Source organism: Rhinoraja longicauda, chromosome 23 (genome assembly GCF_053455715.1).
Source record: "Rhinoraja longicauda isolate Sanriku21f chromosome 23, sRhiLon1.1, whole genome shotgun sequence".
NCBI classification, from domain to species: Eukaryota; Metazoa; Chordata; class Chondrichthyes; order Rajiformes; family Arhynchobatidae; genus Rhinoraja; species Rhinoraja longicauda.
The window spans coordinates 27,206,532-27,346,028 of NC_135975.1; the positions used below are offsets into that span (position 1 = coordinate 27,206,532).

General features: G+C 45.8%; 1 protein-coding gene across 2 annotated transcripts; it reads right to left on the reverse strand.

Moving 5' to 3' along the window:
• Positions 1 to 5,557: 5,557 nt before the first annotated feature.
• vwf (von Willebrand factor) lies at positions 5,558 to 107,693 on the reverse strand. 2 transcript variants are annotated; one of them, XM_078419903.1, is made up of 52 exons: positions 107,640 to 107,693; positions 102,999 to 103,056; positions 102,501 to 102,674; positions 102,308 to 102,410; positions 100,218 to 100,426; positions 99,380 to 99,504; positions 96,514 to 96,727; positions 94,823 to 94,945; positions 94,620 to 94,731; positions 92,461 to 92,507; positions 91,040 to 91,176; positions 90,817 to 90,955; positions 89,185 to 89,285; positions 88,913 to 89,108; positions 86,466 to 86,681; positions 85,119 to 85,359; positions 83,754 to 83,848; positions 81,457 to 81,617; positions 81,273 to 81,376; positions 73,361 to 73,499; positions 72,452 to 72,586; positions 70,564 to 70,710; positions 66,411 to 66,551; positions 66,209 to 66,307; positions 65,245 to 65,401; positions 63,520 to 63,678; positions 62,410 to 62,542; positions 54,144 to 55,474; positions 53,151 to 53,270; positions 50,339 to 50,482; positions 49,592 to 49,735; positions 45,490 to 45,651; positions 44,955 to 45,001; positions 43,726 to 43,903; positions 42,272 to 42,492; positions 40,591 to 40,783; positions 36,675 to 37,019; positions 35,334 to 35,542; positions 34,130 to 34,232; positions 32,954 to 33,028; positions 31,969 to 32,073; positions 30,389 to 30,591; positions 28,298 to 28,447; positions 25,958 to 26,071; positions 24,907 to 25,090; positions 22,031 to 22,071; positions 21,032 to 21,145; positions 18,132 to 18,230; positions 16,358 to 16,486; positions 14,976 to 15,015; positions 12,790 to 12,893; positions 5,558 to 6,027 (listed from the first exon to the last, which is right to left on the reverse strand). In XM_078419903.1, exons 2-52 carry the CDS (start codon positions 103,054 to 103,056, stop codon positions 5,842 to 5,844), a joined length of 8,406 nt encoding a protein of 2,801 aa, XP_078276029.1. In that variant the 5' UTR covers positions 107,640 to 107,693; the 3' UTR covers positions 5,558 to 5,841. The 2 variants fall into 2 exon arrangements, with proteins under 2 accessions (XP_078276029.1, XP_078276028.1); XM_078419902.1 differs by lacking the exon at positions 107,640 to 107,693 and adding an exon at positions 103,276 to 103,369.
• Between the last annotated feature and the right edge of the window lie 31,804 nt (positions 107,694 to 139,497).

The window sequence follows — 139,497 nt, forward strand, 5'->3', positions numbered from 1 at the left end:
GCCTCAAAATTAAGGAAGTTCCTTTCGGATGGAGATGAGGAGGAACTTCTTTAGTCAGAGGGTGGTGAATCTGTGGAATTCTTTACCACAGAAGGCTGTGAAGGCCATCAATGGATATTTTTAAGGCAGAGATAGATAGATTCTTGAATAGTACGGGTATCAGGAATTATGGGGAGGAGGCAGGAGAATGGGGTCAGGAGAGAGGGAGAGATAGAGATAGATCGGCCATGATTGAATGGCGGAGTAGACGTGATGGGCTGAATGGCCTAATTTTTCTCCTATCACTTATGACCTTATGACCTTAAGAAATCATTGTTTGAAGGGATGTGAGGCTTTGATATGAGCCTCTTTAGACTTTAGAGATACAGCACAAAAAAAGACCCTTCGGCCCACTGGGTCCGCACCGACCAGTGATCACCCCAAACACTAGCACTATCCTACACATACACTAGGGACAATTGACAATTTTTACTGAAGCCTAATTAACCTACAAACCTGTGCATCTTTGTAGTGTAGGAAAAAATCGGAGCACCCGGAAAAAACCCACGCGGTCACAAGGGGAAGATACAAATTCTGTACAGACAAGCATCCATAGTCAGGATCAAACTCAGGTCTCTGGCACCTCAAGGCAGCAACTCTAACACTGCACCACTGTGCCACATTGGACACACAGCTGACAGTAGCATCCATTAACCGCACCATAAATTAATAACCAACTCTGAGAATGAAACGGGTTGAATGGCGATGAGAAATCTTATCATACAATGCTGCACAATGTTATTTGCTTTCTAATAATTTCCTCTATGAACTGTAAATTTCTATTGAGTGACCGGTGTGTTCAGGGGATAATATTATGATTCCCCAAAATATAAAGAAACACCTGATGCTGGAAATCCAAAATAAATACAGAAAATGTTGTCACTACTCAGCCCACAGACTGCATCTGCAGAAAGAGAAGCAGAGGTGCCAATTTTGGTCACTAACCTTTCATCTGAATCTAGGCAATGTTATAAAGCTACCACATGTCTATCGCGTGATTATGGGTGTTATTGGAGCGATTAAACCAAAAATAAAAATTTATAATAATAACAGGATTTAACAAATTGACGTGACCATTAGTACTTTGGGTTCTTCTCATCGAGTCCACGTCACAAGATTAGAAACTGCTCAGCCAGAGCTGAACACACTTCTCGGCATCTGCATACAATGGCGTCTTGCGCTTTTTGTGCATTGTGGTGGGAAGATTGGTGGAAACAGGGTCGCGACGTGAACGCACTTTCCTTGGCCCCAGTACTTTGAGTAACTACCTCAAGATGCGAAAATGTAATTCAGTCATTCCTTGTTATAGAAACCATTCCACTGACCATTGTTACTTGCCCATTGTAGAGACACACTGGTGCATTTCTGCAAGACGGTTGCAAAACTGAGGGAGGGAAGACACCGAGCTCAGTCGCTGCTCGTCCCAAAGACCCGGGACCGGAGAGGAGGAAGTCGGTGATGGCGGCGGACGCTGGACAAGCGATGGTAGGAAGAACCGAGAGTCTTGCCTTCCGCACCCCCAAGGTCGGCTGCCTGAGGCGCCCCCGGGTAACGAAGGTTGAAGAGGGAAGAAACGACAATTCGCAGGATGACCAGATGGGGGCGACGACTACAATGGGCCTTGATGGCCAGCTGCAGCTGGGACCGTGAAATGGCACCTAAACCTGGCGTCTCTTGCACATGGACATAGTGTGAGATGATCTTATGTAAGGCAATGATCTGTAAGCTAAAAGAAAAAAATCACCGTATCTAGGTACACGTGATAATAAAGGAACCATTGTACAATTGCCAAAGTCTTAAACTAAGTCAGAGTAGACCTGGAGTGTTTTACAACCTCTTCAAAGATTTATATGGGCAAACTTATTTGTGTAGTACGAATCATCCAGCACAAGATGAATGAGTAGATAATCCTTTACAGGGGTATACTTAGATTAACAAGGGAGCGAGTGTTTCCAAAGTAATCTGCCTGCCAACACCTTGCTCTGTGGTGCCTGAACTAACCGCATGTAGCTCAGGACGACATAAGGTTGCCAACTGTCCCATATTAGCCGGGCCATCCTGTATATTGGGCTAAATTGGTTTGTCCCGCACCGGACAGCCCTTGTCCTGTATTATGCCCAGGGGCCACTGTAGGCCCAGACCCCATAGGCCCGGGGGCCGCTGTAGGCCCGGACCATGTAGGCCCGGAGGCCCAGGCGCTGCCTAACAGAAGTTACGTAGCAACCTGCCTCCCGGCCCCGGGGGGGCTGCCATTGGTGGAGCGGGAGCTCGTGGCCGCCGGCTGGGTGAGGTTATGTGGGGCGTGGGGCGGTGACGTCACCTTTTGTCCCTTATTTGGGAGTAAAAAAGTTGGCAACCCTAGGACTACATAACATTGAGCATGTTGAGCATTGCTTAAAGCTGGCTTCTGTTACTTCAAGGCACCTGTATTTCTCGAAGGGAAGACTCATTGAGGTTGCAAGCAATGGTGCAGAGCTCTGGAAGTCCTTGTGGCCTGTGAATTTTCTTGAACAATGGAAAAGGACAGCAAACAAGGGGCCAATGTGACAGCCATTCAGTCTCTCTGATAAAGTTTTCATAAAGTTTTATCGGTGACAAAAATAAAATGCAAGGCCTATAATTTTTGTTTCATAGAACAGTACCATGCAAAAACAGGCTCTTCAGCCCACAATGTCTGTGCCAAACATAATTTCAAATAAAACTACTACTAAAACTATTCCCTGTGTATCCATGCGCCTATCCAAAAGCCTCTTAAATACCACTGTTCTATTTGCCTCCACTACCATCCCAGGCATTTAAAAGACATATGGACAGGTGCATGGATAGAAAAGGTTGAGAGGCATTTGGGCCAAATATGCATTAGATGGGACTAGTGTAGATGGGGCATCTTGGTCGGCATGGGCAAGTTGGGCCGAAGGGCCTGTTTCTGTGCTGTATGACTCTATGACAAGTAGGTCCCTGCAGCGACATTTGTTGACCAGTTCATCACATTCACCGGACAGCACGAAGATCACTCCTGTGACGAGTCCTCCCAAGCCTCTCGACAACGAAAAGTCTGAACTCCATGGTATGATAAATTGGCCAATTTTTATGTTTTAATAGCCTGCCAAATATAACCATTGCAACGAAAGGAGAAGCACATTTATTTTCTAATTACCCTGTGATCTATGGGATGAAAGCCGTGGCACAGGGAGTTCATGTACAGTAGATTAACTTTTTTACAGACCTTTCAGTTTGACAAGCCCATAAATAAAACTGCTAACTGCCACAGAGTAACCTTGACCTGGTGCAGCACAACGCTTCAATGTGCCCTCAAACCAGAGACTGCGTGCGGTTGGAGATAAGAATCGATAGGAAATGTGGACGTGGGGTTGAGAAAATGATGGTAAACTGTAGGAATAATTCATGTTAAGGTAGCTGTGAATAAGGGCTACCTCTTGTAATTCAATTAGTTTTCTGGAGAAAGTCGATGCTTGGTTCGTTCAGTTTAGTTTAGTTTAGAGATGTAGCGCAGAAAGAGGGTCTTTGGACCATCGAGCATGCCAACCAGCGATCTCAATAATAAAACTTTATTAGCCAAGTATGTTTTGCAACATACGAGGAACTTCATTTGCCATACAGTCATAACAGTAAAAAGCAACAGGCCACAAAACACATTTTAGCATGAACATCCACCACAGTGACTCCTCCACATTCCTCACTGTGATAGAAGGTGAAAAAGTTCAATCTCTCCCTTCTTTGTCCTCCAGCGGTCGGGGGCCTCTAACCTTCCGTTGACGGGATGATCTTGACTCTCGTAGCCGGCGGCGAGCCTTCCTCGTCGGGGTGATCAAGCTCCTTCATCGGGGGGGGGGGGGGGGGGAATCTCAGCTCCTCTGCGCCGGCGATCTACCCCGGGTTGGGACCAGTCGAACCTGGTGCAGCTTTTGGAGCTCCCGACCGGTCTCAACCCGAGACTGCGAGCTCCTGATGTTAAGGTCCGCAGGCTGCACTGGAGCGTCGATCCCAGGCAAGGGATCGCAGGCTCAGATGATAGGTTCACCCCCCCCCCCCCCCCCACGGGGACTCAAGGTCAGTCCCAGGCAAGACCCCCAGCTCCGTGACGTTAGGCCGCAGAGCGACCAGAGATACGATCCGGAAAAACAATCGCATCTCCGGCCAGGTAAGAGATTGAAAAAAAGTTTCCCCCGACCCCCTCTCCCACCCCCCACATAAAACAAACCAGAGAACATTTACACAAACTTTTAAAACTTACCAAAAATAACAAAAGGAGTTTGAAAAGGACAGACAGACTGTAGGCGAGGCAGCCATCGTACGGCGCCCCCTGGTCTCCGTACACCAGCACGATCCTACACACTAGGAACAATTTACAATTTTTATTGAAGCCAATTAACCTACAAACATGGACGTCTTTGGTGTTTGGGGGCGGAAACCAGAGCACCCGGAGAAAACCCACTCCGTTACGGGGAGAACGTACAAACTCCGTACAGACAGCATCCGTGGTCAAGTTTGAACCAGAGTCTCTGGCGTTGTTAGGCAGCAACTCTACCGCTGCCCCTTGACATAACCATCTAAAATCACCAAAATAAAATGACAAAAACTAAGAATCTAACTAACTCAACTAACACTTCAAAGTTTGAATTCAATTCAATCAGCAATAAACATTTCAAAACCCTGCTGGAACCAAGTACAATCTCGGCTGATCAGAGATGTCACGGAAAGCGGAGGACGTTCAGTGAATCGTTGGCCACAACCCTCCGCCCTGGCCCTGGATTCCATCCCCATCCCTATACCACACTGAGGCAGAGACCGAGAGGGTGCAACATCCAATCTGGAGCCAGCCTGGAGAACCCAGGGATGGAAAACTCATCCTTCTCTGTCTCAGAACAAGACCTAACCTCTGATGTATACAGAGTTCCAATGAACAGTGGAAGGACATTCAATAGTAACTTTCAAATATTTACACTTAACAAGGGAAGTTGTAGATGCATGTCATAGTCATGGAGAACATGGAGACATGGTCTTCGGCCCAACACGACCATGCTGACCAAGATGCCCCATCTATACCAGTTCCATGTGTCCAGGTTTGGCCCAGATCCCTCTAAACCTTTCCCATCCATGTACCTGTCCAAATGTTTTTTTGATCTTGATATTAAATCTACCCCAATTACTTCTTCTGGCATCTCGTTCCAAATGCCCACCACCCTCTGTGTGAAAAACCTGCCCCTCAGGTTCCTATTAAATCTTGCCCCTCTCACCTTAATCGTAAGCCTTCTAATTTGTGATTCCCCTACCCTGGGTGTAAAAGAAATCTCAGTGCCACCTCCTTATGATGCCATACACCTCTATAAAATCACCTGGAAAAGACGGATGTGTAAGGGCGGTGTGGTGCACAGGTTAGTCAATCAGCTAGTTCAGGTATGTGATGGACTGAATGGACTCCAACCCGCAATGGTTGAGATCACTCCATGGCTATCATAAGCGACCTTAACACCAAAATAAGCTCCACAGATGACAGTTTGTGGCTTAACCCTACATTTGAACTTTATTTATTCATTTGTGTAAATCTGAAACCAGTGCAGTTTATATGGTCGGCCGGACATTATGCGGAACTGCTATTGCAGCAGCAAAGCGAGAATTTGCAATCTGTCACTTCTGCAGTGAGGGTCGGCTGAGCAGAAGCTGGATATTATTGTTTGTGAAGAAGCAAGGAAACTGAGAACTCAATTCTGAACTTGACATAATACAATTTCTGGCTCAGCAGAGAGGATTGGTCGGTGGCTTCGACCCGTGTCACTCGGTTCATTCACATCGATGGGCCACACAGCCGCACTCCTGCATGTCAATGACCCTGTGGTGCAGCACGGTCCCGTTCAAACATCTCAGAGGCACAAAGACGGGAGCAGATGCTGTTGCTGCACAGCAGGTACATTCCTTTTCAATCGCCTTCATCTGTACGGAGTAGGCATGGTTAGTCAGGCAGTGGCCCTGAAAAACAAAAGCAGCTCAGTTGAGTTTAGTTTATTGTCACGTGTACCGAGGTACAGTGAAAAGCTTTCGTTGCGTGCTAACCAGTCAGCTGCACAAGTGGGGGATGACAGGCAGCCCTACTTGCGACTGCGGATATCCAGACCAGACCATCCCACACATGGTGAATGACTGCTCACTGAGGCTTTTCCCTGGTGGCATCAAGGCCACCCGCCCAGCAACTGATGTTGCCCTGGCCTGGATGTCTACCCTTGACCAACAACTTTAGGCTGTGCACGCCATACGCAAGAAGAAGAAGAAGCCGAAAGACAGCACTTGATTACAATCAATCCGTTTAGAGTGTATAGATACATTATAAGGGAATAACGTTTAGTGCAAGGTAAAGCCAACAAAGTCCAATCAAGGATAGTCTGAGGGACATCAAAGAGGTCAATGGTAGTTCAGCACTGATCTCTGGTTGTGGTAGGATGATTCAGTTGCCTGAACACAGCTGGGAAGAAACTGTTCCTGAATTTGGTGGTGTGCACATTTGGTCACAAATTTGGTCACACCTCTAAATCATTTGCCTAATGGGAGAGGGGAGAAGAAGTAGTGACCAGGGTGCGACTCGTCCTTGATTCTGCTGCTCAAGAACGAGTCCCACCCCGGTCACTCCCTCTTCAGGCAATCCAGGCAAGAATGATGGCTGGATTAGAGGGAAGGGTCTCATCCCAAAACGGCACCCACTCCATGGTCTCCAGAGATGCTGCCTGACCTGTTGAGGTACTCAAGCACTTTGCCATGTTTTAACCCGCGTCTGCAGTTCCTTGCCTCTACATTCTGGATGAGAGGGTACTATCCACAGGGAGAGGTTGTGTAAACTTGGATAGTTTTCTCTGGAATATCGGAGGTTGCGAGAAGAAGATAAAATTATGAGAGTCATAGATAGGACAGACAGTCAGAACCTCTTTCCCAGGTTGGAAATGTCCATCACCAGAGGCCATAGCTTTAAGGAGAAAGGGGTAAAGTTTAAAGGAGATGTGCAGCGCAGGTTTTTGTACACAGAGTGGTGGGTGCTTAGAATCTGCTGCTAGGGATGGTGGTGGAGGCCCATACACTAGTGGCATTTAAGAGGGTTTTGGATAGGCACATGGAGGTGCTGGGAATGGAAGCATATGGATCACGTGCAGGCAGAGAAGATTAGTGTGTCTTGTCATCATGTTCAGCACTGATGTTGTGGGTCGAAGGGCCTGTTCCTTTGCTGCTCTGTATTGGGCTTGTATACACTGGAATTTAGAAGGATGAGGGGGGATCTTATTGAAACATATAAGATAATTAGGGGATTGGACACATTAGAGGCAGGAAACATGTTCCCAATGTTGGGGGAGTCCAGAACAAGGGGCCACAGTTTAAGAATAAGGGGTAGGCCATTTAGAACGGAGATGAGGAAGAACTTTTTCAGTCAGAGAGTGGTGAAGGTGTGGAATTCTCTGCCTCAGAAGGCAGTGGAGGCCAGTTCGTTGGATGCTTTCAAGAGAGAGCTGGATAGAGCTCTTAAGGATAGCGGAGTGAGGGGGTATGAGGAGAAGGCAGGAACGGGGTACTGATTGAGAGTGATCAGCCATGATCGCATTGAATGGCGGTGCTGGCTCGAAGGGCTGAATGGCCTACTCCTGCACCTATTGTCTATTGTCTATTGTCTATCACCAACTGAGCAACTGCAATGTTAGGGATTTGTTATTGTCGGGACAGAATCCCATTTTGTCAGTTTGTCATCACATTGTCCTCTCCACAATGTTTCTGGTGAATCGATACTTAAGATTAGTTGAGCTGGATTTGATGGTGCAATGGTGATGGGAGGCACAGGTATGTTCCCAGCTGAGATGACGGCAGGAGTAAGAATGCAGAAGCAGGAGGAGACTATGACAAAAATTAAACGTTCACCATTCAACAGAATTATTGCCATTCCTAGGTATCAAGCCACAGACAATCCCCACAACCCCTGTTTCCCCATGAGTGTAAAAACTGAGTGAAGTGTGAACGCACGGAATATCCACAGGTAAGGAACAGGTTCCATTTACAGTATTACACTAGTCAACTTTGTCCATTAGACAGCAAGTACACAAAGATCACTCCCAATGGTAATGCTACCACCACAGTATCAAAGCTCAGAGCACTGATAGCATAGAACATAGACAGATAAGAACAAACAATTACTGAAAGTGGAGAGGGAGGAAATTAGTCCCACCAAGTGCTACATCAGTCTGAGGAAAGATCTCGACCTGAAACGTCACCTATCAATGTTCTCCAGATATACTACCTGACCTGCTGAGTTACTCAAGAACTTCGCCAGGTATTAACCAGCATCTGCAGCTCCTTGTTTCTACATTCTGGATTAAAGGGTATTATCCACAAGGAGAGGTTGTGCAAACTTGGATAGTTTTCTCTGGAATATCAAACATCACATTAAACAATGCGATTACTCCAGCACTTTGTGTTTTCTTCCATAGTTTTAGGCACAGTGTGGAAACAGGCCCTTTGGCCGGTCGAGTTCACACTGGCCATTGATCAGCCATTCACACTAGTTCGACGTTATTCCCGTTTCACATCCTTCACACCAAGGGCAAATTACAGAAACCAATTAACCTGTAATCGTGCATGTCTTTGGAATCCAGTAGTTCTGGGGCTTCTGGTAAATACGTGTGTGAGCATGCAGGTGTTCCGTATGTACGAGTGAGGTAAGATTTTTAAATAGTTTCATGAAATATTGAATAGATCAAGCTTTGCCATTGCATTTCCTGTGTGTGGTGCCCCTCCCTGGCAAGGTGTGGTATTGCAGGCAGTGACAAGACACCGATACAATAATGTGGCAATTTATGGTTCTGAATAATCAGGCAGCAAAATATGCAGCACAGACACAAGTCTTGCTAATAATAGCACACTTGGGAGTTTTCATTTAAAGTACTGACATACTCCAAGGTGAAACAGTGATTATGAAGCAACTTTGAGGCACTTTAAAGGACCTGGGCCTTATTGCCGTGATGCTTGGAGAAACGTGTTTAAATTGTTCTGAGACTGAAATCACCAAAATGTTTTTAGCCACGGAGGTTTTACTTTAAACAATTTGTGAAAAATTGGGAAAGCTCATGGTATCCAAAATAAATTTATAACATGCTAATAGAGAGCAAAAGTGGTTTAATATATGGGTACCGAGTTGCAAGGAAAACCTTTGTGTTGCATGCTATCCAAACAGATTCCAGAATACTAAACATAAATACAATCAAGTCAAACTCAAGAACAATAGGTAGAGCAAAGGGGAAGATACAGAGTGCAGAATATACTTCTCAGCATTGTAGCGCACCAGTTCCAGAGACAAAGTCCAATGTCTGCAATGGGGTAGAGATAGAAACATAGAAAATAGGTGCAGGAGGAGGCCATTTGGCCATTGTGATCATGGCTGATCATCTACAATCAGTAACCTGTGCCTGCCTTCTCCCCATTTCCCTTGATTCCACTAGCCCCTAGAGCTCTATCTAACCCTCTTTTAAATTCATCCAGTGAATTGGCCTCCACTGCCTTCTGTGGCAGAGAATTCCACAAATTCACAACACTGAGTGAAAAAGTTTCTTCTCACCTCAGTTTTAAATGGCCTCCCCTTTATTCTTAGACTGTGTACCCTGGTTCTGGACCCCCAACATTGGGAACATTTTTCAGTCCTTTTATAATTTTATACGTCTCTATAACATCCTCTCTCATTCTTCTAAACTCCAATGAATACAAGCCTAGTCTTTCCAATCTTTCCTCATATGACAGTCCTGCATCCCGGGGATTAACCTCATGAACCTATGCTGTACTGCCTCAATAGCATGGACGTCCTTCCTCAAATTAGGAGACCAAAACTGCACACAATACTCCAGATGTGGTCTCACCAGGGCCCTATACAACTGCTGAAGGACTTCTTTGCTCCTGTACTCAAATCCTCTCGTTCTGAAGGCCAACATGCCATTAGCTTTCTTCACTGCCTGCTGTACCTGCACACTTACTTTCAGTGACTGGTGTACAAGGAAACCAAGGTCTCGTTGCACTTCCCCTTTACCTAATCTGACACCATTGAGATAATAATCTGCTTTCTTATTTTTGCCGCCAAAGTGGATTTATCTACATTATACTGCATCTGCCATGCATCTGCCCACTCACTCAACCTGTCCAAGTCACCCTGCAACCTCCTAACATCCTCTTTGCAGTTTACACTGCCACCCAGCTTTGTGTCATCTGCAAACTTGCTAGTGTTATTTCTAATTCCATCATCCAAATCATTAATATATATTGTAAATAGTTGCGGCCCCAGCACTGGATGAATGGGACAATACCATAGCCAACCATTGACATCACCCACCTTACCCAGGTGGATATGAATTGAACCCAAGTCTTTTTGCTGATTAATGCAATGCTATAAATCGATTGGTAATGCATTGATCATCTCTCCAGTTATAAATGGAATATATGATCATTTCACGTGGAGCTGTAGCAGTGCAGTGAAGCAGAGACAGAGAACAGCACAGCACAGGAACAGATCCTTAGGCCCACAATGTTTGTGCAGAACATGATGGCAAGTTAAACTGATCTCAACTGCCTGCACATCATCCATATGCCTCTATTCCCTGCATGTCCGTGCACCTATCTAAAACACAATGATGGTATCTACCTCCACCACCATCCCTGGCTATTCCTTCCTGACACCCACCATCCTTTGACACGCACCGTTAAACTTTCCATTAAACTTGACGTATCCATTAAACTTTCTCCCTCACCGTATAGCTCTGCCCCTTCGTGTTTTGGACATTTCCAGCCTAGGTGAAAGGTTCTGTGACTACCGTATCTATGCCTCTCATCATTCTATACACTTCTATGAAGACTCTCCTCAAACTCTGACACTTCCAGAGAAATCAATCCAAGTCTATCCATCCTCTCCTTGTAGCTGAAACCCTCTAATCTAGGCAGCATTCTGATAAATCTCCTCTCACCCTCTCCAAAGCCTCCAATCCTCCCTGTAATGGGGTGACCAGTACTGTCTGTGAAGGCGTGGTGCAATGGCACGTGATTGGTGTCCCTCACTATCTCTTCCCTCTCACAGGTGCTCATCAGCGACCCACAAGGGTGATCCAGTGCCAAAGACTCCTTGAAGATGTCATTTGCAAGCAGAGCAATCCGCAATCAGAGATGCTGCCTCTCCCGCTGAGTTACTCCAGCATTTTGTAACTATCCTAGGTGTAAACCAGCATCTGCAGTTCCTTCCTACATACCCCTCCATCACAACGGCTGTGTGTAAACCTAAGAGAACTAAGAACTAAATTACGGTGTATGAATATTGCGCTAAATCTAGGCAACATGTGCAAGCAAGTGGACTTAATACCCTTGCAGTCCCTTCCAATTAAGCCATCATGGGCAGAGAATAAGCAGACTATTCTGGTGCTTGAAGTCAATTACTGAAGGAGGTTTGGCTATTTGAATCAAACTCTCAATTATAGCTAAATTATTCTGTGCTTTAATGTTGACGACACACTGGTTGTGTTTCAGAGGTTTAATAAACTCCATGCACGTTATCAAATGTTTGACAGGAAATCGAAAAAGACAGTCCCATTACCCGGACCTGCTAACAGATGGGATAATAGAACATCATTAGCACCAGGAATTCCACAAACACAAAGAATGAGCCTTGGAGAATTCAATTTCACCGCTGAAAATCCTCTTTACTGTGACTATCTAATGTTCAATAGACAATAGACAATAGACAATAGGTGCAGGAGTAGGCCATTCGGCCCTTCGAGCCAGCACCGCCATTCAATGTGATCATGGCTGATCATTCTCAATCAGTACCCCATTCCTGCTTTCTCCTCATACCCCCTGACTCCGCTATCCTTAAGAGCTCTATCTAGCTCTCTCTTGAATGTATTCAGAGAATTGGCCTCCACTGCCCTTTGAGGCAGAGAATTCCACAGATTTACAACTCTCTGACTGAAAAAGTTTTTCCTCATCTCTGTTCTAAATGGCCTACCCCTTATTCTTAAACTGTGGCCCCTGGGTTCTGGACTCCAGGGTTCAGTCTGAAGAAGGGACCCGACCCGAAACGCCACCTACCCATGTTCTCCTGAGGTGCCCCCTGACCCACTGAATTACTCCGGCACTTTGTGCCTTTTTTGTAAACCAGCATCTGCAGTTCCTTGAGCCAACACCTTATGATCGAAGGTGGTTTCCAACTTTCCTCAGGGAAATCCAGAGTTGTATTAAGACACAGCACGGAAACAGGCCCGGCAGACCAGCGAGACCGCACCGACCATTGATCACCCATACACTGGTTCTATCTTACACGCAAGGGATCATGTACAGAAGCCAATTAACCCATGAACCTGCACGTCTTTGGAATGTGGGAGGAAACCGGAGCACCCGGAGAAAACCCACGCGGACACAGAGAGAACATGCAAACTCCGTACAGGCATCAACCATGGTCAGGATCGAACCCGGTTCTCTGGCGCTGTAAGGCAGCTGCTCTACCACCATGCCTGGTTGTGGTGGAAGGAATGAGGGATTCGAAACTTCCAAGAAGGGGAGGGAAATTGGGAGGGTGAAACCTCTGAGATAGTCACGATTGGTTTTACTGGCTGTGTACTCAGCCCTGCATCTGGCTTTCCAGTTTCAGTTTCAGTTTAGTTTCCAGTGCAGAGCCAACAGAGGAAATGCACAACAAAGAATAAAAACATTGGTAAATCACGTGGTAAGCAGTACCTCACAATAATGGATGTCAGTCTCCCCTTCAGTTGTGCAGTCATCCAGGGAAATTCTTTGAATCACACGAGTTACTTTATTGCACTGTTCTGACTTGTATTTGCCTGAACACAAAAATATTGAGTATCTCAAAATCAATCCTGTCAGATAATCAGTGAATACAGTCATTTAAATTCTTATTTTAGCATGTAATATTCATCAGGACATAGGAAGTAAGATTTTGCACATGACACAGGGTCAGTGAAAGGTGCAGACTTGTGCCTTGCTTTGGATGGGATCGCTGACACATTTGGAGAGTTGGACCCATTCTCATCGTCATATCTCAGTATTCACTGGAAATGGGCCTGGAAAACTGGAGTGTTATTGCACCGCCAACAGCGTGAAACCATGGTCAGGATCGAACCCAGAACCCGAGATAGGCAGCAAAAAATGACCTCAGTGTTTCAAAGGTACCGTCTGACCAATGCGTAAAGTCCATTAACTTTCTCCATGACAGTCTGGACAAGACCAGTAAATGAACACACGCCAGCTCTCGGCTGACCGGAGTTCCAAACAGGCCTAATAGAGTCATACATCAAGTAAATAGGCCCTTCAGCCCAACTCATCCATGCCCACCAAGGTACCCATCTAAGCTACTCCCAACACTGGCTGTGTTTGGCCATATCACTCTAAACCTTTCCCAGCCATGTACCTGACCGAATATATTTAAAATGCTATTATCATACTAGTTTCAACTACCTCCTCTGGCACCTCGTTCCATGTACCCACCACCCCACGAGTGAAAAAGTTGCCTCTCAGGGTCCTATGAAATTTTTCTCCTCTCACCTTAACCCTATGCCCTCTGGTACTTGATTCCCCTATCCCTGGTAAAAGACATTGCGCATTATTCCTATCTATTCCTCTCAGATTTTATACACTTCTATAAGATCACCCGCCAATCCTACTGCACTCCAAAGAATAAATTCCTAGCCTGGCCAACCTCTCGCTAGAGCTCAAGCCCTGGCAACATCCTCATGAATCTTCTTAGTACCCTTTCCAGTTTAATAGAATATAATGGGAAAGATGAATGAAACCCTAGAACACCCTCAAAGATGGGAGTTTGGGAGCATTTGCCTTTCGCTTTGCTGAGATTTAACAGCAGCATCTTGAAATTCCACCAGAGTTGCTCCACCTGCAGGCTCCTTATCCCCTTGGCATGTGGATTGTTTCAGTACCAAAGCAGTCTGCGCACTGGCATTCTCAACCTCTGCACCATGGCTAATCCAACTCTAACCCTTGCTATCTGTTGTCTCTTCGTAATCCTCATCATCCGGTATCCAAAATCATTTAAAGAATATTAATTGATCTCAATTCAACAACGGTTTGAAGACTAAATTTTCACATCTGAACCTCAAATGTTAAACCGCCTTTCTTTTCTCTTTTGCTTTAATTTACCTTGTAACCAAACGCGTTTTGGCTTTATCAGACAGTTTGCCTTGTTTCCATATTGCCAAGTCGCTAAAATGATCGGGAAGTAGTTCTTCTAACATAATTCTCTGTCATCTTGAGGACCTTAGATAGGAAAGGTTTAGAGGATAGGAAATGTTTAATGGGATGTGGGCTAAACATGGGCAGATGGGACTAGTTTAGTTTAGTTTAGAGATACAGCTTGGAAACAGACCTTTCGGCCCAACAAGTCTGCGCTGACCAATGGTCACCAGTATACAAGTTCTATCCCACACAATTGGGGCAATTTACAGAGGCCAAATAACTACAAGCCTTCATGTCTTCAGAATGTGGGAGAAAACCGGAGCACCCAGAGAAACCCCATGGAGAACGTACAAACTCCGTACAAGCAGCAACAGTAGTCAGGATCGAACCCGGGTCTCTGGCGCCGTAAGGCAGTAACTCTACCGCTGCACCGCCCCTGGTGTAGATGGGGCATCTTGGTCAGCATGGACAAATTGGGCCAAAGGGCCTGTTTCCGTGCTGTATGACTCTGTGACCTCAATACAAATTTCTTTCCTCTTCCTGTAATATCCCCCATTGGAATGAAGTCTCCAACCCCTCAATTCTCTGTCCACAGAGTAAAACATCAACTGACCATTAACCTGCAACCTAAAGGGTATTGATTGCCCAGTATATGTGGATATGCAGCTGACAGCAACAAGGCATCACAACTACAAAGCCATAGCATGGATACTCACAGGTAAAGCAGCAGGTGTTTTCCACACGTACTATCTCACCCTGCAGGCCAAGAGAAGGAAACAACGTATTAGTATATACTTTAGAGTTCTCTTTTACTATTAGCTTTATTTGAAAGCAAAGCAATTTAAGTTTGATGTTGGAACTCGCAAATCTATGGTTCTGACGATAAGCCACATAACTCTGTTTCTCTCTCCACAGATGCTGACCAACTTGCTAAGTATTTCCTGCAGTTTTGATCACTGTTCAGAACAGAAATCTGTGGTTTAGTTTAGAGATACAGAGCGGAAATAGGCCCTTCGGCCCACTGAGTCCGCGCCGATCAGCGATCACCCCATACATTAGCGCTATCTTACACACTATGGTAAATTTACAATTTTTTAAACCAAAGCCAATTAACCTACAAACCAGTACGTCTTTGGAGTGTAGGAGGAAACCGGAGTTCCCGGAGAAAACCCACGCAGTCACGGGGAGAACACACAAACTCCATACAGACAGCATCCGTAGTCAGGATTGAACCTGGGTCTCTGGCGCTGTAAGGCAGCAACTCTACCGCTGCGCCACCAAGCCGCAGGCCATGTAGGTGGCACTGGGAGTATTCTCTATATACACAGTGGCAATCACATTGCAGTCATGTTACTGCTAATGTTGGAAAGCAATTTTAGGGATAGGTCCGTGTTCCAGCTATTTACACCATTGAATATACTGTGGCTGACATGCATTGGGCCCAACACAAGAGCTTGAGTTTCCTTTATGATACCAGCTCACTCAGATTTAGGGGATCTGTAGAGGTCTGAAGAAGGGTCCCAAATCAAATTGTCACCTATCCATGTTCTCCAGGAATGCTGCCTGACCCACTGAGTTACCCCAGCACTTTGTAACTTTTTTTGTAAAGCAGCAGTCAACACTGGAGGATTGAGACTGATGTCAGGAACCACGTCTTTGTGTAGACATAAGGAACTACAGATACTGGAGACATGAGGAAAACACAAAGTGCTGGCGGAACTCAGCGGGTCAGGCAGCATCTGTGGAGGAAATGGACAGATGACGATACAGATCAAATCCATTCTTCAGACTGCAGCAGATGACGTCTGACGCGCTGAGTTCCTCCAGCACTTTGTGTTTTGACTCAACACTTCTTTGTGCAAATGTCAACAAATCTGCGGATTCTGCTTCCCACCAGGCGGGAGAATCCTTAGGTTCTTCCAGAAACTATTGGGAGAGACTTCTCCTGGATGAACGATCGACAGTGATCCGTGGATCTGAGCCTCTGCCGTGATTGTGGTGAGCTTTGAACAGCTCCAACATTGCACGCTTCCAGTCCTACAGACGGTACTTCACCAAAGTTAGTCATTTGAAGGCAATGAGCACTTTGAGTCCTTACCCCTCCGTTTCTGCATTCTTGCTCATCGAACGACATGCAGAGCGTTATTCGCTTTTCTGACACAAAATCTCCTGTTTCGCTCACTTTGCACCTGTACAGTTCACAGTTATCTTGCACGTTCTCATCCGCCTGTTGAAATAAAGTGCTCTCTTTAAACGCACAGTTGTTAAACCCTCCCGTTGGTACTACTAAATTTTATAAATGAACATTTCCTCCAATTTAAACAGTGAATGTCAATGAATTTTTATAAGTGTCTATCAAAAACAGAAAATAGCCGTTCAGTATAATGTCTTGTTATTGCCAGCTAATTACTTTTTGAAGTACGGTCATTACAGGAATGAGACCTGTAACTTACACACAACAAAATCCCACAAGTAATAACAGGAGTAATTAAGTGGTCTGTTTTTATTTATATTAAATGCGAACTATATATTCACCATATTCATTTTGAATCGTGCTTTGGGAACATATGTGTGCCAGAGAGAGCAGACTGAGCTACACTGGGTTTTAACATTTCTTCTGAAGAACTGCTCCTCCCATCATGATAACTAGAATCACAGTCATACAGCAAAGAAACAGACACCTTGGCCCAACTGTGTAGGAAAGAACTGCAGATGCTGGTTTAAACCGAATGTAGACACAAAATGCTGGAGTAACTCAGCGGACAGGCAGCACCTCTGGAGAGAAGGAATGGGCAATGTTTCTTCAGAAGAAGGGTCTCGACCTGAAATGTCGCCCATTCCTTCTCTCCAGAAAAGCTACCTGTCCCGCTGAGTTACTCCAGCATTTTGTGCCCAACTTGCCCATGCCAACCAAAATACACTAGTCCCATGGTCCATATCCCTCTAAACTTATCCTATCCATGTACCTGTTCAAATGTCTTTTAAATGTTGTTACAGTACCTGACTCAACTACCTCCTCTGGCAGCTCGTTCCATATACCCACTACCCCTTGGGTTCCTATTAAATCTTTCCCTTCTCACCATGAACCTATGTTCTCTGCTTCGTGATTCCCCTACTCTGGGTCATGATTTTATACATCTGCAAAAGATCACCCCTCAGTCTCCTGTGCTCCAAGGACTAAAGTCCTAGCCTGCAAAACCTCTCCCTATAGCTCATGTCCTCGAGTCCTTGCAACATCCCCATGAATCTTATCTGCATTCTTTCCAGATTAATCACATCCTTCCAAGAGCAGTGTGCCCAAAACCAAACATAATATCCTAAACACTGGTCTTTCTCAGTTTAGTTTAGTTTAGAAATACAGAGCGGAAACAGGCCCTTTGGGATCACCAAGTCCGCACCGCCCAGCGATCCCCGCACATTAACACTATCCTACACACACTAGGAACAATTTTTACATTTGCACCAAGCCAATTAACCTACAGACCTGTACATCTTTGGAGTGTGGGAGGAAACCGAAGATCTCGTAGAAAACCCACGCAGGTCACGGGGAGAACATACAAACTCCGTTCAGACAAGCACCCATAGTCAGGATCTAGTCTCTGGTGCTGTAAAGCAGCAACTCTACCGCTGTGTCACCGTGCCGCCCACTTAGTTTGAACAAATCTTCTGAAAGTGTGCTTGTCCCACAATGATAGTCACCTAACCATTACCCAGCAGTGTCAATCTGGACTGTGCTGTCTCGGACATAGAGAGGGTTGAATCGATGATTTCCTGACTCCAAGCTGAAAATGACACCTCTAATCCAAGTGCTTTCCCCAGTTTACGAGGTGTTTGCTCGATTAAGTATCTACTCTATGTGTGTCGGCACCAACCTTCAACTTAAGCAATGTGCCGTTCTTCAGGTGGATGATGCACATCGTGCTTACGCATTTCCCACAGCATGAACCACTTTCTTTTTTCGTGATGAATCCCTGCAACAAAGAACAAAGAACAAAAGCCTTAAAAAAATTTCAGACATTTTCTTTGCAACGTTAATTGCCCTTGATCACGAATGTTTCCCAATTACCAACGGCATGCTATGTGCCAGGGCTATAGGGAGAGGCTGGGCATGCTAAAGGCGTCGGAAGGAACTGCAGATGCTGGTTTAAACTGAAGGTAGACACAAAATGGTGGAGTAAGAAGGGTCTCGACCCGAAACGTCACCCATTCCTTCTCTCCAGAGATGCTGCCTGTCCCGCTGAGCTACTCCAGCATTTTGTGTCTATCTTTGGCTGGGCATGCTAGGACTTTATTCCTAGAAGTGCAGGAGGATTGAGGGCTGATCTTATAGAGGCGTGCAAGATCATGAGGGGAATAGATCAACTAAATGCACAGAGACTCTTACCCAGAATAGAGGAATTGAGAACCAGAAGATATAGGTTTAAGGTGAGGGTGGAAATATTCAATAGGAACCCGAGGGGTAACTTTTTTACACAAAGGGTGGTGGGTATATGGAGCGAGCTGCTGGCGGAGGGTAGTTGAGGCAGATACTATCATAACATTTAAAAGATATTGGACAGGTACATGAATAGGATAGGTTAAGAGGGCAATTGGCCAAGCGCGGGTAGATGGGACCAGGGTGGATGGGGCATATTGGTCGGCGTGGGCACGTTGGGCCAAAGAGCCTGTTTCTACGCTGTATGGCTCTAATTAAATAACAGGAGAAATGTTTTACAAGTAACATAAAACTAGGAGTTCAGCCTGAACATTGTAAAAACGTGACTTGGTCCACATTTCATGCATTCCAAAACGACGGGCATTATGCTCCACATTCCTTACTCTCCAGAGCTCGCTGACAGGGCTTTATAACCCATACTTACTGCATATTTGTTGGTGTTAGTCAACGGGAAACCCTTGATCAATCACTTGTAAAGGAGTGAAGATTACTGGAGCTATGACAGGAGCTCATGAACCTGAATTCCTAACATGTGCTCACACCAGCCTATGTAACGTGTGTGGAGAATTAACCACAAAATGTATCCTTAAACTCCTGCATACTCTCAACATGTTCACTTGCTGTTATAATAAACCCCTTACACTTGCACTAGAGATGACCACGCAGGAGTTGAAGTGCAATTTGGAGTAAAGTTGGTTGGAAGGACATGTTATTAATGTTGCCATGTATTCGGAGAAAAGATCTGGAACATCGAACATATCATATCATATCATATATATACAGCCGGAAACAGGCCTTTTCGGCCCTCCAAGTCCGTGCCGCCCAGCGATCCCCGTACATTAACACTATCCTACACCCACTAGGGACAATTTTTACATTTACCCAGCCAATTAACCTACATACCTGTACGTCTTTGGAGTGTGGGAGGAAACCGAAGATCTCGGAGAAAACCCACGCAGGTCACGGAGAGAACGTACAAACTCCTTACAGTGCAGCACCCGTAGTCAGGATCGAACCTGAGTCGACGGCGCTGCATTCGCTGTAAAGTAGCAACTCTACCGCTGCGCTACCGTGCCGCTCTCAGTGCATAGAACAGTGCAGCACAGGAACAGGCCCTTCATGATGCCAAGATAAACTAATCTCCTCTACCTGCATGTGATCCACATTCCTCCATTCCCCACATCTGCAACATCTTCATTCAGATTTACCACGAGTCGTCATCTTTCATTGACTTTGAGTGCGGGCATTCACATTTTGTAGAAGTACCCAGCTATTTATGGAGTACTCCTGAAGTTTCATCCCATTAACAAATCCATTAACACATGGATGTGCGGGTGATGGAGGGATATGGATCATGTGGAGGCAGAGGAGTCATAGAGATTAGTTTAACCTGTCATCATGTTTGGCACAGACATTGTGGGCCGAAGGGCCTGTTCCTGTGCTGTACTGTTCCATGTAATATTCTCCCATGCATTTAACACTATTGACCACAATATTACTCAACATCTAACTGATAAAATAGCTTCAAATTTAATATTGAGAGATCGATGTCTGGGGAACCACGCCACTAGTGGGTCCCTCTTTTAAGAATTCAGTCATTCCTGTTTCTCTGCTATTGGTAACGATCTAAATGCCTGTAAGGTCAAAGTTTAACAAGTGGGCAATGGTTTCATGAAGGTCCAGGTCTACGTTTAGGTTTATTATTGTCACGTTTAATAAGGCAGAGTGAAAAGCTTTGTTTTGCATGCAACCCAAACAGGTCAGATACGCTATGCATAAATACAATCAAATCAAACCCAAGTACAATAGGTAGAGCAAAGGGGAAGATACAGAGTGCAGAATATAGTTCTCAGCATTGTAGCGCACCAGTTCCAGAGACAAAGTCCAATGTCACCAATGGCTTAGAGTTGAATCAGACAGACCGTTCTGAAGCCTGATAACAGTGGGGGGAGAGCTGTTCCAGTGCCTGGTAGTGGAGGAGAATGGTGGTGTCTGAAGTAGGAGAATGTTGGCTCCATGTTATTGTGTTCTCATCAGTTGGTATTGGGTCAGTGACATTTTTCTTATTTAAAGCACATTCAGAGATAAACTTGCCATATACTGTTTCTGCCAATAATTGAATATCAAATCTGACATTTTTTTTTAAATTAAAAAAATGAAAGGATCTGATGATACCAGATAGATCATGTTCCTTGGTACCTTGGTGAATGGCCAAATGAGTTAACATGGTACCCGTTCCATCAATGGGCGGGTTGTATTTGGCTGCCCATTACCTGACCCCCATCTCATTCAATTCTGCAATCATTAATAGTAATGAACATAGACGTGTGACCTTACATCGGGGCACATTGTGCACTGCGTGGTTTTACATCTGAGAGCGTATGTCTGTATGTCCGGTATTGCTGTGCATTCACACTCAGTGCAGTCATCAACCTTCTGAGATTCCCCCACCTAGAAAAAAAACAAATAACTTTGTTCACTGACAATATTCAATACGAAGCAGTCAAGCAGAGGTGCAAGCACCACTAACTAGGTAACTAACCAACGAACACCCCCCCTCCCCCCTCGGACGAGAAAGTGGGATAACATAGAACCAGTGTGAACGGTGAGCGATGGCTGGTGTGAACTCAGTGGGTTGAAAGACCTGTTTCCATGGTGTACCTCGAAAACTAAACATCAACAACTATGATCTCCCCTGGACCATGTCTTTGTTGGGACAAGGGACTTTGGTATTTGTACTATTATGGTTACCTAGTATTATGTTTAAAATCTATTGTTTTATTAATTATTATATATTTATCTGTGTGCTATTACAGTTATAGGCCAGTTAAGCTGTATCAAGTAAGAATTTTATTTTTTGTTGACAATGAAACACTCTTTACTCATGATTCATGCTGTTTGATTTACCACTTCACCCATCCTTTGTTGAGACTCATACTTAACCCCTTTATTTTTAGTTTAGTTTTGTTTATAGATACAGTGTGGAACCATGCCCTTTGGCCCACTGTGTCCATGTTGACTAGCAATCACCCATACACCAGTTCTATCCTACACTTTGGGGACAATTTACAGAAGCAAATTAACCTATAAACCTGCACGTCTTGGGAGTGTGGGAGGAAACCGGAGCACAGGGAGAAAGCCACGTGGTCACGGGGAGTATGGACAAACTCTGTGCCAACAGCATCCATAGTCTGTATCATGCCCGGGACCCCAGCACTGTGGGTCAGCAACTCTACCGCTGCGCCACTTAACTTTTCTTTCAGAAGCAGAACCATTATTGTATTGTGTACAACAGCACAACGTGAAATAAAATGATAGGACAAGCCATTTGCTTACCCTAATAATGGTTCCATTTCGCAAGCAAACATTTCCTGGAACTGGAGAATAAAAATTGATCAATAGTATTGATTCACATTTCCCTGTGATCTTCATATAATCCCAACATTTAAACTGTGACTTTTATGCACAGACCAATTTAAACATTCATAATCAACTTGCTATAATATCCTGGGTGGGGGAATCTTGAATTGCAATTAATCCTTTTCATTATTTTGTGTTTCTAATTTTGACGCGATAATTACACGACAGGGTGGGGGCAATGCAGGGGGAGAGGAAGTGGTGCAGTTTTCAATGTAACCTTGCACAGGTCTGAGAGCTACATTATAGACACAAAGTGCTGCAGTACCTCAGCGGGTCAGGCAACATCTTTGGAGAACTTGGATAGGCAATGTTTCGGGTCGGAACCCTTTTCTAGTCTGAACAGCATTAAAAAACATTTGGACAGGTACATGGATAGGAAATGTTTAGTGGGATATGGGCCAAGCAGGGGCAGGTGGGGCTAGTCTAGATGGGGCATCTTGGGCAAGTTGGGCTGAAGGGCCTGTTTTATGCTGTAAGTCACCTGTCCATGTTCTCAGGAAATGCTGCCTGACCCACTGAGTACTCCAGCATGTTGTGCCTTTTTTTTTAAATACACCTGCATCTGCAGTTCCTTGGGTCTACCTCTAGCTTCATTATAGAGGGTGGAGTTGTATTCATGGGAGGTGGTCTTGGAGGGGAGGATGCTTCTCAAACTGCGGAGCATCTTGGACAATACAGCTCACCCCCTCCATGACACACTGGTCAACCTGAGGAGTACCTTCAGCAACAGACAGGTTCCACCAAGATGCAATATGGAACGCCACAGGAGATCCTTCTTTCCTGTGGTTATCAAACTATACAACTCTCCCTTCTTTCGTGGGGTAGACTGACTCCCCTCCCCCCTCCCTCTTCCAAATATTTGCACATCCCCAATCCTTTCTACGTCACTTTAATTCCATGTTTCATGTACTTGTGATGCGTTTTATGACTGTTGGCAGATCAATTTCCCTCCTGGGATAAATAAAGTTCTATCGCATCATATCGTATAATAGACCTGTGTTTAACAAGTTGATTATATCCTTGTTTGGTGAGTGAAGTGGCTCCACTGTAGCATTGAGAACAAACAGGGTCACCACAAGGTTGAGACATCCAGGCTTTAAGGTGGTTGGTTTTCCTGTCAGTGTGATAATCGAACCTGTGTGTTTCACCATCAGTGTGCACGTCTGAGGCAGGCAGCTGCCAATCCCTTCATCTGCCGAGGCTCGCAAAGTGCATCCGTGCACTGAAAGATTCTCTCCAAGGAAGTTTGGGGAGAGCAGAGGCGGGAAGAGAAAGAGAGGGTTGAGGTGATGAACGTTGCTGGAGTCTTCCTGGGAACCTCTTCGGAAACTGTGGTGTGCGGCCACTGAGTGAAGCAATGCTGGGGACAATGAGAATGATCCCAGGGATGACCGGAAGGTAGACACAAAATGATGGAGCAACTCAGCAGGTCAGGCAGCATCTCAGGAGAGCAGGACTGGGTGACGTTTCGGGTCGAGACCCTTCTTCAGACTGATGACCAGGTTAACTTATGATGAGTGTTTAAAGGCACTGGGCCTCTGCTCGATGCAGTTTAGAAGGATGAGTGGGAACATAATTGCAACTTACCGAATAGTGAAAGGCTTGGATGGAGTAGGTGTGGAGAGGATGTTTTCCACTTGTGGGGAGAGTCTAGGACCAGAGGGCACAGCCACAGATTAAGGGACGTCCACTTAGAATGGAGATGAGGAGGAATTTATTCATCCAGAGGGTGGTGAATCTGTGGAATTCATTGCCCCAGACTGCCGTGGAGACCATCATTAGGGATTTTTAAAGCGGAGATTGACAGATTCTTGATTAGTAAGGGTGTCAAATGTTACAGGGAGAAGGCAGAAGAATGTGGTTGCGAGGGAAAATTCGATCAGCCATGATCAAACGTGGAGCAGGCTCGCTAGGCTGAATGGCCTAGTTCTGCTCCTATGATTAATGGACATAAGATCATGGCATTTACAAACCTGAAACATTAGTGGAAAGGAGCCCATATCTGAACTCCAGAGAGTCAACAACTACATTACAAACTCCAACTAAACTCTCAACTGCCTTGATTACACTTTGGGCTTTGTTTTCACTTCTGCGTTATATTTGGGGGTTTTTTAAATTTATAGAACATACAAGAATACAGCACAGGAACATGCCACATGCCCTTTGGCCCACAATGTTTGTGCTGACCCTGACGCCAAGTTAAACGGGTGGCGGCACGGTGGCGCAGCGGTAGAGTTGCTGCCTTACAGCGAATGCAGCGCCGGAGACTCAGGTTCGATCCTGACTACGGGTGCCGTCTGTACGGAATTTGTACGTTCTCCCCGTGACCTGCGTGGGTTTTCTCCGAGATCTTCGGTTTCCTCCCACACTCCAAAGACGTGCAGGTATGTAGGTTAATTGGCTGGGCAAATGTTTTTAAAAATTGTCCCTAGTGGGTGAAGGATAGTGTTAGTGTGCGGGGATTGCTGGGCGGCGCGGACCCGGTGGGCCGAAGGGCCTGTTTCTGCGCTGTATCTCTAAAAATCTAAACTGATCTCTTCCGCCTATATATGGGATGTGGGAGGAAACCGGAGCACTCAGAGGAAACTCACACGGTCACAGGGAGAACGTACAAACTCCACGCAGACAGAACCCTATAGTCAGGATCGAACCTGGGTCTCTGGCGCTGTGAGGCAGCAACTCTACCATTGCGCCACTGCTCTACCCACTGGACATGGAGGGTCACCCGTACCGAGTTTTGATCATGAAGGTTGTGTGCCATCAAAGTCCAGAAGGAATGCTGTGAGACTCACCACATCGACACATCGGACAGCAGTTGAAGAACTGGTCACAACGCAGCTCATAACCAAGAGGACACTTCGGCACGTCGATGTGTGAGCAGGACTTATTCCTTTCATGTAAAACCACCTCGCCGTTCACTTCCAAGCACTCCAACGTGATGCAAGGGTTTTTTGAGGATGTCCACTGGTCACCAGCCTGCAGAACAACAACAAGACTTTAACCTTCGTTGACATAAGCTGCAAGTGTTGACAGAGTGCGGCACAGTGGCTCAGCAGGTAGAGCCGCTGCCTCACAGTGTCGGAGACCCGGGTTCAATCCTGACCTCGGGGGTTTGTACTTTCTCTCTGCTCTGTGGGTTTTATCCGGGTGATCCGGTCTCCTCCCGCACTCCAAAGACGCACGAGTGTGTAGTTTAATTGGCTTCTGCAAATTGTTCCCAGCATGTAGGGTGGTACCTGTGTGAACGGGTGATGTATGGTCAGCGTGGACTTGGTGGGCTGAAGGCCCTGTTTCCTTGCTGTATCTCTAAAGCTAAAAGATGTTTCCCTGAATACTTTTAACGGGTATTTATTTCAAACTAACATCAGCAAAGTCAAATTATGACCAAAATAATCAGTCTGAAGAAGGTTCTCGACCCGAAACGTCACCCATTCCTTCTCTCCTGAGATGCTGCCTGACCTGCTGAGTTACTCCAGCATTTTGTGAATATATATCCCAAAATAGTGATCTGTTTGGAATTTCCCTCCTCAGACAAGATTGTAAAGGGATAACTTAATGCAGTGTTCTTTTTGTAGACTATAAGGTGTCAGTGTGCATGATTAATAAACATGCGTTTAACCTTTCTGAAAATTAAAATAAGAATGTCTAACTTTTTAGAGTTGCTGGCATGCTGTAATGTCACAATAAAAGCGCTGCTGAAATGTCTGAACAGAAGTTATCTCAACATAGAAGGTGGAGGTGCACGCATGCAGGCGTGTCTAGGTATCTCAACATGTTGTAGAACATGTCCTACACACCGCATAACATACAAGTAACATATAACCCATGACCTCATGCACTCACCTGATGTATGATTTTGACTGGATCTGCATCACCTCTCTGTAAGACACGTTCTTCACACACTGCCTGTTTGCATCTTCCACAGCAAGCACCTTCCTCTTCCCTGTAGCTGAATCTCTGTGGATGAGAAGTTCATAAGCTTATTAAGTCACAGGAGCAGAATTAGGCCATTCGGCCGATTGAGTCTACTCCGCCATTCAATCATGGCTGATCGATCTCTCCCTCTCAACCCCATTCTCCTGCTTTCTCCCCGTAACCTTTGACATCCTACTAATCTCCACGTTAACAATACCCAATGACTTGGCCTCCACCGCGGTCCGTGGCAATGAATCCCACAGATTCACCACCCTCTGACTAAAGAAACTCCTCTTCATCTACTTTCGAAAGGTACGTCCTTTTATTCTGAGTTATCAACATTAGGATCATTCTGAGATCTTCCTCGGCCTGCAATGACCATGGGTCACATGGCTGGTATTAAAACATTGAACATGGAATGTAGAACACGTCAGCACAGGATCAGGTTTATTCAGCTCATGATGTCCATGCAGAACAGCATGCCTCGTTGAAGTAATCTCCTCTGCCTGCACATGATCCACATCACTGCTTTACCCATGCATGCAATCTCCTAATACATTGGATTCCCATTGTGACGTCGAACACAGAGGTATTAGGCACGGCTGACGGGCAGGGAGAGTGGAAAAGGGATTTATCAAAGTTTTAAAAGTGATTTTTAACGTTTAAAAAGTGAATAACTTTTAAAATATGGCAACCATTTGAACCACAGGCCAATGGTAGTAAGGTGGGCCTAAAATGGTTGTGCTGTCGTGTACCATTTTGGCTGTCTTTTGGGTATAAATATATTTACGAACAAACAAATATACGAATATACAAGATGAGAGTGGCTCCCTCTCCCCTTTCCTCTCCCCCCTCGCCCGCTCCTGGCCGCGGGGGGAGTTTTAAGGGGGGTTGAGGGGGGATGGAGTGGGTGAGTGTCATCAGTTGGGGGAGGGTTGCCGGGCCAAAAGGAGAGGTTTGGACCCAATGGGTGGGTCCATGCCCGTTTAGTTTTATATACTTCTATCAGGTCTCCCCTCAACCTCTGACGTTCCAGATAAAGTAACCCAAGTATGTGCAATTTCTCCTATCGGGTTGAACTCTTTATACTATTGATCGGTCAGCACAATCTAATCTATTGACTCTAATCAGGGAGCAGGAGATGAGGTCATTGACTGTCTGGTCACATGAAACACGTGTGTGGCATGGCAATCTCATGTTTAGAGCGGAACTTCATCTTATGCTTAAGGCACAACAATGCAGTCCCTGCCATCACTAAAGGTGTTTGTATTCAATTTTGACTGGAGTCTTTATCACACACATTGGCTGCAAATCGCATGCAAGGCCCAGTCCAAAGCTCTAATTTTGCTTTAACTAAGTGTTGAGCTATATCCTGCGATCAAATTCCCAGCCTGTGAAACATAAACATCCTCCAAGTTCCAGGTCAATACCCAGGTCAGATTGGTATAGTTTTAGGTCAGGTTTCTTCTTCAAAGGTTCAAAGGTCAGCTTATTGTCACGTGTACCATTTAAGGTACAGTGAAACTTGAATTACCACACAGCCATAGTAAAAAAAAGCAACAAAACACACAACTACATAAAAGTTAACATAAACATCCAACACAGCGGATTCCCCACATTCCTCACTGTGATGGAAGGCAATAAAGTCCAATCTTCCTCTCTCTTTATTTTCCCGCGGGCGAGGCAGTTGAACCATCTGCAGTCGGGGCGATCGAACGATCTGCAGTCAGGGCGATCGAAGATCCTCCGTCGGGGCGATCGAAGCTCCCGCGGTTGGAGCTCCAGAAGTCGGTCTCCAGCAGAGACCGCCAGCTCCACGATGTTAGGCCGCAGTGCGGACAGAGATACGATACGGAAAAAAATCGCATCTCCGTCGAGGTAAGAGATTTAAAAAAGTTTCCCCCAACCCCCCCCCCCCCCCCCACCAATCCCTCCCCCCCCCAATCCCTCCCCCCCCCCAATCCCTCCCCCCTTACCCCACATAAAACAAACTAAAGAACACTAAAACATACATTTAACACATACAAAAAACACAGCAAAGACGGAAGGGACATACAGGCTGTTGGCGTGGCAGGCATTGCTGGTGCCACCTGGTGGATCAGAATGGGAGTCCAAGAAAAGGTCCCGGCCTGAAACATCACCTGTTCACAGATGCTAACTGACCCGCTGAATTCCTACAAGTCTTTGTCCATTCGGCATTGTATCCAATTGACTCCAGACTCGAGATTTGAATTTTTAATTTAAGAAAGCAGGTATGCTCATACTTACAAATGGACAATTCTTGTTGCAGGCTTTGGCGGCACACTGCACGGCGTGAAGCCCCGTGATGATGTCCCTCCTGTCTGTGCACGAGCATTCCTGGCAAGATTCCTCCCAGCTCCTCCCGACCAGGTAGACCACATCGTTGTACACACAAACCTGTTTGTGAGAAGTTACGTGTGTCAACCATACAATCAACACCTTAGTGTACCTCAAAACAATGCAATGTGTGAATACCATAACCCCGCTCACAGTAACTGACCCACAGGCTAACGTACCAGCATGGAGTCAGGTCAAGTTGATTTAATCTCATTTGAAAGTTGGCAATGGAGAGTCACCGAGAGAAACGTGCTGGAGTGCCAGTGCAGAGATTAAACCCACACTCTTCTGACCCACAGCTGACATATATAGAACATCCCCTTAAGGATCACAGAAGGGTCTCGACCCGAAACGTCACCCATTCCTTTCCTCCACAGATGCTGTCTGACCCACTAAGTTATCATATCATATCATATCATATCATATATATACAGCCGGAAACAGGCCTTTTTGGCCCACCAAGTCCGTGCCGCCCAGTGATCCCCGTACATTAACACTATCCTACACCCACTAGGGACAATTTTTACATTTACCCAGCCAATTAACCTACATACCTGTACGTCTTTGCAGTGTGGGAGGAAACCGAAGATCTCGGAGAAAACCCACGCAGGTCACGGGGAGAACGTACAAACTCCTTTCAGTGCAGCACCCGTAGTCAGGATCGAACCTGAGTCTCCGGCGCTGCATTTGCTGTAAAGCAGCAACTCTACCGCTGCGCTACCGTGCCGCCCGGTAATTACTCCAACATTTTGTGCCTAACCCCTTAGACACCAACACCAACATTACCACCAGCAATGTACAGTCGCACTATAATGGTACTATAATATGCAGTAACTATTACCTCTCTACATTAATGTATCTCACGGTAATTTAGTCATTATTACTATCACGATGGTAATGCTCAGTAATTTCCTGTCTGAATCAAATCTTCTCACAGCCACATTTCCCTCTCACACCATTCCCCCTCTCACTCTAAAACCCATCTCGCTCAAAGACCCCTCTCACTCAAAAGCCCCTCACACTCAAAAGCCCCCCACACTCAAAAACCCCTCACACTCAAAAACCCCTCTCACTCAAAAGCCCCTCACACCATTCCCCCTCACACTCAAAAATCCCTCACTCAAAAACACCTCACACTAAAAAAAAACCTCTTACTCTTGCCCGGAGTAGGGGAATCGAGAACCAGAGGATACAGGTTTATGGTGAGGGGGGAAAGAGTTAATAGGAATCTGAGGGTTCATTTTTACAGAGTGGTGGGCGTATGGAACGAGTTGCCAGAGGAGGTAGTTGAGGCAGGGACTTTTGTAATGTTTAAGGAACAATTAGACAAGTACATGGGTCGAGTCTGAAGAAGGGTGCCGACCCGAAACGTCACCCATTCCTTCCATGCAGAGATGCTGCCTGTCCCGCTGAGTTGCTCCGGTATTTTGTGTCTTACGTCGGCACATGGATAGGACAGGTTTAGAGGGCTATGGGCCAAGCGCAGGCAGGTTGGACTGGATGGGGCATGTTGGCCGGTGTGGGCAAGTTGGGCTGAAGGAGCTGTTTGCTCACTGTATCACTCTATGACTATGACAGCAACGATGCGGTTCAAGATAGCACACACACACTATCATTAGACAATAGACAATAGACAATAGGTGCAGGAGTAGGCCATTCGGCCCTTCGAGCCAGCACCACCATTCAATGTGATCATGGCTGATCATTCTCAATCAGTACCCCGTTCCTGCCTTCTCCCCATACCCTCTGACTCCGCTATCCTTAAGAGCTCTATCTAGCTCTCTCTTGAATGCATTCAGAAAATTGGCCTCCGCTGCCTTCTGAGACAGTGAATTCCACATATTCACAACTCTCTGACTGAAAAAGGTTTTTCCTCATCTCTGTTCGAAATGGCCTACCCCTTATTCTTAAACTGCGTCCCCTGGTTCTGGACTCCCCCAACATTGGGAACATGTTTCCTGCCTCTAACGTGTCCAACCCCTTAATAATCTTATCATTTACCTTGTTGGGCTCGCAGTGGGACGAGGTGCAGTTGCAGTCATTTATCACTGACTTGAGTGAATATCCAGTGGGGCAGGTCACTATTTCATTGCTGCAACTGCAGACACATTCATATCTGTCGCAACATGTTGTTGCAATCGCCTTCAGTACACGATGCTGTGGACATCTCAAGGGTCGTCTCGTACACTGGTTCCTATTGCAGACTAAAAGCAACAGAACATCTAGATTAGACTCGATCAATGGTCCGCACTCCTTCACTATCACCCTTTGTTCCTTGTACTTCAGGCGCTTGTACAGCCGGGTTCACAGTAACTTAGCATTGACCAACACTGCCCCAGGTCTAAAGTTGGCATAGAGAATCTCGCTGCCAACAAGAAGATAAAAATCATTTGGAGACACGAGGAACTGCAGATGCCGGAATCGAGCAAGAAAACACAAAAGTGTTGGAGGAACTCAGTCGCCCAGTGGATAGACGATATCTTGGGCTTCGACTCCTCCAGATTGGCATGGTTTTAGGTCAGGACCCTTCTTCAGAATGGGAGTGCGAGAAAGGGTCCCAATCTGAAACATCACCTGTACTCAGATGCTGACTGACCTGCTGAGTTCCTCCAGGATTTTGTGTTTTGCTCAAGATTCCAGCATCTGCACTTCTTTTTCAAGAGCTGGGCTTATCTTGTCTTGTTTTAGGAATTAATTTGCCTTTGTACAAGTTCAAGGGGGTCATTTTCAGCAACATATTCAGGCACAAAAATACAATTAAGACAGGAATCTTCAACTGAAACCTGATATTGTGCAAAACATCATCCTTGTAAATGGATGATCTCCTGGAAGTTTATTATGGGGCTGATTGCCTTTCCCAGCTGGCATTAAAGAACCTCACAATAGGGTGGTGGGACTAGTGTAGATGGGGCATTTTGGTTGGCATTGACTCCATCTATACTTCACGCTGCCTCAGCAAGGCCTCCAGCATAATCAAGGATGAGTCTCACCCCGGCCACTCCCTCTTCTCCCCTCTCCCACCGGGCAAGAGGTACAGAAGTGTGAAAACCCACACCTCCAGATTCAAGGACAGTTTCTTCCCAGCTGTTACCATTCACAAAAAGAGAGCGGTCCTGAGCTAACATCTACCTCATTGGAGACCCTCAGACTATCTTTAATCAGACAGTGCAAAGTGTAAAAACGTGTGTATACCCACCACGAGGGTCCACATAAGGAGTATGTGATTAACAATTGGAATCTCTGGTCCTTTCTCTGACCCACACCATACACAATTCTAGCAGAGATCTCTCCAATATCTGTTCGGGTTTAAATGCATACCACATATTGCGCTGATTCAAGGAATTAAAATTTTCTAAAAAGGCAAATATAATAGACGACACTGACTTTGAAATTGATAATTGTTCTGCTCTGTGCAAAACCATTTGTAAAGATTCCTTTGTCTCATCTTTCCGGTCTAATTATAAATAAACACACAGAAAACAACCCAGAAGATGTCTACACTGTCACTCTATGTTCCTCTAACTTCTATTAGAAAGCATAAGCTGTTCACGAGCGAGCGATGGACTTTTCCCAGAACTCACCACATTCATAACTTGCTCTGCATTCGCCCGGGTTTTTCAGTGAGAGTGAAGTCCCATCTGCACAGTTTGGGATTGGCTGCATTTCACACGACCGGAAATCACAAACTATGGGAATGGAGAACATCCATCATTGGAGAATTGTCACCCTGCTTCCAAACTTGATGTAGATATCCACATTGTATGTGGCGCTCCACAAAAAGCACCATTACTCCATCAGCAAAATATTCTGTTCTTAAATTTACACCACAGAACACAAATACAATTAAATGATAACAGTTTGCATGCAAAACGAGTGATATCATAGGTTTAAGGTGAAGGGGAAAAGGTTTAATTGGAATCTGAGGGGTAGCTTTTTCACACCAAGGGTGGTGGGTGTATGGAGCAAGCTGCCAAGGGAGGTAGTTGAGGCAGGGACTATCCCAACATTTAAGAAACAGTAAGGCAGGTACATGGTTAGGACAGGTTTGGAGGGATGTGGACCAAATGCGTGCAGGTGGGACTATTGTAGCTGGGATATGTTGGCCGGTGTGGGCAAGTTGGGCCGAAGGACCTGTTTCCACACTGTATCACTCTATGACTATGACTCTATCAAAGTGCAAACACACAATTACAGAGTACATTTAGCAAACTGTACATGACAGGTTGTGAGTGTTAGATTTTCCTTCATTCTCCAAACATTGTTAAACATCATAATGTTATTATTCTATGCCCACAGAATACCTTCCTAAATTATCCGTCCAATGTATAACTCAAGCACCCATTCAGCAAAGCAGCTTTTGTACTTAATCCGAAAATATCCTCTCACCTTTGCAATACGAAATGTAAAACACACAAAAAAAATGTCAATATCGCCGATCACTTATTACGTATTACTTAAGTCTTATTACTTTGAAAGAACCAACAGAGTTTTAATTTTCCTCAGAAACTGTAAAGCGCCGATCTATTTTGAACGCAATTTTCAATATTCAGAAACAGGTGTACGTACAGCATTCATACTGTGGACAACACTGGTCTGCAACACGCTTTAACTCCGGACTCTCACAGGCTCCGCACGTAGGCACTGGAAAGAGGAACAGAAAAGACATATCATTAGTTAAAGTCACCAATCGGAAGAAGTTTCCATGATTTGCAAATGATGTTTGAATTCTGCTGAATTAACGTTCTGCATTATATTCACGCCATAATTTATAATTCTGTTATGTCCGGAGTCTGGGTCTTATACAGGCAGATGAGATCATTTTAACTTGGCATCATGTTTGGCATGGACATTGTGGGCTGAAGGGTTGTCTCTGTGCTGTACTGTTCTATGTTCCATGTTCATTAAAATATTGATGGTATCTGCAAACAGAGTGTGGTTGTAGAAACAAGGAACTGCAGAATCTGGTTTACAAAACAGGGCACAAAGTGCTGAAGATCTTGCAGGGAACATAAAGTCCTGGAGTAACTCAGCAGGTCAGGCAGAATCTCTGGAGGACATGGATCGTTGCCATTTTGAGTTGGGACCTTCGTCAGAATGAGTGCAGGGTAAGATTGCATTTGATGTTTCAGTGCTAAAGTTACTAAAAGAGCTTCCAGTGTTAGGATTTACAATTCTAACATTATGAAGAAGTCCCTCTTTGCCAGTAGTATAACTTTCTAAATAATCCATCCAGGATGTAACTTAAGCACAAAGATGAGTAAAGCATTTTCTGCACTAAGTGAGGGGGGGAAAGCTTTGAAGAGAGGGGTTAGGAGGAGAATGTTACGTTTTGGTGAGGATCAAATGTTCAGGTCATTAATAGGTTCCAATAATAACTTGAATGAAGTCCCTCGCATTATTCTCACTGTGGTGGCATTTAATTAAGCAAAGTAGTTCTAAAACATTTTAAGTAATTTGGTGAAAATAATTGGAAATCACCGTACCAATAGCACATTTTTTGTTGAGAAACTGTTGAAACTGCTGCACCTTTTAAATCAACAAGAAGTTCACCAAGAAGGCAAAGAAAGGGTTAATGCCACAGAAATCTGTTCATTTATTTAAACAGGGAGAGTCATTGTTGCCGCTAGACGCTAAACTGCTGGAGTAACTCAGCGGGACAGGCAGCAAGAATGGGGTAACGTTTCGGGTGCAGGCCCTTCTTCAGACTGAGAGACTTTGCTGGTGCCGTGAGCTGTTGATTACCTGCGATGGAAGGACACAGCTGGTTGGTGCAGTTGATCTGATTGTTTTCCAAGCACAGGCAGAGCTGGCAGGGGTCGCGATGTGGTATCCATGTATCCAGATACTACAACATAAAGCACATGGCAAATAAGTTAACAGCCGGCCACTGCTCCACAACAGAGGCAGGGAAGAGAACATCGAGATTTGGGCAAGGATTAAATGTTTAGGTTATTGACAAGTTCCAATATTCATTTAATGAACTCACTCGCATTATTCACACCTCAGTGGTGTTTAATTAAGTGCACTAGGTATTATTCCCCCTGTCATCTGTCTGATGAAGGGGCCCAAAACGTCATCTAAGTAAGTTATCCAGAGATGCTGCCTGACCCGCTGAGTTGCTCTAGCACTTTGTGTCTATCTTTATTATAATATTATAATAATATAATAGTATTATAATTATATTATTATATTATAATAATATAATATAGTTCCTTTAAAATAAAATAATAATAATAATAATAATAATAATAATAATAATAATTATTATTATTATTATTATTATTATTATTATTATTATTATTATTATTATTATTATTATTATTATTTTATTTTAAAGGAACTATATTATATTATTATAATATAATAATCTAATTATAATACTATTATATTATTATAATATTATAATAATAATTATTATTATTATTATTATTATTATTATTATTATTATTATATTATAATAATAATAATAGTATTATTATTATTATTATTATTATTATTATTATTATTATTATTATTATTATTATTATTATTATTATTATTATTATTATTATTATTATTATTATTATTATTATTATTATTATTATTATTATTATTATTATTATTATTATTATTATTATTATTATTATTATTATTATCCCTGCATGAAAACATGCAAGTTTTCATTATTTCCTTCCTGCTTATCAGTTTAATGATAAGTGCAATGCTATTGGTTTTGCCTTTTCTTTCTGTAACTTGAAATTCCTTGCATCAGTGCAATATGTGGCATGCATTTTAACCTGAGAAGATGTTGTGAGGTTGTCTGCTCGCCCTCTGCATGGTGTGGATCAGAGAAAGAACCATAGGTCACATTTGTTGACGACATGTTCCCAATGTAGACCTCTGCCCACCAAGAGAGAGCATTGCACACAAGCTGCTTTCAACCTCATCGCTGTTGTTGCCCTCGTACCTGATACACTTGCTGCTCATCCACGCACTGTGTGCACACTTCTTCGGTGACACACTTCCCTCCCAGCAGCAGTTTGCCTTCTGGGCAGGAGCATCCTTCGGTTGGAGAACCCAGACAAGTTGTTGCGTTCCTTCTTGCAATGCTTTCACAGTGCCAGTTGCAATTTACCCCACAAGCATCAAACACAAACGACTCCGGGCATTGGACAGCTGAAAGGGAAGGGAGAAATAACAGGAACAGGCAAAGGTGGATGAAAGCAAAACGTAGTCCACGACTTGCAAGAAACTGGAGATCGCTTTGCCAGTACAGGTGGCAAATCACATCCAATTTGCCAGGACTCAAGGGCCTGAGCTGTCGGGAGAGGTTGGGCAGGCTAGGACTTTACCCCTTGCAGCACAGGAGGCTGAGGGGTGATCTTGTAGAGGTGGATAACATCATAATGGATTGGTTAAATGCACAAAGTCTTTTGCCCAGAGTTGGGGAATCAATAACCAGAGCACATAGGTTTATGGTGAGAGGGGAAAGATTTAATTGGAACCTAAGGGGCAACTTTTTTACAAAAAGGGTGGTGGTATATGGAACAAACTGCCAGAGGCGGGAGGCGAGGCAGGTGGTATCACAATGTTTCAGAGACATTTGGACCGATACATGGATAGGATAGGTTTCGAGTAAGAATTTCATTGTTCTATCTGGGACATATGACAATAAAACACTCTTGACTCAATGTACAGGTGTCTGTTTGGTGAGGTGTGTTTGGTCATTGACACATTCAAGGATAAAGAAGGAAATTTCAAAATGGAGGGAATTCAAGGATAATGGAGGGAATTCATGCTTGGAGCCAGAGGATATAGGTGAGACATTAAATAAGTACTTTGCATCTGTATTCACCAAGAGGAAGAACGTGAAGGGCAGTGAGGTCAGGGTGGTGAATACTGATATGCAAGGGCAGTTCAAGATCAAGAAGTGGTGTTTAAGAGGCTTTTAGATAGGCATGTGGATATGCAGGGATGAAGGGATATGGGTCATGCACAGGCAGAGGAGATTAGTTTGACTTTGCATCATGTTCGGAACAAATGTGGGCCGAAGTGCCTGTTCCTGTCCTGTACTTTTCTATGCTCTATACATGGGTTGGTCAATGAATTGTTCCTAGCATGTAGGCGAGCTGTGGAATTGGACTGGGTGATGAGAAGGCGAGGAAAATATAAAATGGTCGGTGAAAGTGGGCAATTGACGGTTGGTGTGGCATTGGTGGGATGAAAATCCCGTTTCTCTGCGACTCTTTGCGGGTCCCGAGGGAAGTCTCTGACAGAGGGGGATTCAATGCAAGAGGAGATGACTTACGGCAGAAGCTGTCCGACCTCCACCCGACACAGACACCCAGCAGTTTGCACATGAAGCCGTACGCAGCGATGGAGTGGCACAGGCCATCTCCGTTGCAAGCCTTCCTCTGGCAGAGCCTGAGGTAAGGGTGTGGGTCAACAACCTTCTGACAGGCCTCAAACACGGGGGAGAGCAGAATATTGCACTGATTTCCGGTCGACACGCATTCATCCACCAGCACTTCTTCGGCACATTGGTTGGATAACGGATCCGGCAGAGTCCAGTCATTTACAAACGAGAGTGTGCTTTTAGTAACAGAACCGTCTCGAAGTGCAAGGTCATTCAATTGATTGTTGTCACACGTCCCTGGAAACCGAGGATAAAGCAGAGGCGGTATTGGCTTATTATTGTCACCTGTGCCGAGCTTATGTTTACGTGCTATCCAATTAAATCAGATCATACAAGCCGTGTAGGAAGGAAGCTGGTTTAAACCGACGATACACACAAAAAGCTGGAGTAACTCAGTAGGGTCAGACAGCATCTCTGGAGAAAAGGAATAGGGGACATTTCGGGTCGAGACCCTTCCTCAGACTGACCAGAGGGAATGAATGGGGAGTGAATTGTCCTAAACTATGTGAACTACTTTCCCGAAGCAGGTGAAGTGTAGATGATTAAAATGTTCCATGACAAGAATTTATAATTACAGGACATCCTTAACGCTGTATGTTCCAAGATGCAAAACTAGACATGTCTAAGGCAGGAGCCACCCCCTAAATAAAATAAACCACTGGAGTAAATCAACAGGCAACATCCGGGTGTTGCAGTTAGTTTGTTATACATGAAATGCCTTTACCGCCCTTTTTCATCTGATTTCTTTCCTCTGTCAGTCCCTCTCTCCTCTCCTCCACCCTTTCTTTGCCTTCCCTCCTCCCCTCGATCCTTTCTTAAAACTTAGTTTAATCCTAACTTCCGACCTGCAAGGCCAACTAGGGTCCCTCCTTCAACAGGTGGTGCCTGACCCTTCAACATGTGGTGCTAAGTCTTTTCTGTTTTTAATCTACTCTTGGAAACATGGTCAAGGGTCTGGTTAAAGAGGTGATCCCAAAGAACATCTTAAAAGAAGGGTTTAAAAAAAAGCCAAAAAAAGCCCGCACATTTCTGTGTTTAAAGACATTTGGACAGGTACATGGATAGGAAAGGTTTAGAGGATATGGATCAAACACGGGCAGGTGAGACTAGTGTAGATGTGACACCTTGGTCGGCAAGGGCAAGTTGGGCCGAAGGGCCTGTTTCTGTGCTATACGACTCTAGATTTTGAGGGAAACATCTCCAACAGAAGTGTTGTCACAGATGCAATTCTCCAATCTATTTGTAGAAACTAGGAACTGCAGATTCTTTTTTACACAAAAGGATACCCAGTGCTGGAGTAACTCAGTGCATCATGTAGCATCGTGGAGAATATGAATAGGTGACGATGCAGGTCGGGACCCTTCTTCAGACCTCCGGAGATGCTGCCTGACCGGTTGAGTTACTCCAGCACTTTGTGTCCTTTCCAATCTATTTATTGTTCCAAATACGGAAATTGATTCGTACGGGTGTCAGGGGTTATGGGGAGAAGCCAAGGGAATGGGGTTGAGAGGGGAAAGATAGATCAGCCAAGATTAAATGGTGGAGTAGACTTAATAGGTGGAATGGCCTCATTCTGCTCCTATAACTTATGAACATGAAATAAAATGAAGTATTTTTATAAATCCAATACGTTAGGGGCTAGCGGAATCAAGGGATAAGGGGAGAAGGCAGGCACGGGTTACTGATTGTGGATGTAAGAAAATAACTGCAGATGCTGGTACAAATCGAAGGTATTTATTCACAAAATGCTGGAGTAACTCAGCAGGTCAGGCAGCATCTCGGGAGAGAAGGAATGGGTGACGTTTACAGAGGGGTCTCGACCCGAAGCGTCACCCATTCCTTCTCTCCTGAGATGCTGCCTGACCTGCTGAGTTACTCCAGCATTTTGTGAATAAATACTGATTGTGGATGATCAGCCATGATCACAATAAATGGCGGTGCTGGCTCGAAGGGCCGAATGGCCTCCTCCTGCAGCTATTTTCTATGTTTCTATGTTATACCCCATTGTTCAAAGATAGCATGCGGTGAGCGTTTAATCTCTTTTAGACAGTGAGGTTCTAAACCATGGCTCCTTCTCTTGATCAGTTCAGACAAGGCGGTTGCCCAGGGCAATGCAGGGTCAACCCCGGGTCATCTCACACTCAACCGGTAAGTGGGTGATAGATGGCACCAGAGATTACAGCGAGGAGCACTGGGTGATGCGATGAATGGAATTGTAGTGGGGTGACAACTTTTCTTTACCAGCAACAGTTGGTTTAAAATATGTGAAAACACATATAAAACGTAAATGCTATCAAGCCCACCAAGATTTTAGTGCTCACTCATGCTGACTCCAAAAAGAAACCTCTAAGAATTCCTTCCATTTTACATGACAATCCTTCACATTTCTCTCAGTGACTACTCTTACACCTTCGGTGCATCACTTTGTGTCACACTTAATCTCCATGCAATTCTTCAGCCTCCTCAGTTACAAGATTTGGATTTATTTTTTGCATTGGAGCATAGAACACAACGCAAGAACAGGCCCTTCAGCACACAATGTCCATGCCGATCAAGATGCCAAGTTGAACTAATCTCCTCTGCCTGCACATGATCCATATCACTCCATTCCCTCATATCCATGGGCCTATCTGAAAGTCTCATAAATGCCACTATTGTATCTGCCTCCTCCACCACCCCTGGCAGCAGGTTCCAGGCACCCCACCACCCTCTGATTAAAAAAGCTTGCCCCACACATCCCCCTTCAAACTTTGCCCCTCTCACCTGAACGCTTAGCCCGCTAGTCTTTCAATTTCCACCCTGGGGAAAAAGGTTCTGACAGTCGACCCTATCAATGCCTCCCATAATTTTATACACTTCTCTCAGGTCTCCCCTCAACCTCTGACGCTCCAGAAAACACAACCTTAGTTTGCTTTACAGCTAATACACTCTATTCCTGGCAGCATTCCAGTAAAATTCATTTCCTTCCCAGACAAGAAAGTGAAAGAATAAACTGTTCATAATTTCTCATGTTGATCCATACCGAGGATCGTTTACTAAAATACAAACAGTTTCGGGCTCAAGGAGAGAGAATTAGGTAAAACATTGTCAAGTTATCTCACGTTACCATGGTTGTAAACGTGTTGGAGCAGCAAACACTCAGAACCGTCTGCTAACAGTGAAGTCTATAACAAGGTCTCATGTATTTTCACATCAAAATGTATGTATTTGATCCTGGAATGAAGTCTGCGTTCACTTGTCAGTGAAATGTCGTTTATCTTTAATCCCACCCTCAGCTCCTAATAAGACTGATCTCGGCTCCAAACAGTTCTTGAAAAACTACTTATAACAGATATATCCAATGCTGCTGAATAGTTTGATACGGCCTAGAAAAAAGGGATTGCAGATGCTGCTTTACAAAGAAAGGCACCAAGTGCAGGAGTACCCCAATGGGTCTCTGGAGAACACGGACAGGTGAAGATCCCTCTTCAGACTGAATGCAGGGGGTGGGTGGGTGGATAAGAAAGCTGGAAGCGAGGAACATCCAGCTTTCGATCCCCCCCCTCCCCCTAACAACAATGAGTTTGAAGAAGAAAGGGTCCCGACCCAAAATGGCACCTATCCATGTTCTCCAGAGATGGTGCCCGACCTGCTGAGTTACTCCAGCACTTTGTGTCCTAGTTTGATATAGCCATCTAGAAAAGGAACGCACTATGCAGACATCTTTCAAACGCTGGAACTGACTGCAATTGTTTTACTTTAAACTCTGACCACAGGTTAACAACAATCACAGCGGAGGACTATCTGCCACCTGCGTTTCAACACTCACCGCAAAGTCCAGCCACTTTGGAAAAAAACAACGTCGGAGAAACCCAAAGCCCAAAAAGGTTGCTCAGAGGACTGAAGATGAGAACTAATCCCAAACTGGGAATATTTGCTACAAAGTTACTGGGCCCGTGGTCAACGATATCCATATTCCCAATGGTCAATGGGGAATGGACTGGTTTCCCATTGACGGTAACCTGGGGAAAGGAACAGAGATTTGATTACAACACAATATATTGAACAGACCGATTGCAAAAAAAGTGTGGAGGACGGACGCGGGTTTAAACCGAAGATAGACACTGAAATGCTGGAAAAACTCAGCGGGTCATCAACAAGCACATAAGAACGTAGAACAGTGCAGCACACGAACTGGCGAGTGCCCACAATGCTTGTGCCAAACATGATGTCAAGTACTGTGTAGGAAAGAACTGCAGATGCTGTTTTAAATCAAAGGTAGACACAAAATGCTGGAGTAACTCAGCGGGACAGGCAGCATCTCTGGAGAGAAGGAATGGGTGACGTTTCGAAATCGAGAAGAAGGGTCTCGACCCGAAACATCACCCATTCCTTCTCTCCAGTGATGCTGCCTGCCCTACTGAGTTACTCCAGCATGATGTCAACTACTACTGATCTACTCTTATCTGCATGTACATGGTCCATATCGCTTTATTCCCTGCACTTCCATGCACCTATCTAAAAGCCTCTTTAATGTTACTGTCGTATCTGCTTCCACCACCACCTCTGGCAACGCATCCCACTCTCTGTGTAAAACACTTGCCCTGCAAATGTCCATGAAACTTTCCCCCTCTCACCTTATTGCTATACTTTCTAAAGTTGGACATTTACGCTCCGGGAAGAAGGATCTGACTGCCATTAGAGTAGTTGCTCATTTGTGAGCTCAACCCATCATTTTGCATCAGAACCAGGGGCCACAGTTTAAGAATAAGGGGTAGGCCATTGAGAACAGAGATGAGGAAAAACCTTTTCAGTCAGAGAGTTGTAAATCTGTGGAATTCTCTGCCTCAGAAGGCAGTGGAGGCCAATTCTCTGAATGCATTCAAGAGAGAGCTAGATAGAGCTCTTCAGGATAGCAGAGTCCGGAGGTCTGGGGAGAAGGCAGGAACGGGGTACTGATTGAGAATGATCAGCCATGATCACATTGAATGGCGGTGCTGGCTCAAAGGGCCGAATGGCCAACTCCTGCACCTATTGTCTATTGTCTATTGTCTACTACAAATTCTAGACCGCACCCTGTCACAATATTCAAACCTTTCCAATAGGCAGTATGTCCAATAAACAACGTTAACATCCTTGTCCATTCAAAATACAAGATACATCAAGGTAGACATTGATCTATTTAGATCCTTACATTGACAGTACATCACCTTTGAGATAAGGGGGAAAGATTTTATAGGAATCTGAGAGGGAACCTTTTCACGCAAAGTTTGGTGGGTGTATGGAACAAGCTGCCAAAGGAGACATTTGAGGCAGGGACTATCGCACCATTGAAGAAGCAATTAGACAGGTACATGGATAGGATAAGTTTAGAGGGATATGGGCCAAACGCAGTCGTGGGACTAGTGTGGATGGGGCTTGTTGGTCGAAGTGGGTAAGTTGGGCCGAAGTGCCTGTTTCCACGCTGCATGACCCTATCATTCTATGACTCCAGACTTGCTCAAACCTACTGTCATGTTGTCATGTAGCAATGTTGCCGTATTGTGCTGCTTGACTTCAATCGCTTTGATGCAATTTTCTCTGGTGTACAAGTGGCATGGGCCCTTGTGCATGATTATTTCTGTGTCCTGGTCTTCAATTTGCAGCAGCATAGAGGAACACCCTCGAGTCACTGAGAACTCCAGCCCATCAAAAGTAGCAATCTCTGTTTGAGCAGTGACTGTACACACACCTGTTGACAGAACAAGAAAGCAAAACTTTGTTTTCACACATCTTTGTTAGATTCACCTTTCTCTCCCACACACTACCAACCCCTCAGCCTCATCTGTACCAAAGATCTTGATTTAATGCTCTACATCCTGGATACAAAACAAGTATCCCTTATTCCTTCTTTACCACCTTATCTACCTGGCCTTCCACCTTCAAGGATCTTTGGATTTGTGCATCAACGGCCATTTGTACCTCAATACTCCCTCGGACCGCACCATTCACAGTATATATCATTCCATTATATTGATAAGAAGTTGCTTGGAATAACAAATATCATGACCAGATTACAGAGTGCTCAAGGACATATCATTAGCTTAATCTAACCTGAAAGACTCTTCTTTGATCCCTCCCCCCCCCACCCAATTATATCTTTAAGAGTTGGCGACCTTTGGTGGCACAGTGGCACAGCAGTAGAATTGCTGCCTCACAGGGCCAGAGACCGAGGTTGGATCCTGACTCCAGGGTGCTGTCTGTTCAGAGTGAGTTTATACGTTCTCCTTGTGACAGCATTTTTCTCTCAGTGCTCCGGTTTCCTCTCACATCCAAACTCACGCAGGTATGTAGGTTAATTGGCTTCTGTAAATGGTCCCTGGTGTGTAGGATAGAACTAGTGTACGGGGTGATCGCTAGTTGGTGTTGACTTAGTGGGCTGAAAGGCCTGTTTCCATGGTGTATCGCAAGACCAAAGGACTGCACGGTAGAGTTGCTGCCTTACAACGCTAGGGAGCCGGATTCGATCCCTGACTACGGGATGCTGTCTTTACGGAGTTTGTATGTTCTCCCCGTGACCTGTGTAAATTTTTTCTGAGAGCTCCAGTTATCACCCAAATTCCAAAGATGTACATATTTTTAGATTAATTGGCTTTGGTCGAGATTGTAAATTGTCCCTAGTGTGTGTAGGATAGTATTAGTGCGCGGGGATCGCTGATGGGCGCGGACTCGGTGGGCCGATGGGCCTGTTTCCGCACTGTATCTCTAAATTAAACTAAATTAAAGGTTCCAAATTTTGCATTTGCTCTGTATGTTGATTATTCGTTGCCTGATGAAGTTCCTGGCATCAGTCAAAATTCATCCATTACCGATGTGGATCAAAATACCTCTCCTCTTGATCTCAAACTCAATATTCCAAACAGACTTCAGTATTATCTCCATGTGACATCGGATATAACAGCGGTCATCGTAGTTTAGTACTTACAGGGACATGCCCATCGACAACCACACGTTTCCTCAATTTTGATGCTGGGCAGTTTGTTACTGCAGGTAGGTTTACGGAGTTTCTCGCAGTTGATTTTATGATTAATGGAAATAACCTCCCCGTTGAGTTTGCACATGAAGCTGAGACATTTATTCGGCAGTATCCACTTCTCCCCAGCCTGGAGAAAATACAATCCAATCCAGATTCATTCCAATTATCACGAAAAAAAATCATATTTCACTTCAAGCCTCATATAGACAATAGACAATAGGTGCAGGAGGAGGACATTCGTCCCTTCGAGCCAGCACCGCCATTCAATGTGATCATGGCTGATCATTCTCAATCAGTACCCCGTTCCTGCCTTCTCCCCATACCCCCTGACTCCGCTATCCTTAAGAGCTCTATCTAGCTCTCTCTTGAATGCATTCAGAGAATTGGCCTCCACTGCCTTCTGAGGCAGAGAATTCCACAGATTCACAACTCTCTGACTGAAAAAGTTTTTCCTCATCTCAGTTCTAAATGGCCTACCCTTTATTCTTAAACTGTGGCCCCTTGTTCTGGACTCCCCCAACATTGGGAACATGTTTCCTGCCTCTAACGTGTCCAACCCCTTAATAATCTTATACGTTTCGATAAGATCTCCTCTCATCCTTCTAAATTCCATATCAAATCAATGCAGAGGGTTAGAAACACTGCCATGATTTTAGGAAACAGGATCCAAAATATATATATTTTTAAATGTTAGGTGTCCATTAACCCAGAACATAACACTGTACAGCACAAAAATAGGCCCTTTGGCTCACAATGTCTGTGCTGAACATAATTCCAAGTTAAACCACTCTCCTCGGTCTGCCTGTCATGCATATCCCTCCATTCCCCCTCACACTTCAAAGCTACTCTTTGATATTTTCACCCTGAGGAAAAAAGGTTCTGACTGTCTACCCTATCTATGCCTCTCGTCATTTTATATACTTCTATCAGTTTACTCCAGAAAAAACCCAATATAAGTTTGTCCAGACTCTCTTTATAGCTAATACCCTCTAATCAAGACAGCGTTGAGGTAAATCTCCTCTGCATCCTTTCCAAAGCTTCCACATCCTTCCTGTAATGGGGTGACCAGAACTACACACAATACTCCAAATGAGGCTGAACTGTAACGCTGAGGAAATTGAGACTAGCTGGCAGTCTGGAGACAGAGACGAGAGCAACAGCATTGAGCCATGGTCTACCTGTCGTCGATTCCCATTTTCATCGATGCATGTCTGGGGAGAAATCACTGCAAAAGAAAGAAAACTGTAAGAAACTCAGCATGCATTGCTGCAATAATCAATGCATCAAGTTTATTCTTCATTCATCAGTGCCGCTTGGTAATATAGTGCCTTACATTCCATTCCTCCTCTTCCCTCCTTACTGACACCCTTTTGTCTCTTTTTCACTTTCAGCCTTTGTCACTTTTACTCCACCCATCTGCAATCACCCCCTCCCCTGTGTCCACCGACCACTTGCCAGGCTTTGTCCCAGCCTCGCCCCTCTTTTCCTGCTTTCTCCCCCCTACTCCGTCAGTCTGAGGATGGAGCCCAACCCGAAACATCGTCTGTCCATTCTCTCCACGGATGCTGCCTGACCCGCTTAGTTCCTCCAGCACTTTGCGTTTTTGCTACAGATTCCAGCCTCTGCAGTTTCTCCGTTCCCAGGTTTATTCTTTACTTGTTGCACCCTAGCACTGTTCACGAGAAATCAAAATTAAAAACTCGTGAGACTCACCCGTGCAGACTTTTTCTATGAAGTCGTTGCTGAGTTCCACCATCATAGGCAGTACCTCCATGTCACGCAGCTCAACGATGTTTTTTGGGTTGGGCCCAGCCAGGCTTAGAAGTTGTTGCTTATCATATTTCCTACCCATTCCTATCGGGATCACCGTAACACCTGGGGTGGAAGGAAGTTACTTTAACATTGGATCTTTCATGACTTTTGGGACTTCCCAAGGAAGCAAAGTATCTCCGATAATACCAATAGAAAGTGCACAAATTATAATGTTACCTGTAATTTGTGTTTTATTCACTCAGAGGGTGGTGGGTACATGGAACGAGCTGCCAGAGGAGGTAGTTGTGGCAGATGCAGTAATAGCATTTAAAAGACATTTGGACAGGTACATGGAAAGGACATGTTTAGAGGGGTATGGGCCAAACGTAGGAAAATGCGACAAGCTTAGATGAGGCATCTTGCTGGCCAATAGTGAATTAAATCCTCTTGCAGTATTCCGTGTGACAATTGCAATTACTTTGTTCCATTAAAAACATTGTCAAAGAAACAAAATTGTTCTAAATTTGGATTGAAAATCTGTTTTATTATTTGTTAAGTACAAACTAATATTTTAAAAATCATTCAGTCTGCTTGAAGGAAAAAAATGGTATGTTTGCTTTATTATTATGTTAAACGACAAACAAACATTTTATGAAACCAAATATTTGCGATTTCTGATGCTACAGACAGTTTATCAGTGAAGCAAATTTAAGAAAAAACAAAGTTGTTGGAGGTTGGGGGGACACTCGATAGTAGTGTGGAAAATTATGTGAGGCGTAGATAGGGTAGACAGTCAGAACCTTTTTGCCAGGTCAAAGACTAGAGGGTATAGCTTTAAGGAGAGAGGGACAAAGTTTAAAGGAGATGTACGAGGCATGTATTTTACACAAAGGGTGGTGGGTGCCTGGAACACGTTACCAAGGGTGGTGGTGGAAGCAGATACGATAGAAGCGTTTAAGGCTTTTAGATGGGCACATGGATATGCAGGGAATGGAGGGATATGGATCACATGCCGACAGAGAAGATTAGTATAACTTGGCACCATGTTGGGCACGGACATTGTGGGCCGAAGGGCCTGTTCCATTGCTGTACCTTTCCATGTTCTATTTTCTGTGCATTTAAACATCTCTTGTCTTACTGTGATGCAGAGTAAGACTATTTGGCCCATCAGATCCATGCCAGCCCCTGGAAGAGCAATTCCAACGAATACACTCTCCTTATTTCCCTAGCTCAGAAATATTTGGTTTAATAAAATCGTCATAGCCAAAGAAATAATCCTGCAGTGTGTCGGAAACATAGACGTGTTCATTCATGCAACACATCCCACAAAGAAACCACACGATATTGGCCGTGAAACCATAATTTCATAAGTGATAGGAGTAGAATTAGGCCATTCGGCCCATCAAGTCTATGCCATTCAATCATGGCTGATCTATCTTACCCTCTCAAACCCATTCTCCTGCCTTCTCCCCATAACCCTTGATATCTGTACTAATCAAGAAATCTATCTATCTCTGCCTGTGAAAGTGAAAATGTTTGAGGAATACGTGATGGCTGTGTCATAGCCCCTCACTTACTCCTCTGAAACATCTATTACCCTTGGCCGTCTCACCAGCATAGTCAAGGACGAGTTGCACACAGCCACCCCCTCTTCTGCCTTCTCCCATCAGGCAAAAGCTACGTATGGAAGTGTGAAAACGCACACCTCCAGATTCAGGGACAGGTTCTTCCCCGCTGTTATCAGGCAACTGAACCATCCTACCACATCCAGAGAGCAGCCATGAACTACTACCTACCTCATTGGAGACAGTCAGACTACCTTTGATTGGACTTTACTGGCTTCATCTTGCACTAAATGTTATTCACGTTATTCCCTTTACCATGTGTGACTGTGGACGGTTCAATTGTAATCAGAAACATAGAAACATAGAAAATAGGTGCAGGAGTAGGCCATTCGGCCCTTCGAGCCTGCACCGCCATTCAATATGATCATGGCTGATCATTCAGCTCAGTAGCTGTACCTGTCTTCTCTCCATACCCCCTGATCCCTTTAGCAAAAAGGGCCACATCTAACTCCCTCTTAAATATAGCCAATGAACTGGCCTCAACTACCTTCTGTGGCAGAGAATTCTACAGACTCACCACTCTGTGTGAAGAAATGTTTTCTCATCTCGGTCCTAAAAGACTTCCCCCTTATCCTTAAGCTGTGACCCCTGGTTCTGGACTCCCCCAACATCGGGAACAATTTTCCCGCATCTAGCCTCTCCAACCCCTTAAGAATTTTATATGTTTCTATAAGATCCCCCCTCAGTCTTCTAAATTCCAGCGAGTACAAGCCCAGTCTATCTAGTCTTTCCTCATATGTAAGTCCCGCCATCCCAGGGATCAATCTGGTGAACCTTCTCTGTACTCCCTCTAAGGCAAGAACGTCTTTCCTCAGGTTAGGAGACCAAAACTGCACACAATACTCCTGGTGCGGTCTCACCAAGGCCCTGTACAACTGCAGCAGAACCTCCCTGCTCCTAAACTCAAATCCTCTTGCTATGAATGCCAACATACCATTCGCTTTCTTCACTGCCTGCTGCACCTGCATGCTTGCTTTCAATGACTGGTGCACCATGACACCCAGGTCACGTTGCACCTCCCCTTCTCCCAATCGGTCACCATTCAGGTAATACTCTGCTTTCCTGTTCTTGCCGCCAAAGTGGATAACCTCACATTTATCCACATTATATTGCATCTGCCATGCATTTGCCCACTCGCCTAATCTATCCAAGTCACTCTGCAGCCTCCTAGCATCCTCCTCGCAGCTAACACTGCCACCCAGCTTCGTGTCATCCGCAAACTTAGAGATGTTGCATTCAATTCCCTCGTCCAAATCATTAATATACACTGTAAATAACTGGGGTCCCAGCACTGAGCCTTGCGGTACCCCACTAGTCACTGCCTGCCATTCCGAAAAGGACCCGTTTATTCCTACTCTTTGCTTCCTGTCCGTCAACCAATTTTCTATCCACCTCAACACTGAACCCTCAATACCGTGTGCTTTAAGTTTGTACACCAATCTCCTATGTGGGACCTTGTCGAAGGCCTTCTGAAAGTCCAGATATAACACATCGACTGGTTCTCCCTTATCCACTCCACTAGTTACATCCTCGAAAAATTCTATAAGATTCGTCAGACATGATTTGCCTTTGGTAAATCCATGCTGACTTTGTCCGATGATTTCTCCACTTTCCAAATGTAATGCTATCACATCTTTAATAACTGACTCTAGCATTTTCCCCCACTACCGATGTTAGGCTAACTGGTCTATAATTCCCCGTTTTCTCTCTCCCTCCCTTTTTAAAAAGTGGGATTACATTAGCTACCCTCCAGTCCTCAGGAACTACTCCAGAATCTAAAGAGTTTTGAAAAATTATCACTAATGCATCCACTATTTCTGAGGCTACTTCCTTAAGCACTCTGGGATGCAGCCTATCTGGCCCTGGGGATTTATCTGCCTTTAATCCATCATGTATTGCCTTTCCACTTACTGGTTAGCAGGCAGCAAAAGCTTTTCACTGTACCTAGAATAATGAAAGACTTAGATAGAGTAGATGTGGAAAGGAGGTTTCCACTGGTGGGAGAGTCTGGGACCAGAGGTCATAGCCTCAGAATTTTAGAAAGGAGGTGAGGAGGAACCTCTTTAGTTAGAGGGTAGTTAATCTGTGGAACTCATTGCCACAGAGAGCTTTGGAGGCCAAGCTAGTGGATAATGTTAAGGCAGAGATAGACAAAGTCTTGATCAGAACGGGTGTCAAGGGTTATGGGGAGAAGGGAAGAAAATGGGATTAGGAGGCAGAGATCAGCCATGGTTGAATGGCGGAGTAGACTCGATTGGCCGAATGGCCTAATTCAACTATAACTTGTGAACTTGTGGAAACCTGGGTACACGTGACAATAAACTAATAACTAATGATTAAAACCGGCGGAGGAACAGCCAGGGCCTTAGTGTAACTGAGAGGTAGCACCTGCTTTGAAGCATGGTCTGGCTTCAGTGCAATAAACTAGCGTGACGTACCTGAGAGGGTGGCGTCCCTCGATGCCAGTACAACATCATCCATGGACCTGCCGGCGACTATCACCACGGCGACCTTTGGTACGCCAGCCCTTGCTCCATTTGCCTCAGTTATGCCATTCTGCACAGCAAAGGTGAGTGCCATTCCTACAGAACGTTACAAAGACATTACCAGGGCCCGCTCCCCCGTTCCCAAACGCGAATTTCAAGACGCGTCAAATGCCAAAATCGTATGTCTGAAAAATTCAAGGAATTAAGCTGGAAAGAGTGCAGAGAAGATTCGCAAGGATGATGCCAGGACTCGAAGGCTGAGCTACGGGGGGAGGTTGGGCAGGCCAGGACTTTATTCCGTGGAGCGCTGGAGGATGAGGGGTGATCTTACAGAGGGGGAATAGATAAGGGGAATGCACAGTCTTTCACCGAGAGTAAGGGAGTCAAGAAGCAGGAGGCATGGATTTAAGATGGGAGGGAAATGATTTAAGAAGTACCCGAGGAGCAACCTTTTTCCACCCAGAGTGTGGTGGGTATATGGAACGAGCTGCTGGAGGAGGCTGGTACTGCATTTAAAAGACATTTGGACAGGTACATGGGTAGGAAAGGTTTAGAGGGATATGGGTCAAAGCACAGGGAGGTGGGACGAGTGTAGATGAGCATCACGATCCGCATGGGGAAGTTGGGCTGAAGGGCCAGTTTCCGTGCTGTACAACTCTATGACTAGAGGGTGGGACTTTAACACTGCAGCATCTTTACCTATCTGACTTGGCCCAGGCTCTCTTTGCTGGATACTGTCGATCACATCCAAAAGTCTCTCCTTTTCCTGGTTTCTGTTGAAGGTGAGCTCCAGAGTATTGCCGCTGCCGTACTGCAGGATGGAGATACGGGTCGCATCTGGCCCTGCGACTCGAGGAAGGCGACAAAAACAGTTGCAAAGTACAGCTTTTTCTAGACTGTGTCCAGCAAGCGAGATGTACAAACAACACTAGAACAACAGTGGAGCTTCAAAAATATCACAGGTCATTTTAAACTGGAGAGTGAGCCTTCCTCCCTCCCTCCACCCTCCCTCCACCCTCCATCCACCCACCCTCAATCCTCTACCAACCCTCCCTCCCTATCTACCCTCCCTCCCTCCCCCAATCCTCCACCCTCACTCCCTATCAACCCTCCCTCTCTCCCCCAATCTTCCACCCTCCCTCCCTGTCTACCCTCCCTCCTTCCCCCAATCCTCCAACCCCCCCTCCCTGTCTACCCTCCCTCCCTCCCCCAATCCTCCACCGTCCCTCCCTCCTCCATCTCCCTTCACCCACTGTCCCTCCTTCCCTCCGTCCCTCCTGTACCCTCCCTTCCACCTCTACCCTCCCCAACTACCTCCACCAACCCACCCCGCCCTCACCAATCTTGGTTTCAACTCTTGCAAGTTTGCAGGAAGGGCCTGATGGACACAGCAAGGCTGAATGACCCCCTTCCTTGTTACATATTTTAAAGACTCTATGACCATCCTAAAGGGTGGCCATTGTAACCACGGTTCCCCGGATGAGGAAGTCAGGTAGCTTAAAAGAGGAATGGAGAATGGTTCCATCAGGTAAGTTGGGGGTATATTGATGGAAGCAAAATTGTTGATAAATGCAGATTAATTTTTAATTGAGATGCATGCTGGCACCTTTTTGTCTTAAAGAAAACACACTGTTGCACACTGTCAATGCGATGGTAGAAATATAGAAACATAGAAAATAGGTGCAGCAGTAGGCCATTCGGCCCTTTGAGCCTGCACCGCCATTCAATATGATCATGGCTGATCATCCAACTCAGTATCCCGTACCTGCCTTCTCTCCATACCCCCTGATTCCTTTAGGCACAAGGGCCACATCTAACTCCCTCTTAAATATAGCCAATGAACTGGCCTCAACTACCTTCTGTGGCATATAATTCCACAGATTCACCACTCTCTGTGTGAAAAAAAACGTTCTCATCTCGGTCCTAAAAGACTTCCCCCTTATCCTTAAACTGTGACCCCTTGTTCTGGACTTCCCCAACATCGGGAACAATCTTCCTGCATCTAGCCTGTCCAACCCCTTAAGAATTTTGTAAGTTTCTATAAGATCCCCCTCAATCTTCTAAATTCCAGTGAGTACAAGCCGAGTCTATCCAGTCTTTCTTCATATGAAAGTCCTGCCATCCCAGGAATCAATCTGGTGAACCTTCTCTGTACTCCCTCTATGGCAAGAATGTCTTTCCTCAGATTAGGAGACCAAAACTGTACGCAATACTCCGGGTGTGGTCTCACCAATGCCCTGTACAACTGCAGCAGAACCTCCCTGCTCCTATACTCAAATCCCCTCGCTATGAATGCCAACATACCATTCGCTTTCTTCACTGCCTGCTGCACCTGCATGCCTACTTTCAATGACTGGTGTACCACGACACCCAGGTCTCGTTGCATCTCCCCTTCTCCTAATCGGCCACCATTCAGGTAATAGTCTGTTTTCCTGTTCTTGCCACCAAAGTGGATAACCTCACATTTATCCACATTATACTGCATATGCCATGCATTTGCCCACTCACCTAACCTATCCAAGTCACGTTGCAGCCTCCTAGCATCCTCCGCACAGCTAACACTTCCCCCCAGCTTCGTGTCATCCGCAAACTTGGAGATGTTGCATTCAATTCCCTCGTCCAAATCATTAATATATATTGTAAATAGCTGGGGTCCCAGCACTGAGCCTTGCGGTACCCCACTAGTCACTGCCTGCCATTCTGAAAAGGACCCAAGGCAGGGATGGCAGGGATGATTACTCAGACTGGATGAGAGAATCTACCTTAATGTCTTGTCTGGAAAAGAATTTTCCACAACACAGTTTTGCAAGTGGCAAGTTGTGCCGGTTTCACTATTAGTTCATTTTACCGCCTTGATTTTTTTTTTACCAGGGACGTGCCACGCGACGGAGCCGAATGACCAGCGAGGCACCGAGAACAATCTGGCATGCGGGAGGAGGGGGGGCTGCACGCAACTGGGCAGGGGCCACCGAGATTGGAGAGAGGCCCAGTGAAGGGCCACTAAGATCCCAGTTGGGGACCCATCGGGGGGGCCATTAGGATCGAAGAGGGGACCGCCAAGAACAATAGACAATAGACAATAGGTGCAGGAGTAGGCCATTCGGCCCCTCGAGCCAGCACCACCATTCAATGTGATCATGGCTGATCATTCTCAATCAGTACCCCATTCCTGCCTTATTCCCATACCCCCTGAGGGGATCGAAGAGGGTAGGGGACCGCCGAGAACAAAGTGGGACCTGGCGGGCTGCCTGCGGCCATGTGTGATGGCAGGCCCGGTTCGCCGCTGTGAGGAGATAAGACGGTACTGAGAACTTTTGAAACTTTGTCGCGCCGGAAACGTGGTACTGTCCGGGAGAAGTCTGCTGTATGGTTTTACATGCGAAAAAAACCCAAAGAATTTCACAGTGCTGAGGTGCACATGACAAAAAAAGTATCATCAAATCATTGATGGAATCCTGCTTGGATCAGTAGCTTGTTCTCATTTGCAAGGCTGCCCCTTTCCTCCACTGACCTGCGTTCACCTTCCGCGTGAATGATTTCACAAAGCTCTTCATTTCCTCAAACTTGGTCTTTCCCACATTGTCGCTGCCGTCGAGAAGGATGATGATATCCATTGGTTCGGCGCACAGACCTGCAGGGAAGTGGCAGAATTATACTCTTGCTCCAAACATTCTGCGTGCAATCCTGAGCGAGCGGTCAACTCATTTTGGAAGACATTCCTCTGTGAAACGTTCATGAATGACTTTCATTCCAAAGTGTTCTAAGGAGCACCACACACCTCAGCAAGACTCTGCGATTGAATTGAAAGATACAGCATGAAACAGGCCCTTTGCCCCACCAAGTCCACACCGCCCATCGATCACCAACACTAGTTCTACGTTATCCCACTTTTGCATTTACTCACTGCACATTGCCAACCAAGGTGCCCCCCCCCCCGTCTACGCTAGTCCCACCTAAACCGTGTTTGGCCCATTCCCCTCTGAACCTTTCCTATCCATGTATGTGTCCAAATGCCTTTTAAATGATGTTAAATAGTACCTGTTCACAAAATGCTGGAGTAACTCAGCAGGCCAGGCAGCATCTCAGGAGAGAAGTTAAATAGTACCTGCCTCAACTACCTCCTCTGGCAGCTGGTTCCATATACCCACCACTCTCTGTGTGGAAAGATATACCCCTCAGATTCTTCTTAAATCGTTCCCCTCCCAACTTAAACATAGAAACATAGAAACATAGAAAATAGGCCCAGGAGTAGGCCATTCGGCCCTTCGAGCCTGCACCGCCATTCAATATGATCATGGCTGATCATCCAACTCAGTATCCTGTACCTGCCTTCTCTCCATACCCCCACCTCTGCCTTCTGCTTCTTGATTCCCCTTCCCTGGGTAAAAGATAAAGCAACTTTGGTGGACCATAAACAGGTTAATGGTTTAATGTGCAGTAAATTAAAGGTGAATTTAAATAGAGCCATAAGTTGTCTCCATAGTTGGGTTACTGATCATCTCACCTGCTTGGGGCATGATTGGGCCTGTCGTGGTGGCTGGAGTTGATGGAATGGGCTGGCAACACTGCTGGTAAACTCTGTTGGTGATTTCAGTGATGTGCTGGTAGGTGGTGTGCACGATGGGGGGTGGGAATATGTCGACATTGATGTAGGGGCCCACCAGAATAGGGATCAGCTTCACTTGCCGCTCCGTGACCGTGTTGAAGGGGTTGGTGATGTTGTCTGTGGGAGGGTTGCTGGTGATCATGAATACCAGGTCGGGGGCCTCCTCCCTGTTGTGGGTGTTGAGCGTGGTCTCGATCACGTGCTGCAGAGCCTTGCCCGTGTTGGTCAGCTTCCCTCCGTGGTAGTGCATCCTCCTGATTCTCTCATTCACCTCCCAGCGCCTCTGGGTGGCGGTGAAGACTAACTCCTCGCTCACCGTGTCTGCGTACTGGACGACAGTCACGTGCGCGGGCTCTACCGTCACCTGGATCTTTTCGATCATCTTAATGACAAATTCTTTGGTCTTGTTGAAGTTGTCCTTTCCCACCTTGTCCGAGGCCTCCAGCAGGAAGACCACCTCCCGACCCGTCTCCTTGCCGGGCGTTGGGGTGGGGAGCATGTGTGCGGCTGTGGCAGGCACGGTCCTCGCTGTTGTTGTTGGAGGTGCAGGGGGCGGGGGACTGGCCCCACGACTGCACATGTAGTCCAAGATGCTCTTCGTGGCCTCCTTCAGGTCAGCAACGTCTTTCAAAAAGAACGACTTCCCTCCGGGGGACTTGTCTGTGATCATGCCTACTCCCTTCTGGTCGATCGCTGCCCCAATGCCCAGTGTGATCACCGTCACCTTTTTCTTGCTAATGAAATGCAGGGGCTTTTTGTCCACGGTGGAGAAGGCACTTGCGGTCACAAGTATGGCCACTTTGGGCACTTTCTTCCTCGAGTCCTTTCCAAACACAAGAACTGACGTGTACTTCAGAGCTTCTCCCAGGTTAGATTTGGAACCGCCGATGTAGCCCATCGTCCTCACCAACATCTTCAGTTCCCTTACACTCTTCTTCTCCCACAGGTCAAACTGCTTGCTGATGCGCGAGTGGAACTGCAGAAGGGCCACCCGGATGTTGGACTGGCCAATCTGCATCTGCTCCATCATGGACAGTACAAACCTCTTCACGTCCTCAAACTCGCTCCTGGAGAAGGACCTGCTGCCGTCGACCACGAACACCAGCTCCATTACCCTGTTGCAACCGTTGACCACTTTGGGCGTTTCCTCTGACTGCATTGGGAAAGCCTCCTGGGTTGGAACTGGCCCGGGGCAGTCTGTGCAAAGCAAGGACGTTCCAACGCAATGGCTGGGGAAGCACGGTGGAAGAGAAAGAGTGTATGTTACAGATTGAATCACCAGTTAATGCACCACCACTTACACCGCTGCAAATATCATCAGAGACTCACACCACCCTGGCCACGCTCTCATTTCAATGACCACCGGGAAGAAGGTACAGGAACAGCTTCTTCCCCACAACCATCAGGCACTTGAACACCAACCTCAACTGTGGTTATGGATTGTCTTTGATTGCACTAAGGACTTGGGGGGGGGGGGGGGGGGGGTTTGCACCAGTATTGGCATTACTGTTTTATTGTATTTTTGTTTACGTGTTTTGCGATTGTAGGCCTGGTAAACCTCAGCAAGTAAGAATGGCATTGCCCCACTGTCAGTGCATGTGAAAAGTAAACACTCGTGATTCTTAGAAAAGTCATAAAATCCCATACATGCAAACATTGCCGCAATGGGGATTTACACAATTGCTGTTCCCACAGGCTGGAGTCTGTTGATTGGTGCTGTCCATGGCCCCTGGTCTTTCACCACCTGATCTGGTCTTCGTCAGGAGAACATTAACAAACACCTCGGACAAACACCTGGCCCGAGACTTGAGTCCAGCCAGACTGGGAGATATCCTGGAGTATTAGGCGTTCACTAATGACTTTGAATTCACTTTTTGTTTTAGAAGTTAGATGCTATTATAAACATTTTCTGGTAAACCCACCAAGTTTAAGGAGAGTGCAAGATATGGGACCCTAATGAGTTTAATGGGAATGAGGATCCTGTAAGTTTAAAGGGACATCACCGGGTCACATCACCCGTTGTACAAGATACTGAACCTATGGGATTTTCAAAGAGTCGGGAGGTGGATTGTTGGAGTTTCATGGTGGTACTGAGCCAGCCGTGTCGGCCACAGCTCAGAACAGGGTGTCTCGTCACAGTGGCCCAATAGGTGTAGCTGTTCGCCTCTTTCAGCTCCCTGTTTGCTGGGAAATGTCTCATCCAGGCAGGGGCGTGATTGATAGAATTAGCTCGGTGGTGGGGAGGTAGCAGGCATCTGGCAATCCAGTGCTGCTCACAGTGGAGGATATCTCAGCAATTCTCAGCTGTACATCTTTACACACCCTAAATACAGACACAAGTGCTTACAAATGTACGCAGCAGCACATACACACATACACGGTCACAAATGTATATGTTAGTACACACACATATTAACGCACACAGAGACACAGGCTTACAAAGGTATATATCAGCACACACACACACACGTCAATACATTTGTGAGCGTGTTACACAGGCTAGCGTCTGTTCACGAATGCTGTCCACAGTCCCTGGTCTTTCTCCACCTGATCTGGTATTCATCAGTACATGATTACTAATGTACAGTATATATTAGTACACACACACACATAACACACACTCACATGCCTACAAACGTATATATTAGTATACACACACACACTAACACACATGCACATACAAACATAAACATTAACACTTGGTTACAAATGTATCGGTACATATGCACATTGACACACACCAATGCTTATAAATGTACGTATCAGTCTACACACTAATACCTGAACACATGTACACTAACGGGTACACACACACACAGACATGCTTACAATTGCACATATCAGTACACACACACAAATTGACACACAAGGTTACAAATTCATACATCAGTACATACAGACACAAATTGCCACAAACACACACAGACACCAAATAAAAAATTATTAAAATGATGCTAATTAACCATTTAAGAATTCATATCGTTATTATTAAAAATTATTTTTATGAGACTTAAAGGTATTGAATATCACTTAGCGTTTTTGTGGTGTATTTACGATTTGAGTTTTTGTGTTTTGGCAGCTGAGCCTTGCCGTAGTTCCGGGTATAAAGCATTGTGGGATACCTGTATTAGAGCTGGTGGTGTTGAAGTAAAGCGGCCATATGTTGTATGCTAACCCGTCTCACTCGTCGATTCTTATCATAATACACCACAGTTAAAGTTGGCGACGAGGATAAAACAAGCAGAAAATGCCTATCATAGGTTCCATAGGGGAGTTCGCCCCGAAGTCGGAGTCTTGGTCGGCGTATGTGGAACGTTTAGAGCAGTTTTTTGAGGCTAACGACATTGTAGAGGAGAAGCAAGTGGGTACTCTGTTAAGTGTGATGGGAGCATCTACATATGGTCTGTTAAGGAACCTGGTGCAGCCGCTGAAGCCAAAAGATAAGTCCTACGGCGACATTGTGAACATTTTAATGACTCATTTTGAACCCAAGCCATTACTTATCGCGGAGAGATTCCGCTTTAACCGATGCAACCAGCGGGCGGACGAGTCTGTGACCAGTTACGTTGCGGAGCTGAAACAGTGTGCAGTTAACTGTGAGTTTGGAGCGACGTTGAACGAGACGCTTCGTGACCGTTTTGTCAGTGGGATTTGTAACGAGGCAAGCCAGCGCCGGCTGTTGTCGGAGTCCAACCTGACTTTTGCACGGGCATTTGAAGTCGCCCTCAGCATGGAGACTGCGGAGAGAGACACGCAGCAGCTGTGGGGACACGAGGTACGTCCGAACCAAGTGCATAAAGTGGATGCGCACACGGCTAAGCAAACGGGGAGGAACTGCCACAGATGTAACGGCAAAAATCACAGCCCACAGGTGTGTCGCTTTAAAGACGCAAAGTGTTACAACTGTGGTAAAACCGGGCATATTAAAAGGGCATGCAGAGGAAAAGTGGCGGCGGCACCGACACAGAGCAGATATAAACGACAGACTGATAAAAACACAAAGTATGTGGAGGCAGAAGAAATAGTGTTGCCCATGTTTTCATTAGTAAATGGCAACAACTGTAAACAAGCATACCGGGCATGTTTTGTGGTTAATGGCAAAGAAGTCAAACTAGAAATTGACACCGGAACTGCCATGAGCATTATCTCAGAGGAGCTGTTTCAGACCACCTTTTTAAAGCAACCACTTAAAACACACACAGGGGAGGTTATTCCTGTGTTGGGACAGTTTGAAGCCACTGTCAGCTATGAGAGTCAGAGTGAGCAGCTACCAATGATTGTGGTAAAGGGAGCAGGACCAGCTTTGTGTGGAAGGAACTGGTTAAAAAAGCTCACCTTAAACTGGAAAGAAATTAAACATGCCAGTGACAAGTCTCATCAGGAAGACATAAAGCATATTAAGGAAATGCCTCACCTGACATCAATACAGGATGTACTGGAGTTACACTCTGAAGTGTTTAAAGATGAACTTGGCACTCTGCGTGATGTCAAAGCAACAATTCTGGCCCGCCCAAAGTTTTGCAAAAGCCGCCCACTGCCATTTGCCATGAAAGCACGGGTGGAGGCTGAATTGGACCGACTGGAAAAGGCCAACATAATTACTCCAGTCAAACATAGTGAATGGGCAGCACCCGTTGTTCCTGTTGAAAAAAAGGACCATACCATTCGTCTGTGTGGAGATTACAAACTCACTGTAAACCAAGCTGCCACCACAGAGACTTATCCCTTGCCACGGATAGAGGAGCTGATGGCAACCCTCAGTGGAGGAACAGTGTTTTCAAAGATCGACCTCGCCTCAGCGTACCAGCAGGTACTTCTGGAGGATGAATCAAAAAAACTGTTGACCATTAACACACACCGAGGCTTATTTGTCTATAACAGACTGGCTTTTGGTGTGAGCGCAGCACCCTCCATCTTCCAAAGAATCATGGAGAACCTCATGAAAGATCTGGATGTAGTGGTGTATCTGGATGATCTCCTCATCACAGGAAAAACTGAACAAGAGCATCTGCAAAACCTGCATAAAGTGCTACAGAGACTGCTGGAGAGCGGACTGAGAGTCAGGGAGTCAAAGTGTGAGTTTGGAAAGAAACAAATCGAATACTTGGGTCATGTGTTAAACAGCCAGGGCATTCAGCCGTCACCGGAGAAAGTCAGAGCAATAAAGGATGCACCAGCCCCCACCTGTGTGAAAGAGCTGAGAGCTTTCTTGGGACTAGTGAATTATTATGGACGGTTCATGCCCAACCAAAGCACCGTGCTTGCTTCCCTGTACAGGTTGCTGAAAGACCAGGTGTCGTGGGAGTGGAAAAGTCGAGAGCAGAAAGCTTTTGACAAGTGCAAATCGCTGCTCACAAGTGACAAGATCCTGGTGCACTATGACCAAAAGCTTCCTCTCACTCTGGCCTGTGACTCCTCAGCGTATGGCATTGGAGCTGTCATACAACACAAAATGCCTACAGGGGAGGAGCGCCCCATCACCTTCTCATCACGCACATTATCCCCTGCTGAGAAGAAATATTCTCGGATTGAGAAAGAGGGACTGGCGCTCATTTTTGGTGTAAAGAAGTTTCACCAGTACCTGTGGGGGAGGAAATTCAAACTTGTGACTGATCACAAACCCCTGCTAACACTGTTTGGAGAACACAAAAGCCTGCCCACCATGGCTGCAGCTCGAATCCAAAGATGGGCAATGATTCTCTCTGCCTATGATTATCACATTGAGTACTGTGCTTCAGAGAAACATGGTAATGCAGATGGCCTCTCAAGAGTTCCGCTGCCTGACACAAACGACGCAGGGACCACAGCCGTCACTGACAGCGTATACACACTGTTAACTGAACATCTTGAGCAGGCTCCACTGAACGCAGACCAAGTGGCACGTGCAACACGCACAGACAACGTGTTGTCAAAGGTGCTGAAATTTGTCATGGACGGCTGGCCTGCTGAAGTGGATGAGACTCTGAAAGCTTTCCACACGTGTAGATGTGAACTTTCAGTAGAGCGAGGATGTGTCCTGTGGGACACCAGAGTGGTGATTCCTGAAAAATTGAGAAAAACTGTGTTAAAGGAGCTGCATTCTGGCCATCCAGGAATTGTGAAAATGAAAGCACTAACACGCAAGTACGTGTGGTGGCCTAAAGTTGATGCAGAGGTGGAGCAAGTTTGCAGAGCATGTGAGTCATGTCAATTGGAGCAGAGGATGCCTCGTCAGGTGCCTTTGCATCCATGGGAATTTCCTGGCCAGAGCTGGAAAAGACACACATAGACCTTGCTGGTCCATTTTTGGGACACACTTTCATGTTGGTGGTGGATGCTTACTCCAAGTGGTTGGAGGTGTTTAAAATGTCTAGCATCACATCACAAGCCACTATCACACGACTGAGAAGACTGTTCGCAGCTTATGGATTGACGGAGCACATTGTCACGGATAATGGAACGCAGTTCACGTCAGAGGAGTTTAAAAACTTCATGCAGCAGAATGGAATCCTTCATTCTACAAGTGCTCCTGGTCACCCTGCCTCGAATGGCCTGGCAGAACGGTACGTTCAGTCATTCAAGGGTGGAATGAAAAAGCTGACACACACCGCAATGGATGTGGAGGACAGGGTCTCCCTCTTTTTGGTGCAGTATCGCACCACACCAAACTGCACTACTGGTCAGTCACCCGCTGACCTGTTTCTGAACAGACACGTGCGCACCCGTCTGGATTTCATCCGTCCGGACACAGCAGCCGCTGTTCGTAAAAAACAGTACAAGCAGAAGTTTCACCATGACCTCCGTGCAGCAGACAGGTGTTTCTCAGTGGCTGACCCAGTGTATTTATACAATACGGCTGGGGGAGGACGCAAATGGATTCCTGGAGTCATAGTGGAACAAACAGGACCGGTGTCTTACAAAGTACAAGGAGGAGACACCGACATCACCTACAGGAGACATGGAGATCAGCTGAGATTCAGAGTCATGGGAGATGGACTGGATCAGGACACTGAAAACTCAACCACTGACACTTCTGCACCGAGCCAACCCGCACAGCCGGAGGACATGTCATCATGCAGCGAGCCAGGGACTGTGGACAGTACAGCTGCAGCTGCTGCGCCTCTGAGTCCACGCCGATCATCAAGGGTCAGGAAGCCTCCAGACCGCTATGTCCCTTAAGCTTCATTAAAAAAAAAAAGGAAATGTTCGGCATGAAGGACTGTTTAGTTGTTTAAGTTGTTTTCATTAATATGAACACACAGATGGACTGAGACATGTTAAAACTACAAGAGGGTCTCTAGTGATAACAAGTAACTTTGCATAGTAGTAACTTTGAGAATGGTTATTGTTAGTAATAAGGCACTTGCTAATTTCAGTTATTTATGATTACCTTCATTTTTAAAAGGGGGTAATGTGGTGTATTTACCATTTGAGTTTTTGTGTTTTGGCAGCTGAGCCTTGCCATAGTTCCAGGTATAAAGCATTGTGGGATACCTGTATTAGAGCTGGTGGTGTTGAAGTAAAGCGGCCATATGTTGTATGCTAGCCCGTCTCACTCGTCGATTCTTATCATAATACACCACTGTTTTATCATTTGTTTTAGTTTTAATCTTAATCTTAAATTAGTGATCCCAAACAGTACAAATAAAGAACTGCAGATTCCGATTTACAAATAAAGACAAAGTGCTGGAGTATCTCAGTGGGTCAGACAGCATCTCGTGAGATCATGGATAGGTCATGTTTCAGGTTGGCACCGTACTTCAGACTGATTGTTTGGTGGGAGGTGGGGGGGGGGGGAGAGGAGGGGGGGAAGAAAGTTGGCAGAAAAGAAAGGGTGGGACAAAGTCTGGCAGGTAATAGGTTGCCATAAGTGAGGGGAGAAGAGGGGTTTTTGTTTAGGCAGATGTTTGGACTGAGGTACTCCAACACTTTGTGTCTTTTTTTGTAATCCCAACCAGTAGCCCAGTCATAAGGAATAGGAGTGGAATTAGGCCATTCGGCCCATCAAGACTACTCCGCCATTCAATCATGGCTGATCTATCTCTCCCTCCTAACCTCATTCTCCTGCCCTCTACCCATAACCTCTGACACTGGTACTAATCAATAAATTGGTACACACACACACACACAACCAGTGAGGTGCGTGTGGGAGGGTCAGCAGAGCAGACTGAGGGAGAGAGCCTACCAGTTTTGGCAGTGGTCGGTTCCGTTGTTGACCACGATCATCTGTCCATCTGCGATGTGCCGTCCTTCATGGACACAAACTGGGCACAATCCAGGATCGACGCAAATCTGTGAACTTTCATCCAGTATTTTTCCTATACATTAGTGCAAAAGAAAAAGATAAATGGTTCTGCTGCCGACCACTTGTCAAATCATTCGGTTCAGGTCAATTTAAAAAGCTGTAGAAACTTACATAGAAACATAGAAAATAGGTGCAGGAGGAAGCCATTCATTGTGATCATGGCTACTCGTCCCCAATCAATACCCCGTGCCTGCCTTCTCCCCATATCCCTTGAGTCCACTAGCCCCTAGAGCTCTATCTAACTTCCTTTGATTTCCACCTACATTCCTACCTCTAGCTTCAGAAGTCAGAACTCTTCAATCCTTTTGTCTCACACCTTCTGTTTATTTTATTCTGCTTTTAACAATATGCTGCCTTGCCACAGATCAGTGACTGAGTCGCACAGCGTGAAAGCAGGCCCTTCGGCCCAACTTGTCCATGCCGACTAAGATGCCCCATCAATGCTAGTCCCACCTGCCCATATTTGCCTCATTACCCACTAAAACATTCCAATCCATGTATCTGCCCAAACGTCTTTTAAATGTTGCTATCGTATCTGCATCAACTACCTGCTCTGTCAGCTCATTCCATTATACCCACCATCCTCTGTGTGAAAGAGTTGCTTCTCAGGTTCCTATTAAATCTGTGACTGATTCTGTTGCGTATATTTGTACTGTTGCTGCTGAATCTGAAAGTGGGTGAAATCCAGACTGGGTGATCGAGTGACACAGCACGGAAACAGGCCCTTCAGCCCAGCTCGTTCATGCCAACCAAGATGGCCCATCTACAGTAGTCCAATTTGTCAGCAATTTCCCCCATATCCCTCTGAGCCATTTCCTATCCACGTCCCAGTTCAAATGTCTTTTAAATATTGCTGTGGTACAATAATGTTGTTATATGGTGGTCTTTGTGATCATTGTGAATGGTGAGGATGAAACGACAGTATCTGAGATTTTTCCATAGTTCAAAGCAGGTGCTACATTTGACGCCACGATTCTTCTCCAAACCAACCTGCGGGACAATATGCGTGGCATCCTTCCACACACGTGACAGGGCAGTCGTCCTGGCGTGGGTGCTGGCAGGTGCGTGGGCAGGCGGGAGCACACACGTTGTATCTCCACTCACACACGTGTTCTGCGTGTCCATCGTTTCGTTCATCACAACTCATGGCTGCAACGGGCAGGAATAGAACACCAGTCATCATATCACATCACATCCCAGCAGTGTGCCAGCTATCGGCCATGGGGGTCAAAGCTTACAATGAACAGGTCTCCATTGAACCCCAAACCAGAACAGCAAACAAATAAAGGGGGGATTAATGGAGGCTGGAATCTCCCCCACCGGAATAAAAGATTCACGACTTAAAATTGTTCGATTTACAACACAGAACATTGGACAGTACAGCACAAGAACAGGCTCTTCGGCTCACAATGCCTGCATCGAACATGATGTCAAGACCATCCCTTATCTACCCGCACGTGATCCATATCCCTTCATCTCCATGTGTCTATCCAAAGGCTTCTTAAACACAACGTATCCGTCTCCACCACCTGCCCTTTTGGACAGCGTGTTCCAGGCACCCACCACCTACTGTGTAAAAAAGATGCCCCTCAGCATCTCCTTTAAACTTTGCCCCTCTCACTTTAAAGCTATGCCCTCTAATATTTGATGAAATAATCTCTCCCTATGCGTTGAATGTGGTGCTCCAATCAATTCTGGTGCCACGGACAGATAACAAAGGAAATCGTGTATGTCTTTGGATGAATTTGGTTTCAAAGAATTTTCATGAGTTATCTTCAAAATATCCCACTCCCAACTCATCTGACAATAATATTTACTTTAAGAACAATCAGGAATTGCTTTGCCAACTTGGAGTGGCAACAACCTCCTGTAGTTTGTTGCCAATATCAGCCATGGTCGTCGAGCTTGAGACAAGTTTGGGAACAACAAGTGATTCTAATTTAAGCAGGATTCCTGATCCCAAAACTGAGCTGAGCCACTGACAATTGTGGAGTTCAAGTCAATGGTTATTTTGAAGGTGGAGATTGGCAGATTCTTGATTAGTACGGATGTCATGGGTTATGGGGAGAAGGCAGGAGAGTGGGGTTGAGAGGGAAAGATAGATCAGCCATGATTGAATGGCGTAGACTCGATGGGCCGAATGGCTTAATTCTGCTACTATCACATGAACTGAAGGCCCAGAGGAGGGTCACGAGAATAATCACAGGAAGGATTGGGTCAACATATGATGAGCATTTGAAGACACTGGACCTGTACCTACTGGAGTTTAGAAGGATGAGGGATGACCTCGTTGAAACGTACAGAATAATAAACGGCCAGGATAGAGTGGATGTGGAAAGGATGTTTCCACTAGTGGGAGAGTCTGGGACTAGAGGTCATAGCCTCAGAATTAAAGGGTGTACTTTTGGGAAGGAGATGAGGAGGAATTTCTTTAGTCAGAGTGTGGTGAATCTGTGGAATACATTGCCACAGACGGCTGTGGAGGCCGTTGAGGATATTTTTAAGACAGAGATTGATTGATCCTTGACAGGTGTCAGGGATTGTGAGGAGAAGGCAGGGGAGTGGGGTTGAGAGGGAGAGATAGATCAGCCATGATTGAATGGCGGAGTAGACATGATGGGCCGAATGGCCTAATTCTGCTCCTATGGCATATGGACTTATTTCTTTGCGTCTCTGTCAGGAGCTGGTTATTCTGCAGCTTCCCAGTTTACTTACGACACAGGCTGTCAGTCCTCCACTGGACCAGCATGCCCCGCTGAGCACACTCATGTGCGTAGGCCGCGATGGCATTGCACAGGCAGAGGCACTCTCCCATGGAGTCACAGGAACAGGTGTCGTACACGCAGATCTCCCAGAACGGCAGAGGGTCGATCTGACAAAACATACCCGCACAATTACAGCATGGACGCCTTCAACCCGCACATCAGGAAAGGCACAGGTCTCTCCCCCATCTCCTTTCACAGGCATAAAATACAAGAACAACATTGAAAAGACATTTGGACTGGTACACGGACAGAAAAGGTTTAGAGGGATATGGGCCAAAGACAGGCAGGTGGGACTAGTGTAGATGGGGCATCTTGGTCGCCATGGACAAGTTGGGCCGAAGGGCCTGTTCCTGGTGAGTGGCAATAATTGCACGTTCAAGCTATCTTATAGAGTCATAGTCATCGAGTGCTACAGTGTGGAAACAGGCCCTTCGGCCCAACGTGCCCACACCGGCCAACATGTCCCAGCTAAACTAGTCCCACCTGCCAGCATTTGGTCCATATATCCCTCTAAACCTGTCCTATCCATGTACCTGTCTTACTGTTTCTTAAACGTTAGAATAGTCCCAGCCTCAACTATCTTATCTGGCTGTTGTTCCATACACCCACCACCCTTTGTGTGAAAAAGTTACCCCTCTGATTCCTATTAAATCTTTTTCCCTTCACCTAGAACCTATGTCCTCTGGTCCTCAATTCCTCTACTCTGGGCAAGAGGCTCTGTGCATCTACCCGATCTATTCCTCTCATGATTTTGTACACCTCTCTAAGATCACCCCTCATCCTCCTGCGCTCCAAGGAATAGAGACTCAGCCTACTCAACCTCTCCCTATAGCTCACACCCTCTAGTCCTGGCAATAACTCTCTTTTTCTGGCCATGGCCTTGTTCACCCATGTTCGGAAGGATTCTCACTCACCAGCTTTGCACACTCGCTGAACAGGTTACTCTTGATAAGGTCGCAAGAGTTCTCAACCATTGCTTGCTTCAAACTGTTTCCGCTGCACGGAGCGGGTGCCTGGGAAGTGAAAGAAGTGTGAGAAGAATCAGCTTGAGACAACTCTTACTCTAACGCACCCTGCTAACAGGACGGCAACATAGGAACGGGGTCGAGCGATTACCTGGATGGAATCAGCACACAAATGTTTCACCGTCCATGAATTCCCAAAGTCAAAGGGGTCAACTTCAAGTTGGTTTGCACTGCTCAGAAGATCATTATTTTTATTTCCATCGAAATTACCGCACAATCCACAGACTTTACCCTATTTCAGAGAGTAGGAGTTTGAAGAAAGCAAATGACATTCGTTTGCATAAAATTGCAGTTAATATAGATAATTTCAGTTGAAATATAATAGGAATTTTAACGTATTGTCTATCACAGTGTTATAGAACACAGAACCGTACAGCACAGGAACAGGCCCTTTGGCCCACAATGTCTGTGCCAAACAGGATGCCAAGTTAAACTAAGCGTTATGCTGGCAAATTATTCTAAACTTTAAATATTTCTCGGTTAACTTATTTTTTTAACAAAAGTTTGGTTTAACATATATAACATATAACATATAACAACTACAGCATGGAAACAGGCCTGTCCGGCCCTACCAGTCCACGCCGACCATTCTCCCTGACCTAGTCTCATCTACCTGCACTCAGACCATAACCCTCCAATCCCCTCCTATCCATATACCTATCCAATTTACTCTTAAATAATAAAATCGAGCCAGCCTCCACCACTTCCACCGGAAGCCCATTCCATACAGCCACAACCCTCTGAGTAAAGAAGTTCCCCCTCATGTTACCCCTAAACCTTTGTCCCTCAATTCTGAAGCTATGTCCCCTTGTTGGAATCTTCCCCACTCTCAAAGGGAAAAGCCTACCCACGTCAACTCTGTCCGTCCCTCTCAAAATTTTAAAAACCTCTATCAAGTCCCCCCTCAACCTTCTACGCTCCAAAGAATAAAGACCCAACCTATTCAACCTCTCTCTGTAGCCTAAGTGCTGAAACCCAGGCAACATTCTAGTAAATCTCCTCTGTACCCTCTCCATTTTGTCGACATCCTTCCTATAATTTGGCGACCAGAACTGCACACCATACTCCAGATTCGGCCTCACCAATGCCCTGTACAATTTCAACATTACATCCCAACTTCTATACTCGATGCTCTGATTTATAAAGGCAAGCATACCAAACGCCTTCTTCACCACCCTATCCACATGAGATTCCACCTTCAGGGAACAATGCACAGTTATTCCCAGATCCCTCTGTTCCACTGCATTCCTCAATTCCCTACCATTTACCCTGTACGTCCTATTTTGATTTGTCCTACCAAAATGCAGCACCTCACACTTATCAGCATTAAACTCCATCTGCCATCTTTCAGCCCACCCTTCCAAAAGGCCCAAGTCTCTCTGTAGACTTTGAAAATCTACCTCACTATCAACTACTCCACCTATCTTAGTATCATCTGCATATTTACTAATCCAATTTGCCACACCATCATCCAGATCATTAATGTAAATGACAAACAACAGTGGACCCAACACAGATCCTTGGGGCACTCCACTAGACACTGGCCTCCAACCTGACATACAATTGTCAACCATTACCCTCTGGTATCTCCCATTCAGCCATTGTTGAATCCATCTTGCAACCTCACTATTAATACCCAACGATTTAACCTTCTTAATCAACCTTCCATGTGGAACCTTGTCAAATGCCTTACTGAAGTCCATATAGACAACATCCACAGCCTTGCCCTTATCAATTTCCCTGGTAACCTCTTCAAAAAATTCAAGAAGATTAGTCAAACATGACCTTCCAGGCACAAATCCATGTTGACTGTTTCTAATCAGGCCTTGATTATCCAAATAATTATATATATTGTCCCTAAGTATCTTTTCCATTAATTTTCCCACCACAGACGTCAAACTAATAGGTCTATAATTGCTAGGTTTACTTTTAGAACCTTTTTTAAACAAAGGCACAACATGCGCAATGCGCCAATCTTCCGGCACCATCCCTGTTTCTAATGACGTTTGAAATATTTCCGTCATAGCCCCTGCTATTTCTGCACTAACTTCCCTCAATGTCCTAGGGAATATCCTATCAGGACCTGGAGACTTATCCACTTTTATATTCTTCAAAAGTGTCCGTACCTCCTCTTCTTTAATCCTCCTAATTTCCATCACTACTCTACTTGTTTCGCTTACCTCACATAATTCAATATCCTTCTCCTCGGTAAATACCGAAGAAAAGAAATTGTTTAATATCTCCCCCATTTCTTCCGGCTCAGCACATAGCTGTCCACTCTGACTCTCTAATGGACCAATTTTATCCCTCACTATCCTTTTGCTATTGACATATCTGTAGAACCCCTTGGGGTTTACTTTTACATTACTTGCCAAAGCAGCCTCATATCTTTTTTTCGCTTTTCTAATTTCCTTTTTAAGATTCCTTTTACATTCTTTATATTCCTCAAAAACCTCATTTACTCCCTGCCGCTTATATTTATTGTATATCTCCCTCTTTTTCCGAACCAAGTGTCCAATTTCCCTGGAAAACCACGGCTCTTTCAAATTATTATTCTTTCCTTTCCACCGAACAGGGACATAAAGACTCTGTACTCTCAAAATTTCACCTTTAAATATCCTCCATTTCTCTATTATATCCTTTATTAGTCTAGTTTATTTGTCATTCCACTCCTTACAGATCATGCAACGAATGGGACGAAACAGGGGGCCTCCCAGAGTGGGGGCCATAGTGCAATACAAATGTAAAACAGAGACAGGGAATGACAGTGCAGTACAATACCATACATAAAGATTAAAAGGTAGTGACAGCGCACATTTTAGAAGTATTTGGAAACTGATAAGAAGGGAAAAAATAGGAAGGAATGGACAATGATGGAAAAATGATTCATTGTGTTTGCAGAGAGCTGCTTCAGAATCTTTAGATTAAATGGCCCAAAGTGAATTATGATTACAGCAATAAAACAATGAATTGTACAAGTATATTTGTATGCCGCCTGATGTTTGATTTCATTATATAGAATTGCACAATATGTGAAAGGAATGATAACTATAACATAAACACATGCTAATGTCCTCACTTGACTGTTCTCTCCAAACTCAAAGACTTCTAACCACTCCCTGGTTAAAGTACTTTATTCCAAATTCCTTATTAGATTTATTAGGTTCCAGCTTATTTTTGCAGACACTAATTTTGGCACTCCCTGTACGTGAAAACATTTTCTCTCTATCTGCCTTTGATAATTTCCATTTAGTCATTTATCTGTCTTTTATTGTCTTGAGACTATTACTGTAACCACTTCCACATAAAAGTACAATTTCCCGACTGTTCTCCCCAACGTCAAAGTGGTTGGCATTTGGTTGTGGCTGATTGTAAGGCAGTGTTTTAAATGGTCTCTAGTTGTTTTACAGAAAATAAATGAAAGAGTAAGTTTAGTGAAGGAATGGATGGGTGGAAGACTGAAGGAAGAAGGGGAGGAGAGAAGAGGAGAAAGGAAGGAGAAATGGAGGGAAGAAATAAAACAGGAAGCGGTTTAAGAGGCTTTTAGATCAGTTGTAGTTTTAGTTTATTGTCATGTGTGCCGAGGTTCAGTGAAAAGCTTTTGGTGCGTGCTAACCAGTCAGCGGAAAGACAATACATGATTACAATCGAGCCATTCAGAGTGATAATGGATACATGATAAGGGAGTAACATTTAGTGCAAGATAAAGCCAGTAAAGTCCGATCAAAGATATTCTGAGGGTCACCAATGAGGTAGATAGTAGTTCATGACTGCTGTCTAGTCGCGGTAGAATGGTTCAGTTCCCTGATAGCGGCTGGGAAGAAACTGTCCCTGAATCTGGAGGTGTGCGTTTTCACACTTCTGTACCTTTTGCCCGATGGGAGAGGGGAGAAGAGGGAGTGGCCAGGCTGCGATGGGCAGGGGTGCTGTGCTGCCGGAGCTCACCGGAGCGCCGCTCCAGCCCCTCTGGAAAAAGAAGCCAAAAATAAACAGCGGGGACTTTTAATTAGCGGGGAATTTAACAGCGGCCGCTCCCGGCACCAGTGACAGCTCCGACACCTAAAACATTAGCACTTCAACACTGGCGATGGGTATGCAGGGAACAGGAGGGGATATGGATCATGTGCAGGCAGAGGAAATTAGTTTATCCTGGCATCATGTTCGGTACAGACATTGTGGGCCAAAGGGCCTGTTCCTGTGCTCTACTGTTCGATGTTCCAAGTAAATCACTGAAGTCTACTTACCTTGTACTGCCCCTTCATTTGTACGGAGATGCGAGTGCCTTTGTCCCACATGATAGAAATCTCTTTACCCAGTACTATTATGTAGTAAAGACCAGAATTTAATATCTGCAAGTCTTCTCCATTATTAAATGGCTTTTTGACAAACACCTAATCAAAAAAGATTAAGATTATCAGTGAAGAAATAAAAGTCTAAGTGTTGTCGTTCACGTTTATTATTATTGTCACGTGTACCAACCTTACAAGCTTTTGTTTGCTTGCCATCCAATCAATACTACACTTATATCCAATCAATATTGCTATCCAATCCATACTATACTATTATACAATCCAATTAATATCATAGAGTAGAAACAAGAATATAGATGCTGGTTTACCAAGAAACGATACAAAGTGCTGGAGTAACAGGCAGGCAGCATCTCTGGAGGACATGGATAGGTGAAGTTTCAGGTCTGGACCCTTCAGAACCTGAAGAACGTCTGAAGATGGGTCCTGGCGCAAAAGGTCATCTATCCATGTGCTCCAGGAATGCTGCCTGACCCGCTGAGTTACTCCAGCACTTTCCAATTCATACTATACATAAATACAATGCACCTATACACAAGGACAACAGGAAGAGTGAAGAGACAAAATACCAGAGTGCAGAATATAGTGCTGCCGCATTGTACCGTTAAGCCCCTGTCCCACTTAGGCGATTCTTTAGGCAACTGCTGGCGAATGTCATAGTTGTAGCAGGTCGCCGAAAAGCCGGCGACTGGAACCCCCCCCCCCCCTAGGACAATGTCTACGACAAGCTACAACAACCTACCACCTAGTCGACGTCAAGCTACGGCAAGCTACCGACAACCGGCGACCCAATCGTCACGACTTAGGACGTCCACCTACGACCGCACCTACGACAACCTACGACCACACAGGCGACAACCTTCATCAACTGAAGTCAACCTACGTCTACCCGGGACAAGCTACGACAAGCTACGACCCTGTCGGCGACAACTGAAGACAATTCACGTCATTTTGGCCTCCGGTTTTGACGCCGGTACCTGACGCCGGTTGACATAGGTAGTCGCCAATGGAATTCACTGAAGTCGGCACCGGCGACAACCTACGTCACCTGGTGACAACCAACAACAGCAATAGACAATAGACAATAGGTGCAGGAGTAGGCCATTCAGCCCTTCGAGCCAGCACCGCCATTCAATGTGATCATGGCTGATCATTCTCAATCAGTACCCCGTTCCTGCCTTCTCCCCATACCCCCTGTCTCCGCGATCCTTAAGAGCTCTATCTAGCTCTCTCTTGAATGCATTCAGAGAATTGGCCTCCACTGCCTTCTGAGGCAGAGAATTCCACAGATTCACAACTCTCTGACTGAAAAAGTTTTTCCTCATCTCAGTTCTAAATGGCCTACCCCTTATTCTTAAACTGTGGCCCCTTGTTCTGGACTCCCCCAACATTGGGAACATGTTTCCTGCCTCTAACATGTCCAACCCCTTAATAATCTTATACGTTTCAATAAGATCTCCTCTCATCCTTCTAAATTCCAGTGTATACAAGCCTACGTTAGGAGATATCAAGCTACGATCATTGGCATCAAACCAACAGACGCCGAAAACTTTTTAACATTTCAAAATCCAGCGGTGACCAGAAAAACGCTACGCCTCTTTGGAGACGACTCACGGCCGTACAGGCGACACCCCGGCGACCGTGTGGTGACAGACCAGTTGCCTGCAGTCGCCTAAAAAATCGCCTAAGTGGGACAGGCCCTTTAATGTTCCAAAGACAAAGTCCAACGTCGGTAATGAGATAGGTTGGAGAAGGTTGGTCACACACTTGGAGCAAAGCCAGAAGCGTCATTGCTCTAAGAAGAGGAGGTGATCTCTGTACGCACCTCTCTCGCAAACAGCTCCAGCTCTCCGCCATCGTATAACACCGTGATGTCCTTTGAACATTCTTCTCCTGGCAACCCACAGCCGCTGTGTTCCACTAAGATGCGAAACGTTCCTTCATCCCCGCCACAGCTGTCCTACAAGTTACGAAAAACGTCAAAAGTCAAAGAAGGGAAACAACTAAAATTATTCCAAAATGTAGGTAAGAGCCACTTCCCTGAGACGGCCACAGGCAAGGAAAATGTGAGTCAAGGAAAACTACTTCTGCGCAGGATCAAGATGGCCGGCCAAGGGAGCATGATCACGAGCGACAAAAAGAAAATCAGACACAGAGGCACAAAGACCTGCAGGTGTTGGAATCTAGAGCAAAGCACAAAGTGCTGGAAGAACTCAGCGGGTCAGGCAGCATCTGTGGACAGAATGGACAAACAACGTTTTGGGCCTATTCCCATCTTCCTTTATTAAACAAGGTATTTATTTAGTTTACAGATAACAATGGGGGTGGTGATGGCAGAGAAACATATAGTAAGGTTTAGTTTATTTGAGAAAAATAAAGAAGGGACACATTGATAATTGAAACATCAATAAAAAATGTTGGTCTGTAGAAAGAGAAACAGAGTTGACATTGCAGGTTGGTGAAGCATTGAATGCATTCAAGAGAGAGCTGGATTCTGAATGTATTCAAGAGAGAGCTGGATAGAGCTCTTAAGGATAGCGGAGTCAGGGGGTATGGGGAGAAGGCAGGAACGGGGTACTGATTGAGAATGATCAGCCATGATCACATTGAATGGCGGTGCTGGCTCGAAGGGCCGAATGGCCTACTCCTGCACCTATTGACAAAGACAAACACGGTTGTCAACGCACACTTTGGTCATTCGAACGCACTGTCGAACCACAGAGAGTTTCCATACCTGAACCAGCACATACTGACACTGGCCTGGGAACGTGTACTTCAGCCCGTCGAAAGTGATGTAGTGGGCCTCACCAACCCCAAGACAGATGCCATCGCAGACTTTGTCAGTGCACTGCCACTTGCGATCGAGACATTTACTGCAAAAACAAAATGAAGGCAAACAGTAAATTTTAACTTTACTGAAGAGAGTTGGCCGGCATCTTGAAGAGACAGGATGCCGTTGATTTTGAAGCTGGCGCAAGTGGTCCATTGGTGAACATGTTTTTCCAAACCATGTCACTGGTTCTCTCTCAACAAGGAGCTCATTGCATTCACTGGCTGTACACCGGTGTTGGTTGGACCACACTTGGAGCACTGTGTGCAGCTCTGGCCACCCAGCTCCAAGAAAGTTGTCATTCAGTTGGAAAGGGTCAGGAGTGATTCACCCGGTTGTTACATGGGCTCGTGGGCTTGAGTTATGGGGAGAGGTTGGATAGGCCGGGATCACCATTTATCATGAGAGCATCGGAGGCTGAAGGGTGACCTTTCTGAGACGTACAAGACCATGAGGGGCATGGATAAGGCAAACACTCAGTCTTTTGCCCAGGATAGCAGATTCTAAAACTAGAAGACATAGGCTGAAGGTAAAAGGGGAGAAATTTAAGACAGAACCCAGGAGCAGCTTTTTCACTCAGAGGTTAATCCGTATCTGGAAATAAGTGCCAGAGGAAGCTAGAGAAGATGATACAATTATAAATGTTAATGGACATTTAGACCGATATGGGGATAGGAAGAGTTTAGAGGCCAAATGCAGACAAATGAGACTATGCCACCTTGGTCAGCAGGGACAGGGTGGGCCGAAGGGCCTGTTTCCATGTAGTACAGCCCTGTGACTCTATCGTGACCTTTACATTACAGCTTGATACCACTCTATGTGAGCCTTTTAGTTGCCACCACAGGGCGGCACGGTAGCGCAGCGGTAGAGTTGCTGCTTTACAGCGAATGCAGCGCCGGAGACTCAGGTTCGATCCTGACTACGGGTGCTGTACTGTAAGGAGTTTGTACGTTCTCCCCGTGACCTGCGTGGGTTTTCTCCGAGATCTTCGGTTTCCTCCCACACTCCAAAGACGTACAGGTATGTAGGTAAATTGGCTGGGTAAATGTAAAAATTGTCCCTAGTGTGTAGGATAGTGTTAATAGTGTTAGTGTGCGGGGATTGCTGGGCGGCGCGGACTTGGTGGGCCGAAAAGGCCTGTTTCCACGCTGTATATATATGATATGATATGATATGCTGTGAAATCTTCTTTCCTCGTGACTGGCCTCACACTCTCGTCCTAACAATGATATAACGCCTGGTAAACAGCAAACCTCAATCCAACCTTTCCATTGCCTTGGAGAAATCTGTCATTCTGTACATGTGACGTCCGTCATCATTGGATCGGACGCGACCTGCAGTGGCACGGAGCGGCGGAGCAGGCTCGGAGACACCGACACCATCGCCAGGCCAAGCCCACCCCTGCCACTCAGATACCAGAGTGGTGCTCAATCACCTTTTAGATCGGGGCATGGCGGTGTAGGGAATGGAGGAACATGGATCACTTGTGGAGAATCACAGATGAAAGCAGTTTAACTTAGCATCATGTGTAGAAAAGAACTGCAGATGCTGGTTTAAATCGAAGGGAGACACAAAATGCTGGAGTAACTCAGCAGGACAGGCAGCATCCCTGGAGAATTTTGGGTCGAGACCCTTCTTCAAAAGTCACCCATCCCTTCTCTCCAGAGAGGCTGCCTGTCCCACTGAGTTACTCCAGCATTTTGTGTCTACCTTAACTTAGCATCATGTTCGGCATAAACATTGTGGACCAAAGGACCTGTTCCTATGCTGTGCTGTTCAATGCACCAAGGTACATGTGGCAATAAAGCATCACTAAACCATTCTTTCATATAAGCAGATAAGCTGGAACCGAACAGATCGAAAAAGGAATTTGGAATTGATATGTTTAAGTTAAATCTAGAGTAGCTTACACATTTTGTGCAATACTATATAATGAAATCAAACACCAGGCAGCATGAAAATATACTTATACAATCATTGTTTCATTGCTGCAATCATAATTTACTTTGGGCCATTTAAGATTCTGAAGCAGCTATCTGCAAACACAATTAATCTTTTTTCCATCATTATCCATTCCTTCCTCTTTCTTCCCTTCATATCATATCATATCATATCATATACAGCCGGAAACAGGCCTTTCCGGCCCACCAAGTCCGTGCCGCCCAGTGATCCCCGCACATTAACACTATCCTACACCCACTAGGGACAATTTTTACATTTACCCAGCCAATTAACCTACATACCTGTACGTCTTTGGAGTGTGGGAGGAAACCGAAGATCTCGGAGAAAACCCACACAGGTCACGGGGAGAACGTGACCTTCTTATCAGTTTTCAAATACTTCTAAAAGTGGGTGCTACCTTTTGACGTTTTTGTTAAAAAATAAGTTAACCGAGAAATATTTAGAGTTTAGATTAATTTACCAGCATAACATTTAGTTCCACTTGGCATCATGTTCGGCACAGACATTGTGGGCTGAAGGGCCTGTTCCTTATTGTGCTTTTTTATGTTCTGCAACAGAGGTCACGGTGGTGCAACGGTAGAGTTGCTGCCTTACTGCGCTTGCAGTACCGGAGGCCCGAGTTTGATCCTGACTATGGGAGGTGTTTGTACGGTGTTTGTACGTTCTCCCTGTGACCGCGTGGGTTTTCTCCGAGATCTTCGGTTTCCTCCCTCTCTCCAAAGACGTAGAGGTTTGTAGGTTAATTGGCTTGGTATATGTGTATAAACTGTCCCTAGTGTGTGTAGATACTGTTAATGTGCGGGGACCGCTAGTCAGTGCGGACTCAGTGGGCTGAAGGGCCTGTTTTCGCGCTGTCTCTCTAAACTAAACTTAACACTGTAATATACGATATATTCATATTTCTAGTGTGTTTCAACTGAAATTATTTATATTAATTGCAATTTTATATAAATAAATGTAATTTGCTTTCTTCAATTGTGCACGGCAAAGTTGAACAAGGGAGAGTAATAATGTGGAGTGATTTGTAGGTCAGGAGTAGTTGTCGCTGAATCCCAATGCCCGGGGGAAGAGCTAACAAAGCATTTTGAAATTATGATGAGCTCTGATAACATTGAATTATGAAAGGCCACTTCCTATGTTTGGAAATCTGAGGAAAGACATTCTTGCCATAGAGGGAGTACAGAGAAGGTTCACCAGATTGATTCCTGGGATGGCAGGACTTTCATATGAAGAAAGACTGCATAGACTCGGCTTGTACTCGCTGGAATTTAGAAGATTGAGGGGGGATCTTATAGAAACTTACAAAATTCTTAAGGGGTTAGACAGGCTAGATGCAGGAAGATTGTTCCCGATGTTGGGGAAGTCCAGAACCAGGGGTCACAATTTAAGGATAAGGGGAAAGTCTTTTAGGACCGAGATGAAAAAGTTTTTTTTCACACAGAAAGTGGTGAATCTGTGGAATTCTCTGCCACAGAAGGTGGTTGAGGCCAGTTCATTGGCTATGTTTAAGAGGGAGTTAGATGTGGCCCTTGAGGCTAAAGGGATCAGGGGGTATGGAGAGAAGGCAGGTACGGGATACTGAGTTGGATGATCAGCCATGATCATATTGAATGGCAGTGCAGGCTCGAAGGGCCGAATGGCCTACTCCTGCACCTATTTTCTATGTTTCTATGTTTCTATGTTGCTATAAAAGCCAGTGACAAAGGGTCATGACTTCAAAATGATCACAAAGAAAATGAACTCGGATGCTGAGTTGTCTGTTGTTACGCAGAAGGCTGTTAGATTAGTTTAGAGATACAGCTTGGAAACAACCCCTTCAGAGTTTGCACGTTCTCCCTGTGACCACGTGGGTTTCCAGTTTCCATGGAGTCCACGCCAACCATCGGCCACCCACTCACGCTCGTTCTACGTTAACCCACTTTCTCATCCACGAGGGGACAATTTACAGGGGGCCAATTAACCTACAATCCCGCACGTCTTTGGGATGTGGGAGGAAACCGGAGCACCCGGAGGAAACCCACGCGGGCGCTGGGAGAACGTACAAGCTCCTCACAGACAGCACCCAAAGTCAGGATCAAGCCCGGGTTCCTGGCACTGTGAGGCAGCATGGTCTTCTTGTGATCATGCACCAGTAGCCACGCTCAACTTTAACGGGAAACTAAACCAGTATTTGAAGAAAGGATTAATGGATTAAGAAAGGAACGATTTTCTCCCCCTCACCACCACAATCTGAAGAAGTGCCCCCAGAAGAGGTAGTTGAGGCAGGGACTATCGCAATGTTTAAGAAACAATTAGACAGGTACATGGAAAGGACAGATTTAGAGGAATATGGGCCAAATGCAGGCAGGTGGGACAGGTGTCGATGGAAAATGTTGGTCAGAGTGGGCAAGTTGAGCTTTGTGTGAACAAGGAATTTTCATTAACCTGAACCTGAATCTCATTGTATGTGAGCTATGCTCTGTGCCTGGCCTTTTTGAATAATCATTGCACTAATCTACTTAAGGTAAATGGGTAAATGTCTCCACTAATTAGGGTGGCACGGTGGCGCAGCGGTAGATTCGCTGCCTCACAGTGCCAGAGACCTGGGTTCGATCCTCACTGCAGGTGCTGTCTGTATGGAGTTTGCTCGTTCTCCCACGCGTTCTGACTGCGTGGGTTTTCTTCGGGTGCTCCAGCTTCCTCCCACATTCCAAAGACGTGTTGGTTTGTAGGTTAAATGTAGATGGTCTGTCATGGTCCTCTGCAAACTGTCCCTAGTGTGTGGGATAGAACTAGTGTACGGGGTGACCGTCAGTGGGCGTGGACCCAGTAGGCTGAAGGGCCTGTTTCCACACTGTATCTCTAAAACTAAATACTAAAATTAAAAGAGAAATTAAAATAGCAGTGATATGCTTTGAAAATCCTCGTTAAATGTTCAGATGAAGGCAACCACCAATGCTTGTCAAGCTTACATTCTGACAGGCTGCTGGGTAGATAATGTTGGTATTTGAAAAGTAAAAGCAGCAAGCAGTCAAATGAAACCTTACACAGCCACAAAATGCTGGAGGAAATCAGCGGGACAGGCAGTATCGCTGGAGAGAAGGAATGGGTGACGTTTCGGGTCGAGATCCTTCGGAGTCTGAAGAAGGGTCTCGACCTGAAACGTCACCCATTCCTTCTCTCCAGAGATGCTGCCTGTCCCGCTGAGTTACTCCAACCTTTTGTGTCTATCTTTTGCTTCTTGTATTTTTGCCAACTGGCTCAAGAGAGGTACAGTACAATTACCCGGAAAAGGTAATTGTTGCAAGGCATAAACAAGTGGCAGGAAGGGCCACAAAGAATTCCAGAATGTCACGAAGCACAATCTCACTCAATAAACATTGCCAACAGAACATTGTACGTGCCAAAAACATGGACATTCCTTTGTTACGATTGTCAACACTCCCTCTGATGTAGTTGCTATTAATTGACGGCCGGCTCATATTATAGAAATTCATGCCCTATTGTTTATTTTACTGTCAAGTTTACATTTGTGATCTCAGTTCAAGCAGCTTAGATTGCATTCTTTGTCAGTGCGGGCATGGACACATATCTGCAGAAATATGTGTGATTCCACTTCTACCCAAATGCAGCTCAAACTCAGGGAGACCTCTCACATCATGGTGCAGTGCCAATGTGGGCATTCCTGATTCACAAGCTGATAGTCAGGGCGGACATTAGGAGCCAAGCCCTGGGCTGAAGAAGGGTCTCGACCCGAAACGTCACCCATTCCTTCTCTCCAGAGATGCTGACTGTCCCGCTGAGTTACTCCAGCATTTTGTGTCTATCTTCAGTGTAAACCAGCACCTGCAATTTCTTCCTACACCCTGATCTTAATTCCCTGAAGCAAGCTGGGCAGGCAGGCAGTTAAACTGAGGGTAATCAACTATGGCTTTGAAGTCTCCTGTCTTCTGCTGTTAACCTGCTCATATCGACACACAAGCTCAAGAGGATGAAAGGGAGTGGGACGTCTTTGTATGCTAGCTTATGCTGCATGTGGGAAGAGTGTAGTTTAGTTTAGTTTAGTTTAGAGATACAGTGTGGAAATGGGCCCTTCAGCCCACTGAGTCTGCAACAAGCAGTGATCACTCATTCGCACTGGTTCTATCCTGCACACTAGGGACATTTTACAGAAGCCAATTAACCTACATCATTGGAATGTGTGAGGAAACCAAAGCACCCGGCGAAAACCCACGCAGTTACAGGAAGAACATGCAAACTATATACAGCCAGCACCCCAGGTCAGGATTGAACCCAGGTCTCTGGTGGTGCGAGGCAGCAACTCCACCCCTGCGCCACTGTACCGCCTAACTGCACGGTAGCGCAGCGGTAGAGTTGCTGCTTTACAGCAAATGCAGCGCCGGAGACTCAGGTTCGATCCTGACTAAGGGTGCTGCACTGTAAGGAGTTTGTACGTTCTCCCCGTGACCTGCGTGGGTTTTCTCCGAGATCTTCGGTTTCCTCCCACACTCCAAAGACGTACAGGTATGTAGGTTAATTGGCTGGGTAAATGTAAAAATTGTCCCTAGTGGGTGTAGGATAGTGTTAATGTACGGGGATCACTGGGCGGCACGGACTTGGTGGGCCGAAAAGGCCTGTTTCCGGCTGTATATATATGATATGATATGATAACCTTAGATGTAGGTCTGAGCAGAGGAGTACTGATGGATTTCTCGTCAGACCATGTGGGAGAATACTCCTGATGGTGGTGAGGGAGTCTTGATTTACCCTCATCCTCGGGCAAACCCCACCTCCCTCTAACTCCCACCAACCCCACACCCCACAATTCACATCACCTTTCGCTAGGTCCACTACTGTAGACTCCGAACGACAACATTTGCATTAAAGCCTGAGGGGAAACCTGATAGATGTTCATACAATTGTGAGAGGCATAGATAGGGTAGACAGTCAGAACCTTTTTCCCCAGGGTGGGAATGTCAAAGACTGGAGGGCATGACTTTAATGTGAGAGGGGGGAATGTTTAAATGGACATTTACTAGACAAGCCTTTTTACACAGAGAGTGTAAAAAGAGTGTACAAAGGGAGGGTGCCTGGAATGTGCTTCCAGGTGTGGTGGTGGGCAGGTACTATGGCAATATTTAAGAGGCATTTAGACCAGCACTGGAACAGGCAGGGAATGGAGGGATATAGACCTTGTGCAGTCTAATTTGGTGCCATGGTCGACACAGACATTGTTCCTGAGCTGCACTGTCCTATGATCTAGACAATAGACAATAGACAATAGACAATAGGTGCAGGAGTAGGCCATTCAGCCCTTCGAGCCAGCACCGCCATTCAATGCGATCATGGCTGATCACTCTCAATCAGTACCCCGTTCCTGCCTTCTCCCCATACCCCCTCACTCCGCTATCCTTAAGAGCTCTATCTAGCTCTCTCTTGAATGCATTCTATGTTCTACGTTCTCTATCTCCGCTCACAGGCAAAAGGTAGATTATGGTGGACTGTGTGGGTTTTCTCCGGGTGCTCCTGTTTCCTCCCACACTCCAAAGACATACTGGTTTGTAGCCTAATTGGCTTGGTACAATTGTAAATTGTCCCTAGTGTGTATAGGATAGTGCTAGTGCACGGGGATCATTGGTCAGCAGGTACTTGGTGGGCCGAAGAGTCTTTTTCCGTACTGTATCTCTAAAATAAACTAAATTAAACTAGTGTACATGTGATCGCTGGTTGGTGTGGACTCGGTGGGCTGAAGGGCATGTTTCCATGCTGTATCTCCGAAGTAAACGGAACTAAACTGTTTTGTATCCAAAAACATCCTGACAATAATTTGTAGTGAACAAGTCTGTGTTAACGAAGGTTAGTAAAAGTACATTACCAGGAATTGCAGTCTTTCGTTATAGTTTCTCCAGGGCCATATTCCTTGCCCTTGTGTCGACAGGAGCACATTTCTGGAGAGATGCACATAGTCCCCAACTGGACCTGAAGTAGAGACGTTGCATAAGGTATGTATCTACACCTTGGTCAGAGGACTGGGTCGCTGTGTGAGTTATGACACTCACCTTCCCAGGAGGGCACATGCAGCCTGGCGTGCACCTTGAGCTCAAGCAGTCAAAGTCATAGTTCTGGCACATCTTCATACATTCAATGCCTTTCGCTGTCGGGTCATCTTCTGGACAGTCAAACCTCCTCATGGGCGGAGAGCAACCCACTTCCCGCTTGACTGAGGGAAAATCGTGGTTCAGTCAAAACTACTTTAAAACAGAGCTTAGGAGTTACGTGCTGCCTTAACCACGCAAATTGTCACCAACCTTCGACACGGGTTCGTAATATCATCATCACAAAACGCTGCAGTAACTCAGCAGGACAGGCAGCATCTCTGGATAGAAGGAATGGTTGACGTTTCAGGTCAAGACATTCCGAAGAATGGTCGCGACCCAAAATGTCACCCATTCGAAACATTTAAAATTCTGAAGGGATTGGACAGGATAGAGGCAAGAAAAATGTTCCCGATGTTGGGGGAGTCCAGAACCAAGCGTCACAGGTTAAGAAAAAAGGGGAGGCCATTTAGGACTTAGATGAGGAAAGACTTTTTCGCCCAGAGAGTTGTGAATCTGTGGAATTATCTGCCACAGAAGGCAGTGGAGGCCAATTCACTGGATGTTTTCAAGAGAGAGTTAGATATAGCTATTAGTGCTAACAAAATCAAGGAATATGGGGAGAAAGCAGGAACAGGGTACTGATTTTGGATGATCAGTCATGATCATATTGAATGGCAGTACTGGCCCGAAGGGCCGAATAGCCGACTCCTGCACCTATTTACTATGTTTCTGTGTGTCTATGCTTCCTTCTATCCCGAGATGCTGCCTGTTCCGCTGAGTTACTCTAGCATTTTCTGTCTATCTTCGGTGTAAACCAGCATCTGCAGTTCCTTCCTAAACATAGTGGGTGATGACTGATAGCATTAAGCATTCACTAGACTGATGTGTGCACGAACTATCAGACACAATGTCACCTCATGAACTTTAGTTTGACGATCCCAGTGGATATTGTGCATATTGCTCAATAAATAATAAAACAAACTGCACTGAAGCAATAAGATAAAATGTGCTGGAGTAGCTCAGCAGGTCTAGTAGCATCTCTGGGGTACATGGATGGGCGATGTTTTGGGATGGGACCATCCTTCACACTTCCCACCCCTGAAGGATCCCAACCCGAAACATCATCTATCCACGTTCTCCAGAGATGCTGCCTGCTGGGTTACTCCAGCACTTTGTGTTTTTTTGCTTTTGTAGACCAGCATCTGCAGTTCCTTGTTTCTGGTTATGGAACACATTATATCCAGTATACCAAGCAATCTGGTGGTGGAGCGTAAGGGGGGGGGGGGGGGGAGACAATGGGGATTTGGCGTGGGGGGATCGCTGTGATGAACAATGGGGACCCAAAGTTGAGGGGGGGTCACTCTAGTTTTAGAATCCTCTGCACAGGGGATAAGCCAGTGTCCGTTTGTTTGTTTGTTGTCGGTTCCGGTTCATTCTGTTTAGGCGCTGTGCACACGACAGTCAGCCAACAGTCACCAGTCACTTTCTTTTGTTTTGCACTTTTAATTTCAAGTTTTTGTGTACCTTTGTGTGTTTTGACTGTTGGCAAACCAATTTCCCTCTGGGGATGAATAAAGTTTTATCGTATCGTAACGTTTCGTAACCTAGACCCACTGCAGTTCACCTACGGCTACAACAAATCCATGCCTGATGCCATTTCTCTGACCTACACTCATCTCTGGAACTCATTCCTGGATACGAGAGGACACCTACGTCAGACTTATATTCATAGACTCTAGCTCTGCTTTCCATTATCCCACCCATGCTCATCTCCAAACTCATGGAACTTGGTGCCAACACTCTGGACTCTCCATTCACCCGATATATTCTTCTGGTGATCTTGTCCGCCTCTATAAGATCACCACTCGTCCTCCTGCACTTGAAGGAATAACGTCCTAGCCTGCTCAGCCTCCCCCTGTAGTTCAGCCCCTCGACACCTGGCAACATCCTCGTTTCTGCACCCTTTCGAGCTTCACAACATCTTTCTCAGATCAGGGTGAACAAAACTGAGCACAATACTCTAGCTGTGGCCTCAGCAATTTCCAATCCACCCCACGGAGCATTTCCACTGTGAGACTGAGGTCTAGCGAATATCAAGGTGGTGAATTTCTATGATTGTCAGACAGCCAGCTGATGAAACATATTCCCCTGGAAGGTTGGTTCCATGCTGTGGTGCCATGAATATCTGGGCTTCTTGACGTAACTCCAACTTCAAACACTCAGTAAGTACCGGCAAAGTGTTCAACACAAACTCTTACCTCTGCCAACCACTTCAGCGTCTGACAACATGCTTGGTGGATAATTGTGGATCACTTTGTTAGTGCTGCAATCCATCACCCCATCCTCACAGTAACTGTCAAAGAAAGCAGAAGGTTTGAAACTTAAAGATAAGTCCACACGCATCACCTGCGCTTCGTTCAGAGGTACAGCATGGAATCAGGTCCTTCGGCCCACTGACTCGAGGCCGACCACCTGTTCACACTAGTTCCACGTTATCCCACTTTCCCATCCACTCCCTACACACTAAGGACAATTTACAGAGGGCCAATTAACCTACAAACCTGCATGTCCTTGGGATGTGGAAGGAAACCAAAGCACCTGGAGTTAAAGCCACTCGGCCACAGGGAGAGCTCCCCACAAACTCCACACAGACAGCACGCGGGGCCAGGATCGAACGTGGGTCACTGGCGCTGTGTGGTAGCAGCTCTACCACTGCACCACCCTGAAACACTTGAAGTAAGCAAACTAGTCCAAGCAGGACAAAGTGTGAGACAATCTGAGATTGCTTCACAGTGACTGACCCTCAGTTTTAGAAATAAACGTTGTCATCTGGCTTGAAAACCCAAACGCACTCGAGTTGCCCCAGCTGATGCACAGAGTATCCTGGTGCCAACCAGGTGTTTGACCAAGTGCAGGGCCAATATCACACCCATTCACCGCCCAAGACAGTACCTCCTGTGGGGATTCATGTTGTGCCAATGCTTCAGTGCTTCAGTGACCTTGCTTACTACTGTTCTAATAGATTCTATTTTACTTTAGAGATACAGTAAAGTATGTCTGATACAGTCTGAAGAAGGGTCTCGACCCAAAACATCACCTATTCCTTTTCTGTAGAGATGCCGTCTGACCCGCTGAGTTACTCCAGCTTTTTGTGAATATCTTAGATATCTACAGTATACAGGTCCTTCGGCTCATTGAGTCCGTGCCGACCAGCAATCATCCTATACAGAGGCACTATCCAAAACACTAGGGACAATCTACAATTTTTACAGAAGCCAATTAACCTCAAACTGCATGTCTTTGACGTTCAGGAGGAAAACGGAGCACCCGGAGAAAACCCACGTGTCACGGGGAGAATGTGCAAACTACGTACAGATAGTACCCATAGTCAAGATCACACTTGGGTCTCTGACACGACAAGTAGGCAACTGTAGTGCTGCACCACTGTGCCGCCCCTAATGCTTTCAGTGGATTGGTTTAATGAGAATGTTATATGGTCAATTGCAAAATAACAGGGCATTTACCACTGTGTCTCCCGAAGAATAGAATTCTGTCTGAAGTCTCAGTTAATACTGCTCGCACGACAGGTTCAGAAACTTTGCTTTCCGCTCCAATTATCTCACCATATGACGTTTTCAAATGTGATTTTCTCGTGCGGTTTGTAGATCTCGTCGTTGAAGTAGCAGGAACACTCTGACTGTGGCACGCACTGCCCCTCCTCATTGGCATACTGGCTGGTGGGGCAGTAGCAGCCTTCCAGGCAGAGCTCAGTGCATTCGGTATCGGAGCTGGAGAGCGATCTGCAGGTCTGGTTGCACGGGGTCCCACACTGTTCGTAAATCTGCCCATCAGCACAGCCCATCTCTACCAGAACATATCGAGAAAGAAAGCATGGTTATATGGGACATTATTGCTTTTGTCGTGTATCTGCACACTGTGGACAGCTTGATCGCGATCATGAGTGCATGTGATAGGAGCAGAATTAGGCCATTTGGCTCATCGCGTCTACTCCGCCATTCAATCCTAGCTGATCTATCCTCCCCACTCAACCCCATTCTCCTCATAACCCCTGACACACATGCATATTCCTTCAACTGATGAGGTAGCATGCAACAAAATAGCTTTTTACTGTATGTGGACACAAAATGCTGGCGTAACTCAGCGGGTCAGGCAGCATCTCGGGAGAGAAGGAATGGGTGACGTTTCAGGTCGAGACCCTTCTTCAGACTGATCAGTCTGAAGAAGGGTCTCGACCCGAAACGTCACCCATTCCTTCTCTCCAGAGATGCTGCCTGACCCGCTGAGTTACTCCAGCATTTTGTGTCTACCTTCGATTTGAACCAGTGCCTGCAGTTTTTTTTCCTACACAGCTTTTTACTGTACCTCAGTACACGCGACAAGAAACTAAACTAAAGCGAACATACAACATAGAACAGTACATCACAGGAATGGGTACTTTGGTCCACAAGGTTAGTGCCGAACATGAAACCAAGTTCAACTGATCTCATCTGCCTATAAATGATCCCTAAACCCCATTCCTTGTACTTCCATGTGCCTGTCTGTGTGGAGTTTGTATGATCTCCCTTTGAACACGTGAGCTTTTTCCGGGTGCTCCGGTTTCGCCCCACACTCCAAAGACGTGCAGGTTTGTAGGTCAATTGACTTCTGTAAATTGTCCTGATGTGCAGGGTAGAACTAGTGTGAACTGGTGATCGCTGGTCGGCGCCGACTCGGTGGGCCGAAGAGCCTGTTTCCACGCTGCATCTCTAAACTAAACGAAACTAGGAATATTGACTGAAAAATAATTATCTGCTTTACGCAGAGGTAAGGTGCATGAAAACAGGCAATTGTTGCATTATGTTCAGTCACGTGACCTCCGAGACTGCAGCGTCTCCTATGATGCTGGGTAACGCAGTGTGTCATTCCTCATTGTTAAAAGGGAAAGGGATGGGAAGGCATGTGGGTCTCACCGCAGAGGTCGGGCGATCTCCAGTTGATGAGGACACCTCTCCTGGCACACATGGCGGCATAGCTGGCGATGGCGGAGCAGAGGCACTGGTTGCCACTGGAGCAGGCACACACGTCGTAGTGACAGATCTTGAGGAAAGGAGCAGGGCTGACCTCATGATGGCACGGCACAAACTCAGTCAGCAGCAGCACCGCACACACCTCCTCCGCGTACCTCACTGAAACGCAAATGCAAACATCCCGTCACCGCGCGCTAATCTGCTGAGCGTCCACAACATTGAAAGAAACAAATCGCTGGAGGAACTCAGCGGGTCAAGCAGCATCTCGGGGGAACGTAGACCGGTGACGTTTCGGGTCGAGACCCTTCTTCAAATGCAGGGGCAGACTGAGTCTGAAGAAGAGTCCCGTCCCGAAACATCACCTGTCCATGTTCTCTAAAGATGTTGCCTGACCCGCTGAGTTACTATTACTGTCGGCCTCATCAGTGTAAAACAGCATCTGCAACTCCTTGTGTCTACTTTATTAAAAGTTTTGTTGTTTAAATTAATACTGACTAGCTAATTAAATTATTGCATCGTATGGGAGGTGCATTCCCAATCTCGTTGTACCCCTGTACAATGACAATAAAGATATATTGTATTGTATTGTATTGTATTGTATCGTATTGTATTGTATTGTATTGTTCTTACAGCAGGTGCTACAGTAAGTGTCTCTTCCACGCCAGTAACACAGTTAGACATCCAGCTGGTCAGAGCTATATTATCAACACTGGGCTCCACTCTGTAAATCTGCACTATCCAAAGAGGTGACTTCATGCTTGAAATCATAGACCTGAAATGGCCTAATTACAGAACGTTACCGCAGTTAACTAAAGTTCCCTGCTCTTTGCAGAATGGTGCTGCAATCGTCAGCAGGGCAGGCTGCAGTCTGATCTCTAGTGATAGTCCAGCACGTTCATACTAATGTCACGTAAAGATACAGGAGCTTGAAAGCAGGCATCACCAGACTCAGGAGCAGCTTCCTCTCTGGTATCAGACTTCTGAACGGTCCTTCCATAAGCTAGGGTGCTGTACGATTCACCTCTACCCCATTGCGGACATTGGACTTTGTCCCTGGAACTGGTGCGCTACAATGCCGAGAACTAGATTCTGCACTCTGTATCTTCCCCTTTGTTCTACTTATTGTACTCGAGTTTGACTTGATTGTATTTATGTATGGTACATCGGGTCTGAATGCATCGCATGCAAAACAAAGCCTTTCACTGTACCCCGCTACACATGACAATAACAAACCTAAACCTAAACTTAAATTTTATGTTTAAAGTCTCGAGCCTCCAGCAGCCAGCTCCGTTTGCTTCATGTGATTACAGCAACAACACTCATTGTCTCCTTTCAGCAACTGTTTCCGCAAATTATTTGACGGTCTTTGAATAGATTACTTTTAAGAGCTTAATTATTCCGAAGAGGAAGGGTTATCCAGCCACAGTAACATGCAATACTTTTTCCAAAACGTAGATATCCAAGTTAAAGAAAGTTGAGGGAAGCCTAGTTGTATTTGTTCTGTCTTCCCCGTCATCCCCCCCCCCCCCACCCCCCACCTCCACCCTCCCCCAGAAACATCCCTGCATTTACAATAGACAATAGACAATAGGTGCAGGAGTAGGCCATTCGGCCCTTCGAGCCAGCACTGCCATTCAATGTGATCATGGCTGATCATCCTCAATCAGTACCCCGTTCCTGCCCTCTTCCCATATCCCCTGACTCCGCTATCATTAAGAGCTCTATCTAGCTCTCTCTTGAAAGCATCCAGAGAATTGGCCTCCACTGCCTTCTGAGGCAGACAGTTCCACAGATTTACAACTCTCTGAGTGAAAAAGTTTTTCCTCATCTCCGTTCTAAATGGCCTACCCCTTATTCTTAAACTGTGGCCCCTGGTTCTGGACTCCCCCAACATTGGTAACATGTTTTCTGCTTCTAGCGTGTCCAATCCCTTAATAATCTTATATGTTTCAATAAGATCCCCTCTCATCCTTCTAAATTCCAGTGTATACAAGCCTAGTCACTCCAGTCTTTCAACATATGGCAGTCCCGCCATTCCGGGAATTAATGTCGGGAACCTACGCTGCACGCCCTCAATAGCAAGAATATCCTTCCTCAAATTTGGAGACCAAAACTGCACACAGTACTCCTGGTGCGGTCTCACTAGGGCCCTGTACAACTGCAGAAGGACCTCTTTGCTCCTGTACTCAACTCCTCTTGTCATGAAGGCCAATATTCCATTAGCTTTCTTCACTGCCTGCTGTACCTGCATGCTTCCTTTCAGGATGCCTTACTTCCAGATTATCTTTCTTCCTCACTCCTCAGTACGCTCAAATGCCAGAGAAAATATTACAATGTCCATACTGAATTAGAAGTGGCACTACTCCAAAACCGCAATGGAACCTGTTTACCTCTCTGGGGATTTAATTTGCAAGGGTCGGCATGTATCTGATTCAAGTCGGCGCAGCCTCCGTTGATCTTCCACGAGTTCCCAAAGTTGATCATTTCTGGCTCAACAAGTCCGGATGGCGTGAGGAAGTCATCACCTTCATTGCCATTGAAATTTCCACAGAGGCCACAGGTTAACCCGGTGTACATGGAGCCCAGCTACAAGAAAGAAGCGAGTTAGTTCAGTGCCAGCGGACGACCGGGTCTGATCGGCATCAGTATGCCTTGGCATTACCTTCAGATTCACCTTCCCGTAGCCATCCCAATCAAACTGAAAATCTTCATCGTACGTCACCCGAACTGATGACAGAACGGTGTGCTGAATACGAAGGCTTCCTGTAGGAAAGGACATCTCAATTAGAACGGACACACTGAGGAAAAAATCATCTCATTAAAAACAAAGCATTGTTGTGAAAAGTAACTAGCACGCCTCCTGTCTCTGAACTAAACTCATTGTTCGCATACCCATGTCAGCTTTTCCACTGTCTTTATTCCGTGTGCTTTCCTTTCAAATGTTGGGCTCAACAATTCCAAAGATGTCAGTGCTGGAGAAAGGAGTGCTTCCTCTGTCGAACACGCAATGTCACAATTACTCTGAGCTTCGAGCAATCAAAAGCACCGTACACTTAAAGCAAATGCCCGGAAAAGAAACCTCTTGCATCAGGTTTTTATTCACAAAATGCTGGAGTAACTCAGCAGGTCAGGCAGCATCTAAACTAAACTCAAAAACTAAACTCTAAGAATGAGATGAGATTTTAAAAGATCAGGTATTTATTCACAAAATGCTGGAGTAACTCAGCAGGTCATCTGAATGGTGTCAAGTTAGGAAAAGGGGACGTACAACGTGATCTGGGTGTCTTAGTGCATCAGTCACTGAAAGGAAGCATGCAGGTACAGCAGGCAGTGAAGAAAGCCAATGGAATGTTGGCCTTCATAACAAGAGGAGTTGAGTATAGGAGCAAAGAGGTCCTTCTGCAGTTGAACAGGGCCCTAGTGAGACCGCACCTGGAGTACTGTGTGTAGTTTTGGTCTCCAAATTTGAGGAAGGATATTCTTGCTATTGAGCGCGTGCAGCGTAGGTTTACTAGGTTAATTCCCGGAATGGCGGGACTGTCATATGTTGAAAGACTGGAGCGACTAGGCTTGTATACACTGGAATTTAGAAGGATGAGAGGGGATCTTATCGAGACGTATAAAATTATTAAGGGGTTGGACACGTTAGAGGCAGGAAACATGTTCCCAATGTTGGGGGAGTCCAGAACCAGGGGCCACAGTTTAAGAATAAGGGGTAGGCCATTTAGAACAGAGATGAGGAAAAACATTTTTAGTCAGAGAGTTGTGAATCTGTGGAATTCTCTGCCTCAGAGGGCAGTGGAGGCCAATTCTCTGAATGCATTCAAGAGAGAGCTAGATAGAGCTCTTAAGGATAGCGGAGTCAGGGGGTATGGGGAGAAGGCAGGAACGGGGTACTGATTGAGAATGATCAGCCATGATCACATTGAATGGCGGTGCTGGCTCGAAGGGCCGAATGGCCTTCTCCTGCACCTATTGTCTATTGTCTATTGTCTATTGTCAGGCAGCATCTCAGGAGAGAAGGAATGGTTGACGTTTCGGGTCGAGACCCTTCTTCAGACTGACCCTTCTTCAGACAAAAAGATCAGTGTAAAGAGTGGCTAATGGTTTGCATGGACTCAGTGGGTCGAAGAGTCTATCTCTGTTCTGTATCGCTTCATGACTATGAATAATTCAACAGCAACTGAAGAGATTGTTTCATTGTATGAGACTCTTTGAATCTTATAAAGCACAGTTGTCTATTGGTAATAATGATTAATAATTGGTAATAATCATTGATAATAATGGTCCAAACCTTGTATTAGTGGTGGTTGTATGTCCATGCCGTTTATTGAAACTCTGCCGCCATGTTTGAGTTTAATGGTCATGTTCTCCAGCTCCTGGAACCTCAGAGTGGCCGATCGTATGCAAACAGCGTCCGGATCATCTGCACACTAGGGAAGAAAGTTCAGACCACTGAATACTGCCGAGAAGCACCCTTCAGCATTGAATCGAGTGAGAGTGGTGATCAACTGTACCTGCACTTTCTCAATGAAGACTGCAAATGTGTCCTCCTCACAGTCCTTGGCCAGCAAGTACTGGCACATCCCCGCAAACGTGAAATACTTGTCATCAAAACTCTTGAAGTGCGATTGCCCAATGACAAAACATTCCCCTAATGGCGAGAAAGTTAAATGTTAGCAGAGGAAAGAGTTGAGGCTGGTACGATGACAACATTTCACAGACACTCGGACAGGTACATGGATAAGAAAGGTTCAGAAGGATACGGGCCAAACACGGGCAGGTGGGATTAGTGTGGATGGGGTACGTTGGTCGGCATGGGCAAGCTGGGCCACTGGGCCTGTTTTCACACTGCAATGACTATGTGACTCTAAAAGTGTCAAGTAGATTGATGCAAGCATCTAACAAGAAGATCATCCATTTCAGCATTGCCTTCGTGAGGCAGACAACTGAAAGACACGTTGTTCATTTTGCTGCCGATTCAGGGAACAAACATCAATACTTGTTGATGTGTACAAGGACATTGCAACCGGGTCGGTGAGGCACAAGGAATCAGAGGAGGTTTGCCATGAGCAAGACCATTCGGTCCATCAAGTTCATGCTGGGTCGATATAACATCTATCCAGCTCCTGCCTTCTCTTGGTAAATGTGCAAAGTGTCCTTCTGACTATTTTAGAATCTCCATATTCTTTTTCGCAAACAGTGTTGGCCAAAGGGCCGTTCCTATGCTGTACTGTTCTGTGGTAGACACAAAACGCTGGAGTAACTCAGCAGGTCAGGCAGCATCTCGCGAGAAGGAATGGGTGACGTTTCGGGTCGAGACCCTTCTTCGGACCCTGGGTCTGAAGAAGGATCTCGACCCGAAACGTCACCCATTCCTTCTCTCCAGAGATGCTGCCTGACCCGCTGAGTTACTCCAGCATTTTGTGTCTACCTTCGATTTAAACCAGCACCTGCAGTTTTTCTTCCTACTGTACTGTTCTGGGTTCATTGTAAAGCCATTACTGACTCCATCTGATCTCAACAGATCAAATGTGTCTTTCAAAATTCATATTGTGAACTAAGGGCGGCACCAGAGACCCGGGTTTAATCTCGACAATGGTTGTTTGTCTGTACAGAGTTTGCTTGTTCTTCCTGTGACCTGTGTGGGTTCGTTTCGAGGAGATCTTTGGTTCCTCCCACACTCCAAAGATGTACAGATTTGTAGGTTAATTGGCTTGGAATAAATGTAAAATTGTCCCTAGTGTGTGTAGGGTAGTGCTAATGTACAGGGAGCTCGAGTCGGTGCGGACTCAGTGGGCCGAAGGGCTTGTTTCGGCGCTGTATCTCGAAACTAAACTAAAAAAGCTCTTGGCGACAACAGAGTGAGTAAAACTGCCTCTCAACAACTGAATTCATTCAGGCTGTTACAACTTTCATGATAAAATAGAAAGCACACCTGGACAATCCTCGTCGGTACACTCCCATTTTCCTTGGCTGCAGATGCTGTAAAATAAAATTGTAAACGTAACATGGAAGCTTCCAGAACCGATGGACAACTTTTCCTACCAGTGCTGAAAATGTCATCCAACTGGAATTCCCAGGTGGATTTTAGTTGAACATTTGGGTTTTGGAAGAACCAACAGAGAGCAGTATACTTGATGTTGTCAAGCTGGAAAGGGAACAGAGGAGATTTATGATGTTGCCAGGACTGGAGGGTGTGAGCTACATTGAGAGGTTGAATAGGCTGGGACTCTATTCCCTGGAGCACAGGAGGATGAGGGATGATCTTAGAGAGGTGTATAAAATCATGAGAGGAATAGAACGGGTAGATGCACAGGACCTCTTGCCCAGAGTAAGTGAATCGAGGACCAGAGGACATAGGTTTAAGGTGAAGGAGAAAAGATTTAATAGGAATCTGAGGGGTAACTTTCTCACACAAAGGGTGGTCGGTGTATGGAACGAGCTGCCAGAGGAGGTAGTTGAGGCTGGGACTATTGCAACGTTTAAGAAGCATTTAGACAGGTACATGGGTAGGACAGGTTGGAGGGATTTGGACCAAGTGCAGAAAGGTGTGACAAGTGTAGCTGGGACAAGTTGGGCCAAAGAGCCTGTTTTCACACTGTATCACTCTGTATCACTCTGTATGACTATGACTTTGTATCCCGGCATCCATTCCGCAGTTCCACCTCTAAACGATATGTGGAAAAAATAGGCGTAAAGTTAAAGGAACGTTACTACTCTGCTGTATACTAAATTAAGGCACAGAGGAAACTCATGATAAAATCAGATAATCAGACATTATCAGAATTGAAACATCAAAATGCACGGTTAGTGACTACACTGCTCCACCAGGTGGCGCCGTGCGTGGCATCCTCGCCAACAGCCTGTCTTCTTTGTTTTTAGTCCATTTTATTTGTATGGTTTAGTTAATCTTTTGTCTTTGTACTATGTGGGGGGTGGGGGAAACTTTTTTTAATCTCTTTCCTTGACGGAGATGTGACTTGTTCCGTGTCGTATCTCCGTCCGCACTGTGGCCTAGCAACGTGGAGTTGGCGGTCCCTTTGTTAGGGATCGGCTTTGGGAGCTCCAACTGCAGGAGCCTTGACCGCCCCGATCGTGGGAGCTTCGATCGCCCCAATGCGGGAGCTCCCACTCCTGGAGTCTGGTGCGGGTACAGACAGCTTTCTGACTGTTCGGGCGGACAGGGACTGCAGAGAGAACGACAAGTGGTCGTTGCAACTCTGGTCACCTCACAGTGAAGAGCGTGTGTTTTACCCGGACATTCAATGTGGGCCTCTGCTTATGCTGACTGCCCTAGGGAGGTGTGGTGACTGTTTATGTTTAATCTTTATGTAATCTTGTATCTTTGCTTTATTTGGTATGACTGTGTGGTAAAATCAAATTTCACTGTACCTCAGGGTATATGTGACAATAAAGGAACATCGAACAATTAAACTATTGAACTATTGCTGAAACAAATTTATCTGGAGAAAATTATTTGCAGAAGTCCCCTTTTAAAGACCACTAACCAATCAATTATAGACTTTTCAATATATAATCAATGATTTTGGGTGGATATGTAAGTTATATTATGACATTTAGGTATATAGTCACTTACGTAAGTTGAATAAGGAAAGTAAAATACATATTTCTTAAATATAAGCATAGGGAGTGGATATGATTGATGTTCGGCATGGATTTGGTGGGCAGAAGGGTCGGTTTACATGTTGTATCTCCAAATGCTAAACTAAATACTTGGGTATGAAGAAGGGTCTCGACCCGAAACATCACCCATTCCTTCTATCCAGAGATGCTGCCTGACTCCAGCATTTTGTGACTATCATCGGTGTAAACCAGCATCTGCAGTTCCTTCCTACATGGGATACAGACTAGCATGAATCATAGTAGTGTGAGCAGAGGCACGAGAGTGGAAGAGCAGGGAGCTACAGAATAGCTGGCATCAGGACTAATACAACGTGCAGGGAAAGAGGGTGGGCCTTGGGCCTGTTTTCAGTGATCAGTAATGCTTGATTGGAACATCCACCTGCTGGCCTGGTGCACCCCATGACCAAGCTTACCATGGTGGTCATTGTAGACATTAGCTTCAGCACTAACCATTCATGGCAGCCCTGGGAGACACTGGAGCCAGTCGGATACTTCTTCCCCATGTGCATGCAGGAGCAGTCGGAAGAGGCCACACAGGTGTCTCCATCGAGCATCTTCCCACCTGAAATCCACACATAAAACCAGTGTCATAAAACGCAGATACCTCAGGCTTCACAAGTGGCTGAACATCTGATATAAGCATGAACTAATACCTCCACAAGTGCAGCCATCCCTGCACTGGTTGTGGCACAGATGATTGATGTTTAAACTCTTGCATGTTTGGGCGCAGGGCGGCACACAGGTGCGATATTCCATCCTGGCCGGACACTTCAGAGCTAGTTAAATAAAAAAAAGTCCTTGTGTAAAACGGTACAAGTAAAATACATCTGGACACACTACACCTCTGCCCGTAATCTGCCCATGGCTGACTGGGAATTGGGAAGCCAATACATCATAATGTCTAGCAGGCTCCCAATGCAGCAGAATGCAGGAAGGAGACCCTTCAAATCATAGCCAAAGTCCTCCAGTCTTACACAATATATTTACCTTCTATGGGACTCATTTACTGTGAGAATAAATGCAGCATGTAATATTTACTGGCAACAGTACCGTTGTTTTTAGTTTTGTTTATTTCATATTTTATTTCATATTTCAGATACAGCGCGGAAACAGGCCTTTTCGGCCCACCAAGTCCGCACCGCCCAGCGATCCCCGCACATTAACACTATCCTACACACACTAGGCACAATTTTTTACATTTTAACCAGTCAATTAACCTACATACCTGTACGTCTTTGGAGTGTGGGAGGAAACCGAAGATCTTGGAGAAAACCCACGCAGGTCACGGGGAGAACGTACAAACTCCTTACAGTACAGCACCCGTAGTCAGGATCGAACCTGAGTCTCCGGCGCTGCATTCGCTGTAAGGCAGCAACTCTACCGTTGTGCCACCGTGCCGCCCGCCCATTTAGTTTGGTTTAGTTTAGTTTAGTTTACTTTACTTTACTTTACTTTAGAGACACAGTGCGGAAACAGGCCCTTCGGCCCACCGGTCCCGCACCAACCACCAATGCCATCACACTAACGCTATCCTATGCTAGGGATAATTTTTTACAAACCTGTACTTCTTTGGAATGTGGGAAGAAACCGGAGATCCCAGAGGAAACTCATGCAGGTCACAGGGAGAACGTAGAAACTCCCGAGAGAAAGCACCCATAGTCAGGGTAGATTGCCCCTCTTCCGGGCTTACGTCCTTGCCCGCGTGTCCCTGGAGAGGGAACACGCGGTGTCCACGGGGAATCTGGAGGCCTTCCGTGAACACCGGTCGTCGCGGGGGGTCGAATGTATTGTTGACAGAGTTGGCAGGATTTAAAAAAAATTGTGATAATTTTTTTAATAAATAAATAAATAGATAGTCAGGGTAGAACCCAGACACTAACAATTCAAAATGGTTTGATGTGACAAATGGGAATAATCTGAATCTTCTGATCTACTTTACTGTCTTTACTTTCCAATTGATGGCGAATAAAATATCATTGTTATTCAAATCAACCAACCTTTAAAAATAACTTATTTATAGCATACAGAGTAAAGGTAAATATAAATGCCAATTCAAAATATAAAATATTAAATTATACTGGATTCTAAAGAACAAACATTCACCGTTTGTTATATTAAAATAATATTTTGTTAGGACTGATTAGTTAGTAATTAAGTAGAAACAGGGAAGGATCTGGAAGGAATCTGAAGAAGGTTCTCAACCCAAAACATCACCTATCCACGCCCTCCAGGGATGCTGGCCGGCCCGCTGAGTTACTCCAGCACTTTGTGTCTTTTTTTCCAGTTAACAATTACATTGTTGTGGGAAGATACATAGAGAACAGGCGATCGTTTCCGAACTTACAGCAATCGCTTTCTCGAGTCCAGTCTTTGAGGACTGTGCCCTGATGAGCACAAGACCTGGCGTACTCCAGGAATGCTTGGCAGTGACAATTCTTTCCTTTGCAGTGACAAATGTCATCCTCACAACTCGCGATGAAGGTCTCTGGATCCACAACAGCGTTACACGCCCTGAATATCTGGTCCGTTTTGAGCATTTTGCACTTTCCCATCATGTTCTGCAATCAAATAAAAGTTTATTTCAAGTAAGCGTGGTTTCAAATTATTTCTCTATATGTGCCTCACTTTCGCATATGCACCTTTCATTGCATCCATTAAGTTCCATATTTGTTTTGTATTGAACGTGTGAAGAGAAATGAAGGACAATGTTCCGTGTCTAAAATCCAACAAGCGCATAATAGCATGCAGATAAGGAGGAAGGGTTGTCTACCCAGCTCCTCAAACCTGCTCTACCATCCAACAAAATCATGATTGGCATGACTATAACCACAACTCCACATTCCCACCCAGACAGAGCAGCACAGTGGCGCAGCGGTAGAGTTGCTACCTTACAGCACCAGAGACCCGGGTTCGAACACTGGAACTTAGAAGGATGAGAGGAGATCTTATCGAAACATATAAGATTATTAAGGGGTTGGACACGTTAGAGGTAGGAAACATGTTCCCAATGTTGGGGAAGTCCAGAACAAGGGGCCACAGTTTAAGAATAAGGGGTAGGCCATTTAGAACTGAGATGAGGAAAAACTTTTTCAGTCAGAGAGTTGTGAATCTGTGGAATTCTCTGCCTCAGAAGGCAGTGGGGGGCCAATTCTCTGAATGCATTCAAGAGAGAGCTGGATAGAGCTCTTAAGGATAGCGGAGTCAGGGGGTATGGGGAGAAGGCAGGAACGGGGTACTGATTGAGAATGATCAGCCATGATCACATTGAATGGCGGCGCTGGCTCGAAGGGCCGAATGGCCTCCTCCTGCACCTATTGTCTATTGTCTATTGATCTTGACGACAGGTGCTTGTCTGTATGGAGTTTGTATGTTCTCCCTGTGACCTGCCTGGGTTTACTCTGGGATCTCCGTTTTCCTCCCGCATTCCAAAGACGTACACGTTTGTAGGCTGATCGTAAATTTGCCCAAGTATGCAGGATAGTGTTAGTGCATGGGAATCGCTGGTTGGGCCGAAGGGTCAGTTTCCGTGCTGTTTCTGATAACAAAACTAAACTAAACTAAGCTACTCATGATAACCATTCACAACCCATGTAAACTACAAGCCAACCCAATGGCATGAACATTGGATTCTCAAATTCCATGTAACCGGCACCCCACTTTATCCCTGAGTCTCTCCTCTTATCTATCCTGGCCCTCCAATTCACCCCTTTTGTTCTCACAAAGGTTCAAGGGCTTCACATCTAGGGAGAGGTTGGTCAGGCTTGGACTTTATTCGTTGGAGCGCAGGAGGCTGAGGGATCATATAGAAGTGTATAAAATCATGAGGGGAATAGATATGGTAGATGCACAGAATCTTTTTCCCAGGTTAGGGAAATCAAAGAAAAGAAGACATAGGTTTAGGGTGAGAGGGGAAAGATTCAAAAGGAACCTAAAGGTCAACTTTTTCACACAGAGGGTGGTGGGTACATGGAATGAGCTGCCAGAGAAGGTAGATGAGGCAGGTACTGTCACAACATTTAAAAGTCTTTTGGACAAGTACTTGAATAGGGAAGGTATTTATTCACAAAATGCTGGAGTAACTCAGCAGGTCAGGCAGCATCTCAGGAGAGAAGGAATGGGTGACGTTTTGGGTCGAGACCCTTCTTCAGACTGAAGAAGGGGAAAGATTGTGAAGGTTTAGAGGGATATGGACCAAACACGAGCTATTGGGATTAGTGTAGATGGGGCATTTTGGTTGGCAAGGCTAAGTTGGGTCGAAGGACTTGTTTCTGTACTGCGTGACTCAATGACTTTATGAATCATAGCCCTCTCTCTCAGAGTAAAAGGTCTCTTCTTGGTCTTAAATGTGGACTACATTCTTAAACAATTACCTTTAAATCTAAATTTTCCCAGTGCAGGAAACATCTTCTAAACATCCCGACTGGTGAAGGTCCCACTGTTTAGTGGTTCAACCGCTCAGTTTTCTGAAGCCAGCAGACACGAGCCTAGCTTGTCCAACCTTTCCGTTGAAGTCAAGTGTGTAGAAGGATCTTGACCCAAAATGTTGTCTGTCTATTCCCTCCACACAGATGCTACAGTACCTGACCTTCTTCAAATTTTAATACTGTAGGCCTGGTGTGGTCTGAAGAAGTGTCTCCACTAAAAACGTCACATTCCTTTTCTCCAGAGTGTTGTCTGACCCGCTGAGTTACTCTAGCTTTTTGTGTCTATCTGCTGCCTGACCTGTTGTGTTACTCCAGCACTTTGTGTTTTGCTCAAGATTCTAGCATCTGCAGTTCTTTGTGTCTCTTTCCAACCTTTCCTGATGAGACTAAATCAGGATCATTTACGAGAATGATCCCAGGAATGATTGGTTTGCGTTTGAAGGGGGTTTGAAGGGACTGGGCCAGTACTCGTTGGAGTTTAGAAGGATGACTGGGGACAATCATTGAAACTTACTGAATAGTGAAAGGCCTGGATAGAGTGAATGTAGAGAGGATGTTTTCACTAGTGGGAGACACTGGGGTTAGGGGGAGAAGGGAGGTTGAGAGGGAAAGATAAATCAGCCATGATTGAACAGCGGAGTAGACTTGATGGGCCGAATGGCCTAATTCTGCTCCTAGAACTTATGAACCTATGACAAATTGCTTATTCCAACTGGGCTCTCTCCTATCTTTGGTAATTATTCAACATTATTATAGAGAGGGTGCTTGTAAACCTTCGGAACTCACCTTTTCCATTGCTTCTGAGGACAGGCTGCAGGTTTTACTGGGAGGGGACACTCTGCTGCATAACTCCTCAGCACTTCCCAGTGACCAAGAATTGGCAAAATCATAGCTGCTCTCCACCTGGAAACCTGAGAGGAAAATAACAATCGTTTTAATCATCCGAGAATCAGGACCTCCCCAACTCCAACCCGCTTCTGTCCAAACTGCACTGTAGAAGACTTATTTTAAGAGTCCCAGTGTCATTGGGGTAAATTCTACTGCACAAGAATACAAGGTTGGCTCAGTGAGTGGTGGACTCAGCCCAGTCCATCACGGGCACAGCATGTAAGCATCTCCACCAGGCGCTGCCTCAGGAAGGCGGCATCTATCCACAAGGGGCTCCACCACCTGGGCCGTGCCCTCTTCTCACTGCTACTGTTGGGCAGAAGGTACAGAGAGGCCTTCGGATTCAACACCACCAGTTACTCTTCTACAACCATCGAGTTCTTGAACTAACCTGTAAAATCCAAATCCCACCCTGACAAAGGAACACCATGGACCTCCTCTCACCGAGGACATGGTTTTCTAATCTTGTTTTCAAAAATGTTGTTTTTTTACACTAATGTCTTTGCCTTTTCTTTGCAATGCCTTGCAGAATGTATGTGTCTGTTATGTACAGTTTGTGTGTGATTTATGTGTCTGTGCGTTGTCTGGGTCTCTGTGCCTGTGAGGCTGCTGCAAGCAAGATTTTCATCGTGCCTGTACCTCGCCGTGCATGCGCGTCTTGACTAGCGGCTAGCGTCTGTTCATGATCTTTGAAAAGCTGACAGCAGACAACTCATGGACAATCTCTCTCCGTTACCTTCTTGAGTCATGTAGTCATCCTGGGGAAAATCGTTGTAATTGCCGCAGAGTCCACAAGTCCGACTGAAATGTTTTTTGGACAACATGACTTCCACGTTCCCGCTGGTATCGATCCGGGCGGTGAAGCCATGTTCATCACTCGATATGATGAGGTAGCCAGCTTCCGTCCCGACAAACACGCCATAGAGTGTGAACGGCAGCTCAACCCTAGAGAAGTCAACACCGATAGACTGGGTTACAGACTGCACGAGCATTGTCGAAGAGCCATGCAGTGGTGAAACAAGCCCTTCGGACCAACATGTCCACACCGACCAACATGCCCGATCAACACGAGTCACATCTGGCTGCGTTTGGCCCATATCCCTCCAGATCTAACCTAACCATGTACCCGTCTAAATATTTCTCAAGCATTGCGATAGTACCTGCCTCAACTACTTCCTCCGGCAGCTCATTCCATACACCCACCTCTTGTGGTTCCTATTAAATCATTCCCCGCTCACCTTAAACCTATGTCCTCTGCTCCTCGATTCCCCTACTCTAGGCAAGAGACTCTGTACGTCTACCCGATCTATTCCACATGATTTTTTACACCTCTATAAGATCACCCCTCGTCCTCCTGCGCTCAAAGGAATAGACCCCCTAGTCTGCTCAAGCTCTCCTTATAACTCAGACCCTCGAGTCCTGGCAACATCCTCATAAATCTTTTCTGCACCCTTTTCGGCTTTGTCTTCGATGTTTAGATGTTTAGTCTTCAATTAGTTTTAGTTTAGTTTAGTTTATTTAGTTTATTAGCACATGTACCAAGGTACAGCAAAAAGCTTTTCTTGGAGTGCTATCCAGTCAAAGAAAAGACTACACATTCAAGCCATCCACATGGCACGGATCAAGGATAAAGGTTACAACATTTAATGTAAAGATGTAACATAAAAGTCTAATAAAGTCCGATTAAAGATGGTTCAAAGGTCAGCAATGAGGTAGATGAGTGGTCAGGACCACACTCTAGCTGGGGAGAGGACCTGTTGCAATCCTCTACATCCAGTAAAGGAACAAAGTCCTGGAGTAATTCTGCAGGTCAGGCTGCATGACTTGTTCGGCTACTCCAGCACTTTATGTCAATAGACAATAGACAATAGGTGCAGGAGTAGGCCATTCGGCCCTTCGAGCCAGCACCGCCATTCAATGTGATCATGGCTGATCATTCTCAATCAGTACCCCGTTCCTGCTTTCTCCCCATGCCCCCTGACTCCGCTATCCTTAAGAGCTCTATCTAGCTCTCTCTTGAATGCATTCAGAGAATTGGCCTCCACTGCCCTCTGAGGGAGAGAATTCTACAGATTCACAACTCTCTGACTGAAAAAGTTTTTCCTCATCTCCGTTCTAAATGGCCTACCCCTTATTCATAAACTGTGGCCCCTGGTTCTGGACTCCCCCAACATTGGGAACGTGTTTCCTGCCTCTAACGTGTCCAACCCCTTAATAATCCTATATACGTTTCGATAAGATCCCCTCTCATCCTTCTAAATTCCAGTGTATACAAGCCTAGTCGCTCCAGTCTTTCAACATATGACAGTCCCGCCATTCCGGGAATTAACCTAGTAAACCTATGCTGCACTCCCTCAATAGCAAGAATATCCTTCCTCAAATTTCGATAAACCAGCATCTGTAGTTCCTTGTCTCCACATTCAGCATCTGCAAAGGAGAAACCTCAAATTAACCCACAGATCGGCCGTGCAGTTAGTTTTGAAGTTAACGGAGAGTGACAATGGGCGGACAGTTTCGTTTACTTCAATTCAGTTTACACATCAGTTGCTTGTCCCTTTGGAGAGATTTTACCTCCCACACAGGTCACGGGGAGAACCTACAAACTCTGTAAAGCAGTAAGCCCTACCACTGCCACCCGTGGCACCCCATTTCGATTCTGGCCACACTTTCCCGGAGATATAACAACGTCGCTTTGTTGTAAAATCATGCATTTTTGCAGCCGTAAATTTAATTTGAAAAACTGTCAAGCGAATAGTAATTGGCTGCCCTTCCTAAACAAAAATTAAAATAAACTTTATTCGAAGTGAACAATATATACAAACTTACCTTTTGTTCCGTATAGACGCTTCTCCTTTTACAGTAAGGGTGACCTCAAAGAATTCGCCCAGAAACAAAGAAATACTTTTCCGTTTCCCAGTCTGGTAGTTACCTGAAACACACGGGACACTTCACCGATCAAACGGCTGGAAGTCACACTCATGAATAAAGTCTCATACAATGAATGCAAGGTTGAAGGTACCTAAGAGCGAGAAAGAGTTTTTCACGCAGTCGCCGGCCAACTTGTAACTGCACTGCCCTGGAAACTCGTAGAAGTCGCCGTCAAAGGTGTGGACGCGGTATTCTCCGAAGAGGCTGCATCGAGCGCTCTGACTCCGCCCGACCCGGTCCTGGGCCACCGAAGCTTCCTCCTGCTCTGCTCAAAGGACACAAGAAGGTGCAAAGCATTCACTTCCAGCCGCTCGCTCGCCTTCCCCCTCCACCGGAGCTAGCTCCCCCCAGTCCCGTCCCCAACCCCTGCAAGACTGATCGAATGGCGGAGTAGACTGGATGGGCCGAATGGCCTAATTCTGTTCCTATAACTTATGAACGTCAGAAGACGTCTGTTGCAAGTTGAACAGTTCTTGGAGTAAATCACCACCAGTACGCCCCGTACCCAAAAGCTAGATTTTACAGCGTCGCCCACTAAGATTTAACCCACACTACCCTTCAGTTTCAAGAGTTGAACTGCCCACTGTACCTTGTGTGAGGGTGATGAAGGCAGAGACCAGGAGCACTGGCAGGTAACGGCTCACCATCTGTAGAAAGCCCAGACACATACAGTTAGCAAAACACCATTCAACATCTCCCCAAGGACAGGCAATGTCGTTGACAATCCCCTTCCCAATAATAAATCGTCGCAAGTAGTCCTGTTCATTTCTCTCCTGACTTCCAGGTCTGTGCTTTGAGATATGTGTAAATGTTCTCCCATTTAAAGTGCCCCCCTCATTCCTACACAGAGTGCGAGCTGCAGTCACCTTGGCTCCCACGGCGAAGAATGACCAGGGTCCACAATGAAACCGAGTTCACTACAATGTCATATCAGCATGTTCGGGGATTGTGGGCGGGGGATGGTTCCAAGAACAGCAGTGTCTTCTTGGGAAAACAGAGCAATTTATAGAGGACAGGAACTGCGGGATCATTAAGCATGGAAACGCGGGCCATCCGGTGCCAAAATGATGGTATCAGATTAAAAAAAAACTGCACAGTGCTAATTTCCCCAACGAAAACAATGGTAGGAAACTGGATATTGCACTGACAGAGTTACCAAAAGCAAAACTTCGCATCGCTTCTAAGGCAGTATTTTTCCCCTGTGACTTCTGTTATGAGACTGCGATACACTTCACAGTTTATATTTTTGCCAGGTACTTTGTTTGATTTGATAAATGCCGAGATGCTCCTATGATTATGAACTACTTTTTTTTCTACACAGGCCATGACTGTCTATTGCAAACGGTAAACTAACTAGTGCTTGTAAAGGCAGTAGGTGTTAAAAATCTGAAACACATGGAACTGCAGATGCTGCAATCCCCACGTTTCCATGCTTCATTATCCTGCAGGCCCTGTCCTCGAAAAATTGCTCTGTTTTCCCAAGAAGGCACCACAATTCACCACAGTTCTGGAGCAAAACAAAAAGTGCCGGAGGAACTCAGCCAGTCAGGCAGCATCTGTGGAGGGAATGCTGGTGACATTGGTGGTTCAGATGGTGGTTCTTCAGAAGGGTCCCGACATGAAACACCACAGATGCCGACTGACCTGCTGAGTTCTTCCAGGACTTTGTGTTTTGATGTGAAGAAAAGTCTGTTCATTTTCAGAAGCGATGTGCCTCTTATTTTGCTAATTTCATAATAACTAGTGAAATAAGATTTTTAAGATACAAGGGTTCAAGCTTTGACTTAAGACCTTAAGACGACACAGGGCGGCTGAAGTCCAGAGAGGGTGAGACCATAATTTGAAGCTTTAGCCAGAAGATATGGTGAGGAAGTGTGTGGTGGAAGAATAAAGAGACTACAAAATAGTGAAAAACAAGATATTGTTCTATAATTAAGTAATTATGTCAATAATTTAAAAAGTAATTAGAAAGAAAAATAAGGGACAACACTTGAAGCAAAAAAAGACACAAAGTGCTGGAGTAACTCAGCAGGTCAGTCAGCATCACTGGAGAACATGGGTAGGTGACATTTCAGGTCAGGACCCTTCTTCAAACTCAAGTAAAACTGGAAGGAGCCATCAAAATGAACACGAAGAGTTTGAAGCTTCAGTAACTATCAGAGAGGATGGGGGGCAGGGGTGTAGAATAAGCCAAATTAAAATGGCAATGAAGGAAAAGGTGGTGAATTGTTAAAATTCTTGACCCCCGCAATAAGATCATCGTGGAATTGTTTCCAAAATCAATTTGTTTTAAATTCACCCAAAATCAATTTAGACCTAAAAATGCTGGAATAACTCAGCGGGACAGACAGCATCTCTGGAGAGAAGGAATGGGTGATGCTTCGGGTCGACACCCTTCTTCAGACTGAGAGTCAGGGGATGTCTTTGACCTTAGACCGTAAGGCATAGGGGCAGAAATAGGCCACTCTGCCATTAGATCATGGTCAATCTATCTTTCCCTCTCAACCCCATTCTCTCGCCTTCTCCCAGCAACCTTTGACGCTCTTTAATTTAGTTCTGGAAGAAAATAAAATGGAGCTAAATAAGGCGGGAGAAGGGCAACCAATGGTGAAAAGGCGTGCTCAATGTGGTGGCGTCAGGGCATGAGGAGAAGCAGAAGCAAATGATTCCAGGATGGCCTGAGTAAAAGTAACAGTCTTGTTCAGATTGACCACCAGGATAAATTAAGGACAACCGTGAACGAGATTTGTGAAAGAAATTTGAATTTCATAAAGTTTCTGAAAAAGTGACTGAATGCATTAATAAATTATAAATGGATTGTCAGAAATCTTTGATAAATTATCCCACAAGAGACTATAATAATAATAACAAACATTTATTTTTTATAGCGCTTTTCCAGATGCTCAAAGACGCTTTACAAAAACAGTCAAGACATAAAAACAAACAAACGAACTGTCCTGACGGAGAAGCGGCGAACAAATAGCGCCAGCGTCCTCTCACGTCAGGGTCCGGCAGTAGACAATAAAGAACACAAGACACACAATTACAATTTTTAACACAAACAGCCATCACAGTGATTGCTTCAGGCACACCCTCACTGTGATGGAAGGCAAAGAAAAGTCTTATCTCCTCCTCATTCTTCTCCCGTGGTGCCACGAGGCGATCGAGGCTCCCGACTTTTGAAGCCCCCACCGGACGATGGAAAGTCCCAGGGCCGAGCCGAGCAGGCCGATGAAGGTCCTGAGCCCCCACCGGGCGATGGAAGGTGCCGCGGCCAGGCCACGCAGGGCGAGGAAGGGCCTGCGAGTGGGTCGATCAAACCTCGCGCTTCGTGGAAGTCGAAGCTGCTACGGCTGGAACTCCCGAAAGCCGGTCGCCAGCCAGGGACCTGCGAACTCCCGATGTTGCGGTCTGCAGGACCCACGGCCGAAGCCTCCGAGATGGTAAGTCCAGGCCCTGCGACTTGGCGACTAGATGGCAAAATCCAAACATGTTGTACAAGAGCAGACTTGTAGCATGTAGACAGACACAGAGTAATTTCAGCACTGAAATAGGCCCTTCAGCCCATCGTCTTTGCTGGCTATCAACCACCCATCTGTACTCGTTTTACATTAATCCCATTTTATTTCCCTACATTCCCATCAACTCATCCCGGATTCTGCCACTCATACACACTGTTGAGGCATTTTAGAGTGGCCCATTTAACCTACCAACCCTTCCGGGTCGGCTGAACCAGAGGTGGGGATTGAACCTGAGTCACCGGAGGTGTGACACAGCAGCTTGACCAGCTGCCCTAGAGTGCTGCCCATCGACAGAGGAAAGAGGGTGCTTATATAACTGGACACTTCCTCTCCCGGCGGCATTTGTTGAGAGAGACAGCATGGAAACAGGCTGTATCTTCGGCCCACCAAACCCACGCTGGCCATCCATCACCCGTTCACACTAGCTCTACGTTGTCCCACTTTTGCTTCCACTCCCTACAAACGTGGGGCAATTTACAGAGGGCCAATTCACCTACAAACCTGCACATCTTTGGGATGTGGGAGGAAACCCAAGCACCCGGAATAAACCCGTGCGGAAACTGGGAGAACGTGCAAACTCCGCACAGGTAGCACCCGAGGTCAGGATGAAACTCAGGTATTTGGCACTGTGAGGCAGCAACTGTACCAGCTGTGCGACTGTCTTTTACTTACACCACATTCTCAGGCCCCTACTACACATGCGACTGTGCGGCCAAATACCAATCCAACTCAATCTACAAGTTCGCAGACGACACCACCGTCGGGGGCTGGATATCGAATAAGGGCGCGGCGGGATACTGGAAGGAGATAGGGAATCTCGTAAATTGGTGCCAAGACAACCTCTCCCTCAATGTCAGCAAGACAAAGTTAGATAATGATTGACTTCAGGAAGCGATGCGGTACACACACGCCAGTAAACATTGAACCTGCCAAAGTAGAGAACATCAAACGTTTCAAGTTCCTAGGAACAATTATCACCAGCTATTTGTTCTGGACCAGCCACAATGAAGCAATGGCCAAGAAAGTGCCCCAACGTATCTTCCTTGGAAGGTGTAGGAAGTTTGCCAACAACACTCATCAACCTCCACAGATGCGTCATGGAAAGCATATTATCGGGATGCATCACAACATGGTCTGGGAACAGCTCCATCCAAGACCGTAAGAAATCAACGAGAGTGCAGTCCTGACCTCCCATCTACCTCATCGAATATCTTTCATCTATCTTTAATCAGACTTTATTGGACTTCAATGTTATATCTTGCACTAAATGTTCCTTTATCCTTTTTCTGTTTACTCTGGGCTGCTTGATTTATATAGTCTTTTCTTTGACTGCATAGCATGCAAACAAAAGCTTGTTTGGTACACATGACAATGAATAAACCGAACTACTGTAAACATTGAGCTGAGATCACTGGGAAGAAGAAACTACTGCATGCACCACATATGTGTGAGGGCAAGTTTTGGGACCCTGGAGTCAAGAGTTGTTTACTTGGTGTATGTACTGACAACAGAACAAAGAAATTCATACCAACTGCAACCATTAACACTTTAACATATAAATAAATATATAATAATCAATAGTGCAATAGATTAATAACAGTAATACGTCAACCACAATAGAGCAAAACCAAAGTCCGAGACTGCTCTTCCAGTCAATTAACCTGGGGAACTAAGCCCTAACAACACTGTAGTGTGTACAATAATCTCACCTGCAAGTGAGCTAATGAAGAAGCTGCCTTTGGCTCTTGCAGGTTGCGACTCCATCATCCTCCATTCACTGGAGCTGCTGGTGTAAGATTTGAGAAGTTTTCCCTCATTCTGAAAGCAACACAAAACCAAAGAGCTGCAGTTTGGACATTTTAAACGGGAGACTGGGGCTGATAACGGAGAAAGGCTGCGGTCGTTTTTTTCCAAGGGACCAGCCACAAAAGCAAAAACCTTACAGCCCAGTCTCTAGGTTTCTGCAAAGCCACGGCCAGAACAATGGATGGGTATTGGCCATGCAGAAGCTTGCGAAACCAGGTCGAAGTCCAGACACTGGGGCACTGACATCAGCATACTCACAATGCCCCAAGCCGACCCACACAGTTAATCTCGTTAAGGGGGCACAATAGCCCATAGAAAACTACCTGGTAGGTGATGGGAAACTAGTTAAAGCCATCACCTCGCAACGAAATACCAATTAACACCGTCTGGCCATCCCCGGTATCCCCGGACATAAGCGCAGATCAGAGAGAAAACTCATACATATCTTTTTAAACAAAGAGATTCCAAGATCTGGCAGGAGATAGGACGGGTCAGAATAGTATAACTGGCCACGACTTTTGGGTTTTAAACTCAAGAAGAAATACTGGAAGAAGAAGCTGAAGCTAGAAGAAAACCTGCAAGGAACGCAAGCAGGCAAGAAAACGAATGCTGGAGGAAGAAAAGACAGGCAAGAAGAACGGATGCAAGAGAGAGGAACAGGCACGCAACTCGAGGAGAAATACTGCAAAATGAACAGCCAGTAACCCCAGTAATAGCCCCATGGTGAGCATGCACCCCGATCTTGCATATCCTGGACATAGTTTAGTGTAGAGGGGAGGGTGATTTGAATAAACGTTGGGTGTGTAAAGAAATATGTGTTGGTCAATTTTGCGATGTGTCGTACGTTCCCCATCTTACAGTCGTGTATATGTCTTGTAGAACTGTGCGTTTTATGATTCATAAGTCAAAGGTATTCATGTGATTCAATATGTGTTTTATAGATATGTCGTATAGAAATGTATAAGTATTCATGGACAATAGTCCCAAGCGCTAAATAAAAGCCTTTTCCATTTAAACCCTGGTTTTCAAATCTGGTCTGGTGGAATTTTTCTGCATTATAAACGCTCCTGCATCTAAGTCCAGTGTCTAGAACCGTAGGGGGTGAGTGGGTCGAACCACTCACGGGGAACCAGTGTGCGCGGCCTGGTCAAGGGATCAGAGCAAGGCACGGGGACCTTAGGTCGGGCGAAAGCTCGGTGCAGAAACCCCTTACACTGGGATTAACTTTACCTGCCAGAGATTCAGAGACAACAACACAAATAGAAAAAAAATAGATTGTAGTAAGGTTAGAGATCAAAGAAAATATGAGCCATTGTACATTTTCTTGATCATCGTCTGCTTTGATCTGTGCTGTTCACACCTTGCATTTTCTTTGTACCCTTCCATATCTCCTTTCCCTCTCCCCTGACTCTCAGTCTGAAGAAGGGTCTCGACCCGAAACGTCGCCACATTCTTTCTCTCCAGAGATGTTGCCTGGCCCGCTGAGTTACTCCAGCATTTTGTGTCTATCTTCAAAGAAAATATAGTTTGTTCAGTTTAGATTAGTTTTGTTTATTATTGTCACGTGTATCGAGGTAGAGCAAAAAGCTTTGTTGTTGTTGTTAAGCTTTATTGCTGCATGCTATCCAGTCAGCGACAAGATTGTACATGATTAGAATCAAGCCGTCCACAGTGTTCTGATACAGGATAAAGGGAATAACATTCAGTGCAATGTAAAGTCCTGTAAAGTCTGATTAAAGGTAGTTCAAAGGTCTCTAATGGGGTAGATGGGAGGTCAGGGCAGCTCTCTAGTTGGTGATAGAATGGTTCATTTAGACAATAGACAATAGACAATAGGTGCAGGAGGAGGCCATTCGGCCCTTTGAGCCAGCACCGCCATTCAATGTGATCATGGCTGATCATTCTCAATCAGTGCCCCGTTCCTGCCTTCTCCCCATACCCCCTGACTCCGCTATCCTTAAGAGCTCTATCCAGCTCTCTTCTGAATGCATTCAGAGAATTGGCCTCCACTGCCTTCTGAGGCAGAGAATTCCACAGATTCACAACTCTGACTGAAAAAGTTTTTCCTCATCTCACACTAAATGGCATACCCCTTATTCTTAAACTGTGGCCCCTTGTTCTGGACTCCCCCAACATTGGGAACATGTTTCCTGCCTCTAACGTGTCCAACCCCTTAATAATCTTATACGTTTCGATAAGATCTCCTCTCATCCTTCTAAATTCCAGTGTATACAAGCCTAGTCGCTCCAGTCTTTCAACATATGATAGTCCCGCCATTCCGGGAATTAACCTAGTAAACCTACGCTGCACGCCCTCAATAGCAAGAATATCCTTCCTCAAATTTGGAGACCAAAACTGCACACAGTACTCCAGGTGCAGTCTCACTAGGGCCCTGTACAACTGCAGAAGGGTCTCGACCCGAAACGTCACCCATTCCTTCTCTCCCGAGATGCTGCCTGACCTGCTGAGTTACTCCAGCATTTTGTGAATAAATCGATTTGTACGAGCATCTGCAGTTATTTTCTTATACTGCAGAAGGACCTCTTTGCTCCTATACTCAACTCCTCTTGTTATGAAGGCCAACATTCCATTGGCTTTCTTCACTGCCTGCTGTACCTGCCTGATAACAGCTGGGAAGAAACTGTCCCTGAATCTGGAGGTGTGCGTTTTCACACCTTCTTGCCTGATGGGAGAGGGGAGAATTTGGATTGACCGGGGTGAGACTGGTCCTTGATTGCGCTGGATAAGTGTAAATGTGTGTAAATGATCACATCATGGAGAGTGGGGTGAGAAATATTTTCTCCCCATGTGCAAGGCATGCCAAGTTCTATCATGGATCTTTCAGTGCCACATAAGAAGCTGCTTGACCCAATTTTGACCTTTATTCCCCAAGTTATGCAAAAGTAAAAGAGGTTTTTTTTCAAAAACATCAAGCTCTGCAAAAAAATATATAAGCAGAATGAAATGCAGTAAAATGAGCTTCTAAAGTTGCCGTGACAGGGCTGTAGAGATCATGCTGATTCTCAGGGGGTGTAAGTTACTGACTCGTCTTGCAGTCCGGTCCCTTCACGAACATTACCATTTCATCCATTTGTACTGGTTGAATCCCAGCTACCTACTGGTACACTGTACAGAGCCTGTTATACTTACTGTGAATGAAATAGGAACTATAAATTACATTGTTAAGCTCGGAACATCTACGGCTGCATTTCAAAAGAAATTTGCTGCGAGTAAGCCAATGTTAAGGGCACATATGGAATCTTTTGCCCATGGTAGGGGATTCAAAGACTAGAGGGCATCGGTTTAAGGTGAGAGGGGAAAGATTTAATAGGAACCTGAGGGGCAATCTTTTCACACAGAGGGTGGTGGATATTTGGATGAGTTATCAGAGAGGAAGGTTGAGGCAGGTACTGTAACAACATTTAAAAGACACTTGGACAGGAACAGGGACAGGTACATGGATAGGACATTTTTAGAGGCGATATGGGCCAGACACAGACAGGTGGGATCAGTACAGATGGGGGCATCCTGTTTAACATGGACAAATTGGGCCGAGGGGCCTGTTTCTGTTCTGTGAGACTACCATTACACAAACGCAAATGTAGTCTTTTTTTTCTCCAGATCAAGGTGGCGATTCATTAGCATCGCAAAATAGAGTCGTGTAGCACAGAAACAGGCCAGGTGATACAACTCGTCCCTGTCCACATGGATCAGGAGCATTTTGTATTGCTGGCAGAGAGACAGAGATAGTGAGTCCGTTATACAATTCTGCATGGCCTGCTCTCGACTGCGGGAGTACGAGACGCCCCTCCAAATAAGGGAAGGGATTCTGTATAAATTTGTATAAATTTGGCAATGAACGTCTGTATTGAATGAATGTATAGCCTCGGGGAACGTCGGATGGAGTTTTGAAAGGTACATGTTTTGTATATATTTATTTCTTGAATAAAGGCTTTTTTGACATATGCGGGAGTACTTGCTGAGGGACGCACTGAAGCTCGGTGGGGGAGGACCACTGTCTAGGGTCCTTGTGCTGCTGGACTTCGGGAGGCAGAGTGTGGTAGAGCTGCCCCTCACACGAGAGCAAGGATATCACCCAAGGGGGCCACATGAGTGACAAGTGCAGGGTACACTGATATTTCTGGGAACACTTCATCACGTATGTTTCGCCTCCGAGAATGCCGGAATTTTTTTTGCACAGTTCTTGTTTTGTATATATTTTTTATTTTGAATATAGTTTATGTTAATAAAATAAATATTTGCGTAAAGGTCACAGACGGGGGGGGGGGAAGACACACACAAAGATCATGACCGGAAATATCATCTCTCCATGTTCTCCAGGGATGCTGCCTGACCTTATTATTAAGGGGTTGGATACGTTAGAGGCAGGAAACATGTTCCCAATGTTGGGGGAGTCCAGAACAGGGGGCCACAGTTTAAGAATAAGGGGTAGGCCATTTAGAACTGAGATGAGGAAAAACTTTTTCAGTCAGAGAGTTGTGAATCTGTGGAATTCTCTGCCTCAGAAGGCAGTGGAGGCCAATTCTCTGAATGCATTCAAGAGAGAGATAGATAGAGCTCTTAAGGATAGCGGAGTCAGGGGGTATGGGGAGAAGGCAGGAACGGGGTACTGATTGAGAATGATCAGCCATGATCACATTGAATGGCGATGCTGGCTCGAATGGCCGAATGGCCTCCTCCTGCACCTATTGTCTATTGTCTATTGACCTGCTGAATTACTCCAGCACATTGTGTCTTTCCTTGTACACCAGCATCTGCAGTTTCCTTGTATTTGCCATAACTGGGCTATCTTTCAATGTTCATCTGGCAACGCTCGCCCTTGGCATGGAAACGTCACTGGATGGCACGGGACTCACTGGCTGAAAGGACAGGGTTAAATATCAGAACTGCCGCCATTAGGCCACTCACGCAGCCGCAAGCGGGACGGTGATGTTATGTCTGATTTCCTGTCAATAAAGTGTTTTTAAAAGCTTTGAACCCTTGCCTGTTTCCCTGGAACTGCAGCCCTCCCACCCTCTGAGAAGGAAGCGCTCGTGTAAACAGAGAGAGGAGGAGAGTTTAACTCGCACATTGTTGCCCTCTTTCCCCATGAATTGGCCACAATAACAAAGTTCAACTGCTGCCACAGACGAGAATTCCCAGATGTGGCGGCAGCCAGCCTTCAATACTCAGTGTGGAGGCTTCTCCCAGTCGGTAAACAGTGAGGTCATGCAGTGTTACTTGTAGCAGTGGCAGCTCACACACCAGTTCAGCAGGCATCAGGTGCCAGATCTCATGGAACCCTTTGTGACCTTTGCTCCCGGCTGCAGCAAGCAGCTCATTCCTCATCCTCCCCGCTCCCGTCGGGAGAAGGTACAGAAGCATGAATGCAGCACATCACTAGGCTCAGGAACAGCTTCTTCCCCTCTGTTATCAGGCTTCTGAACAGTCCTTCCATAAGCTTGGGTACTGTCCAATTCACCTCTGCCCCACTGAGGCCATTGACTTTGTCTCTGGAACTGATGCGCGACAATGCTCCGAAAAATATATTGTCCACTGTATCTTCCCCTTCGCTCTACCTGTTGTACTTGGGTTTGACTTGACTGTATTTATGTTGAGTGGCACCTGATCTGTTTGGATAACATGTAAAGCAAAGCTTTTCACTGTACGGAACAGCGTGGCACGGTGGCGCAGCGGTAGAGTTGCTGCCTTACAGCGAATGCAGCGCCGGAGACTCAGGTTCGATCCTGACTACGGGTGCTGTACTGTACGGAGTTTGTACGTTCTCCCCGTGACCTGCGTGGGTTTTCTCCGAGATCTTCGGTTTCCTCCCACACTCCAAAGACGTGCAGGTATGTAGGTTAATTGACTGGGAAAATGTAAAAATTGTCCCTAGTGTGTGTAGGATAGTGTTAATGTGCGGGGATCACTGGGTGGTGTGGACTTGGTGGGCCGAAAAGGCCTGTTTCCGCACTGTATCTGAAATATGAAAAAAATGAAATATGAAAATATACCTCGGTACACGTGACAATAATAAACCTAAACCAAAACATTATGGGCAGGAAAGCTACTAAAGAACTTCAAACGATGGGCAGGTTGTTGAACTCCAAGGTAGTCAGAGACCAAATGGTCCTCACTTCCTTCCTCACCATCACGATTAATGACCTCGCATTACTGATTTAACAGAACATGCTTCTATGGAAGAGTAGGGAAAAAAACTGCAGATGCTGGTTTAAATCAAAGGTAGGCACAAAATGCTGGAGTAACTCAGCGGGTCAGGCAGCATCTCGGGAGAGAAGAAATGGGTGACGTTTCGGGTCGAGACCCTTCTTCGGTCTGACGAAGGGTCTGGACTAGAAACGTCACCCATTCCGTCTCTCCCGAGATGCTGCCTGACCCGCTGAGTTACTCCAGCATTTTGTGTCTACCTTCTATGGAAGAGTGAGAGTTGGAGCAAGATGGGAGTAGGCAACACAAGGAATGGTCTGCAAAGGGCAGGAACAACAACAAATACATGAGAAAAATGATGGTGATACAAGGCCAGAGGAAGTAGCCCAGGTCAGGATAAAGAAAAACACATGATGGTTCAACAGGTGTAAGTCATAATAGTTCAACCATTATTGGCTGCCTCTGTTGAGGAAATTCAAGAGAGAGCTAGATAGAGCTCTTAAGGATAGCGGAGTCAGGGGGTACGGGGAGAAGGCAGGAACGGGGTACTGATTGAGAATGATCAGCCATGATCACATTGAATGGTGGTGCTGGCTCGAAGGGCTGAATGGCCTACTCTTGCACCTATTGTCTATTGTAAGCATTTGTTCGGGTCACTTCTCAATAGATCTTTGCTCACTTAACATTTGCTCAATCTCCACTTTTCTGTTGACACAGAGAATGGCCACTGACTCAGTTCCTCTCCCCAGGGGGTTGCTGTTGATTACGTTTAACATTTCCGCCATGTATTTTGTTTGGGCAAAGGTCTGATCTGCGATTCGGGCTCTTGTCTCTGCGCACAGATCTGTTGTTGTGGGCAGATTTACGAGCGACATCAGGATGTGGAAAAATTCTACCTAATTATCAGAAATCTCATCTTTGACCAATACTTTCAAACAGTTTGCCACTCATGTGGCCCCTTGGGGTGGTATCCTCGCTCTCGTGAGAGGGGCGGCTCCACCACACTCTGCCCCCCGATGTCCAGCAGCAGTAGGACCCTAGACGGTGGTCCTCCCCCACAGAGCCTTTGCATTGGCTGCACCGAGCTTCAGTGCATCCCTCAGCACGTACTCCCGCAGTCTAGAGCAGGCCATGCTGAATCTTTGAGCAGATTGCCCCAAACTCCCGGTTTATCTTTGCTGGGACCTTGCCAAAGTACTGATGAAATAGATGTCCACAACTGGTTGTGCCATTTGGGCGGCACGGTGGCGCAGCGGTAGAGTCGTTGCCTTACAGCGCCAGCGACCCAGGTTCAATCCCGACTACGGCTGCTGTCTGTGCGGTGTTTATACCTTCTCCCCGTGACCCCGTGGGTTTTCTCCAAGATCTTCAGTTTCCTGCCACGCTCCAAAGGCAGACAGCTTTGTAAGTTAATTGGCTTGACATAAATGTAGATTGTCCCTAGTGTGTGAAGGATTGTGTTAGTGTGCGTGGATCGCTGGTCGGCGTGGACTTGGTGGGCCGAAGGGCCTGTTTCCAAACTGTATCCCTAAACTAAACTAAAAATTATTCCAGTTAAAGCTTCCAATGTCCCATTAGAGAAAGTTCCTGGAACTTCCAGGAACAATATATGTTCACTTTACCTCAAATGGTGATGATGTTCATTTTGTAGAGGGTGAAAGGCTACCACCTCATCAAGCAGATCTGGGCAAGAACTATGATTTAGCAACATTAAAGAAATTATTCATTAAACTTGACCATTTTCCGTTAAATATCTGCAAAATATCTGAGACATCCTCTGAAAATCCAAGGAATATTACTTGAATATCACCCATAATAGACAGCAGAACAGGGAGCTGAGTAGACAATTATATATTATATATTATATTATATAAATTATATATTTTGAGTCAATAAGCTTCCCCCATGCTGTTTAGTTTTTCTTTACTAACTAAAAAGAGCCCACGATAGATTTATTTTAATTTATGGTAGAGCATATTTAAGGAAACCGGAAGAAGGTCCCGACCCAAACCATCGTCTCTCCATTCCCTCCATGCTGACTGACCCGCTGAGTTCCTCTGCCACTTTGTGTTTCAGTTCACAAAACCTCTGTAGAATAACTGGTGGGATTTTGAGGGTTGGGGATTTGGTGAATAATACATCTCATCAAGTCACTCTCACAATGGTTACCATCCACACTCACATGTTTGGGTACACTTTAATCCAGGCAGAATGACTTCTTTCATACCTTTTGTTGTACATATTCTAGGCACAAGAACCTCAAAAGCTCAGTTGCTCTCTCTGCACACAGACACAAAATGCTGGAGGAGCTCGGCGGGTCAGACAGCATCTCTGGAGTACATTGATAAATGATGTTTCAGGTCGGGACCCTTCTGCAGAATCTTTTTGGTCCATTTATAAAGGGTCATCGAGATAGTCCACATGCTTTCCCCAAATTGTTTCTCCTTCAGCAATTTATCCAATTCACTTTAAAGACTATAACGTGCACCATTTCATTTTTTTTAGTCCTTGCTATTGTGTCCATGGATAGACACAAAAAGCTGGAGTAACTCAGCGGGACAGGCAGCATCTCTGGAGAGAAGGAATGGGTGACATTCCAGAAGAAGGGTCTCGACTGGAGTATGAAGAAGGGTCTCGACCCGAAACGTCACCCATTCCTTCTCTCCAGAGATGCTGCCTGTCCCTCTGAGTTACTCCAGCTTTCTGTGTCTATCTTCGGTTTAAACCAGCATCTGCAATTCCTTCCCACATGTGCCCATGGATAGGATTGTTTTCATGTTGTTTACCTGTGGAAGGAATCAACCTTCAAATGAGCGCAATATTTAAGACTGTCCAATTAAGACTAATTAATACAATGGTGCAAGAAGTCATTCTGGAAAAGATGCAGAGAAATGAGAGGGAGATCAAGTGCAGTGAATCTCCAATAATTCGGCAGCTTTACCAGGGTCATAGGGATTCTAGTGGTGCTGGGTTGGCACAGAGCCACACAGGATTGTCCATAATGTTTGAGCTGAACGTGGTGCCAAGTATTGAGCTGTTTCAACATAGATTATGATAGGAAAATCACGTACGACTTATTTATCGGAGTGCTTTGAGGATGTGGCTGATAAACAGAAGTGAGGAAGTGGTGTCTCTGGATTTTATGAAGGCTCGTTAAAAGGTCCCACACTGGAGTTTGCTTGCCATGGTTACTGAAATTGCAGACAATTGTGGAAGCAGCCCAGACCATCGCACAAACCAACCCCCCTTCCATTGACTCCATTTACACCTCACGCTGCCTCGGCAAGGCCACCAGCATAATCAAGAACTAGTCTCACCCCGGCCACTCCCTCTTCTCCCCTCTCCCATCAGGCAAAACGTATAGAAGTGTGAGATGCTGATCTCCAGATTCAGAGATAGTTTCTTCCCAGCTTTTATCGGGCAACTGAACCATCCTAACAACAACTAGAGAGCAGTCCTGAACTACTATCTGCCTCATTGGAGACCCTCAGGCTAACTTTGACGGACCTTACTGGCATTATCTTGCACGGGAAGTTATTCACTGTATTTACTTTATCATGCATCTGTGCACTGGGATTGGCTCGATTGTAATCATGCCACTTTTCGCTGACTGGATCGCACGCGACAAAAGTGTTTCACTGTACCTCAGTACACGTGACAATAAACTAAACTCAACTAAGATAAAGTCTGATTAAAGATTTCCAATGACTTAGATAGGACGTCAGGACCGCGTTCTAGCTGATGAGAAGACGGTTCAGAAGCCTGATAACAGCTGGGAAGAAACTGTCCCTGAATCTGGAGGTGTGCGTTTTCAAACCTCTGTACCTCCTCTCCTGCCTGATGGGAGAGGGGTGAAGAGGGAGTGACCGGGGTGAGACTGATCCTTGATTATGCTGGTGGCCTTGCCAGGGCAGTGTGAAGTGTAGATGGAGTGCATGGAGTACCATACACAGTTCTGGTTTCCATCACCTAAAGAGGACCTGCATGCCATGGCAGGAGTGCAGAGAAGGTTCCCCTGTGTGTCGCGGCGATGGGTGCCAGCATCCCTGGTGAACACAGAACGTGCGCGGAGGACAAACAGCCTGCTCCTGCTCCTACTCCCCGCTGTTTGCAAAGAACATTGGAAGCAGTCAGCAAGTCGGGCAGCATCTGTGGAGAGAGAAGGTGAATTAACGTTATGATCTCGACCGCCTCCTGATCCTATGTGTTAACATGGGTCAGTTTTATGTTCAGCCAGAACCAAGAATCTTGGCTTGGTACATATGTCAGGGGTTATGGGGAGAAGGCAGGAGAATGGGGTTGAGAGGGAAAGATACATCGCCGATAAATGAATGGCAGAGTAGACATGATGGGCCGAATGGCCTAATTCTGCAACTATAACTTATCAACTTCTGAACCTTACTCCTTAATTCTCCGATTTCCTCCCTCCTCATCTTCGGCAGCCAGCCTTATTCTCTCCTCACGAATGCTGCAATCCCACTCCCCAAACAAGCTCTGACTTCAGCCCAAAGGCCCCATTCTAATTTCACAGCAAACAGAAGTGGATGCTGGAAATGTGAAATAAATAACAAAATTATAAAATTATATAATTCCTGCAAATTTGGCCTCACTGGCAGCTGAGCAGCGCAGCTGGTAGAGAGAGCCACTGCGTCACAGCGCCAGAGCCCCGTGTTCGATCCTGACCTCAGGCACTGTCTGCCTAGAGTTGCACGTTCTCCCCGTGACCGCATGGGTTTCCTCCAGGTGCTCCAGATTCCACTAGCATCCCAAAGATGTACGGGTTAATTGGCCCTCTGTAAATTGCCTATCATGTGTAGTGAGTGGATGTGAAAGTGGGATAACACAGAACCTATATGGTAACAAGATACAAAGTGCCGGAGTAACTCAGAGGAGTTACTCCAGCACTTTGTGTCTTTATTTTGTAAACCAGCGTCTGCAGTTCCTTTATCTATGAGCGATACAACTAGTGCGAATGGTGATCGATGGTCAATGTGAATTCAGTCGGAATAAAGGCCTGTTTCCATGCTGTATCTTTTCAATCAATCGGACAAAATCCTGGGAATAATCCTGGGAAAAACAGCAGATAACACACCAGATCTTTTACTATCCTTCCCACCATACAAATAGTCAAACAATCCCTCCGTGCATGGACACGGACAATGGACAATGTGCCAGAGTTACTCAGCAGGTCAGGCAGCATCTCCGGAGAACATGGATAGGTGACACTTTAGGTCGGGACCTTTCTTCTCAGTTATTCCAGCATTTTGTGTCTCTTTGATATAAACCAGCATTTGCAGTTCCTTTTCTTTACACAAAACTTCCACCCGAGTCGTCCTGCTGGTTTCACTGTTCATATCCCTCTCTTATCACCTCCTCCATAGCCAACAATGTGGGCTCCTTGGCCATTGGTGCCACCTCTGATTTGTTCTATACCTTTTCATACCTCTAGTTTTCCTTTCTCTTGACTCTCAGTCCGAAGAAGGGTCTCAACGTGAAACTTCACCTATTCCTTTTCTCCAGAGTTGCTGCCTGTCCCGCTGACTTACTCCAGCAGTTTGTGTCTTTCTTCGGTGTAAACCAACATCTGCAGTTCCTTCCTACACATGCCATTGAGCATGTTGTATTTAACACTCACCAAGTGTTCTCCTCAACATTGGAGAAATCAAACGCAGGCAGGGTGACAGCTTTGCAGGTCATTCACCCGGTCCCTTTAATTCTCCATCCCATTCCCACTCTGACCTGTCTACCTGTGGTTGCCTCCACTCTTCCAAACAAGCCCTTCTTTGTTTAGTAACATGCCCTGTGTCCAGATATGCTGCAGCCTTTGAGACTCATATCAAATTCCACAAATAAGCCACTTTGAAGACAGAACCTTGATGCCACATACCGAATAATGAAAGGCCTGGATAGAGTGGATGCGGAGAGGATGTTTCCATTAGTGGGAGAGTCAAGGACCAGAGGGCACAGCCTCAGAATAAAAGGACGTTCCTTTAGAAAGGAGATGAGGAATTTCTTTAGTCAGAGGTTGGTGAATCTGTGGAATTCATTGCGACAGACAGCTGTGGAGGCCAAATCAATGGGTATTTTTAAAGTACAGATTGACCGATTATTGATTAGTCAGAGGTTATGGGGAGAAGGCAAGGGAATGAGGTTGAGAGGGAAAGATGGATTAGTCATGATAGACAATGGACCGCATGGTCTAATTCTGCTCCCATAACTTATGAATAAAAGAGACTGGGGTTGCTTGTTGCTGGAACAAAGAACAAAACGCTGACAGAACCTCAGAGGGCCAAGCAACATTGGTGGAACAAACGGTGTAAGTCAATGTTTCGATCCAGACCCTGCCTCAGGATTGAGATGAAAGAGGAATGATCGCCAGTCCATAGTGCTATGAGGGAGGAGTAGGACAGAGGCTGGTTTAATGGTATTTACTGTCACATCTACCTAGATACAGTGACATTCTTTGTTTTGCATACAATTCAGTAAGATATGTACGATGCATCAACACATGTGGTACCTAAGCACATGGACTGGCAGGTGAGAGGCGGAACCAGGTGGGGAGAGGCTGTTGGGCAGATGGGAGGGGGAGGAGGGAGGCGATGGGAATGGTGAACAAAGGGAGAATCAACCCAGGTGCAGAGGTGTGTGTGTTTGGGGAAAGAACTCTGGGGTTGCAGATGACCTGAAGTGGGGAACCGTCACCCATTGGGTAGTAACCGAACCAAGAGGAATATGAGGTGTTGTTCTTCCACTTTGCGTTTGGCCACTCTGTAGCAATGGAAAAGGCTGAGGACAGACGTGTCGGTGCCTGGGTGGGAAGGAGAGCTGAGATGATGGGCCAAGCAGAGATTGGAGAACGACCATTGTAGACAGAGTGAGGGCAGGTGCCCCACAAAACTGTCACCTTGGCTCTGCAATGGTTCAATGGTACGTTATTGTTACTTGTACCCAGTGATTTTATGTATACAATTCAGTAACAAGGTTACTACACAGAGGCACAATCTTACTTCACTACAAGAGGGCAGGAACAGTAGATTACACTGAGCCAGCACTCAAGGGTCTCCATGTTTCCGGCTTAGTTAGAGCATCTGATGTTAGGGGGAGAAGACAGGAGAGTTGGGTTGAGAGGGAAACATAGATCAGCCATGTTCAAATGGTGGACCAGAGTCAATGGCTTGAATGGCCTCATCATGCTTCTTATATTCCACCTGGGAAGATTATAACCCAATGGTATGAACATTGAATTCTTCGATTTTAGGTAACAACCCCTCCCCCCCCCCCCAACCCCCACCAACCTCCCTTTGTTCCTCTCTCTGCCCATTGCCCTACCTGGATGCACACCCATTTCTTCCCACCCCCCCATTCCCTTCCACTAATATTCCTTTCTCTGGCTCCACATTTCACACCGCTTCTATCCTTATCAATTAATCTCACGCTTTTTGTCTTTTCATCTCTGGCCTTTGTCCTCCCATCTGGAAATCAAAACTCCCCCTTGCCTGTATCCACCTATCACTCGCCATGCTTTGTTTCCCCCCCACCCCCATCTCACTTTTCCAGATTACCCACTCCTACTACGATCAGTCCACTGAAGGGTGCTGACGTCGCTTATTCATGTTCTGCAGAGATGCTGCCTGACCCGTAATGTTACTCCAGCACTTTGCATCTTCCTTAGTAAACCAGCATCTGCTGCTCCAAGAGTCTACACTTTAAAGTTGTCGTTTCACTTTCAATCCGTTAACGATCAGGGCATAAGTGTTTATTTCCTTGAAACATATTTCTGTGGATGCCATTACTTCAGATCTCCAGCAGATGGTGATATGCGCTTTAAATTAAACTCAGTGAATGGTGTTAACTAACTCAGCGGGACAGGCAGCATCTCCAGAGAGAAGGAATAGATGACGTTTCGGGTCGAGACCCTACTTCAGACCTGAACTTCAGACCAGTCTCGACCCGAAACGTCACCCATTCCTTCTCTCCAGAGATGCTGCCTGTCCTGCTGAGTTACTCCAGCATTTTGTGTCTGTCTTCGGTTTAAACCAGCGTCTGCAGTTCCTTCCAACACGAATGGTGTTAAGTATCTGGTATGTTACACTTACACAAAATGAGTCTGTTCACATGATAACACAGTGAATGAAGTGTGATGGTGAAAGTGATAGTGAAATAGATCTTTGGACCTTACTTTTAGACTTTAGAGCGTGGAAACTGGCCCTTACCAAATGTGATATTTATATTTTCTGACATTTATGAATGGATGACTTAATTTCCGCATTAGATTTTGTTTCCATTGCGGAATTTGAGTTTAAATTAGTTGGTGAATGTGTGATATTTGCAATGAATCATTAAGAAATCCAGTCAAGTGTTAATTGGAATAGAAACATAGAAATAGAGAAAATAGGTGCAGAAGGAGGACATTTGGCCCTTCGAGCCAGCACCGCCATTCATTGTGATCATGGCTGATCATCCACAATCAGTAACCAGTGCCTGCCTTCTCCCCATATCCCTTTATTTCGCTAGCCCCTAGAGCTCTATATAACTTCCTTGAAAATTCATCCAGCGAATTGGCCTCTACTGCCATCTATGGCAGAGAATTCCACAAATTCACAACTCTGGGTGTAAAAGTTTTTTTCTCATCTCAGTTTTAAATGGCGTCCCCTTTATTCTTAGACTTTGGGGCCCCTGGTTCTGGACTCCCCCCAACATTGGGAACATTTTTTCTGCATCTAGCTTGTCCAGTCCTTTTATAATTTTATACGTTATCATTTTAAATAGAATCTAACTCTGAGTTGAGTAGACTACAAACACCTTGGGCTAATGGAAACCACCAGATTTATTTGTTGGTTTTCTATACTTAAAGAGTACAACTCCTGTTTCTGTTGAAAAAAAAGATGCTGAAAATAACAACAAAAGATGCTGGAAACACACAGAGGGTCAGGCAACATCTGTGAAAAGAGAAAAGGGGGCATAGTTCAAATCAAAGACCTTTCAACAAAGTATTAACTCTGTCTCTCTTGCCACAGATGCTGCCTGATTTGCAAAATGTTCCTGGTTTTCCCTGCCTCTGTCCATTTGCTTGCCGCTGTCTAACTGTTACTGCTAATGCTTGTTGGCAGGGATCAACACGTTTTTTTGAAGTTCCCAAAAAAGGTTGAATTTGTGGTTTGCTAAAATGAACAAATATTGCTTGAGGACTTGAGTGGGCTGAGCTTCATCAACATATCCCCAACTGGTTTCAAGCGCAACAAAGCCATAATGATGGAGGCAGCTTTTCTGAAAACATAAGGAACTGCAGATGTTGGAATCTTGCATAGAACGCAAAGTCCTGGAGTAACACAGGGGCGGCCAAGCAATATCTCTGGAGGACACGGAGCCAACACAACATTGATTTTAATGTGGATTGCAGGGCAAAGAGTTTTGTTTGCTGTTAATCATTTAATTTAGTTTAGTTTAGAGATCCAGCAAGGAAACAGGTCATCCGTCTCAACTATCGATCACCTGTTCACACTAGTTCCCACGTTCTCATCCACTCCCTACACACTAGCGGCAATTTACAGAGGGCCAATTATCCTACAAACCCGCAAGTCTTTGGGATGTGGGAGGAAACCAGAGCACCCAGAGTAAACCCACGTGGTCACAGGAAAAAACTGCAAACTCCACACACAGGCAGCACCAGAGAGGTCAGGATCAGACTGAGGCCACTGGCGCTGTGAGGCAGCAGCTCTACCACATGTGCCACTGGCAGTTGACGTTTTGGGTCGGGACCCTTATTCAGACCCGAATGATCGCCATTCGTTCTAGAGAAGCTGCCTGGCCCGCTGTGTTACTGCGACTGTTTGTGCTCTGGTTTCCTGAACACTGTCAGCAAATTTACGATCGCTTTGTTATGACAGGTGAGCACAGGAGTGGGAAAGTAGATCAGTGCTGGGATTCCTGAATTAAATTCAGGTTCTTCGCGATTCATATGTGAAAGGTTAATTTCCTTTGACCCTCTTAGTCACCCCATCACTTTGTGGTTTGTCCTTGTGTTTCCAGTCCCTTCAATATATTTGTAGAATGTATTTCCCTTAATATATTTGTGGAATACATGTTCCTCATCTGCTGTGTTAGTTCCCCACTTTGTGCTATTTTTATGCGAAACCTCACCGGATGACACGTGTGTCACCATCAAAGAGCAACATCAGCATGCGGTTTACCACCAGATTATCGGCATGTTCGCAAAGATTTTACTGTAGGCAATATACTGTCAGTAAAGAAATTTCCCCTCCGACCACAAAATATGCAATGCAACGATAATATCAATTTAGGAAAAAACAGAATGATGTGTTTGACGTGCAAATGCTCTGAAAACCTTCACAACAAGGTTCTTGAGGACAATCGATCCTGAGGACAAAGTGTTCAAGAAGACAGAAAGTATTGGAGTTACTCAGAGGGTCATGCAGCATCTCTGGAAAACATGGATAGATGAGGTTTCTTTTATAAACCTGCACCTGCAGTTTCTTATTTCTACATTTCCAAAGACTTGGCAGGGTTGCAAGCCAGACTGAAGCATGATCAAGCCATGCGCTTCAATTCATTTTATTGGCCTTCACATCAATTTATTTTAAAAACGCTGGTTGATAAACTTTGTAATTTACCGTCAATGGGGGCAGAGTTGCCTGGAGTGTCCAAGCCTGGAAAATTGCCCTCACTGAGAGAATACTGTAGGTATCACATGCACTTTGGTGATACGCTTTATTGCATTGCATGTCACTCCTCCTCTTCTCTCATTATCTCATACCCTTTTGTCTCCTTTACACCTCCAGCCTTTGACACTTAATCCACCCATCTGCCAATCCTCCCCCCTCCCCCCCCCCCCACCTGTATCCATCTATTACTTCCCACCTAGGGAGATCGACCCAAAATGTCATCCATTCCTTCTCTCCAGAGATGCTGCCTGTCCCCCTGAGTTACTCCAGCATTTTGTGTCTATCTTTGATCTCAACACAAAACATCACCCATTCCTTCTCTCCAGAGATGCTGCCTGTCATTTAGAACTGAGATGAGAAAAAACTTTTTCAGTCAGAGAGTTGTGAATCTGTGGAATTCTCTGCCTCAGAAGGCAGTGGAGGCCAATTCTCTGAATGCATTCAAGAGAGAGCTAGATAGAGCTCTGAAGGATAGCAGAGTCAGGGGGTATGGGGAGAAGGCAGGAACGGGGTACTGATTGAGAATGATCAGCCATGATCACATTAAATGGTGGTGCTGGCTCGAAGGGCCTAATGGCCTCCTCCTGCACCTATTGTCTATTGTCTGTCCCGCTGAGTTACTCCAGCATTTTGTATCTATCTTTGGGTTCCTTCAGTGCTTTGTTATTTTGCTTATCATTCCAAGAAATTGTATTGTAGGATCATTTATCTGTACACTTAGTCACAGAGTCATTCAAATGGAAACAGGCCCTTCGGCCAATTTGTCCTTGCCGAATGAAATGGCAGATCAAAGCTAGTCCCTGCTGCCTACGTTTGGCCCATATCCCTCTAAAACTATCCTATCCACATATCTGTCCAAGTGCCTATTATCCTCCGTGTATCTTAAGAGCTATAAAACAAACCTTCAAACTGTTGGATGCCACCAAGACCCAAAGAACCAAATGGCAGAGCATTAACGGCATACAGATACAAGTTTGAGCCTTAATGTATGACTGAATCAGAGTAATTAGAAGGTTAATTGTTAACCAAAATATTTCAAAAAGCAATGGAAAGTACAGCTGAATGCAGACTATAGCTTGAAAGACTGAGATGAAGATAATTAACTTGGATGTGAAATATTTTGTGAAATGTATAATGTTAGAACATTGATATTCAGCGTAGATCGCTCACGATCACAGTGGGCATTACTGCTGATCCAGAGACATTCTTTGAGCTGAGGGTTTAGGAATTTTTGGAAGAAGGAGGGGGAAATTGTTCAAAGTCTCAAAAATGATCTGGATTGGAACTGATTGGCAATTCACACTCCCGTGCCCAGTCAAAGGACTGTCAATAAATCAGATTTAACCCAGGAAAAAAGGCCAATAAAGAACATTACCTGGAACAAATTTCAGTCCAATGTGGACTATGTGGACAGGTTTTCAGTAGGGGGCGGCACAGTAGCGCAGCGGTAGAGTTGCTGCCTTGCAGCGGCAGAGACCCAGTTTCGATCCAGACTACGGGTGCTGTCTGTACGGAGTTTGCACGTTCTCTCCGTGACCTGTGCGCGTTTTCACCAGGGTCTCCAATTTCCTCCCACACTCCAAAAACGTACAGGTTTGTTGGTTAATTGGGTTTCGGTAAAAACTGTAAATTGTCGCTAGTGTGTAGGATGGTGCTAGTGTCCGGGGAACACTGATCGTCACAGACTCGGTGGGCCACAGGGCCTGTTCCCGTGCTGTATCTCTAAACTAAACTAAACCACTGGTGCAGGGAAGGAGGAATGGGCTGGCAACAATGCTGATTGGTTGTGGTGACACAGCGGTGTCTGGAATGCAGGAGGAAAATTACACTTCCATTGTCGTAGGAATTGCTTTCAGTTTTCCTAATGAAATGAACGTGGTGTTAATGCTACTGAGTATCTAATTGGTTATGTGCACAATATTAAACGGGAGGAGAGGAGAAAGCAAACTCTGTTCCTGGTATAATTTGGATATCCAATGTTTAAAGTATAGGGCATGAAAAATAATGTATACAATCCGTCACGTACCAAGAGACAATAAGAGATAGGATCTCAGTCTTAAATGTAGGAGACTACGACATTTTTTAAACATTCTTCTGAGAAATGTGGGCACTTTTGGCAATGGCAATCTAAAACCTCCTCAAAATGTGGTGGTGGGCCTTTCTGAGCTGCTGCAGAATTTCTGCTTAAGGCATTCCCTTAATAGGCAGGTAATGGGAAAATTTGAAGCAACACTATGTTATGCCTTCACAATATTCTAAAACCTCTACATATCACAAAATCCTAAACAGGCAACAAAGTCAATACACAATAGACAATAGGTGCAGGAGTAGGCCATTCAGCCCTTCGAGCCAGCACCACCATTCAATGTGATCATGGCTGATCATTCTCAATCAGTACCCCGTTCCTGCCTTCTCCCCATACCCCCTGACTCCGCTATCCTTAAGAGCTCTATCTAGCCCTCTCTTGAATGCATTCAGAGATTTGGCCTCCACTGCCTTCTGAGGCAGTGAATTCCACAGGTTTACAACTCTCTGACTGAAAACGTTTTTCCTCATCTCCGTTCTAAATGGCCTACCCCTTATTCTTAAACTGTGGCCCCTGGTTCTGGACTCCCCCAACATTGGGAACATGTTTCCTGCCTCTAATGTGTCCAACCCCTTAATAATGTTATATGTTTCGATAAGATCCCCTCTCATCCTTCTAAATTCCAGTGTATACAAGCCTTGTCGCTCCAGTCTTTCAACATACGACAGTCCCGCCATTCTGGGAATTAACCTCGTAAACCTACGCTGCAGGCCCTCAATAGCAAGAATATCCTTCCTCAAATTTGGAGACCATAACTGCACACAGTACTCAGGTGCGGTCTCACTAGTGCTAAAGCGATGACTGCACTAGTCAGTCTACTCTTAAAAACATTTCCTTTATTTCTACATCATCTCTGGTTGTTACTTCACATTGATATCAAAGGACGGATGGCATAATGTAAAGTGCTGGTGTAACACTGGGTGGCATGGTGGTGCAGCGTTAGAGCTGGCCTCACAGCTCCAGGTTTGATCCTGATCTCGGGTGCTGTCTGTATGTCCTCCCTGTGGCCTTGTGGGTTTCCTCCCACATGCCAAAGACGCAAGGTTCCGGGGTTAATTGGTCTCTGTAAACTTCCCCCCTAGTGTGTAGAATGCAAAAGTGGGATAACGTAGAACTAGTGCATGGGTGATCGACAGTCAGCATGGATTCGGTGGGCTGAAGGGCCTGTCTCCACACTGTGTCTCTAAACTAAACTAAACTCAGTGGGTCAAGCAGCATCTATGGAGGGAACAGGCAGATGACGTTTCAGGTCAGGTTGATGGAGTCAGGGAGAGAAAGGATTGATGACATATTTCTAAGTCAAGATGGGAAGCAATTTGCAGGGGAACATGTAGTTGGTACCATTGGTCTACCATTTGTCTGATGACCTTGGGAGCAGAGATTACAAGAAGACAAAGTGCTGTCTAAATAGCTCTGGGAAGTTGCTCAATGCATCCTGTTTAGGGTGCACACCGCAGCAATCGTGGTTCATGTGTGGGGTGAGTCAACGTTGAAGGTGATGGATGAGGTATCATCAAACACATTCTATCCTATGGATGCCGATGTTCAATATGATTGGATTTGCAAACATCCAGGCAAATGAAGAGTACGCCATCACTCTTCTGAATTGGGGCAACTTTTCACACAAAGGGTGGAGCGAGCTGCCGGAGGAGGCAGTTGAGGCAGGTACTATCGAAACGTTCAAGAAACATTTACACAGGTACACGGATAGGACAGATTCAGAGGGATATGGGCCAAAGGCAGGCAGGTGAGACGAGTGTAGATGGGACATATTGATTGGTGTGGGCAGTTTGGAGCGAAGGGCCTGTTTCCACTGTATGACTATGACTATGAATTGTGTCTTGAAGGCAGTAGACAGGTTTGGAGAGTCATGACTTGAGCCACCTACCGTATGATATCACACCCGAGAACATCTATATTTTTATATGTGGCACATGTAGTTACATCTCCAGTCATTGGTATCCCCTCCCTTACCCTCGTACCCACCTCCTCCATCCCCCAGGACACTGCTGGTGGGAGATCAGGGAAGGTCACTCCATCAAAGTTCAATGGGAATGGGTTAAACCTGCACCAACTTGGAGACAGTCACAGCTTATCAATCATTTGCATTTGGGGATCGAGTTCCTTGCCACTCCTGAGCCTAAACCTGGAAGCTGTACATTGATGCAATCATAAAGAGAGCCCCTCAATGCTTCTACCTCCTCAGAAGTTTGAGGATATTTGATATGCCTGCAAATACTCTCTCAACATTCTACAAGTGTACATTAGACTGGTGACATCACGGCCTGGTTCAGCAACTTGAACGCCCAGGAACGAAGATCAAAAATAGTGATAGACACTGCCCGGTCCACCACAGGTACTGACCTCCCCACCATCGAAGGGGCCCACAGAAGCGCTGTTTCAGGATGGCAGGCATAATCATTAAAGACAACATCACACAAGGCCAGGGTTGAATATATTCTCTGGCGTTGTAAGGCAGCAGCTCTACCAGCTGCGCCACTGTGATGCCCCTGCTCGCCCGCCATGGACCGGGGACTTGCCCGCCGCGGACAGAGGGCCGGGAACCCGCCTGGAAGGCCCGGCTCACCCACCGCGCACGGAGGACCCGCCTGGAAGGCCGGGCTCGCCCACCCAGAGTGGAAGGAGTTGGACAGAGGGCAAGTAAGCGGACCGGCAGCGGGAGGGAGCGCAGTGCCACGACGGTGGAGTGGGCTGCTGGAGGCCCTGCAACAACCTGGGGCTCGGCTGGACCGGGCATTGCTCCAAGGGGCCGAGCACATGGACCGGACGCGGCCCACGGCGGTGGAGGACGCCAACGACTATGCTTGGCCAGGTCGACCCTGCAATACTGCCAGAACAACGGACCTTCATGGTCAGGTCAAAAAACCCTGCACTTACAAACTGGGACTCGAAAATGACACCAAAAACTGGCAACTCTGTATACTGTCTCAGTGTACTACTGCATTACGCATGTACTGTATCTGAGATGCTTATCCTAGATGTACCTAAGTACTTATGTATAGTGATCTTGTACTAAACTATATACAAAAATGAATTTCACTGTACCTCGGTACACGTGAGAAATAAAGTATCATTGACCATTGAGCCCTGGCCACGCTCTCATCTCGCTAATACCGCCAAGAAGAAGGTACAAGAGCCTGATAACCGTGACCTCTTGGTTCAAGAACAGCTTCTTCCCAACAACCATCAGGATCTTGAACCTTACACAAAATTAACCTCAGCATCAATGATCTTCTATGGACTGTGTCTTTGGTTGTACTATTGTCTTGGGTTTTGGACTATCATGGTTAATTAGTACTACTGTCATTAATTTATTGTGTTATTGTTGATTATATATCTATCTGTGTGTTATTGTGTTGACAGGCCTGTAAAGCTGCAGCAATTAAAAATTTAATTGTTCCATTTTCGGTACAGATGACAATGAAACTTGACTCTTTCTTGACTCTTTAACGAGGTGTGGTGAAATAATGTGACTAACACTTTATCCTGTTTCTCTACACTGTGGACGGCTTGATTGTAATCATGTATAGTCTTTCTGCTGACTGGACAGCATGCAACAAAAAAGCTTTTCACTGTAATATTTTATGGTTACGCCTTGTCACATTACACTGGCTTTATACATCTTGGTGGATTGCTGACTATGTCTTCCAAGTCATTGTTAACTAATGAATGGGTAAACTGGCCCGAGCTACCATCTGGTCTGCAGCAGTCAGGAACTAGAGATTATAATGCAGGTGCAGGGGTCAATAAATCTAACCTGAAAAGTGGACATACAAGGAACTGCAGATGCTGGTTTAAAAGACAAAGTGCTGAAGTAACTCAGCGAGTCAGGCAGCGCCTCTGGGGAACCTGGATAGGTGATGTATCAAGTCAGGACCCTTCTTCAGACTGATTGTAGTACAATATCCAACTACTGACACAGTATCATCAAGCTAACCCACAGCAATCGCCCTTGATTGCTAACAACTACAATTATTTAGTCTCTGGTAATGAGCTGGCAGCTGGATTTATCATTCATGACTCGTGGAAGCTTGGAGAGAGTGGATGCGGAGAGGATGTTTCCACTAGTGGGACAGTCTAGGGCCAGAAGTCATAGCCTCAGAATTGAAGGGCATTCCTTTAGAAAGGAGAAGAGGGGGAATTTCTTTAGTCAGAGGCTGGTGAACCTGTGGAATTCTTTGTCACAGAAGGCTGTGGAACCCAAGTCAATGGATATTTATAAGGCAGAGATGAACAGATTCTTGATTAGTATGGGTTTCAGGGGTTATGGGAAGAAGGCAGGAGAATGGGGTTAGGAGGTAGAGATAGATCAGCCATGATTGAATGGCAGAGTAGACATGATGGGCCAAGAGGTTTAATTCTGTTCCTATCTCTGGTCCTGTTTCTGTTTCTGTTCCTATCCTAATTCTGTTCTGACCTTATGACTGCTGGTAACACTAAAATTCTATTTAGAATCAAAGAGCCATACAGCATGAGAACAGGCCATTCGGCCCAACACTTCCACGCCTACAAAGGTGCCCCATCTAAGTCCCACATGCCCATATTTGGCCCATATCCCTCTAAACTTTTCCTTTCATATACCTGTCCAAGGGTCTTCTAAATGTTGTTATTGAACCTGCCCTCAACTACCTCCTCTAGTAGCTCATTCCATAGACTCACCACTCTGGGTGTGAAAAGGTTGCCCCTCAAGTTTGTATTAAATTTTGCAGCACTCACAAACCTATGTCCCCTTGTTTTTGATTCTCCTACCTTGGGTAATAGACTCTGTGCATTCAACCAGTCCATTCCCTTCATGATTTTTTTACACCTCTATAAGATCACCCCTCAGCCTCCTGTGATCCAAGGAATAAAGCCTACCCAACCTTTCCCTATAGCTCAGTCCCTCAATTCCTGGCAACATCATCATAAAACTTCTTTGCACTCTTTCCAGCTTGATGAGGTTCTTCGTGTAGCAAGATGACCAAAACAGAACACAATACTCCAAATGCACGTCTTATGTGAACACAATACTCCAAATGCACGTCTTAACTGTAAGATAACATTCCAACTTTTACACTCAATACTCTGACTGTTGAAATCTGATGTACCAAAAGCCGTCTTGACTACATTATCTACTTGTGACACCCGTTTCCTTCTGATGTCCACACTTCTTCCTTGATAAAATCCGTGTGTAGTAACACCCATTGGTTTTGTGTTACAGTTGGGAAGTGTTGGTCCACAGAGACATGGAAACCTCAAGATTGCACTGTTGGTAGCTTCGAAACAGAAATTATTGCAGATACAGTAAACCCTCGCAATTACGGACCTCTTTGTAAACATTAAAACATAGGAAGTAGGTGCAGGTATACCAGCACGAGCCAGCGCCACCATTCAATATGATCATGGCTGATCATCCAGAATCAGTACGTTTCCTGCTTTTTCCCCATATCCCTTGGTCCCTAAGAGCTAATGTAATGGACCTCTCTATGAAGGCGTCCATTCATGGTGGCGTAAGAAAATAACTGCAGATGCTGGTACAAATCAAAGGTATTTCTTCACAAAATGCTGGAGTAACTCAGCAGGTCAGGCAGCATCTCAGGAGAGAAGGAATGGGTGACGATTCGGGTTATAGGTGGAGACAGGGAGAACTGGGAAGGGGGAGGGGAAGAGAGGGACAGGAACTATCTAAAGTTGGAGAAGTCAATGTTCATACCACTGGGTTGCAGGCTGCCCAAGCGAAATATGAGGTGCTGTTCCTCCAATTTCCGGTGGGCCCTACTATGGCACTGGAGGAGGCCCATGACAGAAAGGTCAGACTGGGAGTGGGAGGGGGAGTTGAAGTGCTCAGCCACCCATTGCTTCTCTCCTGAGATGCTGCCTGACCTGCTGAGTTACTCCAGCATTTTGTGAAGAAATCCATTCATGGTGGCGATCGGCGGGTTGTGCTCAGTGCAGTGGAAAGGCAGTGGTGGGGAGAGAGTGGGTAGTAAAACACTTTTGAAGAGCGTAGCATTGGGCACGGGGCAAAGATACTAGAGGAACAAGATGGACCACTCCGTTGAAATCGCCTATACAGAAGTGTAGTATGCAAAGGAGCGGAACGTCCGCCATTTTAGTAGGCAAAACCCACCGTTCGTTATGCCTCTCGCAGTGTAATCAGTGTTTTGGGGGAACAGTATGTGTGATGATACCATTAACATGCAGAATATATCTCATCTATCAATTCACAGATTTTTGTTATGTTTCTTTTAAAATGTTTCTGCAAGTCTCTGCCTACTAAAATGGCGCCGTGACATACACGGTTTTTAGGGTCGAGTGGTCTGTCTTGCTCCTCGAGTATCTTTGGGAACGGGTTTGCAGCGGTTGCCACAAAGCGTGTTCCCGCGGTGTTGGATGCAGACGCGGTGCTCGCATCACGGCACGCGCGTCGCCCTGGCAACGCGTGCCTCGGTCGCCTGGCAACAGCGCCAGGCTCCCGTTTAAACCCCCACCCCCCAGTTCCGCCAGGTTACCCAACGAGCTGGTGTTCTGTGGCGGGAGCTTACAGTTGGCGGAGCAGGGAGAGGGAGCAGCGTGAAAGTGGCGTGAGTACCAGGCACGGGCCCGTCCCTGGCACTCCGCATGGGGTGCCGGAGGTTCTGCAACTCCCCAGCCTGTGAACTCCCCCCTGGTTTAACCACCCCCTCACCCCCTCACCCCCTCCCCCCCCACAATGCTGCGTATTCATAGCGAGGGGATTTGAGTATAGGAGCAGGGAGGTTCTGCTGCAGTTGTACAGGGCATTGGTGAGACCACACCTGGAGTATTGCGTACAGTTTTGGTCTCCTAATCTGAGGAAAGACATTTTTGCCATAGAGGGAGTACAGAGAAGGTTCACCAGATTGATTCCTGGGATGGCAGGACTTTCATATGAAGAAAGACTGGATAGACTCGGCTTGTACTCGCTGGAATTTAGAAGGGGGGATCTTATAGAAACGTACAAAATTCTTAAGGGGTTGGACATTGTTCCCGATGTTGGGGAAGTCCAGAACAAGGGGTCACAGTTTAAGGATAAGGGGGAAGTCTTTTAGGACCGAGATGAGAAAGTTTTTTTTCACACAGAGAGTGGTCAATCTGTGGAATTCTCTGCCACGGAGGGTAGTTGAGGCCAGTTCATTGGCTGTGGCCCTCGTGGCTAAAGGGATCAGGGGGTATGGAGAGAAGGCAGGTACAGGCTACTGAGTTGGATGATCAGCCATGATCATATTGAATGGCGGTGCAGGCCCAAAGGGCCGAATGGCCTACTCCTGCACCTATTTTCTATGTTTCTATGCTTCTTCCCACCCAGCCTTGGGTTAAACATTAATATTTACCCCCCACACCCAGTTATTGCAGACACCAACCTCCCCACCCCCTGCGATCCGATGTTGTGAGGGTTTACTATCTACAGATCTCAATCACATCTCTTTGCCCTTTGCTGCTGTATCCGGCCACAATTTCATCTGTAACAGAACTGACTCCTGCAACAAGCTAAAGTACCCATGCAATATTAGACACAACATTGAAGCACTGAAAATCATCACAAATTTTTTTTGATGGAAATTTTACAGAACAACATGGGATATTTGACATTCCTAATAAAACTCGTGATCTCTCCTCTGACTCTTGCAGTTAGCTTGGGTGATCACAAAGTTCAACAAGTCTTTGCGGTTGTAAAATAAACAGTTCTTCTCAGATTAATCCGGTGCATCGGTGGAAAGGGGTTAATTGCGTGCCCGCTAAAACCTTTTTAAGTCCTGAGAATGTAAATCTGGGAGCAGACACAATGTGACATTCCAGAAATGTGCACGGTTCAAGGAATGCTGATCAAATTTACAATCATAGTGTGCACAGACACCATAGAAAATATTGTCGAAGAAAGAGGACAGGACATATTCTGCTTGGGTAGCTTACAGGCCAACAGTGTGAGCAGTGGATTCTTGAATTCTCAATGGTTGGGTAACAAACAGGGGTACAGTGCTGCCAGAGCTCACCGGAGCGGCGCTCCGACACCTCAGTAAAAAAAAGCCCAAATAAACAGCGGGAAATTTTAACGGGCGGGGAATTTAACAGCGGCCGCTCCGGCGTGCAGCGGCAGCGTCTTCACCCGCCCCGAATCGCGGGGCTTGGGTCGGCCCGCTGCGGACCTTTCACCGTCCGGCGCGGCCTGGAACGTGGCAACTTCAACAGCCTGACCGCAGGAGAAGACGGCAGGGGAAGAGAAAAGACATTCTGGCCTCCCATCACAGTGAGGAGGTCAAGTCAAGTCAAGTCAAGTCAATTTTATTTGTATAACACATTTAAAAACAACCCACGTTGACCAAAGTGCTGTACATCTGTTTAGATACTAAGGAAAAAATGAAACATACAGTAGCACACAAACATAACAGCACATACAAAACAGTTCACAGCGCCTCCTCAATGAGCCTCAAACGCTAGGGAGTAGAAATAGGTTTTGAGCCTGGACTTAAAGGAGTCGATGGAGGGGGCAGTTCTGATGGGGAGAGGGATGCTGTTCCACAGTCTAGGAGCTGCAACCACAAAAGCGCGGTCACCCCTGAGCTTAAGCCTAGACCGCGGGATAGTGAGTAGCCCCAAGTCGGCCGACCTGAGGGACCTGGAGTTAGAGAGGTGGGTTAAAAGATTTTTGATGTGGGGGGGGGATGTCCATTTAGGGCTTTATATGTGAATAGGAGGAGCTTGAAGTTGATTCTGTACCATACAGGGAGCCAGTGGAGAGAGACCAGAATCGGCGTGATGTGGTCTCTTTTTCGGGAAGTAAGAATAGAAAGGCAGATTATTATCTGAATGGTGTCAAGTTAGGAGGAGGGGGAGTTCAACGAGATCTGGGTGTCCTAGTGCATCAGTCAATGAAATGAAGCATGCAGGTACAGCAGGCAGTGAAGAAAGCCAATGGAATGTTGGCCTTCGTAACAAGAGGAGTTGAGTATAGGAGCAAAGAGGTCCTTCTACAGTTGTACCGGGCCCTGGTGAGACCGCACCTGGAGTACTATGTGCAGTTTTGGTCTCCAAATTTGAGGAAGGATATTCTTGCTATGGAGGGCGTGCAGCGTAGGTTCACTAGGTTAATTCCCGGAATGGCGGGACTGTCGTATGTTGAAAGGCTGGAGCGATTGGGCTTGTATACACTGGAATTTAGAAGGATGAGGGGGGAATCTTATTGAAACATATAAGATAATTAGGGGATTGGACACATTAGAGGCAGGAAACATGTTCCCAATGTTGGGGGAGTCCAGAACAAGGGGCCACAGTTTAAGAATAAGGGGTAGGCCATTTAGAACGGAGATGAGGAAGAACTTTTTCAGTCAGAGAGTGGTGAAGGTGTGGAATTCTCTGCCTCAGAAGGCAGTGGAGGCCAGTTCGTTGGATACTTTCAAGAGAGAGCTGGATAGAGCTCTTAAGGATAGCGGAGTGAGGGGGTATGGGGAGAAGGCAGGAATGGGGTACTGATTGAGAGTGATCAGCCATGATCGCATTGAATGGCGGTGCTGGCTCGAAGGGCTGAATGGCCTACTCCTGCACCTATTGTCTATTGTCCATTGTCTACCCGTCAGGAGTCTCGCTGCGGCGTTTTGGACCAGTTGCAGGCGGGACAGGGATGATTGGCTGATCCCAGTGTATAGGGAGTTGCAGTAGTCGAGGCGGGAGGAAATGAAAGCGTGAATGATTTTTTTCAGTGTCGTCGAATTGGAGGAAAGGTTTGATTTTAGCTATGGTACGAAGTTGGAAGAAGCTGGCTTTTACCACAGCGTTGACTTGCTTGTCAAACTTTAATGCAGAGTCAAATATCACGCCGAGGTTTTTGACATGCGGTTTGACTAGGCAGGATAGGCTTCCAAGACTGCCTGTTATCGATTTGATGGAGTCGGGGGGGGGGGGGGGGGGGGGGGGTGGCTGTGGTGACCTTTCAATTCACTGCACATCTTGCATCTATATAGAACAAAACAGCACAGGAACAGGCCCATCGGCCCACAATGTTTGCCCTGATGCCAAGTTAAATTGATCTCAACTGCTTGCACGTGATCCATTTCCCTATATTCCTCGCATTCCATATGCCTCTAAATGCCTCATCTGCCTCCACCAACACCCCCAGCAAAAGATTCCAGGTCCCACCACTCTCTGTAAAAATAACTTGCCCCATTAAACCATCCTTCTCTCACCTTTGACGAATGCAACCCTTCCCCCTTCCCCCCCCCCCCCCCCCCCCCCCCCCGGACATTTACACCCTGGGGAAAAAGGTTCTGACTGTCTACCCTATCTATGCCTCTCATGATTTTATTTACTTCACTCAAGTCTCTCCTCAACCTCTGACGTTCCAGATGACCTAATCCAAGTTTGTGGCTAAAGGGATCAGGGGGTATGGAGAGAAGGCAGGTACAGGCTACTGAGTTGGATGATCAGCCATGATCATATTGAATGGCGGTGCAGGCCCAAAGGGCCGAATGGCCTACTCCTGCACCTATTTTCTATGTTTCTATGCTTCTTCCCAGAAGTGTCGGTGTTGGGATGGTTTTTGTATTTTGTGTGGGGGGTGGTGGGGGGTGGTGGTGTGGGTGGGGGGTAGTGGTGTGGGTGCGAGGGTGGTGGGGGAAACTTTTCTCTTTAGGTCTCTTCCTCACGGCGCGGGGTGCGGCTCGGCCGCGGGGCCTTCCATCGCCCGGTGAGGCTCGGCCGCTGGACTTTACATCGCCCGGTGCGGCTTGGCCGCTGGACTTAACAGTGCCCGGTGCGGCTCGGCCGTGGGACTTTTCATCGCCCGGTGCGGCTTGGCCGCGGGACTTTACATCGCTGGTGCGGCTCGGCCGCTGGACTTAACAGTGCCCGGTGCAGCTCGGCCGCGGGGCATAACATCGCCCGGTGCGGCTCGGCCGCGGGACTTTACATCGCCCGGTGCAGCTCGGCCGCGGGACTTTACATCGCTGGTGCGGCTCGGCCGCGGGACTTTTCATCGCTGGTTCGGCTCGGCCGCGGGACTTAACATCGCCCGGTGCGGCTCGGCCACAGAACTTAGCTGCGCAAGGCTTGGTCGCGTGGCCTTCCATCGCCCGGCTCGGTCGCGAGACGTTTCAGCGCCCGGTGCGACTCGGCCGCGGGGACTTCCATCCCCTTGCGGGGACTGTGCGGGTCGGTCGGGGACGAGCTGTCTGTCCGTGGGTGTGGGGAAGTTTTGTTGCCTCCATCACAGTGAGGGGTGTTTGGAGTCACTGTGGTGGACGTTTGTGTTGGGGTCATGTGTCTTGTGTTCTTTTTTGTATGACTGCTATGTAGTTTCGTTCGGTACCTTGGTACCGAATGACAAATAAAGCTCTGTTGAACTGTTGAACTGTTGAACTACCGCATGGAAACAGGCCTTTCAGCCCAATTTATCAACGTCAACCCATCCAAGCTAATCCCATTTGCTCGTGTTTGACCCATATCCCTCTAAAACCTTCCTTCCCCTGTACTTATCCAAATGTTTTTTAGATGTTGATTTAAAATCTATTTCTCTGGTGATTTAGAATGTAGAATCTAACACAGGGGAACGTGCATCACTTTAAAAATGGCTAGTTGACTAAACTCTGCAAATGATCCATGAGATAGGTTGAAAGAAAGCATGGATATATATGGTGCTTTAATTAAAGCATGCCATAAATGAACTAGAAAAAAATTTGCCTGTTAAACAGTCTGCTGTTATGTTTAAACAGGCAGTGGTCATATGATATTAAAAGGAGAGTTTTGCTTCTACAGAGCACAGACTCACAATTTCCCTGACTGAGTGATCAATGTTCCTGCACAGGTTAATGTAACAGTAAACTTGCACACCATAAGGTACTGCCAACAATACTGATCAACAATTGGCACCGAGACATAAGGAACTGTAAGTGCTGGAATCTTGAGCAAAGCACAAAGTGCTGGAGGAACAAAGCGGGTCAGGAAGCTTCTGTGGAGGGAATGGTTTGATGGCAGTTTGGTTGTAACCCCACTTCAGACTCGTTGTTTAAGTAAGGAAGGAATATTAACCCAAACTATTGTGGTTCATTTCACTTCTTCTTGAAGAGACAGGAGAGATGGGAGAAACATTGGCAGAGAGATAGTGTGGAGGGTAAAACACTTCATTCCGAAACACAAAGAATATGGAGGTGCTGAAAGTCTGAAATGAAAACTGAACATACTGGAGATTCTCAGCAGGTCAGGCAGCATCTGTGGAGAGAGAAATCACAAATGCTGCTTGACCTTTTGAGTTCCTTTTTAATTCACTCCATTGAGAACCTACCTGGTGGAAGATGAAGATCACAGAAGTGACCTTGGTAAGAGAAATATAAGAAGATAACTGCAGATGCTGGTACAAATCAAAGGTTTTTATTCACAAAATGCTGGAGTAACTCAGCAGGTCAGGCAGCATCTCGGGAGAGAAGGAATGGGTGACGTTTCGGGTCGAGACCCTTCTTCAAAGCCCTGGTAATTAAGACTGAAACAGGCCTCAACCACAGATATCCCGGCTCCGTTATCTGCTATTTTGCAGGGACAGAACAGTTAGACGCAAGTGATGCCAAAATATGCATTCCAAGCTGCTTCTGATGGGTTGGCTTGCCAGCAGAATGCTAAGTTCCTAATCACATTTGTAATTCGAGGCTTTGGTAAAGAATCATTGACTCATACAACACAGAAACAGGAAGTGAACTTGCAAAGATCATCATTTACACTCTTTCCACTTCATTCTACCTTTGACTCCCCCAGATTCCGGCACCTATCCTCAACAAGAAACCAAGTGTTGTGCTTTGAAAGCTGACGGTTGTCTTACATTTA

Bases quoted from the DNA above. Each gene is read 5' to 3' on its own strand.
- vwf (XM_078419903.1), bottom strand. From the start codon at position 103,056: ATGGTGAGCCGTTACCTGCCAGTGCTCCTGGTCTCTGCCTTCATCACC. The intron at 102,411-102,500 runs GTACCTTCAACC...CGTGTGTTTCAG, and splicing joins AAACTCTTTCTCGCTCTTAG to GTAACTACCAGACTGGGAAA. The intron at 26,072-28,297 runs GTAAGTATGAGC...TCTCATCCACAG, and splicing joins GCAACAAGAATTGTCCATTT to AGATTCAGCTACAGGGAAGA.